The 142,901-nt window shown below is 41.8% G+C and overlaps 1 protein-coding gene across 1 annotated transcript; it reads right to left on the bottom strand.

Annotated features, from left to right (window-relative positions):
- Positions 1 to 39,629: 39,629 nt before the first annotated feature.
- On the bottom strand, positions 39,630 to 96,591 carry TTC39B (tetratricopeptide repeat domain 39B). The gene is made up of 18 exons (XM_063295058.1): positions 96,561 to 96,591; positions 73,688 to 73,792; positions 72,596 to 72,727; positions 70,775 to 70,851; positions 61,160 to 61,227; positions 59,058 to 59,122; positions 56,420 to 56,525; positions 55,845 to 55,910; positions 53,849 to 53,957; positions 52,180 to 52,247; positions 52,034 to 52,093; positions 51,198 to 51,359; positions 50,420 to 50,511; positions 48,678 to 48,798; positions 47,652 to 47,763; positions 46,387 to 46,504; positions 45,438 to 45,554; positions 39,630 to 42,415 (listed from the first exon to the last, which is right to left on the bottom strand). Exons 2-18 carry the CDS (start codon positions 73,780 to 73,782, stop codon positions 42,319 to 42,321), a joined length of 1,665 nt encoding a protein of 554 aa, XP_063151128.1. The 5' UTR covers positions 73,783 to 73,792; positions 96,561 to 96,591; the 3' UTR covers positions 39,630 to 42,318.
- Positions 96,592 to 142,901: the final 46,310 nt, after the last annotated feature.

Genomic DNA, 142,901 nt, shown 5'->3' with positions numbered 1-142,901 from the left:
TCCAGCAGAATAAAAATGATTTTGAAACTTTTGTCATCTATCTAATGACAAATTAGATGTATCTAGATAGGAAGAGTATTGACACTTTTGAACTTTGGTGTAGGAGAACACTCCTGAGAATACTGTGGACAGCCAAGAAAACAAACAAATGGATTGTTGAACAGATCAATCCAGAGTTCTCACTTGAGACACAAATGACCAGGTTCAATTTATCCTTCTTCAGAAACTTTATGCAAAGATCTAGCACTTTAGAGAAGGCTCTAATGCTGGGAAAGCTAGAAGGAAAGAGAAGAAGAGGATCACCGGCAGCAGGGTATATGGACTTAGTGTTACAGTGACGATAAGCGTACCATTAGAAGACCTGAAAAACCAGGTTAACGATAGCTTGTCATGGAGGAAATCTATTTATTTTTTATTTATTTATTTATATTTCAAATTTCCATCACCGCCCATCTCCCCCGAAAAGGGGACTCTATGTGGTCACCAAGAGTTGAAAACAACTTGATGGCACATAATCAATTAGTCAATCAATCAATCAAATATTTAATGACTAACTGTTGCCTGAATATATAATTGTTAGTTGTGTAGGTACTTCCAGGCAAGATTGTTATTGTGCAATCTTGAAATTTTAAAGTGATACCCTCCCATTTTGTCCTATTGCTTCTTCAGAAATTTTCTTTTTAAAAAAAAGTTGAAAAGGAAAATGGAAGAATTACACAGTGTCTTTTGACTGGTAATATTGATTGCTGCCCCATCCCTGACAATTTTCACTCAACTGATTTTTACAGTATAAGCTTAGCAGAGCAGAGATCTGTGCATTTTACACTTCAAAGTGCCACATAAAGTGATGACATAAAAATAATAAAGCAATAATGTCAATTATTAATTACTTTATTAATAATTATTAATTAAAGTGCTGAGCTAGAAACCAGGAGACTGTGAGTTCTAGTCCTGCCTTAGGCATGAAAGCTGGCTGGGTGACCTTGGGCCAGTCACTCTCTCTCAGCCCAACTCACCTCACAGGGTTGTTGCTGTGAGGGAAAATAGGAGGAGGAAGGAGTATTAGGTATGTTCGCCGCCTTGAGTTATTTATGAAAGAATAATGAAGGTGGGATAAAAATAAAATAAATAAATAAGTAATATACTCATTTCAGTCCGAATACACAAATACAGTTTGCAGTCCAATACACAAATACAGTTTGAATTTTATCTGACGCAGTTCATGAAATAATGTTCACTTATTAAAGGGTGCAAGGGATTACTTTAAAAAATCACTGGTGACAAAATACTGCTATTTGTGAAAAATGCTCCTTCTATTCTACTGAGAGCTATAGAATTTAAAAGCCTGCAATCCAATTCGTAATCCACTCCTTGAGTTAGCAGAAATGTACACTACCATCAGTTGTGCTGGTGTGACTCCCAAACTGTATTATGCCTCAGGAACAAGAACAGAAGTGGTGATGTCCTTTCAGATTTGATGCAGGACAAGTTAAGGAAGGAGATTGGAGGATTTCCCTGGCTTTGTTTCTCCAGCCACTAAGCGTCATCTACCAAACACTAATCATTCTCCTTAATGTGTTGTAGAACTTGTGTCTCCTTAACATACAGCAGGGCGAATGTAGTCAGGTGCTTTGAACAAGAGGTTAGCCACCTGTTGAGTTGCCCAGCTACCACGTTACAGGTATGGAGGTGCATTGAAAGCACTTCCTCTCATTCCACTTCATCCCACACCCCAGTGCTTTTCACATTGCCATACATTGAGCATTCAGCATGCAGGAAGAGGAGTTCGGTATACTTGTCCCAGTATTCACTTGGAGCTCTGGAATACAAGGGAAGTTCTTAGGCCTTCTTCAGATTTTAAGTGGGTCAAGCAAGTAGATTGCTTTTGGGGCCAAGGATTGAGGAATGGTTCAGACACACATACATTCTCCACCCTACAGGTATTCTGAATTGCCTTGTTGGGCTCCCAGGCAGCACAGAGAGTTGGATTTGTGTTCAAGGAAATCCAAGCACAATTTCTCCTCAGATCTCTCAGCCAAAGATGTGGATGATGAAGAGGTAGGGATGAGCCTGCACGGATGAATTTTGCCTGCAAGTATTTTTCTTTGGGGATAAGTAATTGATGCAGACAACTTAAAAACAACAACTTTACTCCAGAGATGTAACATGAATTTAAAAAGAACAAACGGAGTGACAAGATGACTTCCAAACCTTTTTGCAAAGGTTGTTTTGCCTTCTTTGAGTCACAAACTTACTTTTTCGTCTCTTGAAAAAAGCACTGATCCCCTTACCTTACCTGTATTTAGCAGTGAATGTTTATATAAAAATCAGAATAAACACAGTTGACAGTTCACCTTCTCAGCCAATTTTTCTGAAGCCTCTGAAAGCCTGCCACAGATTTGCCTGTAACTGTTGCAATCTAACCAAAATGTTTCATTAGGAAGGTTTTTAAAAAACATTGGAAGTCTCTCTCACTGTCAAACAGACCACTGAATCCTTTGCAAACATGCTACTGTCATGAATAAAAACTTAAAAATGGGTTTAATAGGAAATGAAGAGAAAACAACTAACAGCCAGATAGGAAGGACGAAGATTGTTTTGCCATGTCCCTTCACCTTTGTATCAGCCTTTTGAGGTAGTCCAGACAGGAAGCCCAAACCATGATTACTCTAACTACCTTTATCGTAGGGTTACAGTAACGGAATCTTGCAAGTCTGAAAGCACTTCTCTCCTCCCCTGCCTTTACTTTCCAGAGAACAAGGGAGGGTCCCTTCTGAGACACCTTCTCCACCCCCATTCCTTCTGTGGGCTGAGGTATCTCTTGTCTGACTGATGCCTGGCTGCGGCGCTTCCTCCTGTCTCCCAAGGTCACTCTCACATCCCATTACATCTAGAGAAAATTAAACATGCCTGTTCAGTGCTTTGACCTGAACTTAGTTCTGGTTGACAGATCACCAGAACTATTCAAGAACAATGGTATTATCAAACACTCCCTTTGTTTGAGTTTAATGAAACTAGGAAATAGTAATGGTACTAGGATGGGGTCTCTGAAAATCAAAGCCTTGAGGCTCAGAGAACCCCAAACCCATCCACCTGAGGCATCCATTCCTAACTAGGAGTGTGCCAAAATGATGAAATGTGCATCATGACATTGTGACACAAGTTCCCCCTTTTTGCAATTGCTTGGTGATGTTGCCTGCAAGTATCTAAGAGCAGAGTTTGGATCATAACATCACAATGCAGACTTCACCACTTCCCTCTGTAGCCCCCTTGCCCCCTCTCTCCACAGATTCCTAGTACCCAAGGATGTAATTGGGGGATAGCACAAACAGACCTGGCATCAGAATTGTGGCTGATACTCCTTATCTTTGTACTCTTTCTTTTTTCTTCATATCTTTTTTTAAAAAGTCTTTGATAGTCACTGGGGCAGCTAGCTGTATACATGCTCACTTTGTTACCCTTCTTGTTTGTTGTTGTTTATTCGTTTAGTCGCTTCCGACTCTTCGTGACTTCATGGACCAGCCCACGCCAGAGCTTCCTGTCGGTCGTCAACACCCCCAGCTCCCCCAGGGACGATTCCGTCACCTCTAGAATATCATCCATCCATCTTGCCCTTGGTCGGCCCCTCTTCCTTTTGCCTTCCACTCTCCCTACCATCAGCATCTTCTCCAGGGTGTCCTGTCTTCTCATTATGTGGCCAAAGTATTTCAGTTTTGCCTTTAATATCATTCCCTCAAGTGAGCAGTCTGGCTTTATTTCCTGGAGTATGGACTGGTTTGATCTTCTTGCAGTCCAAGGCACTCTCAGAATATTCCTCCAACACCACAGTTCAAAAGCATCGATCTTCCTTCGCTCAGCCTTCCTTATGGTCCAGCTCTCGCAGCCATATGTTACTACAGGGAACACCATTGCTTTAACTATGCGGGCCTTTGTTGTCAGTGTGATGTCTCTGCTCTTAACTATTTTATCGAGATTTGTCATTGCTCTTCTTCCAAGGATTAAGCGTCTTCTGATTTCCTGACTGCAGTCAGCATCTGCAGTAATCTTTGCACCTAGGAATACAAAGTCTTTCACTGCTTCTACATTTTCTCCCTCTATTTGCCAGTTATCAATCAAGCTGGTTGCCATAATCTTGGTTTTTTTGAGGTTTAGCTGCAAACCAGCTTTTGCACTTTCTTCTTTCACCTTCATCATAAGGCTCCTCAGTTCCTCTTCGCTTTCAGCCATCAAGGTGGTATCATCTGCATATCTGAGATTGTTAATGTTTCTTCCAGAGATTTTAACTCCAGCCTTGGATTCCTCAAGCCCAGCTTGTCGCATGATGTGTTCTGCATACAAGTTGAATAGGTAGGGTGAGAGTATACAGCCCTGCCGTACTCCTTTCCCAATCTTAAACCAGTCTGTTGTTCCGTGGTCTGTTCTTACTGTTGCTACTTGGTCGTTATACAGATTCTTCAGGAGGCATACAAGATGACTTGGTATCCCCATACCACTAAGAACTTGCCACAATTTGTTATGGTCCACACAGTCAAAGGCTTTAGAATAGTCAATCAAACAGAAATAGATGTTTTTCTGAAACTCCCTGGCTTTTTCCATTATCCAGCGGATATTGGCAATTTGGTCTCTAGTTCCTCTGCCTTTTCTAAACCCAGCTTGTACATCTGGCAATTCTCGCTCCATGAACTGCTGAAGTCTACCTTGCAGGATCTTGAGCATTACCTTACTGGCATGTGAAATGAGTGCCACTGTTCGATAGTTTGAACATTCTTTAGTGTTTCCCTTTTTTGGTATGGGGATATAAGTTGATTTTTTCCAGTCTGATGGCCATTCTTGTGTTTTCCAAATTTGCTGGCATATAGCATGCATTACCTTGACAGCATCATCTTGCAAGATTTTGAACAGTTCAGCTGGGATGCCGTTGTCTCCTGTTGCCTTGTTATTAGCAATGCTTCTTAAGGCCCACTCAACCTCACTCTTCAGGATGTCTGGCTCTAGCTCACCGACCACACCGTCAAAGCTATCCCCGATATTGTTATCCTTCCTATACAGGTTTTCTGTATATTCTTGCCACCTTTTCTTGATCTCTTCTTCTTCTGTTAGGTCCTTGCCATCTTTGTTTTTGATCATACCCATTTTTGCCTGGAATTTACCTCCAATGTTTCTAATTTTCTGGAAGAGGTCTCTTGTCCTTCCTATTCTATTGTTGTCATGCGCTGCCTCCCCCTGAATAACATTCAGACACTGTTTTGCGAATCAGGCTCTGGTTTATTGCAGGGCAGGTACAGCGTTGGTAGAAAAAAGCTGAGAGTGACAGGAGCGCGCCGGTGCGGGGTTTAAATACCCCGCGCCGGTCAGCGCCCCCTCGCTCACGGTCACGTCACCCCCCTTTGTCCCATGCGTTGCCCTGCCGGTGGGTGAGGGTTTCCGGGATCGCCCATCATCAGGTTTCCATTCTTCTGCTGATTGCTTTCAGCTGGGCGATCCCCGTTGTATTGCCGCTGATGGTTTGGGTGGCTCCGTGATTCATTTGGCTATTGTTTGTTGGCCGTTAGTCGTTGTAGGTTGATGGCTACTTAACTTGTACCCCTTCACCTATTTCCTTGTCATTGTCATGAGTGCCATTGCGCTGATGACTTTAGCTCAACGGCACTCATGACATACTGCCCCCTTTCCGAATAGTGTTCTCCCCCGGGTTTCTGGGTTTTCCCCGTGGAGCTGTCAAAACGCCACATTTTTTTTTTTTTTTTTTTTCAAAGTTCCCGCCGGAGTAGTTGTCGCCCCTCCCTTTGCTCCTCCCTCTACCACGTGCCTTCCCAGGGTGTGTCCATGGTGCGCATGCTCGGGTTCTGACCTGGCGTGCGCATGCTCCAACCACACCCTGTTTGTTTGGCTCAGTTCGGCGAGGCGAGAGGCGTGGCTGGTCGGGTGCTTCTCAGCTCCAGGTAGGGCCCTTCTTTTCTTATTTAGAGTGCGTCGCCTTTGTTGTGTCTCCTGGGCGTTGCCCCCAGGTTGCCCTGTTGACTTGCTTGCCACTCCCCCGCGGCTGGGGGGCGGGGGGAGGGTGCTGGCGATCGTTTGTCACCACCCCGTGGGCCCGGGGCGGGGGGAGTGAGTCCCGGGGGGGGAAGGTCCACCCAAGTCGCGGGCTTGGGGGGGGCCCTTTCCCTTGGGGCACGGGAGGCGGGGGGGGCCTGCGGGGGGGGGGTTTGGTTTTGCTGACCTTGGTTGCGGTTTGTCGGGGTATGCCCGGTGAAATGCTCTGGTCAGGTCAGGCGCGTTAACGTTGTGCGCCGCCACCCATTCCGGGTGGGGGAAGTGTTTCCACCTGACCAGATAGTGTAGAGTTCCTCGTTGCTTGCGGGAGTCGAGGATGTCCCTTATCTCGAAGTGGTGTTGCCCGTCGATCATTAGCGGTGCGGGCTGTGGCGTGCTTGGGTGCCATCGGGAGGTGGTTGCCGGTTTTAGGAGGCTGGTGTGGAACACCGGGTGGAGTCTCCGGAGGTTGTGTGGCAGGTCCAGGCGTATTGCTACCGGGTTCACTATTTGCGTGACTCGGAACGGCCCGATGTACTTAGGCCCCAGTTTTTTCGAGGGTTGGGTTGACTTTAGGAACTTGGTGGATAGATAGGCCATATCCCCCGCCTGGAACGTCGGTTGTTGGCGCCGGTGCTTGTCGGCCTGCTCTTTGTAAGCAGCCTGTGCCTCCTTCAGCGCCGCCGTGATTACTGGCCATGCTTCCGCGATCTTCGGTCCCCAGTCGCTGGCGTCCACCTGGGGTTCCGGGGGTTGAGGTAGCTCCGGTATGGGGACGAAGTCGCGCCCCGAGACTACTTCGAACGGAGTTTTCCCCGTGCTCGTGTGGACGGCGTTGTTGTATGCGACTTCGGCGAACGGGAGCAGTTCAGCCCAGTCGTCTTGGTGGTAGTTCGTATATGATCGTATAAATTGCTCTAAGGTGGCATTAAGAACCTCAGTGGCTCCGTCCGTCTGAGGATGCCAAGCCGTAGATAGGGCCTGTTGGGTCCCCGTCAGCTTCAGGAAGGCCCGCCAGAATTTGGAGGTGAACTGTGTGCCCCTGTCGGTCACCACACGTGCGGGACATCCGTGTAGCCTGTACACGTGGATGAGGAAGAGTTTGGCTAGCTGTTGTGAGGATGGGACCGACGTGCAGGGGATGAAGTGGGCCTGCTTTGAGAAGTAGTCCTTCACCACCCAAATGGCCGTTTTCTTCTGGCTGGGTGGGAGGTCCACTATAAAATCCATAGAGATTTCCTCCCATGGGCGGGAGGGTTCTGCCACCCGTTGCAATAGCCCCGCGGGTTTGCCTGGTGCCCGTTTGGCCCTAGCGCACGTTGGGCAGGACGCCACGTAGGTTTTTACGTCTCGCCTGAGCGCGGGCCACCAGAATTGGCGCCGTGTTAGGTGTAGGGTCTTGAGGAACCCAAAGTGTCCCGCTTGCTTGGCGTCGTGTGACCTATGCAAGATCGCCTGACGTTGCGAGTCCGGGACGTAGATTCTGCCTTCCCCCCATGCCAGGTCTTGCGCCATCGTTACCTTGTCGGGGTTCGCCAGGAACCAGGGGTCGGTTTTGAGGGCGGCGGCGAGGTCCGTGCGCATTCCCCCTGGTAGTTGCGGTTGGCTTCTTTCCGTCGCCGGTTGTCCCGCCGTTGGCTGCGCCGTAGCGTCGAGCTGCCTCCGTGCGCCGCTTCGGGTGGTCACGGCCATCCCCAGTTGCGAGGCGGATAGGACCGTCCCAATGGTGTCTGGGGCGGGCTCTTCGTCTTGGGGCAGTCGGGAGAGGGCGTCGGCCAGGAAGTTCTTCTTGCCCGGCATGAACTTCAGCTGGAAATCAAAGCGGCTGAAGAATTGGGCCCATCGGACCTGTTTTGGGCTAAGGCGTCTAGGCGTTCGTAGGGCCTCGAGGTTCCGGTGGTCCGTCCAGACCTCGAATGGCTGGGTGGCTCCCTCGAGTAGGTGTCGCCATGTCTCTAGTGCCGATTTCACCGCGAAGGCTTCTTTCTCCCAGACGTGCCATCGCCTCTCTGTCTCGGAGAACTTCCTTGACAGGTAGGCGCATGGTTTCAGGAGCCCCGTGGAGTCTTTCTGTAGCAGGATGGCTCCCAGGGAGAAGTCTGAGGCGTCGGCTTGGACCACGAACGGCCGTTCTGGGTCCGGGTGCGCGAGGATTGGCTCCGTAGTGAACAGCGCTTTCAGCTTGTCGAATGCGGTCTGGCACGCGGGAGTCCAATTCAGCACTGTGCCTGGGTTCTTGGCGCGTCGGGTGTCCCCCACCCCTTTGGTTTTGAGGAGGTCCGTTAAGGGGAGGGCTATCTCAGCGAACCCCCGGGCGAATGACCTGTAGAAATTCGCGAATCCCAGGAAGCTCTGTAGTTGCCGTCTGTTGCGGGGCCGCTCCCAGTTTAGCACCGCTTCGACTTTTGCGGGGTCCATTTCGATGCCGTCCCCGGAGATTCGATACCCCAAATAGTCTAGGCGCTCTTTGTGAAACTCGCACTTTGTAGGCTTCGCATAGAGCTGCGCCCTTCTGAGCTTGTCGAGGACTTGCCTGACTAAGGTTACGTGTTCCTCGTGTGTTTTTGTGTAAATAAGGACGTCGTCGATGTAGACCAGGACCCCTTTAAACAGGTGTTCATGCAGTACCTCATTGATGAGCTGCATGAACACCCCAGGGGCCCCCGCGAGTCCGAAGGGCAGTACCTTGTACTGGAAAGCGCCTAGGGGGCAGTTAAAGGCCGTCTTCCATTCGTCCCCCTCCCTGATTCGGATGCGATAGTACGCCTCGCGAAGGTCCAATTTGGAAAAGACTTTGCCCGTGGACAGGTGGGCGAGCATGTCCTTCACCAGGGGTAAGGGGTATTTGTTGGACAGGGAAGCCGCGTTTAGGCCCCGGTAGTCGGTGCAGAGCCGTAGGGTCCCGTCCTTCTTCTCCCGGAATAAGACGGGGGCTCCGACCGGTGAGCATGCTGGCTCTATGAATCCCCTGTCTAGGTTTTTATCGATGAACTCCCGGAGGGTTGCCATCTCCTTCGGGGTCATCGAATAGATTTTTGGTCGAGGTAAGGGGACGTCGGGCAGTAGGTCGATCCGGCAATCCGTCTTGCGGTGGGGGGGTAGTTGGTCAGCCTCTGCCTCTCCGAAGACCTCGGAGAAGTCGGCGTATTGTTCTGGTAGGTCTGCTGTGTTAGCGGCGTTGTCTTGTGTGGTCGCCTCCGCTCGTCCTACCGTGGGGTTGCTTTTGCCGGCTGGAACTGGTGCTCGATACTCGCCGTCGCCGAATGTGAAGGTGCGGGTCGCCCAGTTGATCCGCGGGTTGTTTGTCGCGAGCCATGGCATCCCCAGGACTGCAATGGGCCGTCCGATGTGCGTGACTACGAACGATGTGCGCTCAGTGTGAGTGCCCATTTGCAGGGTGACCGGCTCGGTTTGTAGCGTGGCTGGTTTCCCTCCCGCTGTAGAGCCGTCCAGCTGGTGGAATGCCAGCGGCGTGGGGAGGGGGAAGCAGCGGAGGTCGAGTTTGGCGACTAGGTCGGGGTGGATGAGGTTTTTTGAGCACCCCGAGTCCACTAGTGCCGCGGCCGTGGTGGCTCCGTTTCCGGTAGAGAGTTGAATTGCTGCCAATATTACGGAGCTTTTGTCGTTTCGTTGAGGTGGTCCGCGTTGCTGTCCCACCGCCTGCCTCGCCACGCGTCTCAGAGCAGGCGGGGAGCATTTCCCGCCGGCTGGTCGGGGTCGGTATTGTCCTCTTCCCCCCAGTAAGCGTCCCAGCCCTCTTTCGGTGTCGCTGTGGCCACGGTCATTCGGCGGTGAGGCGGCGGCCCCGGGTTGGGTGGTTTGGGGCTAATTTTCGGGGTGGGCTTGGGCGCGCTGGTCGGCGGTCGGTTGGCGAAGCAATCCGCCGTCTTGTGCCCTAATTGGCCACACCTCCCGCAGGGCTCCCGGTTGAACTTCTTTTTAGGGTATATGGGGCCGGCCATCCCCCCGTGTGGTGCGGGTACCTTTTTCCCGGCATCGTTTGTGTCTTCCGTGGTTGTCATGAGGAAGGTGCAGTGCGCGTGTTCGGCTTTCCCCGCGAGGTGGATCCACCCGTGTAACGTTTCTGGGTCGTCGCGGTAGAGGGCCCATTGGAGAACGTCGCGGTTGAGCCCCCTTTTGAAGATTTCCAGCAGGGTGGTCTCGGACCAGTCGCTGACCTTCCCCGCGAGGGCTTTGAACTCCAGGGCGTAGTCAGGGACCGTGCGGGTGCCCTGTTTAAGTCTTTGGAGTGCGCTTTTCGCCCGCACTTTGGCTAGGGGGTCTTCGAAGTAGTCTTTCATCTCTTTGATGAAAGCAGGGAAGGTGGCGAGGGCGGGGGAGCTGGACTCGTACAGTTGGACGTACCAGTCCGCCGCCCTGTCTTGGAGTTTGATCGCCACGGCGGCGATCTTGTCGGCCTCGGAGTCATAGGAGTGTCCGTGCCTCCCCATGAACTCCCTAGCGTTGGTCACAAAAAACGAGAGTTTTGTGGGGGTCCCATCGAAGAAGATGGGGAAGTCCTTTGGGGCCCGGGCGTTTTGTGCGGCCCCGCCTCTCGCTTCTCGGGGTGTGGTGTCGGCCGCCTGTGCCGTCTGCTGGCCCTCCGCTGGCCCGTGTGGGTTCGATGCTTCGCTCGGGGTGTGGGCTTGTGCGGGGACGTCGTTGGGTGGCGCGGGGGGCATAAGCGCCTGGAGCATGGTCCGGAGTTCCGTCAGCTGAGCCCGCATGGCCGCGAGTTCAGCTCGTGCCTCCTCGTCCACAGCCCGCGCCGCCGCTGGGGCCGGTTCCGTTGGCGCGTCCTCGGGGGTGGGTTGCCGGCGGGGTTCATCGTCCCTCTGCCGCGGGTCCGCTTCCTCCGCCGTCTGATGGGTGTCTCCGTCGTCCTCCTCCGTGTCGAGCGCCGTGGGGCTGTCGCTCCACGCCCGTTGCTGGGGTGCGATGTGGGGCGCGGGGTCCTCCGCTGGTTTCGGAAGTCGTGCTGCTCCCTCCCGCGGTCGGGTTGCCTCCGTCGCCATCTCCCCTTGGGGTTGGAGCTGAGGCTCGGGTCGGGTGGGGTGGGCGTCCATGGCTCCGGGAGTCCGCGGTGCCTCTGGCCTTGGTCGGTCCTCCTCTGTCTCTTGCCGCGCGGCTCGCCCTCCTTGCCCGCGCCGTTCCGGCCTCATCTTGCTGGTCTTCTCGCCGTCTACTCCTCCCGCGGCTCGTTGTCGTCCGGTGGGGCTCGGCGAGGCTGAGTTTATGACTCTCAGCTTTATGTCATGCGCTGCCTCCCCCTGAATAACATTCAGACACTGTTTTGCGAATCAGGCTCTGGTTTATTGCAGGGCAGGTACAGCGTTGGTAGAAAAAAGCTGAGAGTGACAGGAGCGCGCCGGTGCGGGGTTTAAATACCCCGCGCCGGTCAGCGCCCCCTCGCTCACGGTCACGTCACCCCCCTTTGTCCCATGCGTTGCCCTGCCGGTGGGTGAGGGTTTCCGGGATCGCCCATCATCAGGTTTCCATTCTTCTGCTGATTGCTTTCAGCTGGGCGATCCCCGTTGTATTGCCGCTGATGGTTTGGGTGGCTCCGTGATTCATTTGGCTATTGTTTGTTGGCCGTTAGTCGTTGTAGGTTGATGGCTACTTAACTTGTACCCCTTCACCTATTTCCTTGTCATTGTCATGAGTGCCATTGCGCTGATGACTTTAGCTCAACGGCACTCATGACAATTGTCTTCTTCCACTTCCGCGCATTGCTTGTTTAAAAATAATTCCTTATCTCTTCTGGCTAACCTCTGGAATTTTGCATTTAATTGGGCATATCTCCCCCTATCACTGTTGCCTTTTGCTTTCCTTCTTTCTTGGGCTACTTCTAGTGTCTCAGCAGACAGCCATTTTGCCTTCTTGGTTTTCTCTTTCTTTGGGATGTATTTTGTTGCCGCCTCCTGAACAATGCTGCCAACTTCTGTCCAGAGTTCTTCCGGGACCCTATCTACTAAGTCCAGTCCCTTAAATCTATTCTTCACCTCCACTGCATATTCCTTAGGAATATTAGTGAGCTCATATCTAGCTGATCTGTGGGTCTTCCCTAATCTCTTGAGTCTGATCCTAAATTGTGCAAGAAGAAGTTCGTGATCTGAACTACAGTCAGCTCCAGGCCTTGTTTTTACCGACTGTACAGATGTCCGCCACCTTTGGCTGCAAAGGATGTAATCAATCTGATTTCGGTGTTGTCCATCTGGTGAAGTCCATGTATAAAGCCGTCTCTTAGGTTGTTGGAAGAGAGTGTTTGTTATGCAAAGTGAATTGTCTTGGCAAAATTCTATCAGCCTGTGTCCTGCTTCGTTTTGTTCTCCCAGGCCATACTTACCTGTAATTCGAGGTGTCATTTGACTGCCCACCTTAGCATTCCAGTCTCCTGTGATGAAAATAACATCTCTTTTAGGCGTGTTGTCCAGTAGGTGCTGCAGATCCTCATAGAACTGCTCTACTTCAGCTTCTTCAGCATTTGTGGTTGGGGCGTATATTTGGATCACTGTGATGTTAGATGGCTTGCCCTGAATTCGAATTGAGATCATTCTGTCGTTTTTTGGGTTGTATCCAAGCACTGCTTTAGCCACTTTACTATTAATTATGAAGGCTACTCCATTTCTTCTGTGGTCCTCTTGTCCGCAGTAGTAGATCTGGTGGTCATTTGATGTGAAGTGGCCCATTCCAGTCCATTTCAGTTCACTGATGCCCAGAATGTCTATCTTTAATCTTGACATCTCACCAATAACCACATCCAATTTGCCCTGGCTCATAGATCTTACATTCCAGGTTCCGATGGTGTGTTGATCCTTAGAACATCGGATTCGCCGTTCACCACCAGCACCGTCGGCCGCTAGCCGTCCTTCCGGCTTTGAGCTAGCTGCGTCATCACGTCTGGGGCTAGTTGAGCTCATCCTCTGTTCCTCCCCAGTAGCATTTTGACCATCTTCCGACCTGGGGGTCTCATCTTCCGATGGTATACCGACATATCTCTGGTTGTACTGATCCATTTAGTTTTCACGGCAAGAATACTGAGGTGGGTTGCCATTACCTTCCCCAGGGATCGCATTTAGTCTGACCTCTCTGTCATGACCTTCCCGTCTTGGGTGGCCCTTCACGGTTTAGCTCATGGCATCATTGAGGTGCTCAAGCTCCAGCACCACGACAAGGTAACGATCCTTTGCTGAAGACCCTTCTTGTAAAATGGTTTATTTGTTTAAACCAGCCTTTCTCAATTTTTTGACCCTGGAGGTACCCTTGAAATATTTTTCAGGCCTCGGGGAACCCCTGCACATTCAGGCTCAAATAGAGGCCCAAAGTTACAAAATTATTATATTAGTTTCATCTGTAGGCCTGTACATATGCATTAACAGTGTTCTTAAACTGAAAATAAAGAATGAAACTTACCTTTTTAATGTGAAGTTGCCCGAATTTGAAATAATTTAAAATAAATCACCCCTAGTGACCTCTTGTGGAACTCTAAGGTTCCATGGAACCCTGGTTGAGAAACCTTGGTTTAAACAATCACATGGTGCTTGTTTCCAATGAAAGTGTTTCATTTCAGGGCAGCAAGTTACAGACTCCATTTTTATCCCTGTAACTATGGTGGTGCAAATGCAAAACCATGCATATTTCACTTTTTTGTGTGTTGGAGGTAGAATGTTTTCTTTTAACGTTTGAAGATGCGTGTAAAAGAAACTCTACCTCATCCTCCAGAAAGACAGTTAAGCTGAGGATTTAAAATTACCTCCATGTATCACTGTTGGAAAAACAGGTAAATTTGCAGGGATGGAACTAATTTAATGTTTCTGGAAAGACATTCAGAAGGAAATGCTAATCGCACTCTTAAAAAGCTTTATCACTGTTTTCCTTCTGTAAGAACTTGGAACACTGAATATTATTTCCAAATGATTATGTCTCCCCCAAAGATAAAAGTAGCTTTGTCTTACAACTTGTTCTTTAACAATACCTAGTGTGTTCTTTCTGAGTGTAGGAGGAATTTAAAACAGAACCACAAATCTAAAAGCTAGTTAAAACTTTACAGAGGAATAATGGATTAAGCAGAAGACTCCAGGTCTTACAGATGGATTCTACAAGGTATATCTCACTGCTGACTAAATACACCAAGGAAACATTACAATTTTCAAGGTTTTTAAAAATACTTTCAGAACAGAAGAAAATTGTTGTGGGAAATGAAGAATGAAAAGTTAGCAGCATGATAGATGAAAACAATCTTCAGGTAGACAAAGGAGTTTTACAATCTGGGGTGAAAATCCTTTGTACGGTCAGGATATTGGGCAATTCAGTTCTAAGCATGTTTAGAAGTAGATCCTGCTGAGTTTGATGAGATTTATTCTTTAATCAGTGAAGTTAAGATTGCAATCTAAATCTCATTAAAATCATTAATATATTAAGTAGCATGTATGCTGGATTGTAGACCATGTTGTTTCAATAATGAGCAAGAAGCTATTTCCTAAAGCATTTGATTTTGCTGGCATCTTAAAAATATCATATCATGTTATTTATTTATTCAATGTATAACGGACACTTATTTTTATTTTATAATCTTATGGTAATTGTATAAGCCAATCAATTTAATAAGATGCATTCCATTTCTTTGCCTGTTATTGATGACTCTTTCCTTCATTAATATATTTAAAAAGTTGCAAAAATATTTTTGACTGGGATTTAAAATTTGTCCTTTTCACTGCAGCATGCTAAATTGCTTAGGAAGTTAAACTGTTCCTAGTAAATATACTGCAATGCCCTAAAAGATTGCTCAGCCTTTAGGGCAATCTTTGCAATTTGGTTTAATAAAAAAACATGAGATACTGGGCTGCTCAGCATGTTGGATATATTGTATAAACTATGCTTCTCAGCTTCTCCCATATGCTGAGGTATTACTGGAAAAAGTCAGAATCTTTCTTTTTCTAAGGTTCCTAAAGAAAGGCAGAATTTGTGACAGGTTCAGGAGAAAATGTAGGTTGCTTATGACATGTTGTGAACAGAATTTCACTTTACAACATAAGCTACTAAACCAAGAGAATTGATGCAACAACTTTCCTTAATGACATTTAGTCAGAACATTGTTTCCCCCAGTTGCCATTAGATTTTTACCTCCATCACCAACAACTGTTCCCATGCATATGGTTTAGGAAAACTTCCTGCCTTCTATGAAACTTGAGCACTTACAAGACATTATGTTATTCTGCAAATATGAAATCTGTGCCACTCTATTTGTTAGAGAAAGCTATTGAATCAGAAAGGGAAAGAACAGAAAATAGTACTTACAGGTAACTGTGTTCTTTTTGTAGCTCCAGCCAAAGAAAACACTGGCTTGGGAAGGATAAAGCAAGGCACTGACCCAATAATGTCTTGTTTAAAAGAGTTGCAGCAGGAGGGTGGGGGGAGGAAGAAATCCAAGGAAGTGGGGAGGGGGAAGCTGAAATTCCAGTCTTTCTGGTCAGCATGTATTTTTCTTTGTAAGAAACATCCACATTAAAAGTCTTGCTGCTAAAGCTGCCTGCTAGACAGCTGCTGGCTTGAAAATGTCCAGAATACAAAAGCTTCAGTGCTCTCTGTGATAAGGACGTTCTAAAGATGTCTTCAAATGTTCATATTGAGCAATTATTTTTTGGCAAGAAGCCTTGGGCCCTTCCTTTCCCTTCCTGCTGTTTCCCTCCCTTATCCCCAGCCATACACCCTGCAAATGGGTAGGCTTCCCCCACCCCATCTTCGCTACCTCACTCCAAATGTTCAACCAGTTCAGTCAATTGCTCCCCTGTAGTTCTCCCTCATATTTCATTCCTTGATTTAGCAGCAAATTTCAAAGGACAGAAGAAACTCTCTCTTTCATAGCGTATGCACGGTCTCTACCTTAGTTGAGAAATGATGGTTTACTCCAAAACCATAATTTAGAAACTGCTGCCCTTAGATCTCAGTAGTCTAAATTTTGTTATTAGCTCCAGATCTGAAATCCTGAGGAGTATTTCAATGCACAAATTGAAGAATGAAAGGACGTGAAGGCTAAATAATAATAATAATAATAATAATAATTATTATTATTATTATTATTCTACTTCTAAAGCTGAAAAACCCCTTGGACATCTCCTTATAATCTTTCTTGGACTAAATAGAGGACTTTCATCCGGATAGTCTGAAGTCAGGTTTTGCATCTGGAGAGAAAGTGCAGCACTTCTATGGAAAACAGTTTAAGAGTAAAGCAGGTGTTCCTATTTTGATATTTGGTATTTTCATATAAAATCATATAATGGCATCATATGTAAAGAAAGTAAATATAAGTTAGTCTATTATTATTTTTATTAAATTTATTTTCCAACTTTCTAGATGGAGGGTAATATTCATGCAAAATAAGAAAATTACAGCAAATAAACTGTAAAGAATACAGAACTAGAGAGGAAAAGTGTGTACTATGTTGATGCATGGACATACTTTCTGGATCCTGTTTAGCAGTTTGTAGAAGAGAATTTCAGTTTCTTAATCAAGATTCATTTTGAGGTCTAACTATATGCCCTTCAAACTGGATTAAAGGAATTGGGCTGTTCTCCAAGTTGCATTCCAAATAAAATTCTGTGGTCAGTGTGCTTACTCTTCTGTTTTTTGTCAAGACCATAAGTTCTAGAACTAGTTTCTCATCAGAATTATGAAAACATTTTCATATGTTCAAACAACAGAGCATGTCAACAATCAAGACATTTTGAATCTAAATCCTCGAATGGATAGTTCTCTATATTTCTCATTCTCATGCTTGGAGCCTAGATTGTATTTCTATAACAAAAAACAAAAAAATGTGGATGCAGTCAAAAACAGCATATTATTAGAGAGAGGAACAATTTAGAGAAGTAGCAAGTGACATATCTGTCTAGTATACATTAGTAAAGGAAGTTGTGATTACATCTGCTGTACTCTATGGAAATGTTCCTCTTTGTTCCTGATCCAACTAAAATTGAAGGATGCCCTCTAAGTCTGTTGGGTTACAACTCCCATTTTAAGAAGGCTGCTTTAGATCTATATCTCACAAGCACAAATTAAGCCACCATGACTTTCTTCTTGTGTACCATAAATGTTGAAGAACTTTAGTGGCTTTAAGTATTATTTTCACAATATCAAATTTCTTGGAAATGCTGGGCAATAAAGAACCACCTCTATTTTCCATGTACCTCTTAATAGCATAAATAGTATAAGGAGCTTATTTTCATTTCACAATATCTCTTCTACAAGTAAAGAATGAGCCAAAACAATACAAGCTGGCTGCATTAAAAATACCACTTACATTTGCACAAAACTCAAAAAGTTTGTTTCCTTATAGTATGTGCACTTCACAACTGTTTATTAAATGAAGAGGTGACAACTCTTGCTAACGTTCTTTAAAATGCACTGCATCTTCATCTGATATTGTTTTTCTAGTAAGAATAGTCAAGTCCTTGAAGCTACAACTCCAGTGCAGTAAATTTAAAAAGAAATAGTGAATGGTATTCCAGATTCCTAGTTTAAATTAAAGACTATCAGTAAATTTAAAAAGAAATAGTGAATGGTATTCCAGATTCCTAATTTAAATTAAAGACTATCATTTGAGTAATATATTAGATATAAAGCATCTGCCCAACTCCACATGTTTTATTTCAAGTTTCAAAAGCCATCTTTGCCCAAGTCAGGACAAGAATATCCTTGTACCCAACTTATGCCAAGTATCATTATATCCCTTTAAAGTTATCCTCTATCATAGTCCATGAAGTGGGCAAGGGGGTCTCCTAAATTTTGCTCCAAGCATTCAAAAAGGATTAGCTAAGTAATAACTGAACTTCAGAACCCATACAGCATATCCCACCTTCCTGCTCTTTGGCTACAGATACAGCAAGTTTTATCTGAGAATGATTTTATCATTTCAAATCTCTGTGGGGAAAAAAGTGCCTAGTGCTTTAAATAATTCTTATTTTATAACTATTTCATATCATAATCACTTAAATCTCTATGGTTTGGGGAATAATTTGGTAGGATTTTTGGAAGTCTCACCCTAATTATTCTGATAGAAATCCTTTTCTCTTCTTTTGCTGAGCTGATAAGAATCATGGAGATAGTTGTCCTAGCTATTCACAAGGACAAAAAAGTTTCTGAAATAAATCAACCTTTAATCATTCTTTTTTGGGTAAGTATTTAGAGCATCCCTTTCACAGCTCTAATGTTACAGAGAACTCAGAAACATTTTAAAGGCTGTGTTTCAAATACAGGTAGTCCTTGTTTAGTGACTGTTCACAATAACAATGGTGATGAAAAAGTAAGTTTGCAACCAATCCTCACATTTACAACCTTCACAGGTCTGTAAAGCAAAAGAAAGCTGAAGTAAGATCGAAAGCACAGTCGTGTTTCATTTAGTGACCATTTCACTTAACAACTGAATTGCTGGTCCCATTTGTGGTTGCTAAAAGAGAACTATGTGTGCGTTGCTTTGGGGAAGTTATTTCCAACTCCAGTGATAAAACAACTGACCTCTTAATTCATGGTGCATGAAGGAAAAGAAAAAAGAACATGTAACTCTGACCTAAAGTAGGTTTTCAACAAGCAGCCACTTCCTTTAGGAAGACAGAAATGTTTATTTCTATTCTGTAAGAAAGCAAGAGGAGGGAGGGTTTTTCTGAGTAGCAACTAATGGCATCCAGCTGATCTGTCATTGTTTCTCCAGAACAAAATTCAAAGTAATAGCATTGTGGAACAATAGATTTGAAAATATAAGCATTGCCATGTTTTTTGTAATTATGTAATACTTTTCATCTACATATAACTGTATAGAACATTTTCCTAATATGTTATATAGACTGTATATATCATAGGCCACATCCAGATAGCCAGTTTAATGTGCTTTTCTCCAGTCCTGTGAGGCAGCACAAAAGTAGGCCATCATAACTGGCTCTGTCTGGACAGCTGATTTCTATTCTGCCTCAGAATGAGACCAACAAGTAGTGCTGCCCTAACCATGAATCTGGGTTAAGTTAAGGAAAGTGTTTGGTGGGTGTTTTTCCTGCTGACAGGAGAGTTATCAGTCACTCTTTCAAAAGTAGTGTGGGGCTAATGGTGGAGAGGGAAGTAAGTTTTGATTTGTGGGTTTAGCTATCAGTCAGAACTGGTAGAAGCTTTTCCCCACACCTGCTTTATAAGGAATCCCACTAGCCCCATGGCTGGGCACAGATTAGTCTTCTTCCTCCCTTGCTCTGCCCCAGCCATCATGTACATTTGGTCTTCCTTGCAAACATAAGCTTCTGTCACATGTTCTCTCTCATCCTCTCTCCTAGCACCTTCTCCATCACACTCTTTTGCTGTATCACCAACTCTGCCTACTCTGCCATTTTACTGAAACTTGATGCAGTTTTTGTTTTTTGTTGCTGTTGTTATGACCCTGCTGGGCTCGTTTTCTGATCAGGACAAGGAGGAAGTAGAGCCAGGGGCTTCTAGGGATAATAGTCCTGGAGGGGGTGATTCAAGCAGTGTTGAGGACAGTGGCTCCACTCCAGCTGAGGCAGATCCTGCAAGCCCTCCGGACTCCCTGCCTGCACTTACCGACCACCTCTCGGACTCTGAAGTCCAGCAACCCAAGCCCAGAGGCATGCTTTAAAGATACAATGGCAGAGGGCTGACCTCCACAGGTCAGACAGACTGGCCAAGAAGCAGGCCAGCAGGAGAGTAGATGCTAATGAGTAATGTATCTCAGCTGTGCATCTGGGTGGTGGCTCAACATGGCGTCTTTACTGGCCAGCCTCCCTCCCTGAGAGAAAACGCTGAGAAAAAACTTTTCAGGGGTCAGCTCTGCCATGTTTACCTTGTTGTGCTGTGCTTTGAACTCTGGATTCCACCTCACCGTATCTTTCATCTTTTCCCTCGGATTTGCCATTTGTTTATTGGATTCCTAGTCTCAACCTGTGCCAAGCCTTGACTACCTAACAGTTGCTGTCTTTAGCTATAAGTAAAGAGGTCTCTTTGCTTCTAAACATTGCTTCTGAAAAACCAGGATTAACACCAGACAAACAATCAAGCAGTATGCAATACTCTAATCAAGGAACTACCAACTCTGTCAATCAATCAATCAGTAAACAACAGCCTAATCAAGGAACTACCAAGGAGAGAACCACACCCCCACCAACACAGGCAGGCCAAGCTACTGTATATAAACAGGGAGCAAACCCCACTCCCTTCTAGCACTGCAGATGTCGCCTAGTCAGGCAACAAAATGTTTGCAAGAAAACAACAAGGCTCAGAGAGCACCAAGGACTCCACAGTTCAACCCTGAGCTACAGATATTCTCTTCAATTAGTTTGTTTTTTTCTTCCAAAATTTCTATCTAAAGTAAATAAAAGAAACAATGAATTTGTACAAGTTATTGTCTGTATATAGAGGAAGAGGTGTGCAGTGCTTATACAGGATATATACCCTTGAGCACCCCTGATGTTAAATTATGATGATCCAGGCTTTTACAATCAATATACAACTGACCAAATGAAAATGTGGAAAAACAAGGGATGATGCAAAATAAGAGATTTTTATAGGAATTCCTTTCCTCAGAATAAAGAAGAGGAGCAGCAATTAGAATATAAAATACTGTGGCTCTTGTGGATTCAAATATGTTTTATTTACTACAAAGGTAACAGACTTTGCAAATTGCTGATTAACTAATTTTGAGAAATTAATATTAAATTATCCTTCTGACCTCCAAAATTTTGGCACGATTTCCAAAATGTATACAATGTGATTGGAAATAGATATAGGAAATCCTTCCCTAAATTTGAAAAAAACTTGGGGGATTGATCTGGAAATTTCCTGGTGTGTTAGGCACTGGCAATTGGGTGATTTCTGTTGGCTTCCATGCAAGAATTGTATCTGTATCAATGGCATTTAACCCCCACAAAAATTACACAAATATCCCATAATTATCCAGCAAAATGTTGGAGGGGTTGTAAACAGAAGGGAACATTCTTCTAGCTTTGCGGGACATGTGAAAAAGTATCAGATTTTTGGAAAATAAGTCTTTAATAAACTGAATGTTATAACTAAACAAAGAATTAAGCTTACATATATTTGATGGAGAGAATACAGGGATAAATATTAAGAAGCTTATTACATTTTTAGTTTTTGCTAGCAAAATTGTTAATCACCCAGCATTGGAAATACCTGGATAATTTATCAATTGAAAAATGACATAGAATTTGATCAATAGCTGTCCTTGAAAAAATATCAGATAAAATTCATGAGTTGAAGAAACAGGATGTCAAACTATAATTTGACAATGTATGGACTACATTGGCTTTATAAGTGATAAGTATTCGGTCAACTCACAGGTAATGTAGGAATTATACCATGGTCTGTAACAGGTCTAGAACATTTTGATGCTAAACTGGTAAAGTGTCAATCAAAATATACTATTATTCTTTAAAATACTTTAAATCAGTGGTACAGATTGGAAAATCACATACAAGTAGAGAAATATGGGCAGATAACAAATCTGAAATATCATAAAGTTAATATATTCTAATACAGCATTACAAGATTATAGTATTATAAGATATTTCATTTCCATTTTCTAATCAAAATCCATGTGTTCCTGTTGAGCTTTAAGCCATAAATGCTTGGTAAACACTATTGTAATCATTCCAAAAAAGTATAGGTAGTAAATAATGCATTAAATCAATACTATCTGTATCACCTATTTCTTGTATTCTTTCAAAATGTACTTTTAAAAAAATAATTTCAATATATACAGTATTGAAATTAAATATTTCCCACATTATTTAAGATTCTCCTCCATTTGTTTATTAACCTAGGATATTCCACTTCTTTGTTTCAAAGTTTTTGTTAATTACCTGTATCTAGCTTACTACAATATTACTCCTTAGCTGTCTAATATATATACACAAAGAGAGAGAGAGAGAAACTAATCCATACTATTGCCTCTATTTTGCACCAGAAGCTCTAATTAAGTCTGAATTATTTGGCAGAAATATACCTTTGCATAGATGGCATGTGACTGAGTATAATAGTACAGAATACAGATTATTATGCTTAGGAAATGTATGCCATGCGTGATCATAAGCTTCATCCTTCTACTGTGTCACTAATTTACCATATATGCTTGTACTCATCCTTTCCTTCATGCTCAGTTTCCTTTTATAAATTTACCACTATGTAAACACTTGGGGGTAGAAGCCCTACACAGTGTGTGCCATTCCCTACAAAATTCTTTTTGAATGCTGCAAAATCCACTTCAACCTTACAGTCAAACTGCTTTATGTCTGTGTTGCTTTGTACTGTATCCTGAGGAAGATGAAAGAACAGCAAGTCATTGAAAAGATTCAGCCACTCCTTTGTTTTCAAAGAGATTCAGCAGCAGAAGTCGGCTGAGTTTAGAAATGCCTTTCCAGGAAGACTCACAGCCAGATTGGACTTTAACAGCTCATGGATGATTAACAAGACTTCTAAGCACTATATATTTACAATAGCATGGAAGTAAAATTCCATTGCCTGAAGGTGTTGCCAACCCAGGAAGAACAAGAAGAATTATTGCTTTATAAAATTACAAAATGTTAAGAGTAGGATCACTTGTGGAACAAGGAAATTTATTCCCCAGCTTAAAGTTTAGCTTTCTATTCCCACACACAGGGAAAATAATGAGTTACAGGATGCTAAAAGTGCATTCTTTTTAAGCAAAAAAACCCAGGGCTGTATATAGAGGAAGGAACAGGGCTGTATATAGAGGAACTCAAACAGCAGAGTTTCAAAGTTAACCGTTTGACCACAGGGGACAAAAAAAGTGAGAATGTAGCATGAACAAAAGTCTTCGATCTCCTCATTGCCCACTTTTCATATTGACATTTCCACTGGTAGAATTTAGATTCTGGATCAGACTTTTCAGAAGAGGCAAAAGGCAAGCAAAATACACAATTAGAACTAGTGTTCATAACACCATATATATTATTACGGAATGCATATTATATCTATGAAGTACAACCATAACCACCACTATATGCAGTCAAAATATACCTGATTTATTTGGATTTTTAAGTCTGTTTCTCCCTGAAGACTTGGGATGGATAAAAGACACGTAATAAATCCTTCTCTTAACACCCTTATTTTGTGGCTAAGAAAAAAGTGCCACTGTTTTTAGAAATCCACTCTTAAAGTAGCAGCACCTTTTTCTTCTGGCTTTGTGGAAGCCTGAAAAAGATGCAGCTAATTTAATGATTAGCAGAGAGGAGCTGTGTTTGGATGGCACTCAAAGTACTTATTCCAAATTGTTTTTGAAAAGGATACAACTTTTTCAACTACTTACCTTCTCAAAAATACCATTGATTTCAATGTGGCTTACCTTGCAGGTCAGAATGTATATGATTCTATGCATACTTAATTAGATTTTTTTCCCAATAAATTTGCATCTCTGGGAAATATGATCATAATGGGAGGCTTTCTCAGCCTGTCCTCCTTCAGCACCCAGAATTCCACAGACCTCAAAGTCTTTACTAAGAACTCTAACAGTTGAAATCTACATGTCTGGAGGACCTCCAGGTTGGGAAAGGCTGCCCTAAATGAGCCAGCAAAGTTTTCTTTTGATACAAAGACTGCTCTAAGTGGACCAGCACCCTGGCCTGCATGAGACCTTTTTCCAGTATTGCACTGGTAATGGGAACTCAGGAATATGAGGTGAGACCTTCTGCTGCATCTAAAACACTAATGTCTCAATCAGTGCAGTCAGAAATCATTCTAGCTCCTAAATACATGCCATCATACAGGATATCCACATGAATGCCAGATATATTTACTCAGGAGTACATATCTTTCTTCGATAGCTGGGCTACAAACATTCAGGTAAATCCATTAGATGGCAGCAAAAAGACATAGAAACTCTAATCTGCTGTGGCCACCTAAAGGTTGTCCAGGTTTTCACAGCTCAGATCTGCATTATATCTGCAGAATTAACATGTGCTGTTCACATATAAAACATCTGCAAAAAACGTATACTCCCAAAACCTAGCCATTGTTCAGCACTCAAGCCAGTAACAGTAATTCAGTGTAATCTAGACAACAAAACTTCTATTAAGAGTCTAGCCAAAGACTGTAGTTTGATCCTTTGAAATCATAGGCTTAAGTCAGGTATGTAATTATCCTGAAGAGAATTACACAGGCAGAATCAAAGGCTTCTTACATGTGGAAATGAATATGATTTTGACACACAACCTTTGTTATTGTGTACTGAGCTTCACTGAATCTAGATTCTTGCTTCGCACTACTTATTCTCTGAGCCTGATGAAAGGAAGGAGCACATGCTTCTCATGCAGTGACAGTACATGAGATTTACATGACAATGAGTGCTCCTATTTCTGGGACATTCTTCATGATGAGCAGCTACAATAGTCAGTCCTGCTGATGCTTGGGGAAGCTCTTGCGGCTTCTCTTTGGCCACTAAGGATTCATTCTGTTTTATATGGCTTGTCAAATTCCATACTTGTGGTCATGGCCCCAGGATAAACATAGGTGGAGTCAGAAAATAAACGAGATATACATAATTAATTATAGACATATTATTCATTGTAGGCATGACTCCTTCCAAGACATGAAAGGTGCAGAAGTTGTAACTTATAGAAACTTTTGTTTCTATTGCCCAATATTTTTTTAACTTGAACTATTCAGGAACATCTGTCTCTCTATATGACTGTAGAGACATTTTTGTGTATGCATAGTTACACACACACGAACTCATCCAACCATTGTGACATCAAATCATGTATCAGTAAAAAGATATAATTTAAAAGGTAGATATCTGAATTCCAAAATTATTCTTAAATCTAAGTAATGTTTACACATAAATCTTAACAATCTGGGCCTATGCAGTGCTTTGGATGTGATTCTAAAAAACTGCTCCAGAGCACATGGGAATATGAATGTAGCATGGATTCACAACTGTTCAAAGATCTGCATATTTTCCCAGGATCACACAGCAGCTTTAAAGGAAAAGGCAAGGCCTTTTAAAGAGTTGCAAACCAATGCTATATTTACTTGTTCCAAAGTACCATTTGCACCCAAAATGTCATGTATCTTAACATGTTTCATTTTTCTTTCTTTCTGAAATCTTAACCCTGTTAAATAAATAGAGCTTTGGTGCCAAGCCATTTGCTATCCAAACTTCATCATTCACATTGCTGCCATACTGTAAATGGCAAATGGAGGTTGCACAAATTTCCCCAAAACCTTGCAGCGGGGACGGGGACATTCTGCCTCTGGATTGTCCATCCATATTTTATGAGAAGTAAGATGCCATGCTGAGAGATGTTTATAGGATTTGGTCATATGAATGATGTCTTCACTTAATGATGCTACAATATTCATAATGCAGGTTACATGTTGAGCATTTACTTAATTACAATCCAAGACCAAGTCATAACAAAGAAATACAACAGGTATAGTAAATAAAAAGAATAAAATTACATGAAAATCCCCCCCGCAAATTAATAGAGAGGTGTCACATGATAGCTAAAGGCTATTTTACTGCAACCTTCTTAAATGTTTCTGGCAATTGATCACCTAAAAGAAAAGCAGTAACCTCATAATCATAGGAGTAATTAAAATTACCAACAAGGGGAGCTATAAATTTCTATCAGCATTATATAATATAATGGCATATAATATTATATTATGGATATTTCAATATTTTTTGTCCTTAGTTTTCCACAGAAGCCCATCAGGTTTCTCATGGAACCTAAGATTCCATAGAAGACTGGTAGAAAAACCCTCATCTATGATAAGATTAAAATAGCTGCAAGTGCTGTAATGTTCTATAAGAGTAAGGTGGATCTCTAAATTCAGTGTATTTACTATTTCTGCAATGTAAGCTATTTAGAAGCTGAGCATTATTCCCCTTGTGCATTTCTTTCGCACAAGATCTTTGGCCTCAAGATCTTTGCCTGGAATTAACAGCTGGAATATTCTGTTGGCATATACTCCAGGAAATAAAGCCAGACTGCTCACTTGAGGGAATGATATTAAAGGCAAAACTGAAATACTTTGGCCACATAATGAGAAGACAGGACACCCTGGAGAAGATGCTGATGCTAGGGAGAGTAGAAGGCAAAAGGAAGAGGGGCCGACCAAGGGCAAGATGGATGGATGATATTCTAGAGGTGACGGACTCGTCCCTGGGGGAGCTGGGGGTGTTGATGACCGACAGGAAGCTCTGGCGTGGGCTGGTCCATGAAGTCACGAAGAGTCGGAAGCGACTAAACAAATAAACAACAACATATATTCTATAGCAATGCCGTCTCTTGCATTTCCCTGGCTTAGCAGGACTTCCACCAAATCTATTATCGTTCCACTGTAGGACTGCAGTGTTAATATTCCTGCATCCAGCAGTTCTCTTTCTGTCTTATGGAAAATCTCATTTTGCCCATCAGAAATTACGGTGAGCATATGTATGCCATTCCAAAATTCCACCCCTTTTTACAACTTTGCAAGTAATCCCTTTGATAAAGTTTCAAGATTCTTACTTGAGCCATTTAATAAAGTCCTTTTATTCTCCACTTTATCTCAATTCCTTCAAAAACAGTCTAACAGCCTCTGTAAGTAAAGATATCCAAATGCCCTTAGATTTGGAGCAGGCAGGGCCTTGCTGCAAGAGTCACGTTGTTTTTTTAATCTCATTTGGTGTGACAGATGGTTTCCATCAGCTTCACTTTGATAAGCCTGAGCAGAAACTGAAATTTACATTCTTCACAACCTCTGGATAGAGTTTCATGAAAACTTTAGCAAACTAAATCTGCAACATTTGTTTTTAAAGGGGTTTATGATCATCTCAATTCCTCCAATGAATGCAACTGTCTATATTTCAAAAGGAGATTCTTGACTTAATCTTACTGACTTCAGCAAGCATTTGACAGTGCTAATAATTTCATGGATAGTCCCATGATTTAGAGCTAGCAGAAGGGTGACTGACAGATCTCTGAGTGATACGAAGTTGATCACTGAGGTTAAAACCATGATCCCAGTTTATAAAAAACAACTTTAACAGTCACCTAATCTTCTGACCCAAAAACTTGTTCCCGCCTTATACTTCCCTTCCCTTTTCTTCTCAATGTGGCCCTCCTTTTTCCTCCTCCCTCTTGTATATTTATGCATGTGAGAGAGAAAATTATTTGGGTGTCTATTTGTAGGGAGCCATAGAAATCATCTTGGAGAAGGCATCAGAAGCCACTAGGACAACAGCAGGTACAGAAAAAGGAGGCCAGGAAAGTATTCAAAAGAGACTCAAGTTGGCTCCCTCCAACTCCCTGGGGTATAAGAGGAAGGGAAGAGAAAACATAGGCAGACTTGCAAGATTTGGTTCCTATAGCCTATCTCAGTGAATGATAGTTCTGGTCATCCTGTGATCTGGTCTACTTGGAAAAGCTGGCAGTATATGAATATCAGGGATTGATTTTACAAGTAAACTGCCTTATTTTACATGTAATTAGTTTGTATTGGTAGTTAAAATTGTTATTGTTATTTTATCTAGGCTCTGCCCTTTCTTGGTGAATGTTCTTGAGCCAGTATGTATCTACACCATACACACAGAGGAATGTCCAGGATTGTTTCATCTGGAGTGGTCAGCTCTAGATTTAGGAGGCTGGGAAACTGGGCATTGTAGGTGTGTGTGTATGTTGGTGTGTGTGCGTGCACATGTAATTGCTAACATCTGTTAATAAAAGTCGACTAAACTTTGGAATTGCTTAATCCAGAACTAGGAAGGTAAAGAATCCAATCATACAATGCCACTGCGAACAATGTGTATCCCAAAGCTCATATCAGCAATAGAGTCACAAAAATATTCTTAAAATTCTCTTTTGTTTTAGATTTCTCATGATTTGCTAAATGCACAAGCTATCAAGTAGCTTCAAGTTTTTGTTGATCAAACAAGACAGGCCTCTTGTTTTCCTTGTGCTGGATCCACTTAGGACCATCCAGTCAGGCCAATAAGATTGATCTTATGCTCCTGGCTACTCTTTTGTTTTTTCTAGGTCTTGATCTCTTGGAAGGTCTGTCTCGCCCTATAACATGGGAGCAGCTTCAGACTGTAGACAACGATGATATCAGTGGTGTTCGCTTAGTCCATGTGGATGGGTTACAACATGGACAACACATGAACTGTGTTTTGTCAACCCAGATTTAACATGCTGTGTAAACCCAGCCATTAAGGGATTTCTGTGATGGAGAAGAGGTGGGGTCCACAGTTTCCTTTTGTGGTAAGGCTCCTGACATGCTGGTCCAGCCCTCAGTCTGGCACAATCTGCACATACTTGAAATCAGTGGATTTATAGAAGTAGAAATTATAAGCCAATTGCTTCCCAAAGAATGTAAAGTCCACTGGAAAATTTGGTGAATTTGAGCTATGTGAGTGTTACTAAAATGGACTGAAACACACAGCCATGTTGCTTGGTGGATTGGTCCCATGTATTCTTGTACTGTTATTGGATGTCATGAGTATTATATGATATTCGGAATCCTATCCTATAAAGAATGCAGGCAGGAATAATGAAATTCAATTGTTACGTTTAAGGTAAGTTGTAATGTAAATATAATAAAAGGAAAATAATTCATTTTCTTCCCAGTAGTATAAATCCCCAGAATATTATAAACTAGAATAATAGTCCATGCTGAACAGAGAGCCTGATGAAATGTTAATAATTTCCAGAGCTCTGCATTTTAATTAAAAAGAGTTATGTTTGAGAAGTGATGTATTTAGAAGAACACAGTGCATCTCATTTAAAATATCTATTAATATTTATGTTGTATATTGCAAAAACAAAGGTCCAGTAATTTCTGAAATGAAGCACAGACTGAACTACTAGTGGGATGCTAAGCATTTGGCACTGGGTGGATTTTTAATCTGACTTTAATGAAATTGGCAAAAGGAATAGCAAAAGCCAGCACTTAAAAAATGAAATCTGGGTAAATATTTGACCAGCCTGCAGAATATAATATGAATGACAGGATTCTATGCTTAGATAAGCTGCTTTCTTACAGTAAGGCAACGAAGTGAAGACTCTATGGGGGTCTGTGCCATTTTGACATGGGAATAAGCATGCATTCATACTGAAGACTCTGAAATGTTAATTTGAAATGTTCCTTTTGCCTACTGGCAGCCATTCCACTAGTAGTAAAAATGGGAAATTCAGTTCCCTGAAGCATTAGAACCTATTCCATCAGGCTGCAGCAAAAAGATATTATTATTCAGGGCTCGAGCATCCCTGAATTTGGGAGGGTCCAGTAGAAATAGGACAAATACAGCCCTCTTCCTGTACATATGCTAGGATTCCATTCTATCCCTACAGTCAGATCGAGCATAGAAGAAAAATGTCTATTTTAATTTTGAAATTATATAATCTCCCATTTTAGACCGTTCCTTGACCGTGGCCCTATTATATTTGCTTCTGTGTGATCTATTTATTCACATGTATTCATCTATCAGTCAAATCAATCTCCTTGGATAACAATTGGAACACGAAAAATGGATCCCAAACAGCAAAAGAGAAAAGAATCTCCTAATACTGTTTCCTATTTGCTTACTGCTGCTAATAGAAAGCACTGATTTCTTTACTGATCATGATAGGTATTATATTTGTGGTCAGATTGAATAGCATCCTTGATAGTACGGAATTACAGAAGTAAACTAGGCCAGGAATGTGCTGTTAGAAAAGTACAAAGGCTTCTGAGTGGCTCCAGAAAACTTCACGTGATCCAGACAGTGATGGTATCGATAATAGTTATGGCCCCTATGTATATAAAGACTCGTATAAAATACACCTTTCACCCTCTTACTCCAAGGCTGGAAGGTAATTTTAATAACTCAACTGAGATGCCAATTGCTTGTAGGAGCTGCCTTTTCACTTCTTTCTTCTCTAGTCTCCTGTCCAGTGGATCAGTATGGAAAAAATGATGGAATTTTAAGAACCAGAATTTGAGCCTGCTTATTTTCCTCTTCCCTCTTCAGCCTGTTTTCTTCTGTGCTATATTGCTTATATATCAAACCTGGCTTGACTTGTTTTTACTCTATAAAAATTTAAACACTATATAAAATAGAAGTAATAGTAATGGTATATAATATAATCACATTTTTAAAATCTGAGATTAAACATTTGCCTAATCCTAAACAGATCCTGTAGAAAAGAAAGACACATGGTAGTAAAGTTTGAGGAAGCCTACTTGCACATATACATATATTGTGAAACATCAATTAGCAAGCAATCTAGGAATAAAAATACTGGTTTTTTTAAACAGGATATTAAAGATCAGGCTGACTCTATTATCTTTTCCTGTTCCCATTTAAATACCTAATGCTAAGAACATTAACTTTGATTTGAGAATAAGTTAAAGGAAGTAAAACTTTCTGTTGTCTTCTGATGCTTGCCACCGCACCCATTATGCCAATGACTCTAGAAGGGAACAAAGTGTAGTTGCATGTTGAAGCTTCTAATGGAGAGAACATTTCAGAACTAAGGTTGGGTATTGCGATCTATTACTTCAAGTCAGACTGCCAACGATCACCTTTTCTCCCAGCACTACATGGTTCAGGAGAGTCTCCAATGCTTCTGACAGGCTTGGCAGAGGTTAAGAGGACAGTGGCCTACAGGAAGAAACAGAAAACTAGCCCTTCTCCATCTTTCAAATAACAATCACTGGGAATGATTTCAGATACCCACTGGCAAAATGTGAGTTATGGTAATTACTTAAAATTGCTGCAGATGTCTCAAGGATTGTGATTTCATTCAGATGCCACTATAACTCTCTCCCTAACTTCTATTTCCACAACAGAATCTTGGAGAAAAAAGAACTAAAGTCAGCTCCTGTATCCCTATGTCTCCTCCAAGCATGCAGTTTTAATTACAGAAGATCTAAATTTGGCTAATTTGGTCTCTGCCTGTTGTAAATAATAAAGTTGTAACAACCTAACTTCTTTGGCCCTGAGGCATCTGCAGAAGCTGAGATTTTGTCAAAGTGATGAAGTGTGCATTGTGATGTCATGATGCAAGCTCCACCCCTTACATACTTGTGATGCAAGTACAAAAGGGGAGGAGTTTCCATCATGAAGCAAGTTTCATCATCTGTGTTCCTTCCAATCCTGCAGAAACCCACGTTTTTGCCCCTAGAAAGCCTGCTCAGAGCAAAGGTTTCAAAGGCCTTTCTAGAAAGATGTCATTCTCTTGACCAATGTATCTACGCAAGCTATTTGAACCATAAATGATACAAAAGTGTGTGAGATTTCCATCATCACAGTTTTATCTTACGAAGGCAATTTGACACTAACAGCCATACTTACCATCATATCGGTAAAGTAGTTCCAGGACCTTGAATTTTGCCCTGAAAAGTGAAACATAAAATGTCAGCTCTTCTCCTGTCCCTGGAGCTATTTGTAAACAATAAAACCAATTCCCAAATAAATAGGGAGGTTGGTGGAAAGTAAAGAAAAAGAACCAGCCAAGTAAATGGATCTACTAAAATTTCCTCCAGATTTCTAGCGACTGTTTCATTTTAGCAATCTGTTTTAGTTGTCAGTAAAAACATGTACCTTTAGTTACAGGTGCATTAATAATTCTGAGAAAGGTCAATCCTGTAAGTTCCATGTCACAAAAAGTTTAAAAGAAGAATGGAAATGTCCTGTTTTAAACATTTAGTGTAACAGTGGAGGAAAGCTGTATTGGAGCAAATCCAAGACGTCTAAAAAACAGCTTTAAAAGCTTTGCTTCAGACTGCTGTGGTTGTGGAGTCATTTTTCCATTTGATAAATGCATGTGGTAAAGTCATCCTTTTGAGAAAATATCTCCTTTCTGAGTCTTTCACAAGAAAGGAACTTTGAACCAGTCAGTTTTATACTGGAGTCCAGATTCATGTCACAAAGCTGAATTGCCCTACATGGTTAAGCCAGTTAGAAGGCGCAGCTGCAAAAACAGGTTGGGGACAGCTTTAAGAACAAGCCTTTTGTAGGTTGTCTGGGCTTTTTTCAAGTTCTAAAAAATGAATAAAAGTATGCTTTTAGCTCTGAGCCGTAAGCATTTTTTGGTACGTGTCAAACGACTGTTCTGGGAACATGTGAAAGTAATTAAAAGTACCCAGAATGTACAGCTGGCCATCTTTCATCACAAAGTTTCATTGGTTTTTAATGTGTAGTGCTCAGCTTTAATCCCCAGATAGCAATAATGGGGGTGGCTCATGATGTATGTTTTGAAGAAGGCTAAAAGCAGTGTTTTTAAATTAGTAATGATAACCTCATTTCACAACTACAAAAGAGCTATACACCTAGGAGTTAGATGCACAGTATGTACAGTACTCAATGCTGAGTCAGCCATAACGTGTTATTTAACCTAAACAAAATTTCAGCACAGATAAATTGTGATCTCATATGATGAAACTGTACTAAATTTTTACAATATTTAACAAAGGATGCCCATTCATCTGGCTGATATTACTGAGGGAATCATTCAGGGGTAACACTGTAGTGCCAATATGCCCCCCCAAAACCTCATTGGGGCTCACCAGACTCTTTGCCTCATTTTTTAAAAGATTTTTTTAAAATTAAAAAAAATGAAATAGATGGCATATTGCACAGGAACACTCTGTAGCAATGCTTTTGGTTCCATGTAAAGATCCCACTGGCATGTCTCGCATAGCATCTGCCCAGCCAATTCAGTCCTGCAGTTGGCACGCTCTGGCTTCCTTCAATTAAATGTCATTTATCGGGACCCTGGAAAGACCTTCTCTGTAGCAGCACCAGCCCTCTGGGGAGAAGTTCCCCCCAAGATCCAGATGGCCCCCACTCTGCTATTATTTAGAAGAGCCGTGAAGACCTGGTAAATGAGTATTTTGTGACAAGCCATGACTACCATGACAGTCATTCAGTGAATAGGCAAGACTCTCATGGCTGCCATTTTGTGAGTGTGACCATGTTTCCAACATTCCAAATGGGCCTCAACTCAGAAAGGTTGTCTATCCTGTTGCTCAAAAAGTGTGAATATATTTGTTCATTCCTGCAGTTTCAAAACTGGTAGACTGGTTATTCTTTAGCTATTAGAACTGTTGTTCCTGATGAGACCTCAGTTGCCAGTTTCCTTTTCAGCAGCATGGGCTCTGCAGTGGACACAGCTGGCCTTACAGGTATTTTAACTGACTGGAAACTTTTTCAAGATTTACAATAATGAGATGTGGTATAGAAATAGTGTATTCAAATGTAGTCACTGGAATAAAGCAATACATTAAAAACTCAGCAAAAGAGCATGCATTGCTAAATCCCCTTACCTCCAAAACACTGCTTTGTGTATTTGCACTTTTAAAACTTTAAACAGGCAAGGGATGTTTGACATGTAATTGGAAATAATGCTCAATAACCGAAGACATTGAGGCTTCTCCTTGCTGTTATTTAAGTTATTCTCCATCCCTGTGTAACTCAAACTATGCTGGGGTGAACCAGCTAAGTCACAGTAGACATTGGCCATACTTTAATTAGCAGAGACCACAAATTAGGGATTCTCGCTCTAATGAGTAAAGGACATGGGGATTCTGGGATTCTGAGATGATGTTGCATGCCGTAGACCAGATTTGTCATGCAATCAAGCCCTCTGTGGGACCATCTCTTAACAAATTTATTTTAGAGTATTGGCAAGAAAAGTCCTAATTGGACAAGGTTTGAATAGGTGTTTAATGCACTAAGCAAATGGGACAGGGAGAGCAATCCTAAACCATTCCTTCACCCAGTTCTAGAGAAGAGCTGCACCAGCAGGATTAGGGAGGCTGCTGTTCCCTTTACCAGCTCTGCTGGCAGAGACAAGCTGGTCTCTGGGGTGTGTGGAATCCCAACAAACCATGTTACCAGTAGAAGGTTCTGAGATGGAACCATCTGGAGGCAAAGCCAGACTCAGATGGACTTCATCCAAAGAGGCTCCAACTCCTACTTTTTCCCTATCCCAGCACAGAGCTCTTGTAGTTTTGGTTCCCACTGTACGTAACACACATAAACTGTCGGTTGTGGCCTGCAGAGCTTAGATGAGATGGTAGAAGGCAGCTTCACTTTCCCTTATACTGTAAGAATGCAATCCTATACCATTTATGTCGGCGGGAGAATAACAACAACAACAACATAAAAAGTGGTGATACTACTGAGCAAAGTAGCTATGCATGGAATTGAATTGCTAAGTGCTCACGTTTGATTGGATTGTTGTGCTTTTTATTTTTTATTTTTTCATTGGTGAGCTATAATAGACACCTACTACAATAACAATATACACTAGTGATAATGCAATATAAAAAACAACATTAAAATAAACTACATATAAAAGAAAAAAGGTGGGATTATTGTGCTGATATTTTTGGATGCTGAATGCCCTTGGTTGTCATAATCACTGTATTGTTTTATCTATAGTTGTGAACGAAATTAATCTCTCCTTTAAACAAAGGTCAGAAAAAACATTCTCTAGTCTAGACATTGTCCTGCACACTAGGTTTAAATATATGGTTGGAGGAAAATACTTGGGACAGCATACATTTCACAGAACATTAGGATGGCCAAAATGACAAGATTAAGGTTTCACTCCACCACAATATCAACATGCTCTAATGAAAGGAAAACATTCCTTGATTTCTTAGATGCTGTGGTGGGAGAAAAGAGTAGGAAAATATCGGTATATTTTCCTACACTCTATCTGGTTGCTGGGAGAGAGAAGGAAAGAGGAATTCTCAGACAGCTATAGGCCCCAGCCCAGCTCTCCGAAAGGCTTGCAGATTGAGCATATTGCACTCTATGCAGTGGCTCCATAACTTTCATGCAATTAAAAAAAAGTATTTTCCCATATAATATTTTTGGTGTCAGCATCAGCCAACATAAAACAGACTGGGCTCCATAAGAATCTTTGCACATGACTGAACGCAGGGTTTTCTACCTTCATTTGACAATCCTGTTGCGATTTACAAATTTAGATTATATGGATCTCTTAAAAAATAACAAGTCCTTGTGCTGCTTGGTGGGCAAGAGAAAGGGGAATGGGAAGAAAAAGCTCTCAGGTCTGTTGATCATTCCTACTGCAATAAATCCATAATCAGAAGGGCTATGTAGCTCCTGAATTGGAACTATGTCTGAAATCACTGAATGATTCCAGAATGAAATTTGGTACCTTTGCTTTGTGCACAATTCTACAATTTAAGTTGGAACACCAGATCACTCCCTGAAAGTTGTTCTATAAGGAAACAAACAGAAAGATTAAACATCCTTTTTAACATAATATCTGGGGTAAGGCTTCACCCCAGACACTTTGCTGACTGATAAATTCAAAATATCAAGCTTAAAAATGGGAACAGATTAATTAAACGCTGAAAAGAAAGTCATTTGTATTCATGGTTTCTATGACTGGAAATTGAGGAAAAATATAACAATATCTTGATGTTGTCAAAAATGACACACAACCTGCTAGGCTGCTTAGTAGTGACGGTAACAGCTGGAGATGTGTACTGCAGAAAACACATGTAATAAAAAAATCATGGAGAATAAGATAAAATAGTTAGTGGAGCCATAAAATCCATGAAAGAGATGCTCCTCCTGTGACTTTCCTTGAGTTTCAAATTCTTCATATTATTTCACAAGGGTGAATAAATTGCCTAAAGTGTACATAGCTCCCAAAATAATTTATATCTTAAGAGGTTTGCTTGTTACAATTGTAGAAAAATACCTTTGTAGCACAGTCTTTTTACATCATTATGGTAAATGACAACAACTAGAAAGTTACTCTCTTGGGAGGGACGGGGTTTTTTTTAGCCAAAATTCAATTGTGTTTCCAGCAGTAAGGGTAGTCAGGCATACATGGAATATGTTGTAACAAAAGTCTAATGGTAATTTTATTAAAGATTACAATTACAACAATAAAAACTAATACAAACTTTAAAAAAGAAAAATAGAAGGTGCAGAAAAGAAAATAAGGAGAAAAAAATAGTAAGAAAAATAGAAAAGAAAAAATAAGAATATAGTAAAGAAAAGAAATGTATAAAGAAGTGACTTCCCCCTTCATCACAAGTATAAACAATTTTAGTAACTTATCACCTTCTCTTAAAGTAAAACAATTATCTCTTCTTCCCATATCCCATTTCTTCTCTATAGAGAAATCCATAAAGCCTCATCATTTCAGTCCTGATCAACAAAAGTCCATTAAGGGTTACCAGAGATAACAACATATCTATTTTAACCTTTGATCAAATAAATCAACTTTATATTCCTTCCTTTTACTTCTAACAATCTTGATCTTTAGTCCTTCAAATAATGTCCTAGAACTTGATTTCTTTTCATTTTTCCTTTGTCCCTTCTCACAAAATTATTTTAACTATTAAGACATCAGTCAGTTCTTTTGTATGTCCAGTATAACATCTTTTTCCATGTCATTCTTGTAGCCTGTCATTTTAAATCCAATTTCAAATCAGTCTCAATCTTGTAAGGTAAACTTGTTCCTCTTCCATATCTTTTAAACACAGTCTATCTCCAGAGGGAGACACTCTTAAAATTAAGCTCTGGGTCCATTGTTCAAAAATATCCTTCAATATGTCCAATGTTAAAGTATTTTTCTTCATTCTGTATTTTTCTTCATTCTTGTGAGTTGAGTGTTGTTCTCCTTTAATTATAATCTTTAGTTCCCTCTAGTGTTCAATTTTTAAAGTCTTATCTTATTATGTTTTTAAAAAGAATTCAAAACAAAAGTATTTTCCCACAGGGATTCTTTATAATTAATTCCAAAATCTTATTTCAAATTTATCTGGAGCCTTAGTCCATGTAACTTTCTAAAATCAAAGTTTTAATCACCCTTTTGTTGTTTATCCCCCCACCCCCAAATTCTTAAGTCCTTAAACATGTATTTAAATTTTCTTTTGCTAAGGTTTGAAGGAAACTCAAACTCAAAAGAGAGGAATTATGAAGAGCTGGTCTACTTGCCGGCTCTTCATTCCACCACTGTCATTGTCTCTGCTTTTTGTGGATCTGTCTTCAGGCTGCCATTTCTTCCCCAGAAGTCCCCACAATGGAAGTTTAATGTTGATTCTTATTCTGATAAACTTTCAGTTTGGGATAATCCTTGTTCAAAAATCATAGGTAAATCTTGGGATTTTTTTGAGTTCAGAGGCTCACAGGATGATACCCATACCTGCTACAACTTTGCTCCCCCATTGTATTCTTTATTGTTTACTTGCATTCCTTTTGCCAGGTTTATACTTTTTATTCTCTCCATTGGGCAAAGTTTTTATTTTCTAAAGGAATTGCTCTTCCCCAGAGTGTAGTGTTCAGAAGTTATACTGCCTTTGAAAATGTAATTGCAAAACCATCACGTCATCATCATGGGAAGATTTAAATTCCTCCTTGTTCCTAATCCACTTCAAGACATAGCCAAGTCTGCTTTATCTTAAAAAGTAATGTGACCACGTTTAAGGACAGTTTTAGGTGTAAAATAAGGTATTAAGCCAAAAGTACTTTTGACAGAAAGAAAAAAAAAACCCTCTCCATCTTGAAATGAGAAAGAATACTATAGATCAGTGTTTTTCAAAGTTGGCAACTTTAAAATGTGTGGACTTCAACTCCCAGAATTCCCCAGCCAGCATGGAATTGGGGTTGAAGTCCACACATTTTAAAGTTGCCAACTTTGAAAAACACTGATATAGATGAACACATATGGTCAAGTTACCTGCTCTTCTGTACGCAAAATAGCAAAGTGGCATAGCTGCAGAACAGAATGTATGAAACTACACATTAGGGACATGAGAATATTAGCAGAAAACTAAGAAAACCCATTTGGGTTTGTTAAGATTGCCACCTGCTGAAAAAAATCAAGTACAGCATTCCCCTAAGTTAAATAATGCATAAAGAAAATAAGAAGGAATGTTTTTAATTTAGCAAAGTTCCTTAGATTATTTCATTATCTATAAAATTCTGCTCTTTGGATCCCATCCATTATCAATAAAATGAAGAGGACAATGGAATGGAATCTGGCTCAGTTCTATAATTTCCACTGAGATCAGCAGACTAGACTAGGGCTGAGGCAAGCTTAATACAGTATCAGACTTACCAAGAAGAACCAAAGTCTATGATAGAAGGGTTGTAGAAACGTAACAAAACCCTAATTAATGTTTGCTTAAGGATAATGAAAGCACCTCCAAATAGGAGCACACAAATTACCCAAAATTCCAGGAATAGGTAATAGATTCAATCAGACCTAATGAAGCATTTGGAGTGCCAATACCATAATCATAAATTCAGCCGCAGCTGTTCATTCTGCTAGTGTGAACCAACAAATGTGTTGCCCTAAATGAATCTGTGCATCAAAAAGTAGGTTAAAATGTCCACAGAAGAGCAACACACAAATCTATCAGTCCAGTCTAGAGCAATTAATTTATGGATTAGTTTACAACACAAATGTGTCTTTAAGTATATTCTGATACATGATCTATTAATGGCTGAATACATTTAAAAGGAGTCTTTAACCTTCCTCATTCAAGGCGCTCAAATTAGCAAACATGGTTTCCCATCTCATCCCAATTTTTTTCCCCACCAATATTTGCTAGGAAGGTTGGATTGATGTCAGGAGCTGAGTGGTCCAATTTCAGTTTGGGATTTATTTTCAACTATGAAAAGCAGATTTACGTTATTGATGAATAATAAGTTTAAATGGATATCTGAACCCAAGTCAGATCTTTTTCATCAGTGAGCAACACAGAGAGGTTGGAATCAGCACAGCTGATTCTGGGCTCTATGTATACTTTGCATTTCCATTTATTTACGATGAGAGCTTGAAAAGGAAAAACTAAAAGTTGACAGTACCATCAGAAGCATACGGTTTAAGGTCCAGGGAAAACCTGTGACCTAGGAAGTTTTCCACAAAGACTAGAAATACAATTTACAGTTTAAAACACTCAAGAAATACATGCTAAATATGTCAAATCAGGAGAGCATCTGATATTTATGGTAAATCCTATATATGGTTATTTCAGAAACATTTCATTGACCTCCAGAAGACTTATACCAAAATGCTCTGAAGCATCTTTTCTTCTGAAAATGAGGTGCTGCACGGCCATGTCATACATGCTCCTTAGGCAAAGATGTCCCTTGCAGGATTTATGCAGACATGATCCTTTTGTGAAGGCACACTCATATGAACTAAGGCAATACACTATATATTAAAAAAAGATCAAAAATAGTTATTCTATCCTGTCATTAAGGAGGATAGGCTTAACATGCATCATGGCTGACATTAAGTTTTAGCAATGTCACTGCTTACTGAATATTGTTAAAATGCTAAGCACTGAGAGAAAAAAAGTTAGAAAAAATATTCCAGCTCTGTTTGTTATCAGATGCTGTTCTACAAACTCCATAAAACACCATATGCAGGTATTCAGGAGAGAGAAGCAAAGCAATGTGTGAAAGCTCTTTTGAGAAAATTTATTTATATATTCATAGTTTCAGTATACCATCACATTCCTAAAAATATTTTTGTAATGATCTTGCAATTGAATATGCAAGCTATTTAGCCAAGGAAGCACACATCTCTGCGGAATTATTTAAATATACATGTTTATTTTGTTGCCTATCACAGAAAGGCAGGATAACAAAACTTTTACAAACTCACACCAAGGATTAGATATAATTTCTGTTCAAATTCTGCTCATTTACACTATTGTAACTCTTGTGCTATACTGTAGTCAACACATTAAATCCTATGTATACTCACTTAAAACTAAGCTCTACCTAACCAAAATAGCTTGATTTCCAAGTAAATGTACATAGTTATAGTGTATTCAGTTTTTAAAACAAGTATCTTCAGACAGCTTTACAAAGTACAGTGCAATCAAGACAAGAAAAACAGTAGTCAATCAGAATACTACTGATTTTTGAGTCAGGCAGTATAAGAACATACATCCATAGTAGTCCAATATTAAAATCAGTTCCAGAGCATGAATTTTTGATAGAAGCTGGACTGTTTTGCTGCAATTAGCAAAATTTCTACATCTATTTACTATATTATTTCCTGGCCTTGGTAAAAGTGCAGTCAAATGGGAACCATTGCCATTATAATTTACACCAATGAAATTCTTTTGTAACTTCTTTTCTAAAAACAGGTACTGTATCTCTAATGGTTCTATCAGAAGGTGAAAACAATTAGCTGTTACTAAAGGTGCAATGCAGAATATGAGTGAACATCTAAGCAACATGACACTAAAAGAATCAGTGTTAATACAGAGATTATAACCATAGAACAGGCGTAGTAATTTTAATGCAAAATTAGAGCTAGGAGTAAAACTGATTTAAGCCTATTTGGTAACTGTATCCCTATGTTGAACATTCAATTATTTAAACCTAGAAATGACTACATTTTTTACAATGTTCTCGTCTAACAGAATGTAATTCTATAACATTCATGGAGTTTTGGATAGGAAATTCTGAACACAGACACACACACAAAAGTGCCAATTTACAATGATAAATGAAGAATACCTTTGGTCTAGGTGTATGAGAAACAGGAAGTCCCTGGGCAGGAAACAATTAAATCTCTTTTGAAATCACATATGTTTGTCTGTAAGCAGTTGAAATAAGGTATTAAAAATGCATTGTGTCACACAGATTGAAAGCAAAAAAGCCACATGTGCTCAAATAAATTGGTTTTACTGTTAGTTCTTAGCTAAAGTATAAATATATAGGGAAATTTTACGCAAAGTGTGCTTTTTTTCAAACTCAAAGGTGTCATAAACTGCGTAGAAGTATAGATGGGGAAAAAACATTGCAAAATAAAATACAGCAAGAAGCAAAATGTCAATTTCAATGAGCTAATAGGGAGAAAACCCATGCTAAGAAATCTAGAAAAAATTATCTTGTGTTCCTATGACTGCTTATGAACATGGACTGTGTATGGTCCATCATAGTTGTGACAATTAAAAAAACTCTAAAAGCCCAGCTTTTCCATTCATTTAGCAGCTAATAAAATAATTTAAATATAGAGTGAGAAAGACAAGGAAAAGGCTAATCTCAAACAGTCACAGTATTTATATACTGTAAATACACAGTATGGTATGAAACCAGTAACATGGACAGTTACTATCATTAGACAGATATTCTTCATTAGCCACATTTTTATTCTTATGGGAAAACACTAAACCTGGACAGGTAACATTTACAAACCCTCAATTATGGTCATTTTCCTGCATGTTCTGTGACATAAAATACTTCAACATAAAGTATGTGTATATTAATAAGAGACTGAGATGGACAATAAAAATATTTAATTACCTGTTAGTACAAAATGTTTTTAAAAATTTGACCAAGGTAATATGCTAAATAAACATTACGGATACCAATTTCCTAAGTAATATTGATGATGAAATTGGAATTTGAGAATTTTGCTACAATATATGGAAGAAAATAGAATCAAACCTGCTGACCTCCAGTGTTAGTGAGGGGCATAAGAATCTTCAGGACATTAGTTGCATATTTTTGTTTGGTTCGTTCTCAGTAAGATTGCCGAATTAAATAGATATAATGGAACAAAAAACTGAAACATTTCTGTTATTCAGTTTTTGCTTTACTATAACCCTTATCACTGAGAAAGATTTTCTTCCTATAATTTAAAAACACTCATAGGTTATCCACGAAAGCCCAATGTCCTTTTCTAACTTCCTTTAGAGATTGGGTTAGGATATTGCACTGAATGCAGGCTAACATTCACGAAATGGCTTGAGGCCTTATTTTGGCTACAGTATGGTACTCAGTCTTTGGTATGTAAATCTAAGCTTCAAATCCAGATACAGCATCTAGGGCTACCAGCAGCCAATTTTTGGTTAGTCCTAATATATAATAAAGGCACTGCAGAAATGCAAGCCTTTATGAAACGCCAAAACTATTACCAAATGTATCATACAGTTTCACGCATAAACAGTATTAGTATTTCCATAAAAAAATAAATCATTTGAATTACTCTTTATTGCACCAACAATTTTTTTAATACTCCCCTATTGTGTCAAGCATTAAATCAATCTTCCCATAAATCAAGTAGGTCTTCCTCTAAAATGTCAAGCTGAGATATGGAAGTGAACCATACAAAAAAGAAGCATTCACAAGGATGAGGCAAACATTCAAATATCACCAATGATAGAAAATATAAACTACATTTTTTGTTACGTCATTTACATGATTTTTGTAGGCTTTCAAACATTAACTTGCAGAGACGTATTACACATCAACCTCTGAAGGCATCATGGTGTTGGAGCAGGAGTCACTTTCAAACTGCTAAGTGCTGCATGGATTCTGAAATGCAACCGGGATTCCATAGAATAGTCCTTGTAATTGTTCCTACAAGAGAACATCAAGTTACTTGGTCATCTGCCACGCCCCTCACCCCAACTACTCCAATAAAAACTGGAGAGAGAAATTTGTGGAGTAGACTTGCCCAATGGAAATATTTTACCTTTTAAACTTAAGGTGCCTGGGAAAAATGTAATCCACACAAACATGCCAACAACTTTAGACTGATCTCAAAATCTGCTAGAAATGTGACTGGTGGGCAGTAAAGATAGGGCTGTCCTGTGGCACCTGTCTCCTGGAGGGATCTAACAGGCTCTCGTCAGGTGGGGCATGAAAACTTCATTTTAAAACGTGAAATCAGGGTATAATCTTCCCCACTGCTTTAAGTGCAGTCATAAAAACTAATGTGATTTATGCGCAAGGAGGTTTTAGCTCTAATATGATTTGAAACGTCATGGTTGCATTATCATGGTTGCATTTTCTGAATGATTTCTAGTGTACAATATACAAACAAAAGCAGGTCAACAAGTTAATGAACCCCGATAAACAAATCCTGGCTGTTTAGCATTATGGAAGCCCTGATAATTGTTCCTTGCAGCTTCTAGACTACGCCTTGTCCCTCTAATCCAGACACTCACACTGTCCAACCTTCTCTTTTAGTTCCTGCTCAAATACTGACAAACCTCATCTTAATTTTTACTCTCAAATACCCTAGTTTCAATTTTCCCAGTAATCAGATGGTCATATTTTAGTTTACACGATCTAGAAGAAACCTTCTAAATTAGATGTCAAGTCTCATATTTGTAGTTCAGAAAGTGTTTCCATCAACTGTTTTCCCCAACCTATCTGGCTCCTGTAACAGCTTTTATACTTTGGGCACATGTGTAACAAATTAAGCTTCCTCTCTAGTGTGGAAGTAGCTTAATCATTTGGAAATACAGTTTGATCTCCTGTGTTATGAAGTAAATATACAAATGTTTCCTGTTGATGTTTTTCTATGAGCAAGATATCTTGGACACAGGTTTCTAAGTACAACGTATGGCTTGGAACCTTGGTAACTTAAGGACTGGCTCCTCATGAACATCCTTGTCCGTGTATGTGTATGTCCATGTCCATGCAGAGTTGCAATATTGTTACTACTGCATCTCACCTTCCCTTGAGTAATTAGAAGTGGTGTGCATGGAGTAAAGCTCCTTATTTTACCCACAAAACAACGGTTCTGTAAGTTAGGCCCTAAATGGCTGACCCTAAGAATCTCAGATTCTTCAACAAGTGTCTCTGTCATAAAAAGTACTCTGAATATGAAGTGGCTTGCAGGCCTTCACATTTCCAGCATCCTATTTCTAAAACACTTTCCTCAGGAGACAGGTTATATTAGTTCTAATGTCTTCTTGGCATCAAAGATTTTGTAAAAAGAGATTTCCCTGGCCCTTACTTTTATTAATTCAAATTATTCTATCATGTTTCACTTTGTCTTTAAATCGAGTCTGTGATTGTATGTATGCATAGTGGGTGACAAATATTTTGGTTTTATTTTTAACAGGCCTAACATCTTTTTTCCTGTAATGGTCTTGGAGAATATCCTTGAGAGACAGGAGGAGGAGTTGGAGGAGTCTAGGGAATGGTCAGATAAGAAGTAGCTTAACCTGCAGAAGCAATGGGAACATGGCAAATGTCTCAGAAGGGACCCTCTCTACTTTCTTGGACCGTAAAGGAGCGGGGGGGAGATGTACTTTCAGACTTGCAAGATTCTATTAGTATAATCCTACAAAAAAAGTAGTGTTAGTACTCATGGGAGGAGCTTCTTGTCTGGGCTACCTCAGAGCTGACACTTCCTGAGAACACAGGATAAATCCCAAAACAGATTGGACAGATCTTTGCTTTATGGATGGCTCAAATCATTTTAAGTTATCATTCTGAGAAATAAGTATGTGTGTGTCTTTTTTTAATTTGTTCTAATAACTGAGATTAATTCAGCGACATCTGCAGGCTCTTGCTGCTTAAGTCAGAATCACAAAAGCAATGTTGTGGCTAGCTTTGCCCCTTTTGGGCATCACACGATGTCATGACGCGTGGACACCACTGGGTGCACCAGTTTCGCACCTCACCAGGAACCACTCTTCTAATGTCTTCTCTACCTGTCAATTATGAGGCTTAAGAATGAGCAGATAATATCAATATATTATATTCATTTCTCTTTACTCCTTGGGATCCAATTTAAAAATAACGCAGGAATGGAGTGAAGGTAGTATTTATCTCAAATAAACAATTCTTAGCCACATTGGCAAACACTAAATTTTCCTTTTCAAGTAAACAAATGTAACTATTTACAGGTAGTCCTCAACTTATGATCACAACTGGGACTGGAATTTCCATCATAAGCTGTTGTAGTTGCAAGTCGAGTCACCAAGCGACTGGACCCGATTTTACGACTATTTTTACGGTGGTCATTAAGCCGGAAAATGGCAAAAAACATCATAAAATGCAATCACATGACCACAGGATGCTGCAACCGGTTGTAAATGTGAGCTGGTTGCCAAGTGCCCAAAATGCGATCATGTGACTGCGGGGGGAGTGCAACATTTTGTGACACCCGGAAATACTATACAGGCCGTAAAGCACCCATTCCAAGGCCATCATAACTTTGGACCATCATTAAACAAATGGTCATAAGTCGAGGACTATCTTTAAGCTGCTAGGGATGGGGAAGTTGTTGTTGCTTTTTTTTTTTTTGTCCCTCCTAGTCAGTCTTAACTCCTGGTGACTGCCTGAACAAGTCCAAGCTGTTTTCCTGGCAGCATTTTCAGAAATGGTTTGCCATTACCTTCTTTCCAGGGCTGAGAGAGAGTGTGACTGTCCTAAAGTCTCTGAGTTAGCTTTGTGCCTAAGGCGGGACTAAAACTCATGGTCTCCCAGTTCTAGCCTGATGCCTTTAATTACTACACCAAACTGGCTCTTAAGTTGCAGTAGCAGTATATACATATCTTAACTATATCAAATTATTAAGCATCCTGAAACCAATATATTTTATGTTTTCATTGATTACATTTGTTTAAAAATAATCACTTACTTTGCAGCTTCTATAAATCTTACAGCTTTTTCTCTTTCATCCTGTTGTTTATACAGAAGACCCAACTCATACATTGAATATGGAGCTAAATAGGTATCATACTTTAATTGCTTCTCACTAAAATGCAAATGGACATTATATCATTACTAAAGGCAACTAAAAAAATATGTTGAAACTTTTCTCTCTCTCTAAATATATCTATAAACATTTACCACTTGCAAAAGTTTCATGATCCATTTGGCGGGTAAAGCTTTATCTATCCAGGGAAAACTTTCAACTGCTCAGTTTGACAGGCATTTTGTCAGAAAAGAAAGCACTCTGCAAGTTTTTTATCTGGGAACTGCCCAGAGTCGCTGGGAGTTGCATGGTGTAAAAAAAAAATCAAATCAAATAAATAAATAAATAAATAAACTCACTCTAAGCAACCCATATGTATGCTATCCCATAAACCAAAGGTGAAAACTATTATCCAGGCAGGCTGTGACTGAGTGACCTGACCTGATGGAGATGGGATGATCTAACGGTCTTACTGCTAAAGTTTTTTTTCTTTCTGTGTCCCAAACCACGTTCAGCATCCTGTAGACACCAAGAAACTTTGCACCTAATGAAAACACCTGGATGCAGGCATGTCTGCCTTATGACTAAAAATATATAAAAGGCAGAAACATTAAGCAAGAAGAATTCCATATATGTGTCTGGACAGTCCCTGTCCCTTTTTTCCATTTTCCAACACAAGCATAGAAACCTGCAAAAATGTCATAGATCCCTTGGCTTTTCTTTCACTGATTCTATCAGCTAGGAAAAAAACTTAAATTTTTTTAAGTTTAAATATGTCTCTTAAATGCTACATTCTCATATAAAATCCAGTGACTCTAACTGAAGTATTCTAATGAAGTTTCCCTATGTTGCAGAATATAATTGTATCTTAAAATTCTGTTTTCATTTTTACCTTTGGATAATTTGGCTGAAACAGAGTTCTGCTTGTAAGAGTCTTCCTAAATGCTTCAAACACAATCCTTTCAGTAGTTGTAGCAAAGATACATCATCCATGTAATATTCATTGTGATCTTAAAATAAAACATAAGCAAGTTTCAAATTACAGCTATGAAGGTTGTGAATATCACCAACTGTCAAATACCGTAAGTTAACAATAGTTTTTTTCATATCTAATATTTTCAGGTCTATCTAATCGTTAGATAACTCTTAGCCACATGGGCACACACTAAAGCAACAAAATTAGTAAAAATCTTGTTTAGTAATATTCTGTCCCAGTATAAAGCAGAATACCTATAAAGTATATCTTTATACTAAAGAAATATCTGTTCCAGTATAAAGCTTATCTTCTACTATTCTACCCCCTTCCCTATCATTAATTCATATTCAATTATTGGTCAAAAATGACAAAACAATAGCTTCAGAAATAAATGCAGTATTAAATATGTGAGAAATCCTGAAAATAGGTATATTAACTGCTATGTTTAAGAGGATGCATTTAATATTTGAAACACCATTTAGCATTTATTTATATACAGTAGCCTTGAAATATGCAATAGTTTAGTTGATACAGGGTTTCCCTGAATAATATTTTTATTGCATTTGCTACTTGCAATAGAAGGTAAAGCAAAACAAAACATACCAACAGTTTTGGTTTTGAAAACCAAACACCTGTTGTGCTCAGAGGATCTTTATTATTATTTACAATAGTTCTCTAACCCTTAAAATTCACTGCATGTTCAGAATTTTAAAGTCCCCACCACCCAGTATCAAGCAACATCTATTGCCAGCAACAAAACCTTGCTTTTATTTCACGTTTACTGCAAGCCAAATTAAGATTTTATAATCTTTGAAGGATGAAAAACATTTAGTTAAGAAGAGGTTTTTTCCCTAGAATATGGAAAACTGAGCTTATTAATGTTTCCAAATAAAATTTCCTTTATATGTATAGCTAATCACCCTTGCTTAATGTTATCAAGCACAAGTAATGTGTAATGCAGGATTTATCAGTGTGAGTTCTGTGAATTAATCAGAACTGTGATTGCATGAAAAGAACAGGTTTCTATTTATTATGGCTCCCAATAAAATAAAATATAGGTTCATAGAATTCAGAAGCCTGAAAACCTGACTTTTCCTCATAGAACATTTAAATGCTCCAACTCAATTACAAACATTATTTTGTAACTTTTATCTTATAAAACAAAATAAAATAAAACTCACAAGTTTCATTTTTTAAAGCAGTTTCTTCTTTTTCAATAGTTACTAACAAATTCTCAGTGAAGTCAGTCCTCTTGCCAAGAATTGTAAAACCATTCCAGACATACATCATTTCCTGAGAAAAAGAAACCACTGAATGAAAAGTACTTATTTAGGACACTAAGCTATCCATTTACTTCTGAATAATGCTAGAAGTTATTTAGAGGTTATACAACATTTCTTTCAGTGTAAATTAACTGTAGAACTTTAAAATGTAAAAATGTATTCTTTGAATCTACCTAAAAAGCAATTACTAATATAAAGGAGACAGATACTAACACAATACACTTTATGAAAATTTGCAGATATGAGACTCTAAAAATAAATACTTGTTCAGTAAAAATGTCAGATTTTAAATTTTGCATTTTTGAACCTACTCCTGTTGGAAACTGGAATAAAATGTAAGCATATATACACTCACATAATCTATTTGCGGCATGAATCTATATTTATGAAACATTTAATGATACAGTATTTTATAAACATGATCACACTGATTATAATTGTGGCAGCCTGTAAGTTGTAGATGCGTCCTACAGCATTTATTGTATAACTTGGCTCATAAAGAAGACTGAAATTGGATAGATCTTTATCTGAGTATCTCCAAATTTTTATGGAATGATCTTGGGAGACATGTTACATTGTTAATTAGAATATATATTCTGCTTAATTTGCTAGTAATTTAATCCATGTTCAGCATCTAGCCTCAAGAGTTGGAAATATTCATAACTCATGTGGCAAGCATACAATACACTGGTATATACTGTAAGTTCCAGTAAGATGGCATATTTCTAAATTTACCTTAACATTATTTTGGAAATTTCAATAGATAGTTTTCTTCTGTGTTTTATCTCGCACGTAAACTAGGGCTTCCAGGACAAAGCCAAATGGGAATGTAATTTTCCTAGGTTATGTACAAGAATACATACACACAAACACATATTTACTCTGTCACTCAAAAGATGATTGAAGTAAGTCTGCTGTAAATACCAGAGCAGGCACTATTAGTTTCACAGGAGGGGAGCTGCCATAGCGTCGTGCTTTCCTCACAGCAAACTTTTCAGTTGGGATAGATTTTCCTGCAATTCTCTGCTTTAGGCCTTCAACTTGCCTATGAGAGGGAAAACAGGGTTTTCTTTAGCCATGGGATAAAATTTCACATTGTTGATTTTTAAGGTCTTTTGCCTAACCAATTCTACTTCAGCAGTTCCCAAACCTGAAACAAGTTCTACCTGTACAATAAAAACTAGGTGGGTATTTTAGTTATAATGTATAATGTGTATTACCTGCCATATATCTTTAGAAATAAAAACACAAAGATCAGAATCATAGAAAATTATAACAAATTAATATCACAAAAACAAAACCCAAGTACAACAACAATCAACACAAATAACATAGATCAAATGAAAGTCTGGATGAACTGATGAATCTTTCAGTGGTGCAGAAGGTTCTAAAGGATCAGTGCCAACCCTAGCCGAATAGAGTGGTAATTCCACAATCATGGTATCACCAGCTAGAAGGACCTCGCTGTAGAACACTTGGCTATATGTAAAGATACATAAAATGAGAATTAGTGCTAAACATTCCCAAGGTTCTTCATGTTGTTGGATTAAGGGATCATCCCAAAAACCTGCAAGAAAGCAATCAAAGAGACAAGAGACCAAGAACAAAAAAGAGTATCAGTAGAAAGGAAAAAGGACCAAAGAACTGAATCTAATCTGATGCTTAGATGAAGACTGTCCAGCAGTGAGTGCAAATCATACATGGAGATCCCAGTAATAAAACAGGTTTGTGAACAGCATTTAACTTATGCTTTCCAAGCATGCTTGAGAAAATGCTTCCACACTAGTAACTCTACAGATTTATTTGCAAAGTTGCAATGTAAAAAATGTAAAATCCTTTTTCAGGGTCTCTTTCCATATATTTGGAAAGTAAGCTGATACCAAAATTGTTATGAAAGCATACCAACTAATAAACCATATACAAGGAAAGAACAGAGGTCCCCAAGAGATATTTCATGCCTATTTATTTTCAGATTGGTAAATCCTACTGAATTATATGCAACTGTATCCACAGTACAATACACAGTACAAGTATCCAGTAAGGGCCAAACTATGGAATGTGATCAACTATATGACAAAAATGTCACGTAGGGAAGCCCAAGCATTTGGGTATGATAAAATTAATCTCCCAAATCTTAAAAGTTAAGTCAGGAACTGTCTAGCTAGCAGAACTGAGCCACAGGCCAGGAGCAAAAACATGGGATTCAGTAACTAGAGATGTGCAATGTGGGTTGCCAAAAAGTGTGTCCGTGCCAGATCAGAAGCAGGTTTCTTACTTTAGATGTGAATACTGTGAACTTCTGTCATATCCCTAGATAATTAAGGCAAACTACTGGTTGGAAGAGGAGTGGGGGCAAAAAAGTTTAACCAAGACAGTATAGTACAGACTTGTACCTAGCATTTATTTTAGATGTCCTCTCTTTAAAAAGGATCCTACTCTAGAGTATACATTCACGTGGCAGAAGCAACTCTGTAGCAAATCTCAGGGAAGGATTTTTTTTTTTCACAAACCATAAAGTTATGAATTAAGATAGTTCATCTTTTTCAGATGAATAGGTGTATGGCAATGATAGTAGGGGGAAAAAACCCACTGAAAACGAAAATTTCAAGATATATAGCTTAAAAGATTCAGCTTCAAATAAATTCCCCTCTTTTAAAAAATATTACCGAAACAAAGCTACAATGTCTTCTCCTGTTGTCTTCACATCAGCATCAGGAAGCATGCACAAAATGGCAGCTTTCTGGAACACATATATTGCCTAGGCAAAATAGAATAAAAATATTCAATCTATCTATCTAGTTTCTTACAACATGTCTGATGTATTACACAGTCTCTTCCTTGTAAACCCAGTGTGCTTACAGAGGTTATGATGATTTGGACAAATCACAAATTAAGCCAAGTTATTGTTCCATTAAAGTTACCATCAAAGTCTTGCCTTACACAAGGCACAGGTGTCCGTGGTAGGCAAAAAGGGAGACAACAGATGACACAGATTCATGACACTACTAGTGTCTCTAATTATCTACTTGTGCCAGATATCACGTACACAGTTGTGTCATTTGCATGATGACTTGAGTTACATGTTATCATTTTGATATAATTGTGACTTCTTACAAATGCCCATGCTTAAGCACCCTTTTTTACAGTCTGAATGCAGACAGGCAGCATAGGGAAAGCGAGAGGCCAACTTATTGAAAAAAGCATTAGTGTGGAATTTGTAACACAGTGGTCTAACAAAGCAGACTTACTCTCAATGATGGCTACCTTAATTTCCACTTTGCCAATTTCCCAGTTGCTAAAAATCAGTTACAATTAATTTAGTTTAAATCAATGCCAAGTTGAATGGCATTTGAGCATTTAACACAGGGAGGCTGTATTACTGGCATACTGCGCAAGCATGAAGTGTTCTCACCACTTCACAACAGTACTGTATTACCCATTTACCTTTGACCACCTGCTTTCTTTGCAAAGCAGGTCTGCATACCGATATGCTTGAAGCCAGTTCTGCTGGAAGCAGTAACACCACATCAGTTCCCAGTAGCAGAGGTGATGGATCTGTTTCCACTCTTGCTGAGCTGCAATGCAGTCCTGGAATGTTGCCTGAGCCTAGAATTTAAAGGGATAGAAATGTCAACCATATTCTGCTGGAAGAAAAGTTCTCATTCAAATTATGGCCTTTTATTTTTAGTTGATATAAAATGTAGACACAAAAAAACACTTTGTAGTTTATGATTTCAGAATATTCAAGCAAACAACTGTAATCTGGTGTTATGTGTGGATAGCTGCAATGAATATAGCCATCTGCTGATTAAACAACAGTCTGGGTAAAAGCTTTAAGATGGGCTTTACAAGAATGGTTTGATAGGTCAGATTTTACAACCAAGGAACTCACATATTTCTTACCTAGTTTAAACTTTTGTGTGGCGTTTGCCATCTCATGTGAAAAGCTGAAAACATGAGGACTTGCATCTTATGGAATTAAATATTATGGAATTAAATCTTAATAGGAATCTATTGATTCCTATAGAGTTAAAGCCCAGTAGAAGAATGCTATTCCCTAGCTTGGCAGAGTAACAGCTGTTTTTTTTGGCTCTTTCCACTCTCAAATGTTATTACCAAAATGGATCATTATGAGTATTTTATCAAATAGCAGTGCTTGAGTTTTCGTTTTCTCCTCCCATTTTTTTCTCTTCTTTGACTTTTTAAGCCTGTGAGCAGGGTCTTCTTACAATTAAAGCAGAATTTCAGCTTTTATTTCCAAAGGGGCAAGCGACTGTTACCTTTTCGAAGTTTCCTTTCAATATGTTGATTCTGGCATCGTAAAACAGAATCATGGCACCCTTGAGAAAAAGAATACAACTTTGTTAGTAAGGTAGAAACTGTTAGCTGTAGTAAAAAAATACTTAACAATGTGAAATAACAAAACCTTTGGGAACTTCTGAAGATAAGGCTGAAGGAGAGCCTCTGCTTCTACAAGGTTGGCTTCCCCTGTTCCTGTAGAGATATCAACATCCTCTCTCAGTAGTGGTAACTGTATGATAGACTGATTTGTACGAACTAATTAATGTACAGCATTGCTGGAAAAATTATCTTTGCTTATATTAGAAGAAAATCTATTTTAATGAAATTTAATAAAAGATGCCACAGTACAGTAAAAGATTACAGTACAGGAAGACATTAGCGTTGAACATAGCTAATGTTCAGGTAGAACACAGACGCTGAACACTGACATGAACAAGTAGAACACTGACAGATACTATACTGAAATCACACATTAGTTTTATTTTTTAAATCCAACCTCCACATTTAAGGCTTAAATATGCTTTATCTTTTTCCCTTGCTTTTTTAAAGAAATAATATATCAATTAAAAAAAAGTTAAAAAGAAAAATGAAACAGGAATAAAGCCAAAAGGGAAAAAAAATTGAAAATCTATAAGCACAGGTGTTATATTTCTATCCAGAATGGCATTTAGGTAGATGGATAATCAGTTAGAAAAAACATTGTTAATATAGTTAATAAATGAGCAGATTTGACTGAATCTAAGATAAATAAAAGTTGGGATGATAAGAATTACATGCCATAAAACGTTTCAAAGAGATCTGAGTTCAGATCTGTAATCATCTGCCCAGAGTATTTTTTTAAGATTTTCAAAAGAACCTGTTGTGTTTAATGTAAGAGTTTTTATATAAGATTGCTTTTAAATAAAGTAGATGTCTACCATTTTCCAAATGTTGTTAATGATCTTACCTGATGAGATCTAGATAGTTTATTAAGAAATGACTGAACTCCTTAATTTTAAGCTGGAGCTTGTGGCTATTCTTTTGCAAAATACATTCAGCAGTAATGGGGTTTTAATCCTTATTCAGATATCCAATTCTTTAAAAATCTCTATCTTCCCATTCTGTGTACTGATGGAACTGCTTTATCCTCAAAAAGTGCATGCTTATGGATTGGAAGAAGGAAGATCAGAAACGAAATACTGTTTCTAATTTTTCCAAACATCTGAAGCAAGTGTTAAATACGAATTAATTTGATATAGTAGATCTTCATTTCTTAATACTACTAACTGACAGGGAGTTAAGGGCTAATTTAATTTGCATTCTCTGAATGTTATCTGAATTCATAATATGAATGCTTTGAATTGAAAGGGATCAAAATGATTCAAATTGGCATGTCTAATTCCAATTCCCATCATGCTTTTGTTTATAAAAATCCTATATTTTAGTTATCAATAAATGAAAAGTTCTTTGCTTTATTATTCTTACTGTATTTCCCTGCAAAGGTCTGGTACAGACAGGCTTCTACCAAATGAAGTTAAAATAGCAAAAATCATACATGGGAGCATGCACTTCTTATCCTATGTAGAACATTTTTTCCCTTCCTTCTTCTATCAAAATTATAGTTAAGCAGGTCAGCAGCACCGTGACTAATGTTAACCAATCTGTGACCTTAAATTCACTCCATCCTGTAAATCTGGCCAGTATAATCAATAAAACAAGTAAACTATTCTGTGAAAGCATTATACTAGGAATTGTATTAGAAGGTATGATATTCCCAATTATTTTTCACCCAGGAATTCATTTTCAATTCTTACCAAGGATTAATGAAACAAAGGTGTGATATAGCAACAAGGTGAAAGTACACAGTATAGCCCGCAGACTAGCACCAGAAGCCCCTTCCCGTAACTGATGAAGACCAAGTTCCTGTCAACAACCACAAAATTGTACAATATAAGGCACAATAGTTGTCATTTTTATTAATACTAATAATTTCAAATTGTAGAAAAGAAAAAGATAAAAAAGAAAGTTGTATGAACACAGCATCAAGGCAGAATACCAACTGTGTCAGCATCATTTGTGAGTGAAGTGATGTACCTACTATGGATTATTCAAAGTACTGAATATTATTATTGGCTTTGGCATTAATTTCTATGTTAATGCACATATACTGATGATATGGCTCTTATTTCCTGCATCGAGATTGGCCTTAGAAGGTTACTGCCCAGACTAGACACTTACTGTAAAAGGGAAAAACTGAAGGTTAATTATAATAAAACAAAGGCAGTAGTTTTTGGCAAAAGTAATATTAAACACAGATGGACAAATAATGCCCAACAAATAGAGCAATGCCCTTCTTTTAAATACCTGGGCATCACCTTTCATAAGTCCCTTTTATGGAAACCACACTTATCTCCTGTCTTGGCAACAGCCCAGCATACAGTGGGTGCCATTCTGACATTTTTCTATTCTAAAGGAGGGCAATTGGTAGCCCCTGCACTTAAAATATTCCAAGGCAAGGTGATGGCCCAGATGCTGTATGGGGCTGAAATTTGAGGGTGGGATGAGAAGTAGTCCAAAACAACTTCATAAGAAAGATCTTGGGCCTTCCCCAAGGGATACCCACTGCCTATTTAAGAATGAAGGTAGGGCTATGTTCCATCACCATGAGAATACATCTTGCTTTGCTGGGGTACTATAAGAAACTAGAAAGCCTTCAAGAATCCCATCCTGCCAAACTCTGTTTTCTCCATTATACAGCTGGGAATCAATGGACTAAACTTTTGTCACCTATCCTACAAATGTATTCTCTACCACCTTTGGGAGAACTTAGATCTTGGAATAGAGAAAATATTAGAGATTGGCTCTTTGAAAGGGATGGCTAATAAAGATGCTGCTGTAGTACAATCACCCAAATTTTCATCTTAGTATCATCATTATAAAAAACATAGAAGCTTCTCCCAATACCTGGTTAACATAATCAGAGCTTTACTGAGAAGGGCTTTAACATCCCTTTGCCTGCAGGCTATGCCCTCTACATATCTCAAAGGGAGATTTTGTAAGATCCCTGTCAAGCAATCCCTCTGTCCTTGTGGGGTTGGTCAAGTGGAGGACATTATCCATTATATCCTCCACTGCCCACTTACAATGAGATCAGGGCCAAATTATTAATGGTAGGTGAACTCAAGGGCTCCAACCTTGAAAAATTGAACTATCTTCTTGCAGATGTGTTCCCAGCAGCCAGCAACCAAGTTGCTACTTTTGCTCTGCTGTCATTTAAACTTAGAAATACTTAAGTTCTTAGCTGTAGCTTTGGCTTTATTTTATTGTAACCCTTTTACATCTAATACTTCTTTTATTGCTTTATTTTATAATTTTGTTGTTATTTTATTGTATTTTATGGCATTCTATATGTTATGACTGGTGGTTACAACAATAAACTTATTTACTTACCTGAGAGGAGAGAGAGAGAGGAAATACATAAATTATTAATTAGAGAAAAGAGGGAAGATAAACAAAGAAAGCATTCAAAGGGCAAGTTCTGTTAATGTAAATAGTAGGTTACAGGAATTATTTTCCATTATTTTGTAAAGTTTGATTTATTAAAAGCCACATTAAGAAAGAAACTGAACATTTCTATAACTGAAGATTTAAAATGTTTTCTACATGCATACTGTTTTCCCTACAATCAAAAGCAAACAGTCAATGAGAGCTGAAGATGATCCAGACACATCAATTACTCATTCCTGTCCTGGCAATCAAAGCTTGTAAGCCATTTTAAGAATTTGTAACAGTAGAAACTAAATTTAATACCCTATTGCCTGAAAACCCTATAAATTCAAGAAGCCGGAGAATTCTTCCTGGTAAAAGGGACAGCATCTGCAAAAAAGGAAGAACAAAGATTTCATGTTTTTAAAGCAGCATGCAAAACAAAAATAAAAGTGAACAGACTACATCTTTAAAAATCCTTTAAAAATTTTTCAGCCAACCTTCAGATAACATTAGCAAAGTCCAGATGAATTGATACTATGTTTTTTTTTTCTTTCAGATGTATTCCTTTTTATAATTACATGTGGTGAATTGTATGATTTAATGGTTTTATATTGTGATTTTTGTTTAAACCTTGTTTTCTGCCCAGAGTCACTATGGTGAGAAGAACAGCCATATAAATCTAAATAAATTAAAACAAAAATCCAACAACTTAGGGAATTCTGTATGCAAGTAAAACAATAAAACAACCAATTGTAGGAAGTATGTGTACAGATATTTTTAAATTTTTATAGTGTGTAATGAAAACACAATGTTTTGAAAGATGCAATATTATGTACCTTTTTTTAAATAGTTCACACATCAAAAATTAGATTACACATTGGAAGGAATGCTCATACCATATTGAAAGCTCCTATTCCTAGTTGTACGCCCCCTTCAAACTGGTGGAATATTTCATTCTTGGATTTGCTGCCTTGGGTCATCTGCAGAACTTGAAGGCATTCTCTTTTGATTAAAAAGCAAATCATGCTAGATTAGATTACAGCAATGATAATATGAATTGCTATTATTTGGGAGATTTAGCTTACCATGCTAAATTTAGAGTCCCTCTTCTTGGGGGAGATGGGCGGTGGTAAAAATTTGAAAAATAAATAAGTAAATAAAATGTAGTATGTTTGCTCAGTTGTCCTGGCTAAATTATATAGCACAAGGATTAATTTTAGTGTTTTACAGAGCAGATACTTATTCACATCGATTCAAGCAATTTCCATTATTTTCTATTCTAGAATTCTCTAATCTATGATTTCAGAGCAACTTGGCCAATGACAGCCAGTGTTTGCCTAGCTATACTGTAATATCAGTGCTGGTAAGCAATTGTCTTTGTAAAATGTAAACTCATTTATTTATTATTTAAAACTTGCTATTTTAAATAGACAGGGACTTTTTCTAAAAAGAAAGGAAGCCCTTTAAAATGATTTGATTTTTCTAGGGATAAACCAAAAAAGAACAATCTGTTTTTCATGTAGTTACTTGGTAATTATGAAAAGAAAGACAAATTTTCTTCCCAAATAACGACCTGAAAGGGAGGGTGGCATCATCTTACATTCCCTGATATTACAAAGTGGCAGAAGGTGAAAAACTGGTATAAAAGTGATAGGCAAGAACAGAACCTGCTGCTGGGTTGGGGTGGGGTGGGGGTGGAGCTAGACAGGTCCTCCCTTGTGTAAAGAGGACATAGCAAGCTGACTGAACAGAACTAGAAGTAAACTCACCCAAAAGTAAGACCCACTGAACTAAGAAAGTAAGACTCCACAGATTCCTTTCTGGTTTTACTGCATCACAAAAACTTCCATAGACTTACAGGTAGTCCTCGCTTAACAACAGTAACTGGGACCAGAATTTCCATCACTAAGTGATGTGGTCATAAAGCATGACATCACGTGACCACATTGCTTAGTGACAGTGATCCCAGCAGTCCCTGTTGCTGTTGTTAAGCGAGGATCACAGGTTGTTAAGCAAGGACCTCCCTGCAACTTCCTGCCGGCTTCTAACAAGCAAAGTCAGTGGGAAAGCTGGAAGGAAGCTGCAAGTAGCAGGCACCTTGCAAGCAGGCCAGAGGGCAGGTAAGTGGCTGCTGCTGTGGGGCGGGGAGGGTGGATGGGTGACCAGCAAGGTGCTGCTGAGTGTCAGGAAGGGGAGACTTACCAGAGCAACTTGCGACCTTCCCTGCCAGCTTCCTCATTGACTTTTCTTGTGGAAAACTGGCAGGGAAGGTCGCAAATGGTGATCACATGACCACAGGACACTGCAACCATTGTGAGAACTGGTTGCCAGGCGCCCAGATTGTGATCACGTGACCAGAGGGCTGCTGGGACGGCCAGAACTTTGAGGACTGGTCGTAAGTACCACTTGCTCAGTGCCATTCTAACTTCAAACGGTTGCTTAACGAGGGGTCATTAACAGAGGACTACCTGTATTTCTTACTAAAAACAGAAGGGAAAAAAAACATGTCTGCATGTGTGCCTCTGCACTCTAAAGCACCCTTTTGCCTTTAAATTCAAAATGCTATACAGCCCAAATGCTTACTTAGTATCTTTATACATTTACAAATCTGGAAAAGGAGGGACAAGGGGGGAAGGAAGGTGGGGAGACTGTTACTAGCTCTCAGAAGTGGTATTTTGTTTTTTTAACTACAAACATCTTTTCTATATAATTCCTCAAAACCTAATTTAAAATCATAATCCAGTTTTTTTTAACCCCAAGAAATATATATATGAATACTGACACAGGACTATAATCCTGTCAGACAATCCCTAGATCATTAAAATGAGTTGATACAATGAGAAATGTTATTTCTTTACAGCCAGCAGCTCATAATTTCTTACACTGCTTTGCAGATTCATTCATGTCCACACCATGCATGAATAATTTCCCCCATGCCTACCCCAAAATGCTACTTCTTACGTAGAAGACACACCATTTTGTGTCCTCTGTAATAACTTTTGTATCTTGAATGGCAGAATCACACAATTGGAAGTAACCCCAGATATCTTGTTGCCCTGCTTAGGACATGAGGCAGCCGTAACCATGTGCTTATCTAGTTGTAAGGATACCACTGAGCCAAGCTTAATTCCTGGTGTATGCATCCCTACAGTTTTCCTCATGGTGTTATGGAAATGGTTTGCCAATGCATATCTACTCAGAAGTAATTACCACTGGTATCAGATCAATATAAAACAATCCAAACATATACAGATTTCTCACTGTTACTTATGCTTTTGTTCTGTTATCTTTGTATATTCATATTCATATTCTATTCTTGTCTTTATTCTTCCATATGGCATGATTTTTAAAAGGGAGGGGAGTGAAAAAGGGCAGGACTGAAATATCACAGCCAAAATGATAGAAAAAATGTTTTTTTTTAAAAAATCCAGGAAATGTTTTTTTCCCCACTACTTTAAGCTATGATGAGGAATTAACTTACTGAAACATAAAACGCAAAATACACAACTGAAGTGAAATATTATAGGAGCGTACTTATATATTTGATAACTTGTCCTGATTTTAAGGCCACCTTTGATGAAATTGATCATATTTTCATCCTGGAAGAAAAAAACACCTTAAATTAAATACTGAATAAAACAGTACAATTGTGTACATTATACCCATTTATGGATTTTTAAAATGAGTAAATGTGTATGCAAAATGTATACTTTGGGAATAGCTTTAAAAATTAAATGTTCATACACAGACACACACAAATGAGAAATCTATTCCTAGTCAAGGGACAACTCCATTAAATAAATCATTGAGAGGCAAAACATTATAGAACAAGTTGAAATTACATATAACAACACTAGATGGTGCTAAAAGGGAATGGTAATAATAACAACAAGAACAACAAGAACTGTATTAGTTACAGTAATAACATAATAAATAACAAAGCTTGGCATTTCCAGAATTTTGTTATTACAAAACTGAATTCTTCAGCAGTTTGTATTTGTCATCCTTACTCAAAAGCTATACTTTCTGTATGATTCCAGTTTTAGTATCTGAATGGTGACTATACAATGCAACACAATTCATAAGTAGCAATAACTATTTAATATTTTATATCAATTATGCTCATATTGCAATATAAGAACTACATCACAGTTTCAATGAAGTACAATCCTACTTATTTTTAATAGCCTGTGCTACTGATTTTTAAAGATATCCTTAAATAAGTATGTGTTAAAGAGGAAGATTTAATGGAAAAGGTTCTGACTCTGGACACATACTGCAATGCTGTCGGTTTAAGGACTGTACAACAGCTACAGTTGAATATAATCACAGACATTTATTTTTTACTGAGTTCATTGGCAATTTATAAGGATGTTCCTGTATATATATTTACTGAAGATTAAGAGAGAGAGATTAATTGTAGAAATTCTGGCTCCCACTCCTATCAAATCAATATTATTTTAGTTACTACCAAGTTGCCAGATTCAGCAAGTCCCAAGCAGCCTACATAGCAAGATGGGTTATTTCAGTACATAAAAGGCAAGAGAAGATCTTGTCCTAGACTTTATTGCATGATTGTATTGTCAGTTTTTCATTCCTTATTGCAATTCCTTATCAGAGCCATAACTAATCTGATAAAGAGAGCCCTCATGGAAGCTGATCTTTGGAACCTAAGGAGTAAATCCCACTATCAAGCTTCTATATAATTGTGTATGTAGGAAAGCAAAGTTCCCCAGCAAGGAAAGAATAATATTAATCAACTGTACAAATAGGAATTATATTCAAAATCATGATGACTCTTCCCTCTGAGTCACAATTGTGGAGTTGGTTACCAGCACTCCAATCCCCAACACCTTTTCCTAAAGTCACATACAAGAAGATGTGGATGAATATGGCAGCTAAGCCAGATTTGGCCAGAACAATTTTACTGAAGTTTAGAAACCATGATTATGGGGTGGGTAAAAGCCTTTTATAAAAAAAAAACATTATAGGAAACAGAACGGCAAGAGTCATTACTGTTATCTATAATGTAGCAGTATGTTTACTTTGCGCAGGAGAAAGGTAAGCAGCTTGGCTCCAGAACAAGAACTAACAAGGGAGAAATTGATGATAAAGTTTGTCTGTGAAGTATTTTAAGTGTATACAAGAACAGAATATCTGAAAAAGAACACAATGACATCTAATGCTCTAGAAACTGGCAAGAGAATACCGCATAAGCAGAGGGGTGATCTGCAGGTAAGATATTTTGGGAGAAATATTTTGACCATTATGCACACAGTACCTATTGCTTCCAAATTTCTGTAATATCTAATAGCAGGACCTCATGGACAAGAAAAGATGTGCATGCTGAAGATAATTTGCCAGATGACTTCACTGACATCCATGAGTCCTACTTTACAAAATACCCAGATCTAAAAAGTAGATGGGCAAACTGCTTCCACTACTGAAATTCTAATCTTTATGTCTTAATATGAATAAATCCATACATGCATGTCTTGCCTCAGAAAGGCAGTAATCAGATGCCAAAGAAAAACTTTGGTTTTCAGAAAACACTGAATATGCTATATTTTTAGAGTCCTATATTCCAACAGATTGGCAATATATACACAAACTATATTACCTGTACATTATATTACCTGTACAAATGTCAAGGCAGCTTTCTGCAGTAAACATTCAGCATAACAGAGTTCTGCATGCATTTCCTCTGTTAAAAAAGAAATATATATATATATATCTTAGTACCCAGAATTTTTATTAAAGCAAGAAATGCTAAAAACCAAGAAACATTCCACACAAAATTTGCAGTATTCTTACATGTAGTTTCTTAAACTATTATTTCTCTTATTTTAACCTTTAATTTCGTATTATTTTTCTTACCAGTTATCATTTTCCCTATTATTTAACAAAACACTGAGTATACGTGTCTCTTTACTGGTTTTTGCAGACTGCTTTGGTTTATGTGATGCTATTTTATTGTTTTTTTAATATACATTACTTTTAATCAAACCCTTTTAGATTATCTGGTAGCCAGAAGAATTAAGTATTATTTTAAGTATGTTACATAAATAAAAATAATACTGAGAAAAGTTGAAAATAATTCATAAACTAGGCCAACACTTGTATAGAGGTCAAAGGAATAATGGCTTGTCAAATCACCTTGGAAATTTCTACCTGAAATCTAAACCAGGCACATGGAAAGATTTGTAGGTTGGGCTGGTGGTAAGATGTTTCTTTTGTTTTTAAAGCATCACAGAATGAAACTACCAGTATTTACTTGGAGAACTAACACTGAGCCTGCAGAAATAATGGTATCATTTTAACTCTTTTGGCAGTTCTTAAAGTTCCTAAAACACAAAGAAGAAATTACATCAAGGGTATGTACTGTATTTGGTTATAAAGAACTAAATATATGCCACCCATTACAATTACTCAGGGAAGTGTAATGATTGCCTACTCTAATAGACTCAGACTCACAAGCAGGAACTTAATGATATCTGATTTATTAAAGAATAGTAAGCTGAGAATGAGCAAAAGCGCGCCAAATACAAACTAAAAACCCTCGCCTCAAACGTAATCCCTCCCCTCGCCCTGCTGTTGCAAACTCCCCCCCCCCAGGTGCTGGTAACCGTTTCTGCTGATGTCCTGGGGAAGGAACCTTGAACACACGAGATAACCCAAACACATTCCAATCCAGCTACTAACATATAACAATCCCACGAGACAGAATCCTCCCAGACGAAACACGCATCAGCCAAATGACATGCGAAACGTTACGATGTACCGGCAACATTGGAACAGTGAACATGACATACCGCCCCCCCAAAAACATCAAGGAGCAGGTTTTAGAGGATGAAAGCGGCGAACCAAAAGAGGAGATTGTACATCACGGGCAGACACCCATTCAGGGTAGGGAAAGTGCTTCCAGCGAATAAGGTACTGTAGAGTGCCACGCAGTCGGCGAGAATCAAAGACCTCCTTCACCTCAAAATGTTGTTGTCCGTCAATAATGATCGGAGCAGGAGGTGGGGGTTGTGGATGCCAGTGATCTGAGTGTTTGACAGGCTTGAGTAAGCTGCAATGAAAAACAGGATGTAAACGTTTCAGATTGTGTGGCAAATCCAGTCGAAACGTGACAGGGTTAACAACTCCCACAATGGGAAAAGGTCCAACAAACTTAGGAGCCAACTTTTTCGAGGGCTGAGGGGACTTAATGAACTTAGTGGAAAGGTAGACCTTATCACCAACTTTAAAAGCAGGCTGAAGGGCTCGTCGCTTATCGGTGTGCAGTTTATAGGCAGATTGGGCATCAGCCAATGCCTGTTGAATCACTGGCCACGAATCAGCCAGTTGAGCAGCCCAATCAGAAGCGGAGCAGGGCTGTGTGGAGGGTTGAGGCAACTCAGGAATGGGAACAAAGTCCCGGCCAAACACAGTATGGAAAGGGGTGTGCCCCGTACTCTGATGGACGGCGTTGTTATAAGCCACCTCAGCAAAAGGTAGGTCAACCCAATTGTCCTGCTGATAGTTGACAAATGCGCGCAAAAATTGCTCCAGGGTCGAATTAAGAGCCTCCGTAGATCCATCAGTCTCCAGATGCGACACAGTGGACAACGCCTGCTTGGTACCCACCAGCTTTAAAAATGCCCTCCAAAATTGGGAAGTGAACTGTGTCCCGCGGTCCGTGATCAAGCGGGAGGGGCTCCCGTGAATCCGGTAGATGTGGATTAGGAAAAGGCTTGCTTAGAGAAGTAGTCCTTTACCACCCAAATCACAGTCTTTCTCTGACTAGGAGGCAAATCCACAATGAAATCCATGGAAACCTCCTCCCAAGGACGGGAGGGGCTGGCCATCGGCTGCAGCAGCCCTTGCGGTTTGCCCCCCTTCCGTTTTGACATGGCACAGACAGGACAAGAAGCAACATAACTTTTTACATCACGTCTCAATGTGGGCCACCAAAATTGGCGGCGCACCAGATGCAAGGTTTTGACAAACCCAAAATGACCAGCCACTTTATCATCATGAGACCTAATCAAAATTTCCCTTCGCAAACTGTCAGGGACATAGAGGCGGTTTTGCTTCCAAGCTAAGCCTCTGTCAAATGTAACATTGTCTCTATTCGCTTGCAACCAAGTGTCAGATTTCAGCTCTAGCAGAAACTGTTGTTGCGATTACGAGGGAACCGGCGTCCTTCCCCCAGCCGGTGAAACCGAAGCTGGGGGCAGCTGTGCACGAGTCTGACTGCATGTGACAGCTTGCAACCCCAATTGGGGTGCTGTCCACACTGTACCCACAACGTCAGGTGCCTGGACCGAATCCTGGGGCAGGCGGGAAAGCGCATCAGCCAGGAAGTTTTTCTTACCCGGAATGAACTTCAACTTAAAGTCAAAGCAACTGAAAAATTGAGCCCAGCGGATCTGCTTAGGACTGAGCTTACGGGGTGTGCTGAGTGCTTCTAAATTTTTATGGTCCAAACTTCAAAAGGACATTTAGCCCCCTCTAAGAGGTGGCGCCATGCCTCCAAAGCAGCCTTGACTGCAAAAGCTTCTTTCTCCCAAACATGCCATCGCCTTTCCATCTCGGAAAATTTCCAGGACAGATACGCACAGGGCTTCAGGCGGTCATCGGCATCCGCTTGCAGCAAGAGCGCTCCAATTGAAAAATCGGAAGCATCCACTTGAACCACAAAGGGTTTAGTGGGATCAGGGTGTTGAAGAATGGGTTCAGCAGTGAACAGGCTTTTGAGTTTGTTGAAAGCCAACTGGCATTCAGGTGTCCAATTGAGCAATGCCCCCGGGTTCTTCACTTTGCATGTGTCCCCCAACCCCTTCGTACGTAACAAATCAGTGAGAGGCAACACAATTTCTGCGATCCCCTGGATGAATTGGTGGTAATAGTTGGAAAATCCAAGAAAACTTTGGAGCTGCCTGAGGGTACGCGGGCGCTCCCACCCCAAAATAGCTTGAATCTCTGCAGGATCCATTTCAATGCCCTTGTCAGAGATCCTGTACCCCAGGTAGTCAAGCTGAGTCTGATGAAATTCACACTTAGAAAGTTTAGCATAAAGCCCAGCCTTTCTCAGTTTGCTAAGCACCTGTTTCACCAAGCGCTCATGTTCCTCCTCTGTTTCAGTATAAATCAAAACATCATCCAAATAGACCAGTACACCCTTGAACAAATGTTCATGTAACACTTCATTGATCAATTGCATGAACACCCCTGGTGCCCCCGCCAACCCAAAAGGCAAAACTTTGTACTGAAAAGAACCCAGAGGACAATTGAAAGCAGTCTTCCATTCATCCCCCTCCTGTATGCAGATACGGAAATAGGCTTCCCGCAAATCCAGCTTAGAGAAGATTTTCCCCTTAGCCAGATGTGCTAACATGTCTTTTATTAATGGCAGAGGATATTTGTTTAATATCGAGACCGCATTTAATCCGCGGTAATCTGTACAAAGTCTCAATGTCCCATCCTTCTTCACTCGAAACAAGACGGGGGCGCCCACTGGCGAATTTGCTGGTTCAATAAAACCCCTGGCCAAGTTTTTGTCCACAAACTCCCTCAACGCCGCCAGTTCCTTTTGCGTCATGGCATAGATTTTTGGTTTGGGCAGTTGAGCATCAGGGACCAACTCTATCGCACAGTCAGTTTTTCGATGGGGTGGAAGTTGGTCCGCTTCCTTCTCACCAAACACATCTGCAAAGCTTTGGTATTGCTCCGGCAAGCCCTCCAGTGGGGTGACAGCGAAATGCGGGGTTGCTGCCGCCGCCCTCCCCACTGCAGCCTCCGGAGCGTCGTCCTCCCCAGGGGCTTGATAGAAACCATCCCCAAAAGTCAAAGTCCTGTGCACCCAATTTATATATGGGTTTTGTTGGACCAACCAAGGAAACCCCAGAATGACTAAGGGACCCCCCACAGGCGCCACCACAAACGGCAGCCCCTCACTGTGGCTGCCCATTTGCAACGCCACCATGCCCGTGAAATGGGTGACGGGTTTCCCCTCCACCGTAGAACCATCCAGCTGGGTGAAAAACATGGGACGTTGCAGTAGAAAGCTGGGTAACTCCAAAGCAGCCATCACGTCAGGGTGCATCAAGCAACGCGAACACCCTGAATCGATCAATGTCCAAACTTCAACGGTTCTTGTGCGGGAGCCTAACTTCACTTTAACGGTCAGTGTGGGATAGTTGGCACTCACCGAAACATGTTCGTGCCCATCCTCCACCACCTGCCCACAGGCGCTCTTTAAAGCAGGTGGCTGGCGTTTCCTGCTGGCTGGAGTAGGTCGGGCTCCCCCTCGCCCCCGAAGTAGGGAATCTCCTCCACTTCAGTTTCAGCCATGGCTGCCTTTATTTTCCTGAGTAGAGAGGGAGATTTCCCCAACGGCTTCCCCGAGCGATCATCGGTCTTTCCCTTCGGGCACGCCGCCGCTCGGTGACCTTCCTTCCCACATCGGAGGCATTGCCCTTTCGCATAGCGGCGCTCCCTCTCCTCTTCCCAGGCACGTTGACCGGACTTTCCAGTGGGCGCAGCAGTGCGGGAACCCTTGCTGAACCCAGCATATCTCATCACCTTCCTGTGAGCGAAGGTCTCGTGGGCATGCTCAGCCTTCCCCGCCAGCTGTATCCATTCAAACAGGGTATCTGGGTCGTCCCTGCCGAGCAACCACCTCAGGACCTCCGTATTCAGACCGTCCTTAAAAAGTTCTATTAATGTGGATTGGGACCAATCCTCAACCTTCCCAGCCAGAGCCTTAAATTCCAGAGTGTAGTCTGCCACCGATCGTGGCCCCTGGCACAGCTCCCTCAGCGCCCATTTTGCTCTTTCTTTAGCTAACGGGTCTTCAAAGTGTAGTTTCAATGCCCACAGGAATTCTTCGAACTCCTCCAGCTCAGGGGCATCCGATTGACATAACTGCACATACCAATCGGCAGCCCGCCCCTTGAGCTTAGTGGCAATGGCATTAATCTTGGCTCCTTCTGAACGAAAATACTGCTCCCATTCATCCATATAACTCCTTGCATTGGTAAGGAAGAATGTTAGCTTAGTTGGATCTCCATCAAATTTAATGGTAAAGTCCTTAACCCCCACTCCGGGCGGTCCCTTCACCACAGCTGGGTGGTCGGGCTTCCTTTTAGCTCCCAGGGACCTCCGCTCTCGAGGAGGGGACCTTGAAATTCTCACCCTTGGCGCCCTTGCTTCCTCTCTGTGCCGGGTCCTACTCCTTTCCTCCGGGGAAGTTGGGGGCAAAGAAGGAGTCGAATGCCTAGTACTAGACTCCTCTCTCCTCCTCTCCCGGGGACCCCAGTCCATGGACATTTTCTGGAACATAAATTCTAGTGACTCCAATTTGGCCTCCACCAGTTTTATACGATCAGGGGTTTGGGAATCCTCCTTTCCCTCCTGCCTCACCACGGTTGGGGACATCGGGTATCGCTGCTTCCAAGATGTTTTGGACGTCCCTGGTAGGGATCCCTGTGTTTCATCCCAGGTGAACAGCTCGCCTGGCGACTCACCGGTCAGTTCAGGGGCTCTTTTACCTCCAACCTCCTCTTCTCCTAGGCTGGAGCTCGACCCCTCTCGCACTTCTGAAAGCTCTCGAGGGACTCTCTCCGTTCTTATCACTGTGGAGTCGGGTTCCCCCTCGCTTGATTCCTCGCTTTCCGTGGTCTGGGGATTTGGTTTGCTCATCGCTAGCACTTCTCCCTCACAAAATAAATCTGGAAAGGGGCTAACGGAAATTTTTTTGAATTCTCAGCTTTATGTAATGATTGCCTACTCTAATAGACTCAGACTCACAAGCAGGAACTTAATGATATCTGATTTATTAAAGAATAGTATGCAAATACAGAGAAAGCTGAAAATGAGCAAAAGCGCGCCAAATACAAACTAAAAACCCTCGCCTCAAACGTAATCCCTCCCCTCGCCCTCCTGTTGCAAACTCCCCCCCCCCCAGGTGCTGGTAACCATTTCTGCTGATGTCCTGGGGAAGGAACCTTGAACACACGAGATAACCCAAACACATTCCAATCCAGCTACTAACATATAACAATCCCACGAGATAGAATCCTCCTCTCTTCCCAGACGAAACACACATCAGCCAAATGACATGCGAAACGTTACGATGTACTGGCAACATTGGAACGGTGAACATGACTGGAAGCTTGTCTGAATACATATCAAAAGCTTTTTTTGTTGTTTATTCGTTCAGTAGCTTCCGACTCTTCGTGACTTCATGGACCAGCCCACGCCAGAGCTTCCTGTCAGTCGTCAACACCCCCAGCTCCCCCAGGGACAAGTCCGTCATCTCTAGAATATCATCCATCCATCTTGCCCTTGGTCGGTGCCTCTTCCTTTTGCCTTCCACTTTCCCTAACATCAGCATCTTCTCCAGGGTGTCTTGTCTTCTCATTACGTGGCCAAAATATTTCAGTTTTGCCTTTAATATCATTCCCTCAAGTGAGCAGTCTGGCTTTATTTCCTGGAGGATGGACTGGTTGGATCTTCTTGCAGTCCAAGGCACTCTCAGAATTTTCCTCCAACACCACAGTTCAAAAGCATCGATCTTCCTTCTCTCAGCCTTCCTTATGGCCCAGCTCTCGCAGCCATATGTTACTACTGGGAATACCATTGCTTTAACTATGCAGACCTTTGTTGCCAGTGTGATGTCTCTGCTCTTAACTATTTTATCGAGATTTGTCATTGCTCTTCCCCCAAGGATTAAACATCTTCTGATTTCCTGACTGCAGTCAGCATCTGCAGTAATCTTCGCACCTAGAAATACAAAGTCTTTCACTGCCTCTACATTTTCTCCCTCTATTTGCCAGTTATCAATCAAGCTGGTTGCCATAATCTTGGTTTTTTTGAGGTTTAGCTGCAGGCCACCTTTTGCACTTTCTTCTTTCACCTTCATTGTAAGGCTCCTCAGTTCCTCTTCGCTTTCAGCCATCAAAGTGGTATCATCTGCATATCTGAGATTGTTAATGTTTCTTCCAGAGATTTTAACTCCAGCCTTGGATTCCTCAAGTCCAGCACGTCGCATGATGTGTTCTGCATACAAGTTGAATAGGTAGGGTGAGAGTATACAGCCCTGCCGTACTCCTTTCCCAATCTTAAACCAGTCCGTTGTTCCATGGTCTGTTCTTACTGTTGCTACTTGGTCGTTATAGAGATTCTTCAGGAGGCAGACAAGATGACTTGGTATCCCCAGACCACTAAGAACTTGCCACAATTTGTTATGGTCCACACAAAGGCTTTAGAATAGTCAATCAAACAGAAATAGATGTTCTTCTGAAACTCCCTGGCTTTTTCCATTATCCAGCGGATACTGGCAATTTGGTCCCAAGTTCCTCTGCCTTTTCTAAACCCAGCTTGTACATCTGCCAATTCTCGCTCCATGAATTGCTGAAGTCTCCCTTGCAGGATCTTGAGCATTACCTTACTGGCATGTGAAATGAGTGCCACTGTTCGATAGTTTGAACATTCTTTAGTGTTTCCCTTTTTTGGTATGGGGATATAAGTTGATTTTTTCCAATCTGATGGCCATTCTTGTGTTTTCCAAATTTGCTGGCATACAGCATGCATTACCTTGACAGCATCATCCTGCAAGATTTTGAACAGTTCAGCTGGGATGCCGTTGTCTCCTACTGCCTTGTTATTAACAATGCTTCTTAAGGCCCATTCAACCTCACTCTTCAGGATGTCTGGCTCTAGCTCACTGACCACACCGTCAAAGCTATCCCCGATATTGTTATCCTTCCTATACAGGTCTTCCGTATATTCTTTCCACCTTTTCTTGATCTCTTCTTCTTCTGTTAGGTCCAGCATACTGGAACAGATATACTGTATATTTTAGGATTCTCATAAAAGTTATGCATTAACAGTAGATGTCTACTATAGAAATATTTATGAGTGTATTCACCAATCTTGTTCTGGAAATAAGATCAAATGCAGACCCAAAGTCAATGAATACAGTACATAGGGTAGAGCCTGTCTTGGGCAACTATTTTTCAGCCAGATGCTGCAGTATGAGAGCATGGTCATGTATAGAATGTCTGGCTCTAAAATCTGCTTCCTCATCTGCTGGACTATGCTCTAAATTGCTCCAATCAGCCAATTTGTTGTGCTGATGTTTAGCACAGAACTTACTTATTATACTTAGAAGGCTGCTGGGCCGATTGTTCGCAAGCATTTCCTGACTACTTTTTTAATAGATGGGCACTATAATGGCTAGACCTTTGATATTTGCACATGATGATTGATACAGATGCACAAGGAAGCATTTACAGAGGTCCACCATTCCAAATTACTATGTAAGATTTCAACAGTAATAAAATTATTATGTGGATCATTGCCAGGCTTAAGCTGTTATAAGGCCTGTTATTTCAGAACTTGTAACAGAGGTCAGTTAGGGAGCTAGTTAATATTGAACTCTAAATCAGATCCAGGCAAGTCTTCCTAAAAAGGCCCTCCCACATTGTTGCCAGTATAAGAAAATGAAAAAAAAGGGTGAAAGGCCCCCTGTGCAAGCACCGAGGCATGTCTGACCCTTTGGGGGGACACCGCTTTCACGACATTTTCTTGGCAGACTATAGCGGGGTGGTTTGCCATTGCCTTCCCCAGTCATGTGGCGCAGAGTGGTAGGCGGCAGTATTGCAACTAAAATTCTCCCCACGACCTAAGTTCGATCCCAGCGGAAGCTGGATTCTTGGGTAGCCGGCTCAGGTCAACTCAGCCTTCCATCCTTCCGAGGTCGGTAAAATGAGTACCCAGCTTGCTGGGGAAGGTGACGACTGGGGAAGGAAATGAAAGGGGCCTATAATTGAATGGGAAGTAGCGACATCTAAACCAAAATTAAAACTAAACATTTTTAAAACATCAACTATTGGCAATCAACTTTCAGCCTCCCATGGCTTTTGGATCTTTAAGGATGAAGATTGGAACAGTTTGCCATCCAGAATCAGTCTGGGTCTGATTCTCACTCTTTGACACCAAAGTTCCAAAAAGCAGATCAAAATGGAACCAAAAAATACTAATAATCTGGCCCATTTTTTCCCTTGTTTACAGGAGTGGGAAAAAGTAAACATAGTTTTAAATAAAAATAAAGAAAGCAGACTTCCCATGACATTGAGTCCTAATCTATTTTGCAAAAATTAAGTTGTACATATTTTTCACAGCTTATTTATATATATCATATCAAATCAGCAAGAAGTACATACTTTAAAAAGAAAATACCTCACCCCTTTTTTCCTTACCTTCACTCAGCTGATCTAGATATTGTTTTGAAACTAAACTGGATAATGACTCTACCACTGTGTTTCTTTTTCTAAACCTATATCAACATAAATGACAAAAAACACACTTAAAGCCTATTATTTAATTAAAGAAACTGTCATAAAAACAAACTAAACATGCTGTATTCCCTACAGAATAAGTAATCTACTGAATCTACAGGATACAAAGTTATTACTGCACAAATAATTTCCAAGAATGTAATGCTAAGCAAGCACAGATTTGAGATCTCTTGACCATCTGTCAGGGAGAACAAGGGAATGGAGCCAGAAGATTATGGATACTTCCACACAACTGCTTTGCTGTGTTGCCCTCGATCCTGGAGCCAGAAATAAGTAAGGCTTCCCTAAATCATCCTGTCCTCACAGTGCACCCAGAACAGTCTTCCCCCTGTTGCTGTCCATACATCTAACTTGCAACATTTTAAGGGCTGTGACTGGTGATTCCCTCTGCTGAAATTCCACCCCACTCACCATTAGCTGTCACATGAAAAGCTATCTCCAACTGGCATGCACAAGGTTCTAGTTACTCTATGCACTGCATTTTTTTCCTTTCTTATCTTCCTGGAGACCAACTGAACTATTTTTAAAATTTCTACAGTTCAACCAATTTCTCAAAACTATGGATCAACCAGTTGATCTTTCAACTAATAGGCGGAAGCTCCCTTCTAATGGTTTCCCAGATTTGTGCTGCTACTGAATAAGTGCTGTTGATAAGCTGCAATATGAAAAAGGAGTTTAGCTATGGGGCTAAGAAAATTAGCTACAAACTATCTAATAATATTACATGAGGTTCCAGAAGCTTCTGCGAACAACAGCCACCGGGTAAGGAATTCAACAGGCTACTGAGGTAGAAGAGAGTAGTCTTTCCAATTACACTTCCAATTAAGGACAGACTAGTTGATTTCATGGCTTTGTACTCTCTAGGTAAACCAGCTGACCCATTAGCACAAACTATTTAAAATAGAAAAAAATGTGGCTGCAGAAGCCAGGGCTCCAATCTCCCTCTCAATCAAAGGAGGTGAGAGAGCAGGTCCAATTGGATAGAAGGGGACAGTCCCACAGGAAACCAACAGAACCATAAGAGCCACCAGTTTGCTGACAAAGAACCCATCCATTGAAGCAGCCTCCCCAATGAGCATCAGCATGCGATGTCTGGAGGCAGGATAAGAGAGAAAACACCACTTCCAGAGCAGAGCACCTAAAGACACCCTCGGGCTGCCTTAGCTATGAGTAGACAATGAGATATAGGTGGTGGCCTGCAGACATGTCCTCTGGAAATGTTTACTCAGCTGTCCTCACTCTGGGACAAGGGAGCTATGCAGATTTGCCTTATGTGATTTGTTGGCTAGAACACGCTCTTGAGGAATCTCAGTTACCTGACTAGTGCAATGTTACCATCTGAGGGATATATTTATAGTAAAATTCTAAAATGCAGCAAAGATGTTACCTGATTTTGGGAAGGCGGGCAGGGGGTGGCTAACAGACCATATATCCAGGTTTATTTCTCAATGGAATCTACAGCATATTTAAAATTTGAAAATTGGCATTTCTCTTTCATCTAATTTCATTACTATAAAAATCATATAAAAATCAATAGGCAATGAAAACTTTGAGCTTCTCTGTTAAAAGAGCAAATACCTCTTTTTTTCCAAATTAACTAGAGCTCTAGATAAATGAAACTGGATAGCATATTATATTGTGTTTTTTTCATTATATAACAAAATAATCCTAATCTTGATTATGTAAATCCTGCAACAATGTCATAAAATTGTTCCATCTTACTTTTGGCAAGTTTGTAAAGCTTCTTTCAGTGTAGAAATTCCCATTTGGATATCCTGTTGTTCAAATGTCATTGCTGCTTGAATAACTAATATACTGCTATATCCTAGGGCATGATACATACTATCTTTAGACCTATTTTGAAAATAAAATATAAAATAAAGATGGTCAGTTTGATAAGAAATCCAATTACATGTGTCAAAAACAAGACTGAAATTTTACAAATTTTACATAATGTGTATAAAACAGTTTACTTCTAAAATGCTATATTGTGTTCAACATAATGTTTTGTTGAATGTGGTCACCATGAGCATTTATCCCAATAAAATGCTTGAAATTATGCATTTTATTTATTTGGGAATTATTTTGGAACCCAATATCTTTTATGTTATTTGCTTTTCCAAGAATATATGAAAGAATACATCAAAATTTGAGCTAAAGTTGTCATTAATTTTAAGTGGAAAAAAATGAGAACACTTTGGAGCAGGGGTTCCCAAATGTTGCAATACTGTGACTACCCCTCTCCCCATAAAAGTAATTATCTCACTGAGGCTAGGGTTGGCAAGAAAATATGCCACTTTTAACAATTAAATTTTAGTCTTATATCAAAAAGAACAACAATAGAACCTTACAACTTTATAAAATAAAACACTGGAAACAAAAACACATTTTGGGGAAAAACATTTCTGACAAAACAACAGGTCTGAATGTATAAAATTTAAATATTTTGTAAAATAAATACATATGGGAGTATTTTAAAAGTTCATTTTTAAATCACATTCTATAAAAATACTAGTTGAAAGGACATAATACCAATTTGTGGAACACTTGTGTCATTGCTGAGAAATGGAATCAGGTGAAAAACTGTTTTGTATATTCTGAGTTGGACTACCATGCCTGAGGCAAAATTTAAGAACATTTTGTGACCCTTCTCTCACCCACTATTTGAAAAGCTCTGCTTTAGAGGGTGGGATTAAATAGTTGCAAAAGAACTGTTTTTAGGCAGGAACAGAAATTGAATTAAGGAAAGCTACTATATTCAGAGGCCTTAAATTAATTTCTAGCTGGATGTCAACTCCAGCAAACAAAACTCACCATGGTCGAAGTAATTCCAGAGCTTCTGAAAATTTGTTGTTAAGAAATAAATGTAGTGCTGCTGAGCACTCTTCCAAAGCACACTTAAGGTCCATTTTTGTAGCCCTAATGAGTGCACAAACGGAAGAGAATTTTCATTACACTTAAATCAATACTAACACTGTTGCAAAACAAACCCCACAATAAGGTTCTGTTGCTTGATATGGTCATATTTTGAATGTCTGATCTAGAGGCAAGATTAAATTGTAATAGTGAAGAGTCTGTTAATTAATTAATTAATTATGACATAAAACATTCGTGTTTCGTAGATCATTTCATCAAGTGTATAGAGTACTACCCTGTCAAACTTTGGGGTCAGAGAGAGAAATCCATTGCGGTACTATTTCCTTGCCCCATCTCCTCCAACCATGGGTATATATTTGATCGCTCCAGATAGTACTCCGTATATTACAGCAGGCTGTAGTCTACAAATATGTATACCATGATATAATCTCTGAATACTACACAATTGTCATTTTTGCTGCAACAGACCAATTGGACATTACAGTGTCCAAAAAGGACATAACAGTGTAAGAAATCAGTATCATTGGTGCTGATAAGCTTATCCTCAGAAAAGCTAAGAAGCCATTATGGAAGAATTCTAGCAACCTCCATTCTATTTTTATACTGCAATTGGTGTTCCAATTCTTGCACCTCTTTCTTCTGCTTGTCCTAGATAAAAGGCCAAAAGCAATTCTTTTTGGAGTGGGAGGGAATTTCCACCTGTTCTTGTTTTTGCAATGGCCAAATCTGGTATCCTGTTTGCTTTTGAGCATGCAAAACCTAGTTCCCACACATGCTGATATACACGGCTGTTCAGCTCTTCCTATGAGTCGAAGTAGCTAAACAAATCATGGCACTTCAATCTGCAGTATCACGTCCAGCTTGGGATTCCTGGCATCTTATTCTTCTAAACTTTGGATTCCAGGTGATTAAGAGAGCTTTAAGACTTCAAAAGATTTCCAATTAGCTGCACAGGAAAGTTTGTGGTGGAGTCTTCCAAAAAGCCAAGGTAACCTGCTGTATGAAACCTCAGAAGGCAGAGGTGGTCCTAAGGGTGAGTTGGTACAGCAAGGCAAACTACAGAGCAACAGAGTGAACCATGGCTACCGAGGCTACCAAGGTGTGATGAGAATGAAGGTGGTTAAATATCTGTTGATCTTCACCAGAATTCTGACCAACGGTGGAATGGGTGAAAACATGTAGAATGGGAATCAATTCAGGAAAAAAGGAAGAAGTCACTAACAGACCGGGGGTCTATCCCATCTCACTACAAAATGTTAGGCGTTGCCTGTTATCTTGCAATGCACAAAGATTGAGTTTGAGGCTGCCCCAATGGGATTTTACAGAGTCTGTTTCTGTTTTGGGTTAGGTTTCTGGTATGGCTGAGCCAATTGGTGAGGATGTTGCTATCTCCAGGTTTATGTTTTGCAGGATAAAAATTGAGCGAGTACCGTTTCTTTACACACCAGCCTATGGTGGAACTGTCTAATATAATCTGGCCAGTCTGGTCATGGGACAGCATTGGAAAGGTGATCATGACACTGCCTTCTATATTGAGAGATGCTCAGATATGTTCAGGTGTCTCAATGCTTCATGGCTGGACGATGTATCTCAGATACAAAGGGCCTGGAGGTGAGCTCTTCATCTTTATATAGATACACATGTGTTGAGAAGTGTGAAAGAAACATTCCCAGTGAAATTTTCTGAAACTGGCTATTAGTGGAGGGAACCCATTATACAGGGCAAAAACAAAAGGAGAAGCTATTTATTGGACCTCTCTTCCACCACAATTAAAAAAGAACAGTTCATATACATCCACAGTAAAAAATAAAAACAATAAATCAACCAGTATCAAATCATTATTCAATCTCATGGCACCAATTTACCTTCCCAAGACTCTCTAAAGTAACTCTATTTTTAATAGTGTTCAGAAAGCAAGTAAGGTGGGGGAAGATTGAATTTCTGGGGAAGACTATTTCAAAGTGTAGACATGCACACAGAGAAGGACCTGCTGTAAGTCTTCACACATACATACGCCTTATATCATGAAAATGGGGAGTCACAAGCAAATTCTCTTAACATGTTTGAATCAGGTGAGTTGAAACCAGGTGGAGAAGGTGCTCCTAAATACTTTGGTGCCAAACCATGTAGGGCATTAATGGTCAAAACAAGAATTCTGAATTGCAATCAGAAGAAAATATGGAGCTATCTTTTGTTTGTTCTTGCAGAAGTGGAATGGAGGTACCACACTTATAGAGAGTATATCCATGTGTAATACAGCCAGAAAAAAAACCTTCTTGGATTGTGCAGCAGTCGATGATAACACACTGAAGTAAATAGATCCATTTAAACTAAGGAAGTAATGACAGTATGGTACTACAGATACGTACAGCATGCATCCTGTAAATCCCCCTGCAAATCTATATCAGTCGCTGTGTGTGAGTTGGGCGGCCCTATAAATTTGTTTAATAAATAAATAATAGAAGCCACAACCCCTCCTGCAAAAGGATGGAAGCAACTGATATTATCCTGAAACAACCCTGCTTCAAAAAAACAATTGAGGTAGCAAAGGTGCAATGCACTTTTTGTGAGATGGGCAGCCATGTAAATTTGATAAATAAATAAATAATGGATGTTTCTTCCCTTGACTTCCAGAGTGCTCAACCTGCTGGAAATCGCAGTTGAGCAATTTTTATGCAGGTGGCCTCTCCACCATGGTCAGGAGCCTTCACAGGGACACTAGATTCGCTTTCACTTCCTCTCTTAATTACCATCAGATACTTTCTATTAAAGTTGCCTTGGGAAAAGTTCCAGCACACCAGGAGAATTTCCTTCGATCCTTGATTTAAGAATATTTTTAAGTTTAAAGATTAAAAAGAATAACCTCGACATTTGAAAACAGCAAAGGAAGTTTAGAATTGGCTTTGAATAGCTGTAGCACCAAAAGGATTTGTTAACAAGTTTTATGGACTGTTTAAAATTTTATAGAAAACAGACTTTGAGATTTTGAAATTAACTGTGAAAACTCTCTCCAGGGAAAGTCCGGCCAGTGAAAAATAAACAAATAATAAGACTGGATTTTGAAGCTTAACTAGAGGGAACCAGAGAGCATTTAAAGGGGAAGATACCTATTAACAATTAAAGAGCATTATCTTTAAGAGAAATTAAGTCTGTTTGGGAGCGATACACTCAGGACTTACTTTTAAAAACATCTGCTACTACAAAAATGGATTTAACAGAGACTATAGAAGAACAGATGCAACCTGATAAAAAAGAGACTGAGGCAGTTTTGTGGATTTGAAGCAGAATTACAAAAGTGATATGAAAGGAGATGCCGTGGTTTTGAAAACTGATTCAGTATTTGATGTGGAAAAAAATGTGAAAATGGAGAATCAAAGGAAAGGGATCATACAAATAATAAATCAAAAGAGTGACTTGGAAAGACTTTCTATCTTGGATTTACAAAAAGAGTGTGTTAAACCAATGAAGTTATTGAAACTGTTCCTGAAAGAAAACAAAAACATGATAAGAAATGAAGGTGGGGGACATTATTCCACAGGATTAAAGATTAAGCAATTAAAAAATAAGTAAACAGAAGCTTTATAAAGTGAATTTATTTGATCAGGGTTAAATTCTATTATAGTATGCTGCCTGGTAGTTATTAAAGGGTCTTGTTTTCGCTCAGAACTGTAGGACAAGGCTTTAAGAATTTGTCTATAAGTGAAGAGAATTTTCTTCTGTTTTACTTTTTACAGAAAGGGATAAATTGGATTATAAAATGGATTTTATTAAGCTTAAAATTTGTGTGCTAGCTCTCGTAGCTTTTAATAGATTTTTGGATCATTTAATAGGATTAAATGATTTCTTATACTTTTAATAAATCTTAGATCATTTAATATGATTTCTTATAATTTGATTATTAAGAAGGGATGTGATATGGGAAGAAGAGATTAACTTTTTAATTTTTTTCTTATTAGAGAAGGTGTTAACCTACTGAAATGGTTTATACTTATCTGGGGGGTCATCTTTTATAAATCTTCTATCTCTTTTCCTTTTCTCTATTTCTTTGTATTTTTTTTCTTTCCTTTCCTTTTCCTTTTCTTAGTTTGTATTAGTTTTTTATCTTTGTATATGTAAACTTTAATACAATTATTATATAAAAGAGAGAACTAAAATAAAATAAAATAAATACAATGCAGTCTGAGCCCACAATCCTTCTTAGGAAAGATAAAGTACCTAGAGAAGAAGGCAAAAGGACAGTGTGATGGTCCTGGTTCTCAGTTATTAATTCAGAGTCTTTCAAATCACAAGCCATCAAAGAATATGGAAGAGTTCTTTATTAATACAGGCAATCAGTCCAAGGCAAAGATCAGAGATTTTCAAGCAGAAATGGGATATTTATTTTTACTCAAACTTTAAACTTCCTGCAACAAGCAGGAGGTTCCACAAATGACTTAACAGGCCACTTCAAATTCTAAATTCTACTGCTTTTTCCAAACAGTTTTGAACCTTACTATTATGCAAGAATATAACATTTCATTATTCTTTTAGCTCTTGGGAATGTTTTCATTCAACTTAATAGTCAACTTGCCTTCCAAACTGTGTTCATTTCCCTTGATTTAAAAGAGAAGGAATGATAAAGTATAAACATAAGACTGACTAAAATCAGTGGAACCAACATCTTTCTATTTAACTGAATAGTTCAGTAAAAGGACTCCAGAGATCTCTTTTAAAACTCTTTTAAAATGAATAGACTCATACATCATGCCAATACATAGTTTAATTATGACAGTTTGAATAAGCCATGACTAACCAGGTTCACACAATATACTAAGCCCCAACCAAACGAGCTGTATTATGGTTTTGCTGTGTTATGTGGACCTAGCCAATGAATAAGTTCAACAGACCACCCATCCTATTACTCTGTCATGATCGCCATTGCGATGTTTGCGACATCGTAACGGCTCGCATGACAAAGCGCGGATGCGTGTCAATGGCTGGAGAGGTGTGGGCGATAAACCGGACAAAGAAGATAATGGGGTTGGGAGATCTACTGAACAAACAAGGTCCCATCGCCCGGTAATCGGCCATTGACGCCCCTGATAAAGAAAGGATCAGGGCGAGGTTCGGAAAGGCGCATCCGGGCTTTCGAGGAATATCGAGGTCTAATTGCCCGGTAATGGACCATTACCTCGCAGGAAGATAAACAGGGTGATGCCCAGGGCGAATGGGGCTGGACGACCTCTCACCTATCAAGTCTTGATGGCCTGTCACTCCGTGGAACTTGTGGGGCACACCCGGGGAGTGTGGGGGTGGAGCGCTGTTTGGTGCGAGACTATTTAATTCAACTTTTGGTGCGCTTCCCTCACTCTCAGCTTTTTACTGGTGTGCATTCTATTCCAAATAAAAGCCAGAGCTTAAACTTGATTTAGAGTCTGAGTCTTTTATTTGGTCTTAGGCATTCCTTACATAAAGCTGAGAGTCTTTTAAGAACGAACCTCGCTAGCCTCTACCAGGAATTTTTTTTTTGCGAGAGAAGCAACTAGCGATGACTGAACCGGGGACGATCCTGGAATCGGCGCTTCAGAGCGGAGACACGAAGGACTCAATGCGAGTGGGGGAGGCGACCAGACAGCTTCTGGAATCGGCGCTCCCGAGATGGGACACGAGCCCCCTCCCTACCCACACCGCACCCCAGTTTGGAGCCTGGAGCCCCAGCCCGGAGTGGAGGGCCCCGATGGAAGAGGGAGTCGTGAGTCAACAACACTTCAGGTGGGACGGCGTAGCGGACCCCCGGCCAGGGACATCCCACACCACTTGGAGACTCCAATACGCCCAGATGCCCGAGAGGGAATTCGCAGGACTGCCGATCGGGCAACAACCGGCAGCACCGAGGATGAACGATCCCGTCACACCGGACAGAATCAGGGCTCTGGAGTCCAAGGTGCAATCATTAGAACACATGCTGCAATCCATGTCAACTGTAGTGAGTGAGCTCACGAAGAGTGCTGCTGCGCAGGGCGCAGGGAGGGGTCTCGGCATCCCACCCACCCTATCGCCGGCCCCGAGAGGAAGGGGCCAGGCGCAGGACTTTTTCCCAGGGCCCCGTGGTTTTATTCCGGTGGAGGTTACCCCTACTCACTCACAGGTTGGGGTTTCTCCAGTTGGTGGGATCGCTAAAGACTTTCCAGTAAAATTTGATGGCGACCCCACGAACCTGTCATTTTTTTTAACCAACGCAACAAATTACGTACAGCAATACAGACATTGTTTTGCATCGGAAGGGGCTAAAATCTCGGCTATTGCCACAAAACTTAAGGGCAGAGCCGCGGACTGGTACGTACAAATGTCAGAGTCCGGAGCCCCAGCCCTGGCTACCTTCCACACCTTCCTGGCTGCCTTGAAGCAGTACTTTGAAGACCCCCTGGCGAAGGAGAGGGCTAAAGGCGCTCTTAAAGAACTCAATCAGGGGCAGAAATCGGTCGCAGATTACGCCCTAGAATTTAAGGTCTTGGCAGGGAAGGTCCCTGAATGGTCGGAGGCCACCCTGATCAATATGTTTAAGGATGGCCTCAATTGAGAGGTGTTGCAATGGGCGCTGTACAGAGATGATCCGGACTCACTGCATGACTGGATCTGTCTTGCCGGGAAGGCTGAACACGCCCAGCGCACCTTCATGCTGGCGACTAAGAGAGACAGGCATCCTCCCAGTGGGAAAGGGCCAGTGCCACAGTCGGGCCCAACATGGGATGCCGAAAGACGTCGCTTTGCCCATGGGCAATGCATCAAGTGCGGTAAGACAGGTCACCGTGCGGCAGAATGCCACAAGGCTAGGATGGCGGATCGCCCACCTAGACCAATGCAGAAGGCTCCGCAGAAACCACCCAACCCTCCCCGACAGCTGACAGGGGCACTAGCGACCCCGGACAAAAAAGAGGACGTCTATCGCGCGGGGGATGGGTTGGCCGCCCCGGAGCAGCCGGCAGAAAATGCCTTCCACCTGTCCTAAACAGCGCTGCTGGGCAGGTGGTGGAGAATGGGCGCGATACCACCAGGGTGAGTGCGGACTGTCCCATCCTGGCCGTAAAAATTGAACTGAGCTACTGCTCCAAGACCATCAAAGTCGGGGCTTTGGTGGACTCCAGGTGTTCCAGATGCCTGATCCACCCCAACCTAGTCGCTGTGCTAAATTTACCCTGTTTCCCTCTCCCGAAGCCACTGATCTTCCAGCAACTCGATGGTTCCACGGCGGGGGGGGGGGCACCCAGGGTACAGGGAATGTTACCCTACGAATAGGCACGCACAGGGAAACCATAGAATTCGTGGTCACCCCGGTGGGCAAGCCTATAGTGCTTCTGGGAATCCCCTGGCTAACTTGCCACAATCCCTACATTAACTGGAGGACCCGTACGATAACGTTTGAGGATGGGTTCTACCAGGCGCCTGCTAAGGGGAAATCCCTCACTTTGTGGGGAGGGCTGAGATTGTCGACCCTCAAGTTCACGCTTCCCCCATGGAGGGGTTGCCGGAACAATACGCAGACTTCACTGACGTCTTCGGGGAGGAGGAAGCAGACCAGTTACCCACCCATCGCAAGACGGACTGTACCATTGAACTGCTCCCTCATGTCCCATTGCCTAAGCCAAAAATGTACCCAATGACACAAAAGGAATTGGCGGCGTTGCGGGACTTCCTCGATAAAAACCTCGCTCGAGGCTTCATCGAACCGGCAAACTCGCCGGTTGGAGCACCCGTTCTGTTCCGCGAGAAGAAGGACGGTACCCTAAGACTGTGTACAGACTATCGCGGGTTAAATTCAGCTTCCTTGTCAAACAAGTACCCCCTCCCCCTTGTGAAAGATATGTTGGCACACTTGTCGACTGGAAAGGTTTTTTCCAAACTTGACCTCCGCAAGGTGTGTTACCGCATTCGCATCAGGGAGGGGGACAAATGGAAAACAGCTTTTAACTATCCCTTGGGCTCCTTTCTGTCATGTTCATTGTTCCAATGTTCTGAATACATCGTAACGTTTCGCATGTCACTTTCCTGATCCGTGTTTGCTGAGTGGAGATTTCCAGCCATGCCAGGCTGTAATCTCCTTACTGTAACTGTGGAATGTATGTTTGGGTTATGGAATGTGTTCAAGGTTACTTTCTCAGGCCGATGTGGGCAACGGTTGCTAACACCTGGGAGGGGGTGGTTGCTAAGCGGGAGCGAGGGCGGAACCGGGTTTGAAGCGAGGGTTTTTAGTTTGTATTTGGCGCGCTTTTGCTCATTCTCAGTTTTCTTTGTATTTGCACACTATTCTTTCAATAAATCAGTTTTCATTAAGAACCCACTTGTGAGGCTGAGTATGTCAGAATAAGGCAACCATTACATAAAGCTGAGAATCTAAAACTCTTACCACTAACCTCCTTCCAGTGTTACTGTGAGGAAATAAAGTTAGTGATGACTGAACCTACTTCCCGCTCTGCAGAGAGTGAGGATTCCAGCATGGGGGAACCGGATTCCATGAGGCAAAGAAGGGAAAGGACCCTCACTCCGGAGTCGGAGGAGCTGTTGGAGACCTCGGACGCCAGCTCAGCTACTGCGAAAGCGGTAAAGTCCAAGGTGGTCAGAAAGGATGAGGGAACCTGATCCGGAACGCCCCAGGCACCTGGGAAGCCAAGGTATCCGCTGTCCCCAGATGTGGCCATAAGGGTGAGGAGTGGGTCAGACGTCTCCAAGGCCAGTGAGAAATCACAGAGATTGGAAGCCAGGGTAAAGTCTCTAGAAGACATGATGGCAAGGATGTCATTTGCGAGGGGCAGCCAGGATAGAGGAAGAAGGGAATATCGCTACAGACGGTTGTCTCCATCTGTTTCTCCCTCCCCCCCGAGTGTGAGGAGGAAAGACCGGAGGAGGTACTGGGGGGGATCACCACCGCGCAGTCCCCGGTGGACGTCCCCATCGCCCCCGCGGCAGGCTGAGGATGCAGGGAGGGGACGAAGCAGGGATCGAAAGAAAAGTCCCAAAGTCGGAGTTGCGAGTCCCCCCCCCCTCGGGAGAAGAGGTCTCCAGAGCCCAGGAGGAGGGCCGGGAGGAAGGAGAGGAAGAGAAGCCCACAAAGAGCCAGGTATAGGGATTTCACTGTCAAGTTTGATGGGGATCCCACAAAACTGTCATTCTTCCTGACTAATGTGAAAAGCTATATGGAGGAGTTTGGGAGGCTGTTTCCTTCGGAAAGGGCAAAGATAAGCGCTGTAGCTACCCAACTGGAGGGGAGGGCAGCTGATTGGTTTGTCCAGTTAACCGAGATGGATGCCCTGGAGTTGGATGATTTCAGAGACTTTCTCTGGGCACTAAAAATGCATTTTGCTGACCCGTTAGCAAAAGAAAAAGCTAAGGTGGCTCTGAGGGAACTGATCCAAGGATCAAAGTCCGTGGCAGATTATGCCCTAGAATTCCAAGCCCTAGCGGCCAAGGTGGATGATTGGTCGCCAACCACGCTAATAGAAATGTTCAAAGACGGAATGAGACCCGACTTACTGAGATGGGCGTTAGGAAGGGCAGATCCGCTCACCCTATATGACTAGATTCAACTAGCGGCGAATGTCGAGCAAGCCCAGGCTAGGTTCGCACAAACCAGGAGGGGTCCCAAGCAAATGGCCATGACGAGGACGGCTAAGCCACCGGCCACCACTGGCAGAGCTGGACATACGGCCTGGCAGGAGGAGAGGGAGAGCCGTTTTGCGAAAGGGCAATGCCTGCGATGTGGGAAGGAGGGGCACCGAGCAGCGGCGTGCCCACAGAGGAAAACTGAGGAGCGTCCGGCAAAGCCATCAGGGAAATCCCCCTCCGTGCCCAGGAAGATGAAGGCAGCGATGGCTGAAACTGAGGCTGAGAACGTTCCTTTCTATGGGGACGAAGGGGAGCTTGAGCCATCCCAGCTGGCGGGAAACGCCAGCCACCTGCCCTAAGAGGCGCTGCTGGGCAGGTGGTAGAGGAGGGGCGCAACCACGCTTCGGTGAGTGGAAACTTCCCTACCCTGACCGTGAAGGTGAAATTGGGGTCACGGACACGGACTGTGGAAGTGTGGGCAATGGTTGATTCGGGGTGCTCATGGTGTTTAATGCACCCTGACGTGGTAGCTGCATTAGAGTTACCCACGTTCCCTTTGAAACGGCCCATGATCTTCACCCAATTAGATGGATCTACGGCGGGGGGGAAACCGGTGACTCACTCCACAGGGATGGTGGCATTGCAAATGGGTAGCCACTGGGAGAAACTGCCTTTTGTGGTAGCGCCTGTGGGGGGTCCGTTTGTCATTTTGGGGATGCCTTGGTTTGTTCAGCAAAACCCACACATAAATTGGGTGCACAGGACTGTGACTTTTGCAGATGGATTCTACAAAGCCCCTGAGGGGGATGAATTGGACAACGGCGAGGTGGGGAGGGCAGCAGCAACAACTCTGCATCTCCTTACTGGTCCGCTAGACGGACTGCCGGAGCAATACCAAGACTTTGCAGATGTGTTTGGCGAAAAGGAGGCAGATCAGCTACCACCGCACCGCAAAACGGACTGTGCCATAGACTTTATCCCTAATGCAAAGTTGCCTAAGCCAAAAATTTATGCTATGACCCAGAAGGAACTGGCAATGCTAAGAGAGTTTATCGATAAAAATCTAGCCAGGGGTTTTATCGAACCAGCCAGTTCCCCAGTGGGTGCTCCTGTTCTATTCAGACCAAAGAAAGATGGGACTTTGAGATTATGTACGGATTTCCGTGGATTGAATGCAGTCTCAATATTAAATAAATATCCCATCCCGTTGATCAAAGACATATTATCACATCTGGCGAAGGGGAAAATATTCTCTAAGTTGGACCTGAGGGAGGCATATTTCCGCATTCGTATACAAGAGGGGGATGAATGGAAAACTGCTTTCAATTGTCCTCTGGGCTCTTTCCAGTATAAAGTGTTGCCTTTTGGGCTGGCGGGAGCGCCGGGGGTTTTTATGCAACTGATCAATGAGGTCTTGCATGACCATTTATTCAAAGGGGTCTTGGTGTATTTGGATGATGTGTTAATCTATACTAAAACAATAGAGGAACATATAGAACTGGTCAGACAGGTGCTCAGCAAGCTTAGGAAGGCTGAACTGTCTGCTAAATTGTCCCAATGTGCTTTTCATACATCTTAAATTGACTATTTGGGCTACAGAATTTCTGACAAGGGTATTGAAATGGATCCAGCTAAGGTTGAAGCCATTATCGCATGGGAGCCACCACGTACACGTAGGCAGCTCCAAAGTTTCCTTGGATTTGCGAACTATTATCACCAGTTTATCCAGGGGTTCGCGGAGATAGCATTGCCCCTCACTGAATTGCTCAAAACCAAAGGGCAGGGGGACACCTGGAGGGCTAAGAACCCGGGGGCATTGCTGAAATGGACGCCCGCGTGCCAGGTGGCTTTTGACAAGCTCAAAAAGCTTTTTATGGCGGAGCCCATCCTACAGCATCCTGATCCTAACAAACCGTTTGTGGTGCAAGTGGATGCCTCTGATTTCTCCATTGGCGCGCTTCTGCTACAAGCAGACGAGTCGGGCTGTTTGAAGCCTTGTGCTTATCTCTCCCGTAAATTCTCTGCACCTGAAAGGCGATGGCATGTTTGGGAGAAAGAGGCTTTTGCTGTCAAGGCAGCTTTAGACACTTGGCGCCATTTGTTGGAGGGGGCTACCCACCCTTTCGAGGTTTGGACTGATCACAAGAACCTCGAAGCACTCAGTGCACCTCGTAAGCTCAACCCAAAGCAAATCAGATGGGCTCAATTCTTCAGCCGTTTTGATTTTAAGTTGAAATTTATTCCGGGAAGGAAAAACTTTATGGCTGATGCACTTTCCCACAGACCCCAAGATTCCAGCACTGTACCTAATATAGTAGGATGGACCCACAGTTGAGTCTGGCAGCGGTGACCCGCAGCCAGACTCGCGCGCAACAGCCAGACGCTTCAATTTCACCCCGTCCGGGATGTTTGCCAGTTCCCTCAGACTTGCAACAACAGTTTCTTTCCCAATTGAAATCTGACTTGGTTGCAAGCAAATTTACACAGTTACTTTTGACCGTGATTTTGCTTGGAAGAACGATCGTCTCTATGTGCCTGATGCTTTGCACAAAGACATTTTACTCCGTTGCCATGATGACAAACTGGCTGGGCATTTTGGGTTTGTAAAAACACTCCACTTGGTTAGACGCCAATTCTGGTGGCCAACACTAAGGCGGGATGTAAAAGAGTATATTGCTTCCTGCCCTGTATGTGCTGGCTCCAAACGGAAGGTTGGCAAGCTCCAAGGGTTGCTCCAACCCGTCGCCAGTCCCTCTCACCCCTGGGAGGAGATGTCTATGGATTTTATCGTGGATTTACCTCCAAGCCAGAGGAAAACTGTGATTTGGGTTGTGAAGGACTTTTTCTCGAAACAAGCCCATTTCATTCCTTGCGCTTCCATTCCTTCAGCCCAGCAACTCGCCCGCCTCTTCTTTGTACACGTGTACAGGCTCCACAGGAGCCCCTCCCGTTTGGTGACTGACAGAGGCACACAATTTACTTCCCAGTTTTGGCGGGCTTTTATGAAATTGGTGGGCACCAAGCAAGCACTCTCCACTGCGTCGCATCCTGAGACTGATGGATCTACAGAGGCGCTTAATTCCACACTGGAGCAATATCTGCGTGCTTTTGTGAACTATCAACAAGATAATTGGGTCGATCTCCTGCCTTTTGCTGAAGTCGCCTACAACAATGCAGTGCATCAGAGCACTGGTCAGGTGCCATTTCGCACTGTCTTTGGTCGGGATTTTGTGCCCATCCCAGAGCTGCCGCAACCAACATCTCCTCCTTCTTCCCCTGCAGACTGGGCAGCACATCTGGGAGACTCCTGGCCTAAAATCAAACAAGCTCTCGCTGATGCCCAAGCTGCTTACAAACGCCATGCTGACACCAAACGGGCACCTCAGCCACCCTTCAAAGTTGGGGATAAAGTTTACCTCTCCACAAAGTTTATTAAATCACCCCAACCATCTAAGAAATTGGCACCAAACTTCGTGGGCCCCTTCCCTATTGTGGCTCAAATTAATCCTGTTACTTTTAAGTTAGATTTGCCTCATAATCTTAAACGTTTGCATCCCGTTTTTCATTGCAGCTTACTCAAACCCTTCCACCAATCGGATCGCTGGCACCCGCAACCCTCACCACCTCCTCCTATTATGATTGATGGCCAGCAACACTTCGAAGTCCAGGAAATTCTGGATTCTCAACGCCTTCGTTCTACTTTGCAATACCTGGTCCGGTGGAAACATTTCCCTCATCCTGAGTGGGTTGCTGCCCGCGATGTTCACTCCCCTCTTCTGGTTACCCGTTTTCATGCTGCCTATCCTGCTAAGCCTGCTCCTTAATTTCGCATTTTTTTTAAGGGGGGCGGTATGTCATGTTCATCGTTCCAATGTTCTGAATACATTGTAACGTTTCGCATGTCACTTTCCTGATCCGTGTTTGCTGAGTGGAGATTTTCAGCCGTGCCAGGCTGTAATCTCCTTATTGTAACTGTGGAATGTATGTTTGGGTTATGGAATGTGTTCAAGGTTACTTTCTCAGGCCGATGTGGGCAACGGTTGCTAACACCTGGGAGGGGGTGGTTGCTAAGCGGGAGCGAGGGCGGAACCGGGTTTGAAGTGAGGGTTTTTAGTTTGTATTTGGCACGCTTTTGCTCATTCTCAGCTTTCTTTGTATTTGCACACTATTCTTTCAATAAATCAGTTTTCATTAAGAACCCACTTGTGAGGCTGAGTATGTCAGAATAAGGCAACCATTACACTTCCAGTATAAGGTACTGCCTTTTGGTCTTGCAGGGGCCCCTGGGGTTTTCATGCAACTAATTAATGAGGTTCTGCATGACCATTTGTTTAAAGGAGTACTGGTTTATCTGGACGATGTCCTGATATACTCCAAAACTGAGAGAGAACACAAAATATTGGTAAGACAGGTTCTCACCAAGCTTCGGCACGCTAAACTTTATGCTAAGCTTTCCAAGTGCGAATTCCATAAGTTGCACCTGGATTACTTAGGTTACAGGATTTCAGATAAGGGCATCGAAATGGATCCTGCAAAGGTTCAGGCTGTTTTGAGCTGGGAGCACCCGCGCACCCGGCGCCAGCTCCAAAGTTTCCTGGGATTCGCAAATTTCTACAGATCCTTCGCAAAAGGGTTCGCGGAGATTGCCCTGCCCTTGACTGATTTGTTGCGGACCAAAGGCATCGGGGAAACGCGCAAGGTAAAAAACCCAGGGGCCGTGCTCAATTGGACTCCCGCCTGTCAGGCTGCTTTCGACCGGTTGAAAGCTCTCTTTACAGCGGAGCCAATTTTATCCCATCCCGACCCCGAACGGCCTTTTGTCGTTCAGGCTGATGCCTCTGATTTTTCAATTGGGGCTATCCTATTACAAAAGGATTCTGCCGGACTCTTGAAGCCCTGTGCCTATCTCTCCCAGAAATGCGCTGGCATGTCTGGGAAAAAGAGGCATTTGCAGTAAAAGCGGCACTGGAGGCTTGGCGTCACCTTTTAGAAGGGGCGACTTGCCCTTTTGAAGTCTGGACAGACCACCGCAACCTTGAGGCGCTCCGCACGCCCAGGCGCCTCAGCCGTAAGCAGATTCGCTGGGCTCAATTTTTCAGCCGTTTTAACTTTCAGCTGAAGTTTATTCCGGGGAAGAAGAATTTTTTGGCAGATGCACTTTCCCGACTGCCCCAGGACGCGGAGCCTGTCTCCAACATTGTGGGGACTGTGCTCTCTGAGTCTCAATTGGGTTTGGCCGCTGTCACCCGGAGCCGCGCTCAGGAACAGCCTCCCCCTTGTGAACGACTCCGGCGCAGCCCGCTCCGGGCTGCAGGCAACCACAGATGTTGGGTGGGTTGTGTGCAGATTTTGCCCTTGCATTAAAGTCTGATCCCTGGCCCCTTGCTAACTCTGACAAGGTTTCCATGGAACAAGACCTCGCCTGGGTGGAGGGACGTTTATACGTCCCTGACTCGCAACCATCAACTATCCTCAGCCGGTCTCATGACAGCAAACAGGCTGGTCATTTCGGGTTTCTCAAATCCCTCCACTTGACCCGATGCCAATTTTGGTGGCCCTCACTGAGGAAGGATGTCAAAACATATGTGGCATCCTGCCCTGTTTGCGCAATGTCTAAGCGACCATCCGGTAAACCCCAGGGGCTACTGCAGCCTGTGGCTAACCCGTCACGCCCTTGGGATGAAATCTCTATGGATTTCATCGTGGATTTACCACCCAGTCAAAAGAAAACAGTCACTTGGGTAGTCAAAGACTATTTTTCCAAACAGGCTCATTTTGTCCCCTGTGCCTCTATCCCATCGGCACAACAGCTGGCGAAGCTCTTTTTGGTGCACGTGTACCACCTTCACGGCTGCCCCTCTCGCTTGGTGACCGATAGGGGCACACAATTTACCTCACGGTTTTGGCGGGCTTTTTTGAAATTAAGTGGCACCAAGCAAGCATTGTCAACCTCCTGGCATCCCCAGACTGACGGATCTACTGAGATCCTCAATGCCACCGTTGAACAATTCCTCCGCTCCTACATCAACTACCACCAGGACGACTGGGTGGATTTGCTTCCTTTCGCGGAGGTTGCATACAATAACGCTGTGCATCAAAGCACGGGACAAACCCTTCAGGGTGGTATCGGGTCAGGACTTCGTCCCCATTCCCGAGCTCCCACAGCCCCTGTCTCCAGTACTGGTGGCCTGTGATTGGGGTTCTAAACTCACAGACTCCTGGCCCGTCATTAAGGACGCCCTCAATGAAGCACAGACCTCATACAAACTTCAGGCTGACAAGCACAGGCGCCAACAGCCACCTTTTCGAGTAGGGGACCTGGTTTATCTCTCCACTAAATTTATCAAGTCACCTCAGCCTTCCAAGAAACTGGCCCCCAAATTTATCAGCCCCTTTCAGGTTACACAAATTGTGAACCCGGTCACGATGCGTTTGGATCTACCTCATAATTTGAAGCAGCTGCACCATGTTCCACTGCAGCTTACTCAAGCCGGCCAGTGACCCCTCCCGGTGGCATCCACGCACTCCCCCCCCTCCACCCGTCATGATCGACAGACAGCAGCACTTCGAAGTCAAGGAGGTTCTCGACTCCCGCAAGCTTCATGGCTCTCTCCAATACTTAGTGCGCTGGAAACACTTTCCCCACCCCGAGTGGGTCGCTGCCTGCGACATTCAGGCCCCTGAGCTAGTCTGCAACTTCCACGTTGCATATCCCTCCAAGCCCTCGGCTTGATTTTCTTCAGGGGGGCGGTATGTCACGATCGCCGTTGCGATGTTTGCGACATCGTAACGGCTCGCATGACAAACGCATTGATGCGTGTCAATGGCTGGAGAGGTGTGGGCGATAAACCGGACAAAGAAAATAATGGGGTTGGGAGATCTACTGAACAAACAAGGTCCCATCGCCCGGTAATCGGCCATTGACGCCCCTGATAAAGAAAGGATCAGGGCGAGGTTCGGAAAGGTGCATCCGGGCTTTCGAGGAATATCAAGGTCTAATTGCCCGGTAATGGACCATTACCTCGCAGGAAGATAAACAGGGCGATGCCCGGGGCGAATGGGGCTGGACGACTTCTCACCTATCAAGTCTTGATGGCCTGTCACTCCATGGAACTCGTGGGGCACACCCGGGGAGTGTGGGGGTGGAGCGCTGTTTGGTGCGAGACTATTTAATTCAACTTTTGGCACGCTTCCCTCACTCTCAGCTTTTTACTGGTGTGCATTCTATTCTAAATAAAAGCCAGAGCTTAAACTTGATTTAGAGTCTGAGTCTTTTATTTGGTCTTAGGCATTCCTTACATACTGTCTATATGATTAGCAATGGCATTTCAAAGCTTGAAGTAGGTCATTGCTATCATCTTTATCTAAGAATTTTTAAGTAAGAAGGAAATTTTTAAACATAATTCCTATGAAGAAGGGCTATTACTAATAGGGAAAGTTAAACCAAGGTAATAAAGCTAGAGCAAATATTGGAAAGAGCAAGATCTCCATATAGACAAAGGCTACAGCTTTGTGTAACTTTCCCTTCTTTTCCTTTCTCTCACACAAAAACCACTTTCTTCTCTACCAACTAAGCAATGGGTCCAGGATACACATTTAATTTCTCTACAAAGCATAGAGCTACATTTTATTGGCATACAATGGTACTTATGTAGAAGTAGTATAGAAGGCCCCAGCAGTCATCAGAAAGAGCATATCTGAATCACACCTGCCAAATACAAACATACTTTCATTTTTGTATTATAATACTTTTTTTTCAGTAAAAATTATGAAGTAAATACAAGGTACTACCAACTGACAGATTTTGAGCCAAAGAATGTAAAGAGAATTTTAAAAAAATACTTTTTCAAAAGTGAATTCACATGATTGGATCAAGATACTTCAGAGAATCTATTTTAACGTTTAGAAAAATGCACAATTAATCCTTTAGTGTAGAGCATTTTCACTGACTTTTATTGTCATGGTCTTACTTTAGAACTATCATCTTTCCTATATTTTTAAATTCACAATATGCAAAATGTAAAAGTCTCTTGCAAAGTTTTTCAGAACAAATGGGAACCAACCAAAAGTAATAACTTCAGACTACAGTACTACCAGAAAAAATTATCAAGTTCTCTCCTTGTTATATCCACAGAATTCTATGGGAGGTTCAAATATTCTTCCCCCACTTTCCCCCTATTTCTTTTACTACTACTTCTTTATTTTTAACCAGGAAAAAAACTCTGAGAGAACAATGAAATAGATTTACAGTATTCGGAACTACTTTTCTGGAACCACATTATTAGCTTTTGCTTTGTGGAGAAAACATTATTTTGAATGTTCAAATTATATTTTGATCCTGCTGGGAAAATACCACTAATAATTCACTACCCATCATATCCATTGCAATTTTACTACTGTGGCAATTGTTATTTAGTGCCAGTATATTGTGTCAGTATATATAGTGCCAGGGGTATATTTTGTTATGAGACTGAAGTTACTGGTGACAAAATATACTCCTCAAGCTATTTGAAATAAGTCTTTTAAAAACTAGTATTTCTCTGGTTTATGAAAAAAAATAGTACTCAGGGGAAGTACTACAGTTTACTAAAAAAAAAAATTGTTTTCTCTCTTCTTTTCATCCATTTCAGAGCTATATGCTGCTCTTCTCCATTTATTGGAAAGTCATATTCATTCTTTAAAAAGGGGAAATTAACAAAAAGATAATGCCCTACAGCAAGATTACTTTCAGTCTTATTCATAATACATTGTAGAGTTACACATGCATAATCTGAGCTATGCTAATCATGTTATGTATTAATCTGTGAACTTTAAAAAATTGCACACAATGGCTATATTTATTTATTTATATATATATATATATATATATATATATATATATATATATAATTAAAAATATTCATTTTATTTTAGTATATTAGAGTCAAGAACTGAATATTTGTTGGAAGATTTTTAACCAATATTTCAAATCAAAGTTACCTTGAACATTCAGGAAGTGTAAAAGATGACTAAACGCTTTGATCTGGGTGGGGCAGACTAGGTCTTCTTTATCAGAATTCCCTTAGGAATAATTGTTTTATTTTTTAAAAGCAGCAAAGGACAAAATTGTGATTGTGACTGTGATTGTGATTCACCAATCAGAAAACTGAACAGGCACACAAATACAGCACACTAACTGGGAACAAAGTTAACTAATAATGCCACCTCCTATTAATAAAAGGATCTCAAGGGAAGGCTCCCAGGGCTTAACAATGAGTTAGCCAGCACAAAAAGCAACAAAATCAAAGCAAATATTTACAGTACTCCCACTGCATCATTGAAACAATGGCTCAGATCCAGTCACATGATTATGGCTGAATGGTCCTTTTTCTATGATTTCATATAAATTACTGTGAAGTTGCACAAAGTATGCTGCCTGAATCATATATTACAGTAGTAGAGCAGTTCTAAATTTAATGAGATGGAAGAATATTATAACATGCTTGCTAGCTTTTGAGACTATCAGTCTCCTACAAATTAACTGCTCTAGTTAAATCAAATAAAAATTATTAGGTAAGATGAGCAATTGATTTACTGAGAATTCCCCTACCTATCGTATTTTACAAACATGTATTCTTACCTCTGTAACAGTTTCAAGAACATATCTCTGCATACACAAATGATCAAGCTAGAGATCATTTATATAATCAGAAGCACAATGCTTGATACATGGAAATTACCAAGAGAAAAGGAAAATCATTCATGAAATTAACTCTTAAATGTTTATTTCTCCATGAACATCAGAATACAGTACATACTGAACTGGCTCTACTTTCATCACTAAGCTTACTACATGGTTTTAAAATGAAACACTCATATAAGTGATTGTATGTATGTATAATACATACAGACTTCCTGCCATCAATTTTAGCAGCTCCTATGATGAGAAAAGATACAGTATACTCACAGAATTAAATTAGGCAACTTCCAGATGATTAACTGCAAATTGCTATGTCAAGATAAGCCTCTCTCAGATTCATTTCTGTCACACACAGAAAAAGCAGCCAAAAGCACCCTGAGAAGGTCCCATTTTCTTATTCCTCATTGCCAGTGAGCTTCTTATTAGTTATGAAACAGAATAGACAGAAAAGTACACACAGCAGCAGGAATCCTCTGCATCAGATTTTACAAGAAATATCAGTTGACAGGACTGCAGCTACAGCAGTACTGGGAGATGATGCCTCTGCAGGAAGAGGATGCTGGGAGATTTTCCAATCTATGATGCAGTCTAATTCTAATCCATCACTGCCCGACTATAAAGGGGAAAAAACGGGTCTCAAAACAACTCAATGATTTCTATGTTTGAAGAACAAAAAACGGAGTTAGATTAGAGCTCTGCATTCCACTTATTATGAAATGTTATACATCTAATGAAAAGATTTGTAAACAAAGTTATTACACTGCGTCTATTAACGGAACAGAAAGGTCAAACAGACACTATTTAAAAATTCAATATCCCCATTCTTAAGATAACCTTACAATAAACAGAGTAAGCAATATTTAATGGAGATACAGTCTGCTATATCTAACACCTGATTTCTTTTCAGATAGCAGAAATTGGGACATTTATAGTAAGTTGGATAAATATGAGACTACCAATATCCAGGAATATAAAGCAAAAAGAACATGACAACTTTTAAGAATCAATCCATATGAAATATAATTTCAGTAAAAAAGAATAAATTAGTTTCTAGCAGTTCCTGTATCACCTCAGTTCTTTAATTTGATTATGACAGTAAGTTAAGAATGTAACATTAATATTCCACAGATTTCTAGGCAAGGAGATTTGGGAGACCCAACAATACGGGGTCTGCCAAGATATCAACAGTAGCACTGAATGAAGATCACTAGCTAGTCCTTTTCTGTAAAGAATTCATTTAGAAATAAAGTTTGTGTAAGAATGTGTCTGAAAAAGAAAATGTTGTATTAAAAACAGAGTTACACAATTGAGAGTTGGGGAACATACAGGTTTAACAAATTATTCTTACTACTTTAAAAAGTTCCACTGGGAATACAAAAAAAAAATTAAAATGATATTAATGGAGAAGTTTACAGAAGAAAAATGTCAGAAAGGAATAGATATTAAATACATAAACACATATATGGTAAATACCTACAGATATTAGGGGAAGGTGCATGAAGATTTCTATTGTGGCATCTTATCCTCCAAATGACAGACCGGTATGTCTTGGTAATGCAGGACAGTAAAATAGGCAATTCACATTTATTTATATTTAGCACTGCTTGGCCTTCACAGAGGGAACCTGGCTGATGTACAGTGGCAGTGGGCTTGCTGGTGTGGAGGCTCAGACTGTTCTCTTTACAGTGTCTCTGGCTGATGCCTGCCTTCCATGTACATGAATAGTCTAACCTGCCTGTTACACGTGGGCAGAGGAGCAGCCAGCTGAGTGGGTGTCCTGGCACCCAGGTCTCTCCTACTCTGCTTGTCCCTTGTGCAGACTGGTGAGGAGGCAGGGCCCTTTTGCTTTGCAACTGATGCTGTCATTATAGTGGCCTGCAGTCTCTCGGCAGGCATGTGCTGAGAAGCAATGGCTACATTTTTATTCTACTCTGCAGTAGTAACAACTGGCAACAATGCCACCAAACTATAAAATTAGCAAAATGGAGGGTTATAATGAACAGTATAAAGTAGTGGGGAATGCTAGGGAAAGTATAAGAGGAGGCACAGGAGGAACTGGCAGTATATGGGTGTGTGTGTAAGTGTGTTTATACACACACACACACACACACACACATATGAAATGACAACAAACTGTAACAGCCCCCACAGAAGACTGATCCTCAGATAAGGAGCCAGGGAAGGCCTCGGAAGTCAATAAATTTATAGATCCAGGGCTTAGTACAGCAAGCAGTGAATGTAAGTCCGGTACAATCATGGCAGTTTTGACCCCATATTCTTACAGAAATTTCTCAGAACCACCTTTTTTACTGTGAGCAGAGTCTTGAAGCCTTTTATATAAAACACGCCATCTGGAAGTAGCTTAACAGTGGAAACAACATCCATACCCTGTGCTCAGCTGTTCAAAGCCTGCCCTAAACATTCAGACGTACTTTTACGGTTGTAAATGTAAATGGTGGTGTTCGCAATGGTCCTAAGTACAAGTACAGGTCATAAAGCAGTTGTAACTTTGGACCGTCATTAAACAAACAGTTGTTAGGCAAAGATTACCTGTACCTAAATGCAGCATTATGGCAAATGTAATGCTATGCTAGCTCCTATAGAACACTGATGAGTTCTGCATATGATTTGTCGTGATTATTACCGGCGCAATGGCACTATGTTTGACAGTGTCTGGTCACCAAAATATTGAGCAAGCAGTGCTTGACAATCCATACAGGACATTATACTGGAGATGTGGGTCACTGCATTAAATACTCCATATCTTGTTTTCTACTCCTGCAGTTCTGCCGACTAAGCTTCATTTTGTTGTATGGCAGCTCAAGCTTGGCTAAGATTTATAGAAATTGTAACAGCAAACAGAATAAGCAATTGCTTAGGTTCTATTACATATTTGTTATATTTTGGGCATAATCCTTGATAAGGTCAAATATGCCTCACATATAATCATTCTGTTCTGTCTCAAATATTAAAAGCAGTGTAATGTGTGATCCAGATAAAATAGTATTTAGTATGGCAGAAGACATAAATCTGCCAAGTGCTGTACTGTATATTTAACTGTGTAACTGCTGAAGCTGATAGTGCAGGAACAAGTGATTCTCAGGCCAGATAAAACTGGTATATAAACAATAAGCAAATGGCCACCAGTCTTGAGGATGAGAAGACAACCATCAAATTTCAATTGACTCAAAAATCTGAAGAAAAAACCCTAGGATCTGGAGCAGGCATTTATATATTGGGCTTAATTTCTGTGTTCTTCAGAAGGCAGATCTTCTGCATATGTAGGATTTCTATCTCAATCCTCAATAAAGCAAAATAACCAGCTGTATCATAACTATGAGCTTCTTCTGTGTAGAAATCCCCAAGTATGGCTGGAGAACTGAGATTTACTGCTGAGCCTAGAATGAAATCTGACACTCTGCTCCAAGATGAAACAGTACTGGCAGAACATGAAGCAGGAAGAACAGAAAGGGCAGCAATATATTTAATTAGTACTTCTCATTTCTCATTCATCTCTGCTGGGAAAAAAGAGTAATAATAAAGGATACTTACACTGGGATGTGTTCAAAGGCATCTTCAAAGTTTTCCTGCAAATTAAATGAGAATAAATTAAATTTTCTGAAAGATCACTATCTTCCTATAAAAAAATCAACTTCACTAAATACAATACTATAGCTATGTACAGCTATTTCGTACTTGCTTTCTAACAGACTTTCTATGTTATGAAAAAGGATGGAAACAGAAATGGAGAACGCTGTAGGGTTACGAATGAAATGCCCACATGTCAGAATCCCTCTCCCCTAAACTTCTGTGAATAAAGTGATTTCATTGATCTTACTTAGGAGCACTCAAAGATAAGTATTTTCTTGTGATGAACGTATCTTTTCCTTCTTCTTGGTGATGAAAGGGTATATTTTTGTCAAAAAAATTACAAAAACCCAATTCAAATACTGACAAAATTAAAAAAAAATCAAAACTGAGAAACAGAATACTGAATGTTGTACACATGAGAAAGAAAATTTGGAAACTATTCAAGGTGAATAATGCAAAACAACAACAACAACTAGTTTGGAGAAGTCAATTTCAGTGCAGACTCTTTCAGAATACAGGATTGCAAATGAAGAAAGTTTATGATTTTGTAAATTAATCATAATCTTAAACGTTATGCCTATACATTTTAAGATGCTCAAAAGGCTTCATAAACAGGGGCAAGGGAATGAATATTGAATAATGAATACTAAGTAAATTTTTAAAAATTCATATTCACCAATTAAAGTCTAATGTGCCAGTATTAAATGCACTTAGAAGCCAAATTCCCACATCAAATTTGTGGATTCAATTGAGTCTCCTATTCATCACAATTCTGCAATATACACTTAATATGTTTTACAATATGTATACTTGTACATCTTTGTAAAATCAAATCCCTAAAAATAAATAATATCAAGCAACTAAATATATTTGATTGCTGAGACAGCTCAGATCTTTGAGAAATGCTATTTTCCTAATAGCCAGAAATTCAGCGGGAGAGAGCTAGTTTTTATAAATACATTTAGTTCTTAAATAGGAAGTAATTAGATGAAGATTGCTGCTACCTTGTGAAAGAATACAAAAGGCACAAAATTAATCTGGGATTTGCTTGCTTCTGCATTTAAAGGCAGAATACAATAATGTATTGCCATGTTACCTACATTATTTCATCTCTTGTGAACTTAAAACAGATGCAGTGAAAAAGAGAAGTAACTCTAAAAAATTGACCAGTAAGACAATCTGTTACAGGTATCATTCCCCAATGTGCCAACGACTAAAAACTGCATTACACTAGGGTAATACTGAAATGTTATGTAAGGCAGACATTGACAATACACTACTTTTATCTAATTGACCTTCTATGCTAAATGAGGGAATTATAATCTTTGTTGACAGCTGACAGCATTCGTATCTTTGCAAACTTTTGCAGAATCCATTTTATGGAACACATAAAATGGCTTCTGCAGCTGATTAAATCAGATGTGCCTATAAGAGACATTTACTATTTCAACATTGTAGATTTGCCCAGGATCAAATATAATGAAAGACATTGAAAAATAAAAAAAGAGCAAATCTTTCAGAAAGATTTACAAGGATGATAAAAGCAGGTGAGAGGCAGCTTAAAGATTAAACTCAGTTATTGCGATATGCAGTTTTGTAATATAAAGCCTACTTCATTAGGGTAAAAAAAAACCCCAACCTAAAAACAGCATTTAGTGGGGCAAATAGTTCAATGTTCAACTGAAAGATAATATGGAACCCTAATTTACAAAGCAAGGCCCATTAGGATTATTCTTCCTTTGAAACAGAAGTACCAACTTTATATTAACATACCCATAACACACACACTAGATAACATTACGTAACACTCCAGATGAAGCTTGAGGTTTATTTATCATATTTCTTCACAGCCCATCCATTCTGAGCCATTTCAGCATCCTTCTTACTCAAAAGTCAGAAAAGCAATCCATAACAGCCCAGCTCATTGAATGCCCTATGACTCATTTCTTCCAAACCAGGCTATTGAATTGATTTCTAATGATATATTATAGGTAGTAATCTTATGCAGAATGGGATGTGGAAAATATGTCAATTTGAATACTGACTGTTCTGAAGAACTCTGGAACATTCCGTTCCTCCTCCAAGTCATGCCCTTCCAGGGTAGGTTCAGCATGGTCTGGAGTTGGCTCATCAGAGTCTTGTGAAGGAACAGAACATTCTGGAATTCACTGAAATGTTTCATTCTTGATTCAACTAATTTTCCACAACCCTAATACAGAAGCTGGTTTGCTTTAATTACATGTATATTTTATTGAACTGATTCATAAAACTGAATGTCTCATTCAGGCTTGCATGGAAATTTGAAAAAAGACGTAACATCTTTAATGAGTGGCAGGGAGGTGCTGCATTTGTTCAAGTTCTGAAGTATCTCTTAATCATTTATAAAGCTTGCTATTTTTTAGAAAATGAAAGAACTAATGCAAGAGACCAATCCCACAGTAATTGCTAGATATGTGTGTATGTATGTGTGTGTGTGTGCACACATACACACAGAGTTCAAGGTTAAAAATGGCCCTATCCCTGTGGTTCCTATATATTATGCCAGGCTGAAATTGCCTACATATTTATGTTTGAAACATGAGAAATATTTTTATCCAGCACATTTTAAAGATCTTTTCTAAATATATGCATATGCTTTAAAAAATCTGTTCAATCTTGTCCAATTCTCGGAGACTGCCTGCACAAGTTCCTGCAGTTTTCTTGGCAAGGTTTTTCAGATGTTTTGCTATTGCCTCCTTCCTAGGGCTGAGAGACAGTGACTGGCCCAAGGTCACCCAGCTGGCTTTGTGCCTAAGGTGGGACTAGAACTCACGATCTCCCAACTTCTAGCCCAATGCTTTAACCGCGACAGCAAACTGGCTGTCTATGCATATGCTACATTTCAACAATATGGCTTGCATCAAAACATTAGAAAAGTCATCTCTGAATTCAGTTTGTTTCCTTTGGCAAATATTATCCATCATCTTGTGTATCTAAGGAGGTAGCAGTTCTTGAAATGTGTTGGGGAAAAAAGCAAAGTAACAACTCCTTTACACAGTTTTATCACTGCGGTCTCACTATGGCAGTGGCAGGAACAGCCACCCAGTCCAGAAGGTGTATCATTACTACTTTGGATTATCACAAGCTGTGAATGTCCCACATGACTATTCACTTAGGCAGGAAGTACTGATAAGTGATATGGTTCCATATGCTTGTCAAATGAAGCCTGAAAAATTCAGATACATATGCAAAGATTAATTCTCTGGTCAGCCAGGGCAGCTCCTTCTATGAATTGCTTAGCAGTATTAAATTATAACTTTATTAATCAATTGACGAATCAAAACCATGGCTGTCAGCCACAACAAAATACAATAAAAAGAGATAAGGTAAGATACAGTAAAATAGGATAAAGCAAAGTAAGGTAAAAATAAAATAAAATAAAACAAAGATAGAAGAGTGTTATAAAATAGTGTAAGATAAAATAGAATGCTGACACACAAAATGAATATTAAAGTACGAAACACCATGTGTTTTAGGTGAACTCACCACCTTTACATGCAATCCCAATGTGTTCTATAAAACATGTTCTCAGTTGGACAGCCCTAACTATATGCTTAACAGTTCTAATGACTACATATGTGTTTGTGTCCTGTAAGAAATACAACAATCTTTTGTTATGGTCCCAATATATGGTTCTGTCATGTAGTGTCTGTAAGTATTGAGCCCTTGCTGGGGCATATAATTGGTAGTTGAACAGGACATGCACAATGTCTTCTATTTTCAGTGCTCCACAAAGACACATTCTCTAGACTATGGATGGAATCATCCATATTTTACCATAAAGTCAAACCTTATGTCAGCTATTTTTCTGTTTGAAAAGACATTTTATTCTTGGCCAACCATTTCAATGACCTGAAGTTTGCAAGTACTCAATATTAATTGGGGCATTAACATCCAAGACTCTTTCTTTGAATATTGCCTTGGCCTGATGTCTAGCTGAGAGTAGATACTGTGTTGAGAATCCAAGCTGTGAGATGATTTGGAGAAGGTGATTCATCCGTGTGGTGGGTTGAAGTGTGCCCATCTGTTCTTCAAGGCACATTTTTGGTAGTAAGTCAGGTTCCATTGGAAGAATTGTCTACCAGTAGTTAAAGACTTTGTGTTACTGTTAGACTGTAAACGGACTGGGTACCTGTTTCAGCTCTGAATGCTGGCGGTGTATTCCTGTTGGTCCCTAGAATAAATCTTAAGAAGAGTGCCTGATTTTGTTGGGGGAGGGGTGCTTTGATAGGCCCCACAATTCTGTACCTCATGTTAGCACTGGTGCAATTTTTGCCTTGTGGACCTTTACAATGGAAAGCAGAGTGCTTGGGTGGTTATAGCTAAGTGATTTAGTTAGCATTTTAGAGCTTGCTGTGGCCTTTATAGAACTTCTTTTGAAGTGGTTGGCCCAAGGCCCTGTATCCATAAAAACCAACCCTAAATATGAAAGTCTGTTTATTCCATAGGTTCCCCAAGTGCCAATTGCATTTGGCCAGTCTTTTCCCAAAAAGCACCACTATGGATTTAGTCTTATTAATGTTCAAAGAAATAGAGGTGCAATAGGTACCAAATTCCCCCATCGATCGTCTCAAGCCTACTTGGGAGTATGACATCAGAACCATATCATCTGCATACAAAGGATGTCACTGTGTCTGTTAAGGATCTTTGGCACGTATCAGTAGAGTAGAGTCTTGACATAAAGGTTAAACAACACCCAGGCCAAGATGGATCCTCGTCTAACACCTTTATAAGTGGATATGCTCTGTGTGAGAGCACCACTGACTCCAGTACATGTATTTATATAACGGGCCTTTACCAGGTATAGAAGTCTGGGTTTAGCTTGGCCAACTTCTTCTATAAGATCTGTTTATGGGGTCAAATTTATTTATTTATTTATTCGTGTCAGAAGCATCATAATTAAAATAAGGCATACTGTAAAACATAGAATTTAAAATATAAAATATAAATGTTAAAATATATAAAAGTTAAACAGATCTTGCCCAGAAACCGGCAACATTAATTGCGTTCTGTTGTGCTGTCATGAGGTCCTCAAATGTGCATTGATCAGGGCACAAAGGACAAGTGTACATACATATTGTTGTCTGCATGTCTCCACAGTCACAAAGGGCAGAGGCCACTGGATAGCCCCATTTGTTCAGAGTATCTCTGGATCTTGTTATGCCTGTGAGCAGTCTGTTCAACAATTTCCATACTTCCCAACTTTTGCCAGACCCATGGGGTCAAATACCATGCCAAGATTATGAAAGATGTAAACAGGTGTTTCTTCAGCAAAGGATCGTTACCTTGTCGTGGTGCTGGAGCTTGAGCACCTCAATGATGCCATGAGCTAAACCGTGAAGGGCCACCCAAGACGGGAAGGTCATGACAGAGAGGTCAGACTAAATGCGATCCCTGGGGAAGGTAATGGCAACCCACCTCAGTATTCTTGCCGTGAAAACTAAATGGATCAGTACAACCAGAGATATGTCGGTATACCATCGGAAGATGAGACCCCCAGGTCGGAAGATGGTCAAAATGCTACTGGGGAGGAACAGAGGATGAGCTCAACTAGCCCCAGACGTGATGACGCAGCTAGCTCAAAGCCGAAAGGACGGCTAGCGGCCAACGGTGCTGGTGGTGAACGGCGAATCCGATGTTCTAAGGATCAACACACCATCGGAACCTGGAATGTAAGATCTATGAGCCAGGGCAAATTGGATGTGGTTATTGGTGAGATGTCAAGATTAAAGATAGACATTCTGGGCGTCAGTGAACTGAAATGGACTGGAATGGGCCACTTCACATCAAATGACCACCAGATCTACTACTGCGGACAAGAGGACCACAGAAGAAATGGAGTAGCCTTCATAATTAATAGTAAAGTGGCTAAAGCAGTGCTTGGATACAACCCAAAAAACGACAGAATGATCTCAATTCGAATTCAGGGCAAGCCATCTAACATCACAGTGATCCAAATATACGGCCCAACCACAAATGCTGAAGAAGCTGAAGTAGAGCAGTTCTATGAGGATCTGCAGCACCTACTGGACAACACGCCTAAAAGAGATGTTATTTTCATCACAGGAGACTGGAATGCTAAGGTGGGCAGTCAAATGACACCTCGAATTACAGGTAAGTATGGCCTGGGAGAACAAAACGAAGCAGGACACAGGCTGATAGAATTTTGCCAAGACAATTCACTCTGCATAACAAACACTCTCTTCCAACAACCTAAGAGACGGCTTTATACATGGACTTCACCAGATGGACAACACCGAAATCAGATTGATTACATCCTTTGCAGCCAAAGGTGGCGGACATCTGTACAGTCGGTAAAAACAAGGCCTGGAGCTGACTGTAGTTCAGATCACGAACTTCTTCTTGCACAATTTAGGATCAGACTCAAGAGATTAGGGAAGACCCACAGATCAGCTAGATATGAGCTCACTAATATTCCTAAGGAATATGCAGTGGAGGTGAAGAATAGATTTAAGGGACTGGACTTAGTAGATAGGGTCCCGGAAGAACTCTGGACAGAAGTTGGCAGCATTGTTCAGGAGGCGGCAACAAAATACATCCCAAAGAAAGAGAAAACCAAGAAGGCAAAATGGCTGTCTGCTGAGACACTAGAAGTAGCCCAAGAAAGAAGGAAAGCAAAAGGCAACAGTGATAGGGGGAGATATGCCCAATTAAATGCAAAATTCCAGAGGTTAGCCAGAAGAGATAAGGAATCATTTTTAAACAAGCAATGCACGGAAGTGGAAGAAGACAATAGAATAGGAAGGACATGAGACCTCTTCCAGAAAATTAGAAACATTGGAGGTAAATTCCAGGCCAAAATGGGTATGATCAAAAACAAAGATGGCAAGGACCTAACAGAAGAAGAAGAGATCAAGAAAAGGTGGCAAGAATATACAGAAAACCTGTATAGGAAGGATAACAATATCGGGGATAGCTTTGACGGTGTGGTCGGTGAGCTAGAGCCAGACATCCTGAAGAGTGAGGTTGAGTGGGCCTTAAGAAGCATTGCTAATAACAAGGCAACAGGAGATGACGGCATCCCAGCTGAACTGTTCAAAATCTTGCAAGATGATGCTGTCAAGGTAATGCATGCTATATGCCAGCAAATTTGGAAAACACAAGAATGGCCATCAGACTGGAAAAAATCAACTTATATCCCCATACCAAAAAAGGGAAACACTAAAGAATGTTCAAACTATCGAACAGTGGCACTCATTTCACATGCCAGTAAGGTAATGCTCAAGATCCTGCAAGGTAGACTTCAGCAGTTCATGGAGCGAGAATTGCCAGATGTACAAGCTGGGTTTAGAAAAGGCAGAGGAACTAGAGACCAAATTGCCAATATCCGCTGGATAATGGAAAAAGCCAGGGAGTTTCAGAAAAACATCTATTTCTGTTTTATTGACTATTCTAAAGCCTTTGACTGTGTAAAAGGTAAAGGTAAAGGTTTCCCTTGACGTAAAGTCCAGTCGTGTCCGACTCTAGGGGGCGGTGCTCATCTCCGTTTCAAAGCCTTGGAGCCGGCGTTGTCCATAGGACACTTCCGGGTCATGTGGCCAGCATGACTCACGGAACGCCGTTACCTTCCCGCCGAAGCGGTACCAATTAATCTACTCACATTTGCATGTTTTCGAACTGCTTGGTGTGCAGAAGCTGGGACGAGCAACGGGAGCTCACCCCGCCGCGCGGTTTCGAACCGCCGACCTTCCGATCGACAGCTCAGCGGTTTAACCCGCAGCGCCACCGCGTCCCTCCCTTTGACTGTGTGGACCATAACAAATTGTGGCAAGTTCTTAGTGGTATGGGGATACCAAGTCATCTTGTATGCCTCCTGAAGAATCTGTATAACGACCAAGTAGCAACAGTAAGAACAGACCATGGAACAACAGACTGGTTTAAGATTGGGAAAGGAGTACGGCAGGGCTGTATACTCTCACCCTACCTATTCAACTTGTATGCAGAACACATCATGCGACAAGCTGGCCTTGAGGAATCCAAGGCTGGAGTTAAAATCTCTGGAAGAAACATTAACAATCTCAGATATGCAGATGATACCACTTTGATGGCTGAAAGTGAAGAGGAACTGAGGAGCCTTATGATGAAGGTGAAAGAAGAAAGTGCAAAAGCTGGTTTGCAGCTAAACCTCAAAAAAACCAAGATTATGGCAACCAGCTTGATTGATAACTGGCAAATAGAGGGAGAAAATGTAGAAGCAGTGAAAGACTTTGTATTCCTAGGTGCAAAGATTACTGCAGATGCTGACTGCAGTCAGGAAATCAGAAGACGCTTAATCCTTGGAAGAAGAGCAATGACAAATCTCGATAAAATAGTTAAGAGCAGAGACATCACACTGACAACAAAGGCCCGCATAGTTAAAGCAATGGTTTTCCCTGTAGTAACATATGGCTGCGAGAGCTGGACCATAAGGAAGGCTGAGCGAAGGAAGATCGATGCTTTTGAACTGTGGTGTTGGAGGAAAATTCTGAGAGTGCCTTGGACTGCAAGAAGATCCAACCAGTCCATCCTCCAGGAAATAAAGCCAGACTGCTCACTTGAGGGAATGATATTAAAGGTAAAACTGAAATACTTTGGCCACATAATGAGAAGGCAGGACACCCTGGAGAAGATGCTGATGCTAGGGAGAGTGGAAGGCAAAAGGAAGAGGGGCCGACCAAGGGCAAGATGGATGGATGATATTCTAGAGGTGACGGACTCGTCCCTGGGGGAGCTGGGGGTGTTGACGACCGACAGGAAGTTCTGGCGTGGGCTGGTCCATGAAGTCACGAAGAGTCGGAAGCGACTAAACGAATAAACAACAACAAACAGGTGTTTACCATCTGTTGTATATTTAGTAATACAGTTGTCAGCACCTGATCACTCGAGCAGTCACACAACTACAGTCAGGAGGCTGGGATTCCTTTAACTGTTTTAATGAAGGGTAACGCACGGTACAGAAGGCAAGCTGCAGATAAAGAGTTCCCGCTCAAACCTAACTTTAAAAACTACATTCCCTTAGTTAGTCCCCTTTCCCATGAAACCATGTCACCCCCCATCCCATCCAGATGGTATTCCTGGGATATCTCAACCCCGTGTCCTTGATGTCCGCCATAGCCATAATAAGCCACTTCACACTCCAACTTCACACCCTCTCCCATCTGGCGACACGGAGTCCATTCCTTGGAGAAGGAGATGATGGTAGATGCTCCGATAAGGGGTTTTGTAAAACCTTTGATCAGGGGGATCTGACAACAGTGATGTAGAAAGAAGCAGTTACCTACTGTGGAGTGCCTAGGTCTGAACCTGGCCTGTTCTTCCACTAATATGTTCTTCTCAATCACCCAATCCTCTATTTTGCTCAAAGGATGTTTTGATACATCTTAGCTGTTATATCTTAGCTGTTATATCTTAGCTGTTATATCATACCCAGGCTTATGGGTCTGTAATTTGTAGACTCTTGTCTCCTTTTTCGTGCATGGGAACTATGATGGAGAGTTCCCATCCTGCTGGGATATGGCTAGTGTTGTCAAAGTAAACAGCCCTGCCAGCAGTGGACCCCACTAGCTAATGTGTAGGAAGTCTTCACCAGGTGCCTTATTGGGTTTCAATGAGTGAATAACGTGTTTAATGTCTGTCACTGACACTAGTGGCCAAGGAGAGAAGTTATCGGGGTCAGAAACTCAGTAGTTATCTTTTTTGGATGATCCAGCTTGGAGTTGGCAGATAAGTTAGTATAAAAATCTTCCCAAACTGAAACTGAGATGGGGATATCAAGTAGAAGCTTACGCTCCTTCAGCATGCTAGATACAATGTTCCAAAATATGACTGAGTTTCGCTGACTTTTCCACCTCAGACCACACCAAAACTGAGTGTTGCACCTTCTTGGTAGCTGTTAGTTTCTTGTAGTTACATCTAAGCTTTAGCATCCTGGCATGATTGTTTGGTATGGGGTTTCTTTGAAACGATGCATAGCTGCTTTTAGGGTCTTTCTTGAGCAAGAGCAATCAAGGTCGAACTAGTTAGATCTTATGGACTGTCGGTTCCTAGATGGCAATTTATCTATTAAAAAGTTTCTTAATGTGTAATACAATTAGCATATCCGGTAAAAATTCAATTTGTGTCTTGAATAGATGTTACAACCATTTTCATCAAGACTGTGCCCTCTCAGAATTCATAAAGCTAGAAATTGTTTTGGTGTCACCTTAGGCCATTTGAGCCTCCTGGGTAGCCTCACTTCAAGGTTAGCGAGTGGTCTCTTATTGTGTGCTATAGGTAGTCTTAAATCAGAATTGCCATAAAAATTGGCTGCAACTGGTTGAAGGTCACTGTCCTCCCTCATGTAGACTTAAATGTCTGAGAATAACTTGTTTTTGTCTGTTGAGACATATATGCATTCTAAGACAATATCAGCATGGAAGGTAAAGGGATATGTAAAGCAACCGTCTTTGCCTCCTAGCATATGAACATTTCATGTATATGTTAAGGAGATCATTTTGGAGCCTGCCATGTTCCTTTTAAAGTCTCTGGAGTGCCAGGATGGTTCATTTGATAAATAGTCCTCAGGTGTGATGCCCAAGTGGGCATAATAATGCTAAGAAGCCCCCACCCTAGTGCTGAAGTCCAGTAGGATCATAACAGCTTTGTGATGTTTTATATTTATCTCTAGGACTGTCTTTTCTAATTGCACCCAAATGTCAGGGAAGAAGCAGGGAAAGGAATACAGTATGGGGATAGGTATAAATTCAGCAGCACAACTTCAGATGATTTATATTTGAATTAGATACAAGATAGGAGGGGTCTTCTCTGAGGACCAGTTCCTGCCCTTGCCAGCCCAACTATGCCTTAGCAAATACACACAATCCCCCTGAGGCCTGCCCTTTTATCTTGAATTTATATGCTGGTGTAGACCAAGGTCTACAGCCTGGTAAGTAAGCTTCTTCATTACCGGTGGTCAACCATGTCTCCTGGAGTGCTATAATGTCAAACTTGGAGATGAACTTCAACAGAACTCCATCTGACATTCTATTCTTCTATCTGGCTATATCACATGTGAATAGCTGGATAGTTTCCTTACTGCCAGAAAGGGTAGCTGAGAATGAGGTTTAATGGTGTGGCTCATGCATCATTCTACAAGTAAGATGAGATCCAAAATTCCTTCACTATCTAGAAAGTCACATTGATTGAAATTTGGGCTGCCTTTGCCACTCTGTTGCCGCTGGATGAAATCAGGTAGGTTTTGTGATGACCTGCAGATCGGATGGTGAACATTAGTCAACTGTTGTTTCATGTCTATGTCAGTGACCAGATAGATAGTCTGGAGAGGTGGTCTTCTTCCTGCCTCAGAGGGTGCGTTTGACACAATTCCCTCTAGTTCCTGGAGCAGAGGTTTTGTAATGGTTGCCTATTCTAAAACACCATCAGACTCATGAATAGGAATTCAAAGATATCTGATTTATTAAAGAATAGTATGCAGGATCACAGAGAAAGCTGAGAATGATGAAACCGTGCCAAATTCAAACTAAAAACCCTCGGTGCAAATGAAATCCCTCCCCCCGTAGAATCTTCTCAAGTTCACAATCTCAGGTGCTCCCAACGGTTTCCGATGGTCTGCGGGAAAAGTCCTTGAACAGAGAAAATAACCCAAACACATTCCATTGTACTGAGTCCACATACAGAGCTTGGTACAAGGTCTCACAGCAGCTCCCTCCCAAACAGAAATGTGTGTCAGCGCCATGGCAGTGAAACATTATGATGTATAAACTACACTGAATCAGTGAACATGACAGGTTTGCCTGGAGAGCTAGAAAGCACACCAGTTATCGGATGTGTTAGGCTGCAAATATCCATCTCATATTCCTGGTGTCACCTACCACCCAGTTCTCAGGGTTTTAGGCAGTCAAAACCTTCCTCTTGTCTATCAACAGCATCCAACTTTTTGTTCTTTGAAGTTTCTGAGTGTTGTGCCATTTTAACAATGGGCTGGGTGGAGGGGTTTAGATCTGCTCCAGGGGACTCTTGTGTTAACGATTTGCATGTCTACATTCCACAAGGCAGGAGAAGGGGCAAGGGTGCCAGCAAGTTCTTTCTCAAAGTAATTGCAGTTGCCTTGGGTAGTTGGTAAAACCAAATCAATTAGTGGTTTGACTGCTTTGCATATTGCCACTACAGTCTTTCTCAGATCATCGAGTCTTTCAACAATGTCAATTTATTCCAAGTCTGACAGGACACTGAAAGAGTTAAACAGGTTTCCTTCCAGGGAATCATCTATGCACTGTCTTGCTGTGGGTAGCAGATTGTTTACCTGGGCAGTCCTCTCTCAGAGGCAGTGTTAGTTCTTTAAAGTGACAGTACTCTCTGGACCAGGCTGGATTAGGAGTGGGCTGAGTTCCTCTGAAACACACGTATTGGGTAAACTGAAAAAAAATGTGCAGAAAGGGCCTCATTTTAAACAGCATGCTAAAGATTGTGGATTGCCTGAATGTAAGTAAAAATCATGCACAGCCTCTGCTGGATGGGAGCCATTCAGCCTTTTGTAAATCAATCAGCTGCTTTTTGCAGCATAGTAGCTGGCTTAAGGATAATTACTTTTTTTGATCTCCATCATCCTCTATTTGCTCTGTTATTTGATACTTGTAGGCTGTAAATAATATTTGTGATTTATATGCCTCTCTCCCTTAGTTGCAAGACCACTAGCCACTTACTACTCACCCTTCTCTGCATGAACGGTCAACTGTCTCTGATTGTTACTCTCTCTCCCACTCAATATAGGGGTAAGGTTGCCCATGACTTCCCTGCTGGGTGCTTTTATGGCACATTTTGTACAGGAGATCTCTGTTTTAACAGTGCTGTCATTTGATTGGTTTTCAATAAGCTTTACAAAGGCCTCTTTTAAAGAGTCCACTTTGCTTTAGACTGTGGACAACAACTCAAAGATAGAGAGATCAGTTTGTGCTGTCAACAGACTTAGTCTGGTTAGAAAGTCAGTTATTTTTTCATTATTTAGGTTAATCGAGTTTGTATTTGCAGTCCCATCCTGCAAAAGCTGTGCAGCTGCTGAGCAGATAGCAATCTGTTCGTGGGGGGTATCCCCTTCCACAGGGGAGGAGAGATCTGCAAGTTGTTGGCTTTCGATCTCTGCTTGTAAATCCCACTCTAATGCATCACATCCATCAGCGAGATTGGACGGGATTGGATTACTTACAGGAGATGACCCCCTGCTTGTTAGGTAACTGTCAATTTTCAGCTGTTTCATGGACTTAAATGAAGCTTGTGGTGCAGAATGTACTGTATATGGTGTCTATCCTTTCTTTTTCCCATGATGATTAGTCACGTCCCAGAGTTTTTCTCTGATTTTTCTATATGTTGAGGGTTCCAATAGAGCAGCACAAGGCTGTCCCGTTGGAAACATGAGCGGAGAGGTAAATGTAAAATAAAATGGGCTGATATTTAAAACAATAGATTAAGGAAAATGATGATAAAAAGTAAACTTTAGGAGGGGCCACTTACAGCAGTTACTGCCTTGCTGTCATCTTGGCTCCTCCCTGATTTGCTTAGCATAACATGTAAACTAAGAGCTCTACTTGTTCCCTTCCTAACAAGCCAGATTTGGAAGCCATGAATTGTTCTGTAGGTTCTGGTCTCCAAGTTATTTTTAGGAGGCAAACCAGAGGTCCCAATTCACACATCATGGTAAAAAAAGTACAGATGCTTCACATTTATTTAGCTACTCTCACCCAATCATTATTATGAACACAGCCAACTGTGGCATATTCATAAACTATAGTTAAGCAAAAACGTGTTGGGTTAAATCTTAATTAACACCATAATAGATCTAGAATTAGTAAAATGTTGGGAAACTACTAGAAAGCAGAGTACTCTATTATCCTGGAGTATACAGCACAGAATAATTGATGGAAAGTTATAAAAGGACACATTTTGATTAAAAATTAGTAAATTAAAAACAGTTTGACAGTGGAATTACATAAGAAGGCGACAGGCTCCCTTTTACTGGATGCGTTCAAGCAGAGGCAAAATAACTACCTGTCAGGGATGTTTTAATTAGGATTCTTGCATTGAGCAGAGTGTTGGATACAATGGCCATCCCCTTCCAAAATGTATGATTCTACAAAGAATTTTAAAAAATTATTTCTGCCCATATTCTCTTTTACATGCTTCACTAAATGGGAATAAAGTGTACAGCATGCTAAAAATGAACATATATATTGTTTTACTGATTATGTAATTGAGTGTTGTCCATTAAATATTCTTCTTACTACAATTTTTGCTGTGATCTCATTTCATACGTAAACCGTTACTGTGGAGTGCTGGAATCTTCACAGAACATCCTGAATGGGAAGGCTTTCTCATAGAAGGTGTGCTGTTGTTATGAAATGAGGTAATGTTTTGCTTTTATTGTAGTGCTACGTTGGTTCTGTTCCTGCACATGGTCTGGAGTCCTCGATGTTGAAGGAATTTATACATTTCATAAAATAAATAAATAAGTGTGGCACCAGCTGCCTGCTGGTCAAGCTGCATTATTCCTCTGCTCCTCTGGGCAGCCTGATTTTTAGTGCTTTGGAGGGACGCAGGGAAGTAAATGGACCTAGCAGTTCCTAACATAATCTAAAACTGCTGATACCCTCCTCCCTTGGGGTCAGCTAGTTCAATTCAGGATGGCTTTATTGAAGGACCCTCCAGTGCTGGGACTCAGAAGGCACTTATACTGCTACTTCGGTGGTCGCCATGCATGCTGGACTGGCTGCTGTAGGCTCTGGGTCTGCCACCAGCACAGATTCAGTCAGTACCTTTTGTAGTCTATTTCTTCACAATTTCATCCTCACAATTTCTCCGTAACTGCTAGACTGTTCCAACAAAATCATCAAGGGGATCATTACCAGCAGGCCTGCTGAAATACAGCTCCTATGGCATCATGCCACAGAACAAGAGAAGGCAGAAGGAAAAAACAATATGAATACAACCTGCACCCCAGTTTTATTTTAAGTTCTTTCCATATTTACCTGTTTATTTTCCACTCCACAGCATTTATGATTCAGCACCCCATAGTCCCCAGCACTTCCATGAAGACTTTTGTAATGAAGGAAGGAGCAGTAGACAGCAGTTCTTTTTAGTACTGACATAGCCCAAATATAAAGCCTCTTTATATTGCATTTAGGTTCTCTTACAAGTCTTTATGCCTTAGCCTCTTTACCTCAGTGTCAGGATCTTTCATGTCCATCTCAAACAGAAAGTAATTCCTTTCCAAGCACAATTCTCCAAGTATTTTTAGCAATTTAATTGAGAAGACAGTGATGGGATTTATAGTTATTCCAGCAGCTGAATTGTTTCCAATTTAAAACCAATATATTCCAAAATTACCCTTAACTGCCTTTCTGTGAGCCAGCAAACTGACAGATCTTTTATATTTTCTTTTTTTCTTTAGCTCTATCTTTTTGCTCTCCTATATTTTCTATATTGTATTTTAACTATATATTTTGAAATTGAATAAAGTTCTTATAAAAAAAAGATCTTTTCATTCATAAAAAAGGAGCTTGCAGCTGGTTGGTTATGTTCAGTACCTGTCATGAGTACCGTTGAGCTGAAGGCATCAGCACAACGGCACACATGACAATACCTAGGAAGCAGAGGAAGGGACTTAAGATAAGCTAAGCACGCACAACAACAGACACAGACCCCGAGGAGAAGGGAATGACCCCGGCCGGATGACCCAGCCATCAGGACACAAAAGAGGAAGAAGGAAAGACAAAGGCAGGGCAGATCACGAGGCACACCTGAAGCTGTCAGCAAAGCGCAACGGAGATCGCCCAGCTGACAGCAATCACCGGCCGGAGAAAGAAACCGATTATGGGCGAAGCCCAGGGCACCAGCAGGGGCCCTGCAACCCTTCACCTACCGGCACGGAAGCATGCAGGACTAAGGGGGGATGACGCAACCCAAAGTGGGGGGGGGGCGCTGACCGGCGCGGGATATTTAAACCCCGCACCGGCGCGCTCCCTTCACTCTCAGCTTTTTTCTCGTCTAGCACTACGCTGAAATAAACCTTAATCTGCTCTTCCCTGAATCAGTGTCTGTGTTTCAATCAGCGGTAGGCAGCGCATGACAAAGCTGAGAGTCATAAACTCAGCCTCGCCAAGCCCCACCGGACAACAACGAGCCGCGGGAGGAACAGACGGCGAGAAGAACACGAGCGGAGAGCGATGAAGCTGACGCGTCGCGGCCAGGGCGGCCGAGCCGCACGGCGAGAAGCGGAGGAGGACCGACTGAGGCCAGAGGCAACGCGGACCCCAGGAGCCACGGACACCCTCCCGGCCCACCCCGAGCCTCAGCTCCAACCCCGGAGGGAGGCGGAGGCGTCCCGGCCACGGGAGGGAGCAACATACCTCCCGAGACCCGCGGAAACCTCCCCGCCCCACATCGCACCCCAGCCACAGGCGTGGAGCTTCAGCCCAACTGCAGCAAGCGCAGTGGAGGACGGAGAGGCAAACCAGCCGATTCACTTCCAAATCGAGGAAGCTGACCAGCGGAAAGGAACGCCTGAACCCCACCGAGGGCTCAACCTTGCGGAAACGCCGACAGGTCCGGCAACAGCTGCGGCGCGGATCTCAGACCGAGAAATGCAAGCCAGACTCGCGGCCATGGAGGCCCAACTAAGGGACCTCGGGACCACGCTGCAGTCGCTGATGTCCTCCATACCTCACAACTACGTTCCCGTGCAGGTACACACCCCGATCCAAACCCCGAGCGGGCCTTGGCACCCCCACAGGCCAAATGCTAACCAGCAAGCGCCCCAGGTGGACGAAGCCATGGGTCGGGAAGCGAGAAGAGGGGACTCACCGAACACCCGGGCCCCAAAGGACTTCCCCATTTTCTTCGATGGGAACCCCGCGAAACTGTCGTTTTTCCTCACAAACGCCAGGGAGTTCATGGGGCGGCACGGACACTCCTTTAACTCAGAAGCGGACAAGATCGCAGCCGTGGCGATCAAACTACAAGACAGGGCGGCGGACTGGTACGTCCAAATGTACGAGTCCAACTCCCCCGCCCTCTCTGACTTCCACGCCTTCATCGCTGAGATGAAGCACTACTTTGAGGACCCGCTAGCCAAGGAGAGGGTTAAAAGCGCGCTCCAAGGCCTCAAACAGGGCGCACGAACTGTCCCGGACTACGCCCTCGAATTTAAAGCCCTCGCAGGGAAGATCAACGACTGGTCCGAGACCACCCTGCTAGAAATGTTCAAAAGGGGCCTCAACCGCGAGGTACTCCAATGGGCACTCTACCGGGACGACCCGGAGACTCTGCAAGGCTGGATCCACCTCGCGGGGAGAGCGGAACACGCGCACCGCACTTTCCTAATGGCGACGACAGAGGACAAAACAAACACCAGCCCAAAGGTACCCGCGCCACACTTGGGGCCGGCCGGTCCCACATATCACAAGAAAAAGTTTACTCGCGGGCCCTGCGGGAGGTGCGGAAAAATGGGGCACAAAAGGGCAGATTGCTTCTCCAACCGAACACTAGCTAGCGCTCCCAAACCCGCACTGAAACCGACGCTCAAACCAACCAACCCACCACCGCCCCCCCACCGCCGGATGACCGGAGCCACAGCGACACCGGACGAAGGCTGGGACGCTTACTTGGGGGGGGAGGACGCCGAAGGCCCAGACCAACCGGCGGGAAATGCTCCCCGCCTGCCTTAAAACGCGCCGCGAGGCAGGTGGTGGGACAGGGGCGCGAAACACATAGACAGAACGACGAAAGCCCCATAATAATGGGGGCAATCAGGCTCTCCGTTGGCAACAGAGCCACCACGGCCGCGGCACTAGTGGACTTGGGGTGCTCCAAAAACGTGATCCACCCCGACATAGTCGCCAAGCTCGACCTACCTTGCCTCCCCCTCCCCACGCCGCTGGCATTCCACCAGCTGGACGGCTCAACAGCGGGAGGGAAACCAGCCACGATGCAGACCGAGCCGGTCACCCTACAAATGGGCACCCACACCGAACGAACATCGTTTGTGGTAACCCACATAGGGCGGCCCATCGTAGTCTTGGGAATACCATGGCTCGCGACTAACAACCCGCGCATTAACTGGAAGACCCGCACCTTCCAATTCGACGACGGCGCGTACCGGGCACCAGTTCCGGCGGGCAGGACCAACCCCACAGTGGGACGGGCAGAGGCGGCAGCCCAGGACAACATAGCTACCCCAGAAGACCTACCTGAGCAATACGCTGACTTCTCAGAGGTCTTCGGAGAAGCAGAGGCAGACCAACTACCCCCCCACCGCAAGACAGACTGTAGGATTGACCTGCTTCCCGATGTCCCCTTAGCCAGGCCGAAGATTTACTCGATGACCCCGAAGGAGATGACAACCCTCCGGGTGTTCATCGATAAAAACCTGGATAGGGATTTCATAGAGCCGGCATGCTCACTGGTCGGAGCGCCCGTCTTATTCTGGGAGAAAAAAGACGGCACCCTACGGCTCTGCACCGACTACCGGGGCCTCAACGCAGCGTCCCTATCCAATAAATACCCCCTGCCCCTCGTGAAAGACATGCTCGCCCACCCGTCCACGGGTAGAGTATTCTCCAAGCTGGACCTTCGCGAGGCGTACTACCGAATCCGAATCAGGGAGGGGGACGAATGGAAAACTGCGTTCAACTGCCCCCTAGGCGCCTTTCAGTACAAAGTGCTGCCATTCGGACTAGCAGGGGCCCCGGGAGTGTTCATGCAGCTCATCAATGAGGTACTGCATGAACACCTGTTCAAAGGAGTCCTGGTCTACATAGATGACGTCCTCATCTACACCCAGACACACGAGGAACACGTAACCCTAGTCAGACAAGTCCTCGAGAAGCTAAAAAGGGCGAAACTCTATGCCAAACCCTCAAAGTGCGAATTCCATAAAGCACGCCTAGACTACCTGGGGTACCGAATCTCCGGGGAAGGCATAGAAATGGACCCCGCAAAAGTCGAGGCGGTGGTGAATTGGGAACGCCCACGTAACAGGCGCCAACTCCAAAGCTTCCTCAGCTTCGCGAATTTCTACAGGTCATTCGCACGGGGGTTCACGGAGATAGCCCTCCCCCTAACAGACCTCCTCAAAACTAAAGGAGTGGGGGACACACGGTGCGCCAAAAACCCAGGGACAGTACTAAATTGGACTCCCGCGTGTCAAACCGCATTCAACAGGCTGAAAGCGCTGTTCACCACGGAGCCAATCCTCGCGCACCCGGACCCAGAACGGCCGTTCGTGGTCCAAGCCGACGCCTCAGACTTCTCCCTGGGGGCCATCCTACTCCAAAAGGACCCCACAGGAATCCTGAAGCCATGCGCCTACCTGTCGAGGAAATTCTCGGAGATGGAAAGGCGCTGGCACGTGTGGGAGAAGGAAGCATTCGCAGTAAAATCGGCGCTAGAAACATGGAGGCATCTACTGGAAGGAGCCACCCAACCATTCGAGGTCTGGACAGACCACCGGAACCTCGAGGCCCTCCGGACGCCCAGACGCCTCAGCCCGAAACAGGTCAGATGGGCCCAATTCTTCAGCCGCTTTAACTTTCAACTGAAGTTCATGCCGGGCAAAAAGAACTTCCTGGCTGACGCCCTCTCCCGACTGCCCCAAGATGAACAGCCCGTCCCAGATATGATCGGGACAGTCCTATCCGCCTCCCAGCTGGGGATGGCTGTGACCACCCAGAGCGGCGCTCAGAGGCAGCCCAACCCCACGTCGCAACCGACGGCAGGGCAACCGGCGACTAGGCGGCGGCACCCGCAACTGCCAGGAGGTATACGCGCGGACCTCACCGCCGCCCTCAAAACCAACCCCTGGCTACTGGCAAACCCCGACAAGGTGACGATGGCACAGGACCTAGCATGGGGGGAAGGCAGAATATATGTCCCGGACTCGCAACGCCAGGCGATCTTGCGCAGATCACACGACATCAAGCAAGCGGGACACTTCGGGTTCCTAAAGACCCTGCATCTAACACGCCGACAATTCTGGTGGCCCGCGCTGAGATGGGACGTGAAGGCCTATGTAGCATCCTGCCCGACATGCGCCATGGCCAAACGGGCAACAGGTAAGCCCCAGGGACTTCTACAAATGGTGGCGGAGCCCTCCCGCCCATGGGAGGAAATCTCCATGGATTTTATAGTAGATCTCCCACCCAGCCAGAAGAAAACGACCATTTGGGTGGTGAAAGACTACTTTTCGAAACAGGCCCACTTCATCCCCTGCTCATCGGTCCCGTCCGCCCAGCAACTAGCCAAACTCTTCCTTATACACGTGTACAGGTTACATGGATGTCCCGCACGCGTGGTGACCGACAGGGGCACACAATTCACCTCGAAATTCTGGCGGGCCTTCCTAAAACTGACGGGGACCCAACAAGCCCTATCCACGGCCTGGCACCCCCAGACGGACGGAGCCACAGAGATCCTCAATGCCACCCTGGAACAATTCATACGCTCATACACCAACTACCACCAAGACGACTGAGTCGAACTGCTTCCGTTCGCAGAAGTCGCATACAATAACGCCGTCCACACGAGCACGGGGAAAACCCCGTTCGAAGTAGTCTCTGGGCGCGACTTCGTACCCATACCGGAGCTACCGCAACCCCCGGGACCCCAAGTGGACGCTAGTGACTGGGGACGGAAGATAGCGGAATCGTGGCCAATAATCACGGCAGCGCTGAAGGAAGCACAGGCGGCCTACAAAGAACAGGCCGACAAGCATCGGCGCCAGCAACCGACGTTCCAGGCAGGGGACATGGTCTACCTATCCACCAAATTCCTGAAATCACCTCAACCCTCGAAGAAACTGGGGCCTAAGTATATCGGGCCGCTTCGAGTGACACAGATAGTGAACCTGGTGGCAGTACGCCTGGACCTGCCGCACAATCTACGGAGACTCCACCCGGTATTCCGCACCAGCCTCCTGAAACCTGCAACCACCTCTCGATGGCACCCAAGCACGCCATGGCCCTCCCCAGTGATGATCGACGGCCAACAACATTTTGACATAAGAGAAATACTCGACTCTCGCCGTCAACGGGGAACACTACACTACCTAGTAAGGTGGAAACACTTCCCCCACCCAGAATGGGTGGCGGTGCAACACGTCAAGGCGCCAGACCTGACCCGGGCATTCCACAGAGCGTACCCCAACAAGCCAAAGGGGCGCCAAGCCGAACCGGCCCCTTGAACACCCTTCCCCCCTCGGGCCTCCCCCCCCCACCCACCGCGCCCCCAGGGGAAAGGGCCCCCCAAGCCCGCGACTTGAGTAGACCTCCTCCCCCCCGGGACTCGCCCTCCCCCCACCCTGGGCCCACTAGGGAGAGACGATTGGTCACAAGTGCATCGCCAGGGGGCAAACGCCCAGGATGCACACATGACAAATACGAACTCACAAATCAAAAAAACAAGGTTCCTACCTGGAGCTGAAAAGCACCCGACCAGCCACGCCTCTACCCACGATGAACTGAGCACAAACAAGCAGGGTGTGGCCGGGGCATGCGCACTCCCAGGGTGTGGTCGAGGCATGCGCACTCGGAACACACCCAAAAGATGGACACGAGGTAGAGGGCGGAACAGGGGGAGGGGCGAAAACACTCCGGCAGGAAATTCAAAAAAAAAAAAAAAATTTGACAGCTCTCCCGGAGAAAACCGGAATGCCGGGGGGGGGGGCACTATTCGAACGGGGGGCAGTATGTCATGAGTACCATTGAGCTGAAGGCATCAGCACAACGGCACACATGACAATACCTAGGAAGCAGAGGAAGGGACTTAAGATAAGCTAAGCACGCACAACAACAGACACAGACCCCGAGGAGAAGGGAATGACCCCGGCCGGATGACCCAGCCATCAGGACACAAAAGAGGAAGAAGGAAAGACAAAGACAGGGCGGATCACGAGGCACACCTGAAGCTGTCAGCAAAGCGCAACGGAGATCGCCCAGCTGACAGCAATCACCGGCCGGAGAAAGAAACCGATTATGGGCGAAGCCCGGGGCACCAGCAGGGGCCCTGCAACCCTTCACCTACCGGCACGGAAGCATGCAGGACTAAGGGGGGATGACGCAACCCAAAGTGGGGGGGGGGCGCTGACCGGCGCGGGATATTTAAACCCTGCACTGGCGCGCTCCCTTCACTCTCAGCTTTTTTCTCGTCTAGCACTACGCTGAAATAAACCTTAATCTGCTCTTCCCTGAATCAGTGTCTGTGTTTCAATCAGCGGTAGGCAGCGCATGACAGTACCTAAAGCACGAAGGAAACGTAAGATTTATAGTATTGAAGGATTTATGACTTACATCTACTGTAGCTTTCTTTAGCTGTGTGATTTTTAAGATTCATGCATGAGGTTCATTTCTAAATATATGGAATTAAATATGTTGAAAGTTTTTGAAAAGGTTGCCTTAGATCAGGGTTTCTCAACAGGATTCCGTGGAACTCTAGGGTTCCATGAGAGGGTGCTAGGGGTTCCCTGAGAGATCACGATTTATTTAAAACATTATGTCAAATTCAGGCAACTTCACACTAAAGAGGTAAGTTTCATTCTTTATTTTTAGTTTAAGAACACGGTTAATGCATATATGCAGGCCGACGCATGAAACAAATATAGTAATTTTATAACTTCTGGCCTGTATTTGAGCCTGAATGTGCAGGGGATCCCCAAGGCCTGAAAAACCTTTCAAGGGTTCCTCCAGGGTCAAAAGGTTGAAAAAGGCTGCCTTAGATAGATTAAAAATCCATTAAGATTGGGGGGAGGGATTTAATGTTATAAAATGAACATCACTCCATGATTGGAATACCTCTTAAGGGATAAAACAATGTTAATCCCAATTTTTTTTTTTTTTTTAGACAGATAGGTTTTTGAGGAAATCTATAAGAAAAAATAGATCCACTAGCATTTCATTAGCTAAAGTGAGATCATCTTTGGGGAGGGAACCACCAGATTTTTAAAAATATCATTGGGATATTTTATTGGCTATATCTACGTGGAATAATTTAGCAAGAGTATCAAGCTTTGTGGGCTTTGTTGAAAAGTTTTTATTTCCATTTAGATCTTGGCAACTGCTGGGTTGACAGTAGAAAGTTTGTTTTGTTTCCAGGATTGCAAGCAATTAGGCACGTTCGGGCCCTGTTGAATCACAGATTGCATTTTGATATTGAGGCCCGTAAATATTTAACTTCATGAAAGAACTCTACTTTAAAAATTGGGAGCAAAACTTGTACAGGAAATTGTGGGTAGAATCTGGCATACTGTACATACTTTAAATCAATTACTTCGCAATGATTATTTTAAGGATTTTTCTCACCATCAAACAGAATTTTGCCTCCTTAATTCACAACAGCAGCAATATATATACAGGTAGTCCTTGCTTAATGCTGGTAATTGGGACTGGAATTTCCATCGCTAAGTGATGTGGTCATAAAGCACATCACATGACTGCATCACTTAGCGATGGAAATCCCAGCACTCCTTCCCATCATTAAGCCAGAATCATTGGTCATTAAGCGAGGACCTCCTTGTGACTTCCTGCTGGTTTTCAACAAGCAAAATCAATTCCGTCAATGAAGCTTTACAATAAAGTAGAATTAGCTCATCTGCTTGTAATTCCTATCTAGTTTACCCCACGAGGCTGACATCAATCTTGCAAGTATCAAAGTACAATTCTCTCCCTGTCTCCTTTACAGCCTGAGAAACTAGGGTGGGTCTTTTCTGAGCCTCTTGCTCCACCCACTATCTATCTGCAGGATATGCTGCCTCTTATCTGACCATTCCCTTGGCAGCATCTCTTCACCCAAGATCTTTCCATACCATTTAAGTGGCTGCTGCCAGGTGCAGGAAGGTGCACTGGTGGCCAGCCAGGGGGTGGTTGCTGCCAGGTGTGGGAGGGCGTATGGCTGGCTAGCGCAGCCAGGCAGGCAAGTGTGCGGCAGGGGAGTGCCTTGGGCAGGTGTGACTACAGAGTATAAGATCCCCGGGATCTCATACTCCGTAACCAGGCTCCTCAGGAGAAAAAGCAGTAGGAGTGATTTACAGGAGTCAGTGTTTCACTTGTGGGGTGCCATAGGGCTCAACATTCTTGCCCCATTTAACATCTACATGAAACTGCTGGGTGAGGTCATCTGTCATCAGTATGCAGATGATACCCAACAATGGATCTCAATCCTGGGCCAGCCAAGTGATGCTGCTGAGGTCCTGTCCCAGTGTCTGCTATCAGCAGCGCTGAGAAGAGAGCATTCTGAAGGGAGCCACGTGGAAGAAACAATAGAGAACCTGGGTCCAAAAAGGACTCACAAAGGCAGGCAGCTCCTTCTGCTTCATCTGTGGCAGCTGAATAAAATAGGCAAAGGTAAGTAAGGGGAACTTGGAGAGGAGGCAGCTGGGTGAAGGAATGCAGGCTGGGGAGGGTGGAGCTTGCTATTGGCGGACTCATGGGTAGGGCAGGACGCCTCCCACCGCGTGGGTGGACTTCCCTCCCCAAAGCAGGTTGCAGGGCTTCCAAAAGGGCAGAGATAGGTGGGGAGGGAGATAGACAGGGGGGAGTTAAAGGCAATGTTTGGGGCTGGGAGGAACCAAGCCTGGAATGGCTTGGATTGGGTGGGTACTCAGGCTAACGGCAGGTAAAATTCACTTAATGATGGCAAGGGGAATTGCTAGGATTGCCATCGCTAAGTGATGCCATCTCGCCTTACAACCACATGGCTTAGTGATGGAAATTCCAGGCTCAATTACCATCGTTAAGTGAAGAATACCTGTATTCCTTTTATTTGGAATTTTTCACTGATATTTCTATTGGGATTTTTCATCTGCAATGATGGAATAATATCTCCCTTACAAGACCAGCTCAGCTACGCTACTTTTTGATTTTTACTAAAACAATGAAATTATGGCCTACTTTTATCTTTTGAGATGTTCTTACTTAGAAAGCCTGAAATTGCATGTATTGCATTTGAATCATACTATGTAGAATTTTCTTTAAACATTTATATCTATTTATCTACCTACCTAAGTTTAAAAATATTCTTTAAGAGCTGTCCGTAGAGACCAACAAAGAGTCAATTTCAGCCAATGGAGAACGATACCAGTTCTCCATAGCTTCCAATTATATTGTATCAAGCTGCTTTCAGTGTACCAAAGAGAACCCCCTAATGGCCAATTAAGTCGGCAAGAAAGCTCCTTTGCATCAATGAGATAGTATGCATTTGACAAGTTGATCTCTAGCATCCAGACTTCCATCTTTAAAATATTTTTGGAGCAATCTTCCCCACTATGGTGACTTGCAGATATTTTAAACTACATTCCCAGAGCTGCCAGTCAGCATGGCCAACATCTTGGAATTCTGGGAAGTACAGCTCACTACATGAAGAGACTACCAAATTGGATAAAGTTATCTTATTGAATCAAAGCATTTATTTTTGTTTCCACATGGAATAAAAAGACCTATTTCTCCCAGAGTGTCAAAATTCTTGATCTGAAGGAGTGAACATATGAGCCTATCATTTTTTTTATTGATCCATTTGATAGGTCTTTTGTAATAATGTATCACCCTTAGGTCTTTGAAGAATAAGGTAATTTTTTACCCTAAAACTAATGTTTCTTGCTATTAGAATTATCATTCTGAAATAGCTACCAATGAAAAATATGCAGCTCAGCTCTTTTTTTTTAGGGTAGCAATTTCTTGCAGCATTTCTCTTCCTTTAGTTTCATTTCTCCTTCAAATATTTATCACTGCCTTCCATAAGAGTATGGGTGGGGGAACTGGAATGATTAATATTTTAAGATAAAAGGGGCAATCAAACTCTGAATTATACCTCAGGTTCCCTATCGATGAGGTTCAGGAAATGAGCAATGAGTTCAAAGTAACTCCTGATGTTCTCCTTGAAAATGGTGGATATACATTCAAGATCATATTGTTGAAAGTACTTGGCTTTGTTCCGCTTTAACTTGGCTTGGAACTTGCATATGAGCAATCCATGATCTGTTCCACAGTCAGCCTGATTAAGTTTTTGCTGTTACAATTGTACTCTTCCACATTCTGCCAATAATTTAGCCAATCTGATTTCTGCTGATTGGCAGAGACTTGTAAGCCATTTTCCTGCTTCATTTCTCTTTCCTAGGCCATATATTCCATTACATCGTTCTCCTTAGAACTTCCAAAGCTTGGCATTCCAATCTCCAGTCACAAGCAGGATATCTTGCTTGCATGTTCTGTCAATTTCAGACTGAACCTGACCCCAAAACTCATCAGCTTCCTCTTCTTCCGCATCAGAGATTGGAACACAAACTTGGATAACTGTTATATTAAAGGGCTGTCTTCATAGTCTGATACTATTCAGCCACAGATTGCACTTCACCCAAGTATTGTACTTGCTGTATCCTTCCTATAAAACCAACACTGTTCCTTCTTTGCTTTTTGTGACCGGAGTAGTAAGCAATATCTTCTGAAACTGTCCAATTCTAGTCCATTTCAATTTGCTGATACCCAAGATGTCAATATATAGTCGATTCATTTTATCTTACATAGTGTTGAGTTTTCTCATGTTCATGCATCTTTTGTTGCCTGTTCCCACTGTGAATCTTTTTTTGCAGATTCGGATTTTCTTTTCCTACATGATAGCATCAGCAAGTAGATGTCCCAAAGGCTAGCTACTGTACGTCATGGACGCCATTAGTACTCCAAAAGATTTTTAAAAATGTGAAGCCTCTCTGGAGAAGGCTCTAAAGGTGAAAGAAAAGAGAAGATGACCAGCAGCAAGGTGGATGGACTCAGTTACACTGGTGATGAGAATACTCTTGTAAGACCTGAAAGACCAAGTTAGGGACAGATCATCATGGAGAAAATTTATCTAGGTGGTCGCTAAAAGTCAACAATGACTTGATGGCACATATCAAAATTCCAAAAGATCCTCAGCTCTTCCTCAGTAGCATGTTGAGTGTTATTTAACCCAAGAGGCCTGTCATGAGTAAGGATGGCGAGCAGGGGGCTCCCATCCAGACTGTTAAGCGCATGCGTAGCACTGAGGAATTGGGCAGCCATTCAAAGAGACACAGATCGGGACCGCCTTAACCCTTGGGGTTTATATGTCGGGGTTTTCCCACGCTTCTTCAGTTTGTTAGGATTCCTGTTATGTACTAGCAGTAAAACATTAGAGACCAGTTCCTTGTCTCAGCGTGTTTCCTGGCTGTTAGGACAAGGCCCATCATCCAGCACTATATTGTCAGTCACTTTATATTGTCCATCCATGTGGTTTTCTTGATAAAATAAAAGAGTGGTTTAGCACTGCTTTCTCCCACGCAGTACAAAATGGTATCTTTGCCATTGTCACTATAGTGATCATCTGCCACCAGCATCTTCCTATATTGCTGCCTATTACAGGTGCTTATTATAGCTGGGAAGCTGCAATAAGGTGATCCCTATGACATTATATACTCTTGGCATACATTCCCAATGTTTTTCACTCATCCCTCCCAGGAACAACCCACCCACCCCCTGCCACAATGAAGCAGCACAGCAAAACTGGGGGGTGGGGAATTAACCATAGTTTTCAATTATATCTAAGGTGGGACCAACAAAAGATACACCAATGATGACCTAAGATTTAAATTCTCCTACCCTCTTTGAGAGAAATGTGGGGGCACATCATTATTTCTTGTGAATATCCTGGAGTGTCCTTAGTTAGATGTACAACTATATGAATCCAATGTGGAAAAGGTGCTTTGGAGGCAACAAGCACATGCTCACCGCATCAATCAGCATCTCCTTAAATAAAGTGAAGCTTTTCTTAGCCTCACACAGTAGCCCTGTGGTCCCCAAAACCCCAAATTTGAATTAAAGAGGGTGCTGCCTTTGTAGATTGAAAGGTGGCTTTGATTTGATTTACTGTATAGGGAGATATTGTGGAGAAATAAATAACACATCTTTTGGTCATCGTCTTGATAGATTTTGATGCTCCATGAGAATATATACATGTGAATCAAATGTATACTAAGGAAAGTTCTCACTACTCCAACTTCCACTAAAAGGGAAATTAAACAAGATTATATTCTGAAGCTTTCACTACTTAATCAATGTTTTATTCCAAGCCCTAACCAAAGGTGAGTTTTATCCTCCAACATTAATAAACCACATTCTGCTTTATGCTGATGATGGAGCATCCTCTCCCTGACACAAGTCAGTCTTCAGTGGAATCTATGAGCCTTAGCTGCTTATTGTACAGAAGAAAAATTAGAAATTAATTATAGTAAAAGAGGTTGTATTCACAAAATGCACAAATGGCCTCCATAAATGGATAATCAGCAGCAATTAGGTTGGGCAAATTAAGTCTTTTAAATTCACAGGAACTGTTTTTTCAACAATTTAATGCTTAGAAGGAACAAAATAATCCTATTTAATCTTGCGCACAAAAAAAATCCAATGAAACAATTAAGTTCACTAACCACCATGGAAATAATTGTTCCCAATGCAATAATTTCATTCAAGGCCAAATTACTGAGCCTCACACTTTATGGTGTGCAAATGTGTATCTTTAAGAAATGAAAGATTTGATGGTCATTAATTCAAGTTTTTAGAAATAACGTTCCTGTGTATCAAACATAATTCTGAGGGTGGAGCTTGCTCGCATATCAACAGAGACCTGAATAAGAATCTGCCAATTAAAATATTGGTTAACACACCTGATAAGTTGTCAAAGTTGTATAAGGGGATAGCAAATATATGTCAGAAATGTTCCCAAAGTGAAGGCACTTTTTACCATCTTTGGTGGATTTGCAAGAAAGCTAAAAAATATTGGGAGCAGATATTTATTATAATTCAAAAGATTCTTAAGATGAACGTACAATTGAAACCAGAAGGGTTTCCTTTTAGGTTTGATGGATAAACAACTTGAAATAAAATTTGGGACTTTGTTTCTATGTATGATAACAGCAGCAATACTTTTGTTTGCACAAAGGCGGAAGGATTCACAAATTGCCACAGTGGAAGAATGGATAAAAAAATTAATGGAACTGGGAGAGACGGCAAAAATGACTACATTGATTAGAGAAAGTAACTTATCTAGCTTTGTTTCTACTTGGAAACCGCTTTTGGACTTTTTGCTTGTAACTGAAAAAAATGAAGCTTTGATTTTGGGATTTGATGATTAGGTTGGTATAGATTATAGAAATAATGTTTATTATAGTTAAAATTAGAGTAAGAGAAGGTATCTGTGCTGGAGAAGGTTGGAAGTCACTTCTTTTGCTGTACGTATTTCTATTTATTTCTGCACTTTTTAGTTTATCTCTTTTCTTTAGTCTCACTTTTTTCAATCTTTTTGTATTTTATCTTTATGTTGAAACATTTAATAAAGTCTCTCCCCCCTCTCCCATATATATGGGATAAGATTAATTTTGTGGGAGATCTTTAACACAGTTAATCCTTGTTGACAACTTAGATTCTCCATAGAAAAACAGCATAGCTTCAAATTTAACCTACTGTGGATTCTCAGCTCAAGTCTTGTTACCACTATGGCACTAGAAGGCTTTACGGAGGTCAAGCAACATGTTCTTGGTTTAAACTTATAGAAGGAGAGCATAACTTTCCATCACTGTAACACTTATCTTTGGAATAGACTATTTTCTATTTCTAAGCATTTATATAACATCGCCTCCGCTACTCAGAGAAGAGCATTTACTCTTAAAGCTCTACCAACAATACTATAGTTCTGGATGATTTGTTCCTTTCCATATTGAATATGTTCCCCAATGGAAGCTATAGTTGAATCAGCATTGCATGTTTTGTTCATTTGTCCATTGTACCATATAGGGAGCTCTGAATTAATATCACTTCAGCTTACTCATCACTCTAGCAGCTTTATCAAAAAGAATGTGTTATTAATAAATCTGCAGAAATCTCAAAAAAGTTTGTAAAATATTGTTCAAAAGTGTTAGTTGAAAGGAAATTTTGAGTATAACTAAGATTTGATGGATTATTTTTCATGATATAAAGCAATTAGCCATAAAGTTTACCTTTCAATATTTTAGTTTTATATGTTGTTATTTATATTATATGAAATTTTGATCCTTAATTCAAACTCTTATTTTTCTAGGACTGCAGAGTTATCTTACAAATTCAAGAAACGCCACAGTCTCTTTAAGGAAACACTGAAATATCCTCTCCAAAGAACCTTTTCCAAGAAGCAGGGTCATCTAGTATTTTACGTTTTTTGTCTAGAAAAGTGTACCTATTCTTGAATTCAGCACTCATAAAAGTTCAGGGAGACTCTGGCTGAATTTTAAAACTTAAGCAAGGTTGGATATAGTTCATATTTGGACAAGAGATCACCAGGAACTCTCACAGCTATGGGTGAACTAGGAAGTTGAAAAAATATCCCAGGATATCCCAGAAGGAGGGAACTGCAACCCAGTCACATGCATTTTTTTCCCATGAAGTCACCAGAAATCACACTCATTTCAAAGAGATTTTCCTAAAACTCCACATATGTGGCTTTCTAGCAAATCTTGCGATTTATCTTGAGGTTTGCAGGGTTTATCTGATTCTTGATATTTTTCTCAATAGTTTTCCTGCCCCTGTTCTGATGCTAGTCAAATGCCTCAGATCAGTTTGATGCTCAAAGACAAAAAATACTTAATGCTGCAGAATGGAAAATGGCTGAGAAGGATTTTTCAGGCTAATATGGCCTCTTCTGGCATTGTTTTTCCTATAAAACTGTACCCTTTGTTTATTATCAATCTCTTATGTAAATGTGAATATATAAAAAACTTTATATAGGCACAGCACAATGAATCTGATCTGAATAAACAGTTTAAAGATTTCTTCATCTTTGTATCTCCCTAAACCCAACTTTTGGATTCTTAGTACTATCTGTCTAACTCCAGTCCTCAACATCGCCAAGGAGACAGTCAATGAGTTCAGTAAGAGTTCAGAGTTTATAAACAACTCAAGGCGGCAAACATACCTAATACTCCTTCCTCCTCCTATTTTCTCCACAACAACAACCCTGTGAGGTGGGTTAGGCCGAGTGTGTGTGACTGGCCCAAGGTCACCCAGTTGGCTTTCATGCCTGAGGCGGGACTAGAACTCCCAGTCACCTGGTTTCTAGCCCAGCACCTTAACCACTAGACCAAATTGGCTTTCCTCTAATTACATTTAATGTTTTGCTCTACTTCAGCTAATTAATTCCTCATCACAGTGTCTGAGTTAATGCCCAGCACACTAATTCGAACATTCTGATATTTAAGTTTGAGAAAATGCAATTCCTCTTAGGAACAAACCTGTGTAAGTATGAGCCACTTTCCCAAGTTGCTCTACCGCCAATGTTAAAAGGTTGTATTACATACCCATGTCTGAAAACTGTGCTAGTTTAGGCATGTGTCTGGAGAGCTTATGTGGCAACAGTTACCACATATTCCTCAGGTTCCCACTGCAGTATATCTTCCCATACTTAACATAAGTATTGCACTTATTATTGTCCGTCACAATCCCATATTGCTGTTGAAATCTATCCATTTTGATCCATAAAGCATCTTGGACAGACCAAGTTAACAGATCCTCGGCCTTTGTAGGGGATCAAGGTAGCTACTAACCTCAAGTGAACCAGGAAATGATCTGACAACTAAGAACCTTGTCCTCCATTTTCAATCCTTCATGAAGCCGCTCTGAAGCAGTGACAAGAACTAATGTGTGTGAGTACTCACATCCGTTGGGCCAGAAGTTATCCGGTTCAGATCCATGGAGACCATGAATTCATAAATTCTACTTGAAACCCATCAAGCAGGGCCTGGAAGTTGAAGTTTTCTACCATTATAAGCAGGGGAGATACCAATCCCAGCCTGGAGACACAGTAGGAGAAGATGGAAATGAACCTGGCATGTCGCTTAGTGGGATATCAAAGTCATGTTTTCTTTGGGACACAAACCCAGTGTCTGAACTGGATCGCTTTGACCTAGTGCTGAGGCAGGGTTTGGTCAATCATGGTTTATTGTGGACTCCTTAAATGGCTGGGGTTTGCTTAGCCATCAGTCATGGTAGAGGTGGCAGCAGCTGGTTCATACAACGTATGCCAAACCGAAACCAACAAAGTGCTGTGTGATGTGTAAATCCAACCTTTCTCTGGACTCTGTATACCCCTTATATGATGAATGGAAGATGTATCCCTACATCCATGAAGGTAAAATATCAAGGAAGAGATTAGAATTCATCTTTTGCCGTGCTAATTTTCTGATGACTAGGATTTTAAGGTTGGTTCTGTTATTTTTATGTTTGGTCTATTTTAATTGTAAGTCACCCAGAGTAGTTCAGGAGTCAGGCAGCCTCAAAATTTGATAAATTAATAAACAAATTTTCATTGTATCAAATCCATATTAATGTTTTGCTTCATTTTTTCCCAGAGTTCTACCATTCCATAGAATCTTCCATTGGTAACAATCCAAAAATTTTGCAGGGAATGATACATTAGTTAAGTACAAGTTTTTCTGCAATAGGAATAGTTAAGAAAATAATATCAGCAACACCACTGTATTAAAAGAAACTGTGTAAGTTTATATTCTTCTCTACAAAACCAAAACAAGCAGCTTTATGTTTACTTTCATTATGTGAAATCCCGTTTTTCACTAACATCTAGCAGTGTTGTGGCATTCAAATTTTAGCAAAAAAAAGTAAAAAAATAGAAAGGGTGTGAACTTGGTCTTCCATAACTAGAGAAGCTACAAAAATGAAAAACAAAAATGATTTCAGATATTTACACATGCACACATTTAAAAGAGCTGGAAAAGAGTGATCTGCAACTAATCTTACGTAAGAGTTTAACACCAGAAAACATCTATTTATTCTAAGCGGCATTTTAATGAACAGGATGCCTGTAAATATATGCTAAGCTCATTTTTCAGTAACATGACCACTATCTGTCAGATGATTAAGCTTTTCAAGATCAGTCAGGATGGTAAAATTTAGGTAGATGTAGAAAACTTCACAGTAAGAATGGAGAACTGCAGTTTCCCAGGGAACTTGCCAAACTTGTTACTTTTGTGGAGACAGGGGAATACCTTGTTTGGGAAAAAGAATACTGGCCTTAGAAGAATTTTGTGATCCAGAGGGAGAGAGGGAGGGAGAGAGAGAACATCTTAGACCAAATGTGGTTAAGAAATCTGTCTGAACCACAAGAATGCTTCCATTACAAGAACACATTATACTTTAGATCGGTCTCATAAATATGCCCATGCAATGTTTGAGCTTGTTTTTTGCCTCTGCTGTTTTGGACTAACCAGGTAGAGTGTCACAAAGGAAGGACAAAGAACTATTTCTTCACATAATTATTGGATGCAGAGGAAGGAGAGGCGGTATAATTCTTCTAGCAGCCTTTTTTTAACCTGCTAGTTACAGAGAAGAGAGAGAGTGCCCATTAATCCTCTGGCATCCTGCTGACTTGCCAATATGCAACTTTATGCGCTTTTCTGTGTATGCATTTCTTGTTACCCATGTCTACCAAGTGAACACCTAACAGCAAGAATGTATTAGATACCACCATATACAACAAAGCAGGAATAGATAATCAGTGGCCTGCACACATGTAGGGTGCTGGGTAGCCCCCAGTATCCCACTTGCAGCTCTGAGGGTATGGTAAAATATTTTTAAGCTCACAGAACTTTAAGGCACATGATTGGGCCTTGTATCAGAGAGTAAGCAGGCACACAAGCATACATACTGACTAATGACGATCATGTGACTGAGGGATGCTGCAAAGATTGTAAATGTGGGCATTGGTTGTGAAGTTAATTTTTTAGCACCATCATAACTTCAAACAGTCGCTGAACGAGGCAGTCAGTAAGTGATGTCTACCCGTATATGCCACATGCAAAAGCATATGAAAAAGTCTAGCGTGTTTGTTTAAATAGTGGATACATTTAACTATATCTATACTGCAAAACAGTGATGGGCAATTTGAAGAATGAGAAAGGCATGGTTGATGGTTTTTCAATCATGTTTTTCTCTGATCAGAGAGCTATCCCTGAATTACTTTTCTTTCAGTTGGATTCCAGGTGCGCATTACATTATATAAGGTCATGAACAGTAGTATCCTTACACTGGAAAATAAAGATTACAAGTTACCCTTGAATAAACCTGAAAGTAAATATTAAGAAATATAAGTATCACTGCAATGCTCAATGAGTTGTGCAACTTAGAGATATGTTATCTCTGTGAGAGTGTCTGCCCTACAATAAATACTTTGTAAAAATGAGCCTCAGGGTTTTGGAATTAGCACTGTCTAGAATTATATCAAACACAAAGTACACTTTTTTTCTCATAAAGCATTGTTCTGTGCTTATTTTTTTTTCCAAATGATAATATAATTTGTTAGTAACTTCAATGCCTGCTTGAAGAGTTGATTTCTCAATTCTTACATTAATAGTTCAGTTCTCCAGGATGGAAAAATGATTCTTCAACCCAAGTACTATTCAAAATATATGGTTTTTCAAAAAATAATTTATTGAGGCAACATTCTTAGACCAGAGAGATGGCCCAAAAGTTTAAAGCAAGGATAGACAACTTTGGGGGGTTAGTAGTGCATTTAGAATTTTGACAGCATGGGTCAGTACATTAAAAAAATGGCTAATTAAGATGGATATGTTAGCTATCTTTTCTTGTTTCCCTATATGTGTCATATTGTATTTCAACAATGTATATTGAAATTGAATAAAGTGCTTAGTTAAAAAAAAAGATGGATATGGCCATTCACGAAACTCCCATTTACCAGAAGGCGAACTAATCTTGCAAAGAAGCACAGATGCATGCAGTTCACTATCTTTCTAATAATAATCCTAGCAGCTGCTCTTGATGGATCCCTGAAGTTAGTATATTTAGTCCACTAATAGTAAGCTAACTATCTTCTTCGTGTTAGAATATAAGTTTACAAGAAGAAAAATCTAGTCATTAAGCCAGAAGTTAAACTAGATACTAGATAAACTAGATAAGGAGATATAATCCATACACGGCTATATGCATGGCTCTATCTTAGAATAAGGCCACAATCTGAAATAAGTCTTCTGCCTGCTCATCCAGCAGCTTTCTGTCAATCTTCAAATCAACACAGAAGTCTACAAGTAGGCAACATTTCCTGATTTAGGTCAAATAGTAAGTCATGCTTCAGCAAAGGATCGTTACCTTGTCGTGGTGCTGGAGCTTGAGCACCTCAATGATGCCATGAGCTAAACCGTGAAGGGCCACCCAAGACGGGAAGATCATGACAGAGAGGTCAGACTAAATGCGATCCCTGGGGAAGGTTATGGCAACCCACCTCAGTATTCTTGCCGTGAAAACTAAATGGATCAGTACAACCAGAGATATGTCGGTATACCATTGGAAGATGAGACCCCCAGGTCGGAAGATGGTCAAAATGCTACTGGGGAGGAACAGAGGATGAGTTCAACTAGCCCCAGACGTGATGACGCAGCTAGCTCAAAGCCGAAAGGACGGCTAGCGGCCGACGGTGCTGGTGGTGAACGGCGAATCCGATGTTCTAAGGATCAACACACCATTGGAACCTGGAATGTAAGATCTATGAGCCAGGGCAAATTGGATGTGGTTATTGGTGAGATGTCAAGGTTAAAGATAGACATTTTGGGCGTCAGTGAACTGAAATGGACTGGAATGGGCCACTTCACATCAAATGACCACCAGATCTACTACTGTGGACAAGAGGACCACAGAAGAAATGGAGTAGCCTTCATAATTAATAGTAAAGTGGCTAAAGCAGTGCTTGGATACAATCCAAAAAACGATAGAATGATCTCAATTCGAATTCAGGGCAAGCCATCTAACATCAGTGATCCAAACATACGCCCCAACCACAGATGCTAAAGAAGCTGAGGTAGAGCAGTTCTATGAGGATCTGCAGCACCTACTGGACAACACGCCTAAAAGATGTTATTTTCATCAAAGGAGACTGGAATGCTAAGGTGGGCAGTCAAATGACACCTGGAATTACAGGTAAGCATGGCCTGGGAGAACAAAACGAAGCAGGACATAGGCTGATAGAATTTTGCCAAGACAACTCAATGTGCATAACAAACACTCTCTTCCAGCAACCTAAGAGACGGCTTTATACATGGACTTCCCCAGATGGACAACACCGAAACCAGATTGACTCTATCCTTTGCAGCCAAAGGTGGCGGACATCTATACAGCCGGTAAAAACAAGACCTGGAGCTGACTGTAGTTCAGATCACGAACTGCTTCTTGCACAACTTAGGATCAGACTAAAGAGATTACGGAAGACCCACAGATCAGCTAGATAGGACTCACTAATATTCCTAAGGAATATGCAGTGGAGGTGAAGAATAGATTTAAGGGACTGGACTTAGTAGATAGGGTCCCAGAAGAACTATGGACAGAAGTCCGCAACATTGTTCAAGAGGCGGCAACAAAATACATCCCAAAGAAAGAGAAAACCAAGAAGGCAAAATGGCTGTCTGCTGAGACACTAGAAGTAGCCCAAGAAAGAAAGAAAGCAAAAGGCAAGAGTGATAGGGGGAGATATGCCCAATTAAACGCAAAATTCCAGAGGTTAGCCAGAAGAGATGAGGAATTATTTTTAAACAAGCAATGCGCAGAAGTGGAAGAAGACAATAGAATAGGAAGGACAAGAGACCTCTTCCAGAAAATTAGAACCACCGGAGGTAAATTCCAGGCAAAAATGGGTATGATCAAAAACAAAGATGGCAAGGACCTAACAGAAGAAGAAGAGATCAAGAAAAGGTGGCAAGAATATACGGAAGACCTGTACAGGAAGGATAACAATATCAGGGATAACTGACGGTGTGGTCAGTGAGCTAGAGCCAGACATCCTGAAGAGTGAGGTTGAATGGGCCTTAAGAAGCATTGCTAATAACAAGGCAGCAGGAGACGACGGCATCCCAGCTGAACTGTTCAAAATCTTGCAAGATGATGCTGTCAAGGTAATGCATGCTATATGCCAGCAAATTTGGAAAACACAAGAATGGCCATCAGATTGGAAAAAATCAACTTATATCCCCATACCAAAAAAGGGAAACACTAAAGAATGTTCAAACTATCGAACAGTGGCACTCATTTCACATGCCAGTAAGGTAATGCTCAAGATCCTGCAAGGTAGACTTCAGCAATTCATGGAGCGAGAATTGGCAGATGTACAAGCTGGGTTTAGAAAAGGCAGAGGAACTAGAGACCAAATTGCCAATATCCGCTGGATAATGGAAAAAGCCAGGGAGTTTCAGAAAAACATCTATTTCTGTTTGATTGACTATTCTAAAGCCTTTGACTGTGTGGACCATAACAAATTGTGGCAAGTTCTTAGTGGTCTGGGGATACCAAGTCATCTTGTCTGCCTCCTGAAGAATCTGTATAACGACCAAGTAGCAACAGTAAGAACAGGCCATGGAACAACGGACCAGTTTAAGATTGGGAAAGGAGTACAGCAGGGCTGTATACTCTCACCCTACCTATTCAACTTGTATGCAGAACACATCATGTGACATGCTGGGCTTGAGGAATCCAAGGCTGGAGTTAAAATCACTGGAAGAAACATTAACAATCTCAGATATGCAGATGATACCACTTTGATGGCTGAAAGCGAAGAGGAACTGAGGAGCCTTATGATGAAGGTGAAAGAAGAAAGCGCAAAAGCTGGCTTGCAGCTAAACCTCAAAAAAACGAAGATTATGGCAACCAGCTTGATTGATAACTGGCAAATAGAGGGAGAAAATGTAGAAGCAGTGAAAGACTTTGTATTTCTAGGTGCGAAGATTACTGCAGATGCTGTGCGAAGATTACTGAAGATTTCCTGACTGCAGTCAGAAAATCAGAAGACGCTTAATCCTTGGGAGAAGAGCAATGACAAATCTCGATAAAATAGTTAAGAGCAGAGACATCACACTGACAACAAAGGTCAGCATAGTTAAAGCAATGGTGTTCCCTGTAGTAACATATGGCTGCGAGAGCTGGACCATAAGGAAGGCTGAGAGAAGGAAGATCGATGCTTTTGAACTGTGGTGTTGGAGGAATATTCTGAGAGTGCCTTGGACTGCAAGAAGATCAAACCAGTCCATACTCCAGGAAATAAAGCCAGACTGCTCACTTGAGGGAATGATATTAAAGGCAAAACTGAAATACTTTGGCCACATAATGAGAAGACAGGACACCCTGGAGAAGATGCCAATGCTACGGAGAGTGGAGGGCAAAAGGAAGAGGGGCCGACCAAGGGCAAGGTGGATGGATGATATTCTAGAGGTGACAGACTCGTCCCTGGGGGAGCTGGGGGTGTTGACGACCGACAGGAAGCTCTGGCGTGGGCTGGTGCGTGAAGTCATGAAGAGTCGGAAGCGACTAAACGAATAAACAACAACAGTAAGTCATGACTGACAAGTTTGGAATGAGTGTAGTTCAACACCAGCTGGAATCTTGAAATAACTTTAATGCATGGTTTAACCACAGTTCCCTAACTCATATAAAATAGGAAACTATGATTAACCGAAGACTTTAATTGAAGAACCCCAAGAAGACAGGGAAATGTGAGGCAAAAAACTTTCGAATTACGTCAGTTAACTAAGCCAATTTTTCATACTGTAAATTATAATCAATGAATTAGTGCAAGCCTGGGGACCAGATATATTTAAAACATAGCTTAGATAGCTGGAAATGTTACATTAAAACCTCCATTTGCCAATTCTTTCAGGGAAAAAAATGATGAGAATTTAATTCTGCTTAAGCTATGCTTTAGAACATCCTCACTACATCCCTCCACAAACTAAGTTAGGACAGGTCCCAGTTTCTTTATTAGCTAGCTACCCTAGATAAAGATTTAAAAGTAGAATTAAGACTCAGGAAAGTTGGAAAAAGCTTATATTAAGGCACACAAAGCTACAGCCTCATTACTTTATCTACAGATGACACCAGATGAAATAATTAGGTACAGGTTGTTTCTGGTAGAATGAACATGGTACAGAACAAGTTTGCATCTTCTGGCAAAACCAATACATTTAAAAATAACTAACATGTTGGCACTCTTATTTTTTCTATGTTGGAGTTGTTCTAAAATCCAGTCAAAATAATATCTTCAAAAAACAGGCAATAGCAGGAGTGGGACCCTGAACTGAAACAGAAGTCAGCATTTGCCACAAAAAGGCATCCATGAATACTAGTCAGAGAGTAAGGCATTCTACTTGTGATAACACTCACACTGCTTAACCCAGTCAATTTCCTTCAATGGACAAAACATCTGGATTGTTTTACTGTAACATCCTTTGACTAACACAAAACATCTGAGACAGATATTCCATTTCCTCTTACTTTCTGTCTGTAGATCATTATGCCTATGTATATGGATAAATCATTATTACAGATACATAATTGGGATGACACACATGTGGCATTGTGGCTGCTTAGAAAAAAACATTACAGGTAGTCCTCACTTAATGACCAATTCAGTGACCATTCAACGTTACGGCAGCACTGAACAAAGGCATTTACAACCAGTCCTTGAAGTTACTGTCATTGCAGTGCCCCACAGTCATGTGATCAAAATTCAGGCACTTGGCAGCCCACCTACACTTACAACTGCAGAAGCACTTCAACTCCTCCCCTCCACCTATCCCCTTTTGGCCCCTGCATTCTGCAGCCCCTGCCACCCTAGCTGACATTTGCTCCCACTGCTGACCAAGCACACCTAGCCTGGCTCTTTGCGAGGCAGCTGCTGGCCGCACAGGCTTTCTTCCCCAGGTCGCAACACCACTTTCCGCACAAGAGCTGGGGAGAAGACCTCGCATAGCCAGCAGCAGCCTCGTGAAGTGCCAGGCCAGGCATGCCTCAGCAGCAACAAGATGATGGTGAAAGTCAGCTGGGGTGGAAGAGCACAGGGTGGCAGGGGCCACAGAGTGCAGGGTGGCAAGGGCAGCTGCGGCTTTGTGCCACCGGGCTGGGGCTTCCCAGGACAGCTGTGGCTTCACACCACGCCATGCTGCTGGGCCGGGCTGGGGCTTTGCGAAGCCATGCTGTGGCTTTGCCCTGAGGCTCAGGTGCTTCTTACAGCCCCAGAGCTGTGGCGCCACACAGTTCTGCACCTGCTTGCCACCCCACAAGGCAGGATGCAGGGGAGCCAAAAGGGCAGAGGTGGGGGTGGGGAATAGGCAGTTGGAGGGAGTTGAAGGGGGACAGCCCCTCCAAAGAACCAAGGCTCCGGGCTGGGAGGGGCCAATCCCAGAATGGCTTGGATTGGGGTGGGTCTTTCGTTAACAACCAGTGGAATTTGGTTAACAACGGCAGCAGGGAGTGCCAGGATTGCTGTTGCTAAGGGACATCACGCTTTATGACCGCATTGCTTAGCGAGAGAAATTCCCATCCCCATTACTGTTGTAACTTGAGGACTACCTGTACAGGTAGTTTTCCAACAACCTGACTCCAGTATAAAACAGCTATAAACACTAAAAGTGCTGATTCAACTAGTAGTTGCAACCTAGAAGAGAAACTGTGTTTGATTTACCTTTGGAGCATATCACCTCACATCAACTATTATGGCATAACCTACACAGTTTGCCAGATATTTTGCACTATGAGTAACACTGACCTATTTTGAATATAAAACAGACATTAGAACGTATTTATAAGCAAGCATCCTGATTTTTTTTCTGGGTTCCAATACCGTCATGTTGCCTGAACAGATTGAACATAGCAGGAATAAGTACAAAGTTAATTGCATTTCACGTACTGTATATGAACAGTAACAGCAAAGGATGTGTGTATTTGTCAGCCATCTCTATAACCTGAACGACTCCCTCAAGAATTCAGCACAGCTGTCTTACTCACAACACTATACGCACGCACGCGGGGGTGGGGGAAGCGATCGAACAAGAAAAAGGCGTGCGTGCTGTTAAAAATTAAAGTTCTCAAATGCCACCTAAGTAAAGCCTGTCAGTTTAGCGATCTGCTTACTCCTCGCGCGGGGGGGAGGAACAACAGAAACCTACCAAATCGGTTTAAACACGACCGAATACCCCCCCCCCCCCGCCTTCGTCCTGGAAAGAGAAACGCCAGGAGCACCTGTTGGATACCAAGAAGCCAGCAGCAGGCTCCCGAACGGAGGCGTCCCGAGAGGAGGAAAGCGTTCTTAGGGCAGGCCCGCCCCTCCATCCGCAGCTGGACCCAGGTTAGAAGCCCTTCGGCGTGACCCTCTGGGAGAAGCCTAAGCTTTCCAGGCTCCCGGCAGAGCACCCCCCACCCGTGCGGGTATCACTCAGCGCTGGAGCAGCACTTCACGCACACAAACACGCGACGCCCGGCTGCCGCTTCCTCCCCGCCAGGCAAACTCAACCGACCCTTCCCTCCTCCGACCGAGTTACCTCTTCGCCGCCGCCCGACCCTTCGATTCCATTTCTGAGGCTCGCCATATTCCCCGCGGGGTCGCGCCGGCGGAGACTGTCCGCGCACAGTCCGCCCGGAACGCAAAAAGGTTCAAAGATGCCCCTCCGAACTAGAGGTTCCCCCCGCCCCGAAGCCGGCTTTATAGCCGTCGGAGAATCGGCTCCTCCTCAGCCTCCGCCGAAGCAACCTACGCCGGCTCCTGCAGCGTTCTAGCCGTCAGAGCGCGAGCCCTCTCATCTGCATATCTGGACCCGCCCCCGACCAGCTCAAGACTTTCATCTCCTTCCTGTCGGCTGCCGGGGCGATTGGGCTGGCGCTCTCCTCGCAAGCAGAGCGCGCGGCTCTTTCTTTGCAGAGCGGTAAGGTGTACCCGTCGCGGACGTGTTGGTTAGGGGGGTCGTTTGCGCAAGTCCTTTAGGCGCTTCGGGTAAGAGGGAGCCACGTGAGGTCCTGTTTCCTTGGATCTTCTCCTTGAAAGGATTTGAAAAACCGTCATCTGCGACTAAGATCGTCGGAGCGCTTATCTGGACTCGTGAAGTCCTAACTATAATTTATTTGTTCAGGAAGCAAGATCGTAGGTGCTGTGTTGGCTCTTGAGTTCCAACGAGTTGCCTGAGATTTAAGTCGTGATGTTTAGGTTTTGAATTACAACCCGAGAATTACTCTGCAAATGAGTGGAGTTAAAACCCATAGTATTACTTTGCAGATCTTACTCGGAGCGTAGTATTACTGAACGTTTGGACCGCACACTTTCCAAGAATCCTGTGTATTTTGGTAGATTCTGCCTCGGACCACGCCGACTGAGTTTCCGAACAGATGTGGAACGGATCCTAAAGTTTTTTTTAGCCTATCTGATCTGGGCTGCATAAAGCACCAATGTGCAGCAGAGAGTTAAGCATTTTCTGGGTGTCTTTGCTGCCATGGTCGTTCGAATTTTTCTAGCCCTAGTTGTATTTCATTTGTCTAGCCTTTTTTCCCCTTTCTACTAGTAAATAATAATATTCTCACCCTATTCTCACCCTTTTCTTTCCCAGCATCAGAATTTAAAGTTACAGTAAATAGGCCACAATTTATTTTATATTCAGTTTATTGGACACAAGGTTTGAGAATCAGTGTGGTTTAGTGGTTAAAGTGTTGACCTAGAAGTGGGGAGAGCCAGGTTTTTGTTTATTCCCAACCACAGAAGTTTATTGTGACTTAACCCAACTTTCCCCATAGGGTTCTTGTTGTGGGGAAAATAGGAGGAGGGGTGCTGAGTTCATTGCCAGGAGCTCCTGAATGAAAGGCAGGTTAGGAATCAGTCAAATGACTATCCCATCATTACCCCACAAGCTCATGACCGCTTCTTTTCTTTCATCTACACAACAATCCTGTGACGTAGGCTTGCTCGAGAGACCCAGGCATCCATAACAAGCTGCAATGACATCAAAATGACATGTACATCATCATGCAAATGAAGCAATTCTGTTTGCATCATGGCAAAGTACATACTTTGTGTGATAATGTTATAACACTAGAAGCATATGTCATTCCCCTCCTACACACACACATAGACACACACACAGACCTATGCTGAGAAAGAACAGCTGGCCCAAGGCCACTCAGTGAGCATCTCTCCAAAGTTGAGAGGCATAGATATAGACAGGGTTCATGAATTGCATTAAATAATTCTCTGTTTAAATATGGCTTGTTGAGTAAAAGCACAATTGGCTGAATTTCCTCAACATGGTGACATAAATCATAAAATATAAAACCTAATGACTGAGTTGACGCAGCATACTCAGCTTTCAAGGATGCCCATGAAGACCTCTTGGAAACTGGCTGGGCAGAATGCAGCAGCAGCTGCCGCCCATGTGCTCACCGGCCAAGTTTGAAACTGCCATGTTGCATCACTATTGCAGGAGCAGAACAGGTTGCCAGTGTGTTTTGGAGTGCAGTTCAAGATGTTGGTTGTTACCTTTAAAGCCCTATATGGATTGGGGCCTGAATATCTAAAAGACCATCTTCCCAAATAATCTCTGCCTGGATGACAGAGCACCTCCTTGAGGTCCCTACCTGCCAGAGGTGTTCTGAGAGGGGGGCTAAAGGCAGATGTTCTCAGAGGTAGTTCCTCTCCTATGGAGTAGCTTTACCCCAAGGATGGCCCTGAGCATGGCCCCCATTCTCATGGCCTGCCAGAAGCTAATAAAAACTTGGCTTTTCCAGAATGTCTTTGGGGGCTGATTGTAGAGCTATAGAGGTGTGTGTGTGTGTGTGTACAGGTAGTCCTCACTTAACAACAATTGGAACAGGCAACTGTTGCTAAGCAACATAGTTGTTAAGCGAGACATCATGTGACTGCAACTTGCAATTTTACTACTTGCTTCCCTGTTGACTCTGCTTGTCAGATGCCAGCAAATAAATTCATAAGATCAATCTTAGCCTTGCCCCCATATATATAAGCAGCAATGCTGAGATTAGAAGTGGGCCTTCCATCAATCAATATAAGGGTAAAAAAGCAATAATCTTATATTATAGGAGACTAGTTCTCATGCCCAATACTTATTTGGCAAAACAATGCCTTCATGAACAATTTAACAGTATTAGATGGATGAATTTGTGTCTAAAACTATTTTCACAATTATCACTAGATCAGAAACTGTTGAATGATATAAATTACCATACACTATTGAAGGACTATTTATTTTTTAAAGATTTTAGACAAGATAGAGAGCAGGTATGTAAGCTTAAGTCGGGCAAGTGGTATCGATCTTTTAAAGATGGACAAGGAATGTGTCATGAGTAAGGATGGCGAGCAGGGGGCTCCCATCCAGACTGTTAAGCGCATGCGTAGCACTGAGGAATTGGGCAGCCATTCAAAGAGACACAGATCAGGACCGCCTTAACCTTTGGGTTTTATATGTCTGGGTTTTTCCCACGCTTCTTCAGTTTGTTAGGATTCCTGTTATGTACTAGCAATAAAACATTAGAGACCAGTTCCTTGTCTCAGCGTGTTTCCTGGCTGTTAGGACAGAATGTCATATTATTTACTGTCTCTTACGTCCCATTCCCTGAGACAAGTTTTCACAGAACTTCATTTTCAAACAATGCCAACAGCCTATTTGGATGGAAGATGTAAAGCATTACCAACTGCACACCGATTATGCATTTGTAATAACTCACAGGTAGAAGATTTGAGCCATTACTCATTATTTTGCAAATTATATCAGGAACCTAGAGCTAGATTCATCATGCCTTTGTTAATCCAACTGAATCATTCTAATTTAGAAGAAAAAAAACTATTTTCTGTTGACTGATGGTGATGAACATGTAACTAAACAAGTTGCATTGTTTGCAATGGTGCAAGGAAGATAAAAAAGCAGATGTTGACAAATAGTGCTGTTAATTGTTAGAGGGGATGTACTGAACTGATATGAATTGTTGTGATTTTATGTGAATTTTGTCACAACCTATGGTTGCAAATAAATGTATATACATGTTAAGATCTGTAGACCTCCTAGAGTCCCTGGGGATGGAGGCAGTGGATAAATCAGTTAGATAAATAAATAAGCCCAAGTCAAATAAACTACATTGTGACTTAGTGTAATGGGAAAACTAGCTTGCATCCAGCCAGATTGGATGCCTGTTTTAAATGCAAATCAAAGTATCCATATTTGGAATAGTACCATGTGTTCAGTTAAACTTATCTCCATGTCAGGACTGAACTTAATATATGGAATTATGAAAAATGTTCATTGTATTTCTGGTTTGATCCTTCCCCTCCCCCCCCCACAAAAAACAGGCACAATCTTCAGTATCCATGGTTAGTAGAAAATTATTGAAAAAGGCCTTTTGTGAGACCATCCATGCTATGAGGACTCATGCAATTTATGACAGGTCTACATCTTGCTGATTGAAAGGAAGATGTAGTCTTTATAATATTTCCAGTTATTCTGTTATGCTTCTTGAATCCACACCCACTCTAATAGCAATTTCTTTAGTGTAGCTATGATGCAACAAAAACACTGTATTCCTTATTCCCATTATGCCCATATTAACCAGGTGTTTCCAGAATTGCATTAACTCATTTCAAGCTCAGTATGTTCTTTGTCTCATCTTCTTAGTAACACTTCACCAAAAAAAAATCTTTGTTGTGACTCCAGAAGAAAACAGTCAATCTTAACAGCTCTGTACAGGATGTTATTCACTCCATTATTAGTACGTGGCTTCTGTTTTAATGTTCAGATAGTAGTAGTAAACAACTGTCAGTAAGCTCCCCATATATCCTTAAACTGGTGTGTGTGGTTGTTTACCAAAGAGGGCAAAATTAAACAGCAAGAAAAAGATGCTTGCCCTTTTTTATTACCTTCCATGTAAAATCAAGAAGCTTTGATTAGAAAGGAGGTTTAGAGGATTAGAAGGATTAGAAAGGCAGTTCAGAACAAGTAGAAGATGTCCCATTTTGGCTATAACATTTATCTATAGTTTAATTGTCCTTCATACAAGATTTGCACTATTCCAGAAAATGTGTATTTGAAAAAAGAGTTAAATTTCTTTCAAACAGGAGTTTGGACAACTGTCAAGCAGCATTAGGAACTGCGTTAATTTGCTGAAGATCCAGAAAGAAGTAGCTAGAATATATGAGAACTCTTTGTTTTAGCTATAGGTTTATTCCTCTTAATCCCTCACATCTGCAGTAGTGAAGGGACATTAAAGACTTTTCATACAGGAATGTTGCAAGGTCTATAAGCTAGTGTTTGTTAAATGGTATGAATACTGGACCAGTAACTATATATATTAGTTACTGTCATTGAAAAGAAGGTTAAAATAGGACATCAGTCTGGGCGTTTCATTGCATCAACTAATTTTT

Source organism: Candoia aspera, chromosome 2, assembly GCF_035149785.1.
Source record: "Candoia aspera isolate rCanAsp1 chromosome 2, rCanAsp1.hap2, whole genome shotgun sequence".
In the NCBI taxonomy this organism is placed as follows: domain Eukaryota; kingdom Metazoa; phylum Chordata; class Lepidosauria; order Squamata; family Boidae; genus Candoia; species Candoia aspera.
The sequence above is the reverse complement of the archived record's forward strand: the minus strand, read 5'-3'. Positions and strand labels throughout refer to the sequence as shown.

Excerpts from the sequence above, each read along its gene's own strand:
- TTC39B (XM_063295058.1), bottom strand. The coding sequence starts at position 73,782 with ATGGACCTTAAGTGTGCTTTGGAAGAGTGCTCAGCAGCACTACATTTA. Across the intron at positions 53,958-55,844 it reads TAGGGTTTTCAGGCAATAGG|GAACTTGGTCTTCATCAGTT; the intron begins GTATTAAATTTA and ends GGTTGTTGACAG. Across the intron at positions 50,512-51,197 it reads AAGAAAGCAGGTGGTCAAAG|GCAATATATGTGTTCCAGAA; the intron begins GTAAATGGGTAA and ends TATTTTGCCTAG.